Source organism: Pezoporus wallicus, unplaced genomic scaffold, assembly GCF_028554395.1.
Source record: "Pezoporus wallicus isolate ANWC-B61680 ecotype Strahan unplaced genomic scaffold, APGP_CSIRO_Pwel_v1 contig_4788, whole genome shotgun sequence".
NCBI lineage: Eukaryota > Metazoa > Chordata > Aves > Psittaciformes > Psittacidae > Pezoporus > Pezoporus wallicus.
In genome coordinates this window covers 1,976,246-2,120,424 of record NW_026638769.1, presented here as the reverse complement: position 1 = coordinate 2,120,424, position 144,179 = coordinate 1,976,246, and the positions used below count along the sequence as shown (strand labels likewise).

Genomic DNA, 144,179 nt, shown 5'->3' with positions numbered 1-144,179 from the left:
GTGCCTTCTCTTCCTACAGCACTGCTTACTACAACTTCTCAGTCAAGAGTTTATCTCAGAGTAAAGAAGTATTATATGTACACAAGTATTCATTGCTTCTATATGCCTACAGTGCATCATTCCTGTGCAGACATACCCTCAAATATCCATTATACCATATATTCATTTGTGTTCCATGAAAACAGAAATAAAACCTCTGTAGGGATGACAAAGGCTATTTTCCTTGTTGTGCAATATAGCAGAAAAAGGTATAGAAGTCTTGACAGGTTAGATATATTTAGGTCATAAAGCCATTTCTTTTGTCCAGTACCTCTAGAAATTACTACAGATGATTGTAACTATGAGCAAACTGACAAGAGTTAACATATGCTGTGTTGTTCCTGATCAGTAACAGAAATTTGCAACAAGCCTTTCCAGTGCATTTACGGGCACTGCCAGCAATTCTGCAGCAGAAATGATGGAAATTTGGCAAATATTATATATGACATAGAAGAGGTATGAACTTTTTCCTCTGCTAAAGAGATTTCTTGAAATTGTGTAAGCCTTCTTCAATTAAGTAAATACGGTTGAAGACAGCATTTTTTTCATTTTTGGTGTCTCCAGGACTGTACAACTGTGTCTGAACTGAAAAACCTAGTTTCTTGACGTCGTAACCAGCCCTTTTCTGGTTCACTAAAAAGGATCCTCTTTTCCTTGAGCTTCTGGCTTTGCTTTTCACAATCTCGCTCTATGAAGCAAGATTAAGTTGAATAGTACAGATGAGCCAAACTGAAAATTTGAACACGCACACACACACACCCACACCCCCCACTCCCCCGACTTCTGTTATGAGGAGAGGTATCAAGTTTATTTTCTTGCTGACAGGTAAACCCCTGCCAAGCAAGCACTGAAAATTTATTTCATATTATCAATACATCTCCTTCTGACATAGCTGTTAACTGTGTTTTTCTCTTTGCCCAAGTCTGTCCTGAAGACATTGGTTGGCCTTGACATCTCAGTTTCAGCAGCTTTGCAGCAGTGGATAAAAACCATATGGCTGAAGAAGTTACCATCTCCAGGCACCTGTCTTTCCCCCAGTAAGTGGAGATGTAGTTCAGCTCCTGAACTACAGCAGTCTTAATCTAGTATATTAAGATCAACCTAAATACCCAGATCAAAAATTGTAGCAGCAAAGGATTGTCATTTCCAGTGACAACTTCAATATGGAAACAAGCTGCTCAAAGCACAATGCTGTAATGCGTTTCAGCAGCTTCTTCTATTTGTGACAAGCTTCTCTCAGGTACATGCTCTTTGCTCAGTGTTTTCATGCCTGCTCCTGAAGGTTTCATATTTTCCAAAACTACTCTTAAAAAAAAAAAAAGACTAATAAAAGTGATGCTAATTATAATCACTAGATTAACTTTTGACATCCAGAAAATGTTCTAACCTCCTAATTTCCCCTAATGAGTTTTTCCAAAGTGTTCTTCATTTAATGCTAACATACTGTAGCAAGTGCCACATTTGCTTATCATTTTAAAAGCAAAAAATTCAAAGTGAAGTCACTTTATATTTAATACCAAACTTTCAAACTGAGAGAAGAGTTTGAACACAGAAGCCTATCTATCATCTGGCCCACGATCTAACTTAGACTTCAGGGTTAAAACAAATCTCAGCACAGTTTATTGGTATCCCTCAGTGAAACTGGGACTCTTATAAAACAGCAAACACACTTACATGCCTGGACACCTATGGTTTATCAGTAAGCTTAGCCTTTTCAGCATTTAATAATCAATTTTTATTACTCGAGCCCTGATAACAGGTAAACATAGAAAACAACAAAGGAATTCAGTGCAGAGACCTTCTCCCATCCTGCTGTTAGAGTTTGCCTAGCATGGAAGAAAGTAATTTAGCTCACAGATTTCACAGATAACCTAAAATATGCAATGACTTTTCAAGAGATTAGGGTCTTGTGCTCATGGACACAGCACCTTGGAGTGTGGCTGCACCTCCCAGTAAGAGAAGACCAGTGTGGGAACCACACACTGGATCCCTGATCAGTCTCCTCATGAAGTCATTCCTCACCTCTGTTTTGGACCACTTCAACAAGCACTCTGCGAGGCAGTGCCCGAACATAACAGGAGCTGCTCCCAGTTCATAGTGGTAAAAGGTACATTTGTTTTGGCTCTCTCCCATCTACACAGCCTTATAACGCCATCGCACTAGATGCTGCATCTTCGAACATACACCACATCCTAAAGAATACAACATATATCTTCTAATTTATATGCTAAAAATGCCACATCTGGTTGGAACATGGCCCCTGGATTATTTCAGGCACTCTGAACTGCAAAGAAATGTAAATACTCAGGCCAGAGGGTCCCAGAGGAGATGAAATTTCTACTTAGGGTTCATTTGAGCCAATGCCTTGGGCATTTGATCCAAGGGTTTGATCTGTGCCTGTGATTTCTTCAGCAATATAGGCATTGCCTAATGCCCACCCCATCTTCCTGGATACCACAAGTCCTAGTCTGAGGTTGCCCTTTGTAAAATCTAGTCTTTCAGGTTACAGCTTGTTAACATGGAGACACTCACGTACGCATAAGCTATCATTTTACAGCACAAGAGACCTTCTGCACTAGTACATGGCATAGGCGCTCAGACTATGTTTATTCCCTCTGTCTCTGAGGCCATCTGGCAGTAGTGAAGTCTATTATCATCCAAAAAAGGGTGCCCACATCCAAACTACATGTTGGGCATAGTGCCTGGCCCGTGCTAATTCTCAAAACATGCCCAGGAATTGTTTGGAAGAAGCCTGGGCCAACTGCCCAAGCGAAAACCATTCCAGGCATCTCTCAAACAGTTTAACAGTGTAGACAATGAAGTTAGTGCCTGGGCCTGTCTGCTGGCACTAGATAATTTCTAGTATAAGCAGAGCCTGCAACTGCAACAAAAAAGGCTGTTTTGTTCATGAAGCATACTTCTCTCTCAGAGTATCATGAAGTACTTCACATCTACTGCATACTAAGAGTGCCTTCAGAGATCCCAAAGCTTCTGGAAGTCAAACTATATACAATTTACTCTGTCCTTGGAACAATTCAAACTGAGCTCTTGAAAGTATACTAACAAAGTAATAAAGGAAAGATCTATTTGGAATATTTGTCACTGTATGTTAAATATATGGAAATCTTTGCAATGGACAGAGCTCTAGAGGAGCTCAGGCTATCCCAGGTACCACAGGGTGTGTGGAGGAACAGGCTTGCACTAGCTAAGCCATAGAAATACCACTCAGCTTTCAGAATGCTGGGGCATTATATCCATAGTGGTGAGCATGGTTTTCACTCCTTTGGTTTTCTCTGACTTATAAGGAGAGTATTTACATATAAAAGAAGAAAAAAAATAAACAAGGAGGATTTAGAGGTTCCTCATACACACTATGCGCACTGTGGCCTTTTTGAAGTAAGAACAACAAAAAAAAACATATTCTTCCATTCATCCTACCTTAAATGCCAAGAAACTGGAATAAAAGTTTCTATAAACATAAATTGTTTTTCAAATTCCATCAGCCATGGAGATATCGCAAGATGCTTTCAAAACCCCATTTCTTCTGACTTTTTTTATTATTATTTTTAATTAAATTGGTGCTAGTGAACTGTGAGATATATTGCTTCTGTAATAAGCACAGGCATTTTCTAAAGTAATCAGCAGCATAGCTGGCTTTAACATCTTCACTTATCAGCATACACACATGCACATTCACATGATAGTGTCATCTTACATGGCAATAATCAATGTATAGAAACTCAGGAGTGGAAAAGATCTGAACCACTGTCTTCAGCTGTCTGCAGCTGCAGCTGACCATGCCATATGGTTCTGGACATATATTAAGCTCCATCTTCCTAACTAGGTTATTTGCTTCTAAGACAGAGATATTCCTGAATTTTTGCTCTCTGACAGTCAGAAACCTTCTTCTAATTTTCAGACTGAGGTTATTCACAATGAATACACACTGTTGTTCCTCATGCCATCATTGTTGTTGCTGAAATCTCTCTGCTCTCCCCTCTGCTATTTACAGAGACAAGGCCTGTACCACTCACAGCCTTGGGACAAACCAAATCCCTTTAAAATATGTGACATACTGTTGATGATAAAGGTCTTTGCACTATTAATGGCAAATCTTCAATAACTAGCATGTATCTTTTGACAAAAAGTTATCAAGATATCAGATTAAGGTCTTTGCACTATTGATGGCAGATGATGATAAAGGTCTTTGCACTATTAATGGCAAATCTTCAATAACTAGCACGTATCTTTTGACACAAAGTTATCAAGATATCAGATTAGTTTAAGTTATCAAGATATCAGATTAGCTTGGCATGGTCTTCCTTCGGTAAATAGGTTGCAATTCATGTTTTTTCTTTCACTACGGTAGCTTTAGTTCTTTATTCTAGTACTCTGCAAACCACTCAAGTCAGACTAATGGACATGAAGTTGCTTTTTTCAGTTTCACAGATACAGGTATTACAGCAAATGTTAAAATAAGGGTAATATCATGAGTTCATAAAGACAGTGTTCATTAAAATCATAGATGTTCTTTACCTTTTCTGTTTTCCTGTTTCTTATTTTTGAGTTTATTTGGGGGTTGCTTGTCTTTTACTTGTTCGTTTGGGGTTTTTTAATTACAATCCATATAATGAAAAAGTCAGCAGAGAAGCAAGTCCAATGCTGGAGAAAAACATTGAAAAATTATTTTTTTGCATTTAATTCAAGTTTTGCATAAGTTTAATCATAGAATAAAGAGATTCCAATTATAAGAACAAATTGTGTCAATGACTTTTTTGCATAGAAAAAATGTACAAACCCCAGATTTTTTCTTAAGAATCTAAAAACACCACTGTATGAAAATCCACAGGAGTCTCAGAGTACTACTGCAGTACAGGTATTAGTCAACTGCTTAAGAATTTGACTGTCTACAGTTGAAAGGCTCAATGGGTATGTGTTCTTCTGCCTCTACAGCTGAGACAGTCCTAGCAGATCATGAAAGAAAAGGCATGATTTTTCTCATAATTGAAAACTCTTTAAGTAGACTCATGGATTTAATTTAAGGACCTGCCAAAATGAAAGTTCAGTGGAGAAAACTTCAGCAGAAACCAATCTATTTGTGAATGCTCTAAGCAATAAAAAACTGGAAGTTAGACACTAACCATAACTCTAGCAGCCATGCATCCACACAGATTTACTGAGCAATTTTCAAAGTAACGTTGCAAGTACCCTTGATCTGTGTATGCTTACTACTACATTGTGTATCATGTGTATGAGTAGCACAGATGTATCATAGGTCAGTCATCTGAGCTTGACTGTGGTGCTTTCTAGTAAAACCGCAGGCAGAAATACGCTTACAATTATGCCGGCACTTAACCTCATTCATATTTATGATTTGCTCTCTTTCCAGAGCTGTGCATCTGTTACAATAGCTTCTGTATTTGGGCTGTGTCTCAGTATTCCTTACAATTTTGCACAAAACACAAGCCGTGGCTGCCTGTTATCCAAATCAACTTTTTGTCATTAGATCTTTCATCACTTCCATCTAACATAGGCACCTTCTTAGTTCTACAACCTATATATCTGGAAATTATTTCTTCTCTTAATTCACAGATTCTTATTATTTTCCCTAATTTTCCCTAAAATTTCCTCAATGTACATCTGTACATCTGTACAATGTACACCTTTCTGTCAGCATCTACTTTTTGAGACTTCCAGACACAGACTTTGTACTTTCCTTTCTTCTGGTGTCCCTTCTTAATATCATAATCTTATATTATTTATAAAAAAGGGACAAACATAAACACCATGCTGCTCATACACCTTAGTATTTGCAATGATTTTCCAGTGTAAATCCATTATCTATCTTCACAATTTTCTTCATGCTTTCCTGATCGTGGTTAGTTCCATTTGGTTTTCTGTCCCCTACTTCTTCAGTAAGTACTTAGACTTATGCAGAAATTTATTCAATAGTCTTGTGAAACTTTAACAGTAAACTCTTCAGGGTATGAATTATTTGCTTCTCTCCCATTTGCCTTTATTTGTTTTTGTAGAGTGCTAGGCATGCCTATGTTTGAAATACTAAGTATAAGGGCCAATGCCATTAACTCCTCAAACCCCAAAGTCACATGCCAATTTGATTTTCAGGCTATATATTCTACATAAGGTGTTTCCCACAGTCCAAAGACCAGATTGGATCCAAGGACTGGTTTATGCCTCTCTTCTAATTTAAACATAGTGAGTTATCAAATATCTAGTGGAATGTGACATGTTGTAGGCATAAATTGTTACCTTAAGCTACTCCAGAGATACCAAACAAGAGCAATGCCTTGACTTTGGTCATCTTCATTGCTGTAGAAACATGGTGTCCAAGCTCACATTCTCTCCACACCCAAAACTCCCACTGGCTCCTGGTGGTGCTGCATAGAATTCATGGGAGTTTGCAGAGAAAAATTGCCCTTGGAAATCTATCTTGGGAGCTGATTCTGTCATCAGCAGAATCACACAGATTCTGCTGAATGTTTGCAGTAATTCCTTTTAGTGAACAGTCAGTCATTCACCACACAGAAGCACTTTATGTTACTGATACCATATAATCTCCTGGTAATTAAAAAATAAAAGTGTCACAACAGCAGAATATTTACAGTAACATATGTTAAATATATTATTAATCCATACATCCAGTATGATTAAACTATTGTCCAGTATCTTAAACATTCTTTATTCTTTTTTTCTTTTTTTCAGTAAGTCAGGTTTTATTTCTACTTCACTTTCCCAGAGCAGCCATGCATATCCAGAAAAAAAGAGAACTAAGCATTACTGCAAGAGAAAATATAAAGGTTAATCAACCGAATAAACAGAGAGTAGATATTACTTATAAACTGTGCATGTGGGAAATTCTTCTTCCCATTTTGGAGGTGTACTCTGTAACAATGTTGAGTGCCCATCTTTAAGTACTCACATTTATGCAGGTCTCCCTTCCCTGACAGCACTTTTTATGTGTTAGGTTGGTGAGGCACTGGAATGGGTTGCCCAGGGAGGTTGTGAATGCTCCACCCCTGGCAGTGTTCAAGGCCAGGCTGGACAAAGCCTTGGGTGGCATGGTTTAGTGTGAGGTGTCCCTGCCCATGGCAGGGGGGTTGGAACTAGATGATCTTAAGTGCTTTTCCAACCCTAACTATTCTATGATTCTACAATTCTATGTGCCTGCACTTTGGAAGCTGCAGCCTTTGCCCTGTAAGTTAACAGGAGACTTACTTAGCAACTTTAAGAACAGCTCTCAGAAGGAGCTGTTGAGGACTCCAGCATGCCAGAACCTCCCCACCAAATCCAACTCTGTGGAAGCACTGACATCTCTTGATCCCATCAGCTACATATTGAGACACCCTTCCCTGCATTACATCCCTGGCCTTTTCTACTGCTGCAGGCTTCTCCTCTTCTGACATACTTTGCACAAATGTTCATTCACTCACCACTAACAAAACTACAAATCACATTTTCCTTGCTTTTCTTGCCCCTGTCTCCTCAGTCTCTTTCCCACTTGCACATCATCCTTTTCTGTTTTTTAATGTTATGCATTTTCACTTATAAATAGATGTCTTTTTGTATCTGACCTTTGGTTTGCAAAGTCTTCTCCACCCTATGGCTCAGGAAAGACCATTTAAGTCGTTCTGGTTTTGCAGTTTTCCCAAGAATGTAATTTCCTGGGGAAAAGGGAAAAAAAAAAGAAAAAAAAAAGACATAAAATCTTCCCCTTCGTATCAAAATCCATTCATCCACTTCTAATTTTAGTTTCCCTTAGTGAATGCTACCCTGTAATTAAAACATTGGCAGATGAGAATATTATAGATCTTTCCAGTTCAAGGGAACGTTATTGTTAAACGTGATAATTTTGTGTCAGACAGTCTAGTAAACTGACTGAAAACATGTAGGACCATCCGGATTAAGGCTTGCAGGGACTACTTTACACTGCATTGTTCAGACAGGCTCCATTTCCACAGGTAGCATTTGCATTGGACCAAAACCAATGAATGGCTGATAGAGGCAGACATACCAGGACCAATGCTGACATCTACCAGCAGATGATTTAACTCCCTCTTCACAGTGGCTCTGCACACTTTCTTGCAAGCCCTCCATTCACAGATGTGCTGAATGTTAAGTAACAGGAGTATTGCAGAACCAAGCCACCAGAATAATTTTCTTCCCATGACCTAAGCATCCACCTTCCACTGACACCCCAGTTTTCCTAATCTGGAAACAAGGATTCAACTTAATATGTGCCATGCTCAAGAAAACAAATGCCCATGTCCGCAGGTGTAGTCATATATACATTTTTGCTAGTAGCTTCACTTGCATGAGACCTCCTATGACCACTCATTCCTACCCTCACCCACCTTCCATTTCACTAGTCATTCCTTCCATCCCCAAAACCATTTCTATACCCACCCTCAGTAGAGCTGCACCAGCAAAACTGAGGGAGCTGGGACCAGCATTATAGAGGTAGGAACAAATTTCTGGCAAAGAGCAGCACCTCTTAAACTGTTGATATGCCAAATCAGAGTTTCAAAAGAGAGCTATGACATAGAAACCACCTGAATTTTTTACAGCTGATGTATAGCTGTGACAGAACTAAACGGGATTTAGCTTTTTTTACATCAGAAAATGCAAGGTTGCATATTCTGGTTAGTTTTTTACCCATCTGTTTCAGAGATTTTAGCCTGACAACTGAAATCATACAGCAGACACTTCTGCCAAACAGAATGAAGTGAGCAAGCTCAGGGATATGAATAAACTTCAAACAGAAAAGCCCAAGAGGGCATTAATAGTTTTATCAGTCCTAGAAAATCAGCAAGGATGTGCCAAGTAATGCCTGCAGCAGAGTACATGCTAGCTACAAACGTTTACCTCTCATCTACCTTACAATGCAGAACCTTCTCTAGTTTTAGCTGGGTTCCTCATCTTCCATCTTTAAGTTTTTTCTTGTAGTCAATACAAGTCAGAATCTCTCATAAGGCACATGAGGCCTTGAGGAAGGTGAAGGAAGAAATCATTCATGCATCTTCATGCTGCACTGCCCAGAGATAGGAATGTAGGGCTGTGCTGACTTTTACAAGAAGGAGGGTAATTGTAAGACGCTGGCTGCTTTTTATTCAGATTTGTGCAAATGAGAAATTCAGTGAGGAAACATAATTTTAGATAAAGAAATAAATCAGGCTTATTTAAATAGAAAACCGAGTTGTGTTTTTTAGGCTTCTTGCAAGCCAGATGACCTACATTTCAAAAAACTAGCTCTACACTCCTAAACCCCTAGTCTATATTAATATTTTGCTGATGCAGTACACTGAGATAAAACATGAATGGAAGTATTTAAATTGTGATGTTTCAGTTTTAATCTGATTTCTCTGTTACCATTTTAATAGCTCTTTCTTTGGGATTTTGTCATCACCAAGCTCCAGTAGGAGTTTGCTGGCAAATTTGCTTGGCCTCCCAGTCCCTGTACAGATGGTATGTTGTCTTGACTGTTTTGGTGTTAGCTATCTAAAGGGGGTGGTGGGTTAGTTGGTGAAGGACATACCTTTCAACCTTCAAATATAAATATTTAACTTAAAAGTTTGCAGCCCCAGCGTGCTGAATGGCTTCTGAATAATTAAAATAGGAGCATTTTGCCTATGATGGGTGAATCAGGACTACGGCTGAGAGACATCCAGTATTTCATGTGTCTGTAGACATCCACAGAGCAGAACCTCAGTGGAAACATGCAGAAGGAAAGCAAGTCCTTTGCCCTAAGAGTGTCTTTCCCCTGCTCTCATCCACATGCACTGCAGCATGCCAAGAGGTGGCCTGCTCTCTCACTCATTCCTCTTGCCTGCGGGACTCGCCTTCCATGGTACTCTCCAATGCTTTTCACAAACCCATTTCCCTGGGAATAAAGGGATAGCCTCACGGATTCCAGAAGTAATGATACATCAGCCAGGTTTTGACACACAGCATCTGTTTTGCATGTTCCTTCCTCCTGAAAACAAGTTCACTATCTTACTCCCAAGAGAATTTAAAGTGCAAGTTGTAAGTCAGAGGAACAGTATACATATAGCCAATGTGCACGGAAAGCAGGGTGAAATCCATCAACAGATAGATTGGTTTGACTTCACTTGAACTCGCTGCTGAATGCCAGTTTAGGAATATTTCCAGTGAAGGTATTCAAGGTCATAGAATCATAGAACCATAGAATAGTTAGGGTTGGAAAGGACCTTAAGATCGTCTAGTTCCAACCTCCTGCCATGGACAGGGACACCTTACGCTAAATCATATCACCCAAGGCTCTGTCCAGCCTGGTCTTGAACACTGCCAGGGATGGAGCATTCACAACCTCCCTGGGCAACTCATTTCAGTGCTTCACCACCCTCACAGGAAAGAATTTCCTCCTTATATCCAATCTAAACTTCCCCTGTTTAAGTTTGAACCCATTACTCCTTGTCCTATCACTACAGTCCCTAATGAAGAGTCCCTCCCCAGCATCCCTATAGGCCCCCTTCAGGTACTGGAAGGCTGCCATGAGCTCTCCACACAGCCTTCTCTTCTCCAGGCTGAACAGCCCCAACTTCCTCAGCCTGTCTTCATACGGGAGGTGCTCCAGTCCCCTGATCATCCTCGTGGCCCTCCTCTGGACTTGTTCCAACAGTTCCATGTCCTTTTTAGGCTGAGGACACCAGAACTGCACACAATGCTCCAGGTGAGATCTCACAAGAGCAAAGTAGAGGGGCAGAATCACCTCCTTCGACCTGCTGATCATGCTCCTTTTGATGCAGCCCAGGACACAGTTGGCTTTCTGGGCTGTGAGCACACACTGAAGCTGGCTCATGTTCATTTTCTCATCCACCAACACCCCCAAGTCCTTCTCTGCAGGGCTGCTCTGAATCTCTTCTCCGCCCAACCTGTAGCTGTGCCTGGGATTGCTCCATCCCAGGTGTAGGACCTTCCACTTGGCATGGTTAAACTTCATGAGGTTGGCATCAGCCCACCTCACAAGTGTGTCAAGGTCCCTCTGGATGGCATTCCTTCCCTCCAGCGTATCAACCGAACTACACAGCTTGGTGTCATCGGCAAACTTGCTGAGGTGCACTCAATCCCACTGTCCATGTCAGCAACAAAGATGTTGAACAAGACCGGTCCCAACACCGATCCCTGAGGGACACCACTCGTTACTGGTCTCCAGCCAGACACTGAGCCATTGACCACAACTCTCTGTGTGCAGCCATCCAGCCAGTTCTTTATCCACCGAGTGGTCCATCCATCAAATTGATGTCTCTCCAAGTTAGAGACAAGGATGTCGTGTGGGACAGTGTCAAACACTTTGCATAAGTCCAGGCAGATGACATCAACTGCTCTAGCCCTGTCCATCAGTTCTGTAGCCCCATCATAGAAGGCCACCAAATTGGTCAGGCAGGATTTCCCCTTAGTGAAGCCATGCTGGCTGTCACCAAGCACCTTGTTGTTTTTCATGTGCCTTAGCATGCCTTCCAGGAGAATCTGCTCCAAGATTTTGCCAGGCACAGAGGTGAGACTGACTGGTCTGTAATTCCCTGGGTCATCCATTTTCCCCTTCTTGACAATGGGGGTTATATTTCCCTTTTTCCAGTCATCGGGAACTTCAGCTGACTGCCATGATTTCTCAAATATGATGGCCAGTGGCTTCGCAACTTCATTCTCCAGCTCCTTCAGGACCTGTGGATGGATCTCATCAGGACCCATGGACTTGTGCACATTCAGATTTTTAAGATGGTCTCGAACCAGTTCCTCTCCTACAGTGGGTGCAAGGTCATCTTGCACAGAAAAGAGACATATCGCACATGCATGCATGATTGCTCTTTGAACTACAGCTAGCTTTACAGAAAGTTGAGTTAATATTGGCCAAACTAAAATAAAATGTTCCAGAGATGAAAATTACTGTGCATGAGAGCTACAGAAGCTGTCCAAGTGGCTAATTAACATTAAGTGCAAGCAGTGATGGACAAAAAGGTAGTGGTGAGAACCACCTAGACATCCAGTTAAAAACATGCATTTCATCATTCTCCATTATTTCAAAAGCAGGCATTTATAGCAGCAGCCTGCTGCACACGGGTCTTTTTTTTTTTCCTGAAACATCTTTCCCAGCTCATCTAAATAACCCTTGCCTTACTTTAAGGTTAAATCTTAACTAAATTCAGATATGTATTTGGGTATCAGTCATATTGCTATAATTAGTTATAAAAAAAAACAAATGAGCCTGCATGAATAGGAGTGTACAAACCGTATTAAACTGAATGGGAGCTTCTGTTCAGGTTGATCTAAACACAGTAGTTACATCATAATACTTCACAGTAGACTAGATAGGGCAGATTGCAAGTAAATCTGTTTTCAAGTTACAGACATGAGTTGGTGTATCTTATTGGCTAGGATTAACACCATTATAGTTCACAATCTTTTCTTCAAGAGCTATTGAAGGGTATAAATATGAATAAATGATATGAAATTTAGTATTTTGCTTTCTTGCATAAGGGATACTATCTGGTCATAAGCAAATACAGCCAGTGAGGAAGGCCTCCTATTTCTGACCCAACAAGACTTTTATCAGTTGCCTAAAAAGCTATGTGCATACTATGAAATCATGTCATCCTACAGTGCAGTCTAGCATAGGGGCAGCTATAGGGCAGCTTACAGTGAAGACTGGAGAGCTACCAATCACTTTTCTGGGTATGTGCATGAAATTCCTGTTGGAGCCAACCAGGATAAGAAACACTGTTAGTGAAGGCTGTATTATTCTGGGTACATTCAGTAACTAAACCATGCATTTAAATGCAGTTTATCTCCAAACAACCTGACATTCTCAAATGAAATAAGCCCCTTCAGCTTTTATTATTAACATAAATTATAATTTATTTCAGCACAATGGTATCTCAGCACAGGAAGGTAGTCGCTGAACACAGGGTTATTTGCCTGCAGTCTGCATTCCCTGTGTTTCCTCCAGATTAGTCTTCTAGCACTGACTCCACTCTTTCCACACGAGCGAGTACTATACAACTATATTACTCACTAAATAACATGACAGCTAGTTTTCCTCATACATTGTATAAATGGTCAGTCTTCAGGAAGGCAAGACACAAGATGGGGAGGCTGAATTTGAGTCAGCAAATCAACTCCAATCATGGGAGAGAAGAAAGACATTTGTGGAGTGCTTTGTTCTAGCACCCACTAATTACCTCAGGAAAACCCAGATCAAAGGCAAGCGGCAGCATTACTTGTACAGGTGAATGGATTCCAGGCACACCCTCTCTACACATCTGAAGTGCAGAAAGCAAGTGAGAAAGGCTAACAACCCTTTATTCTAAGGTGTGAGAAGAAATCAGTGCATGGTGAGATAGTGCTCAAAGACAAAATGTGAACAGGATACTGAGCAAAACAGTCCACCTGGTCACTTGAAGTCTGCAAAATTCACATTATATTTTAACCAGGATTGAAATTACTGCAGTTGTTTATGTATAGCTGCAAAGCATTTCAGATGTCTCAGCTCATTTTGTAATGGTCATTTCTTTAGGCTTCTTAAAGCTGGGACAGTTTCCTAGAGAGAAAAAACTGTACCATCTCTACCCAAAGCAATTAAGACAAGACTGAAAAACATTTGCTGTCAAAAGCAGCACAGCCTTAGCAGTGGGGAGTAGACATAAGAGATCTTTCTGCATCTATTTCTATGCTTTATCAGAAAGAGATTTCCTTTGGGCTTGTTACATTCTTTTTAAGTTCACGCTCCTTCATTCCTGTGTCTGATGTAAATTCAGAGACCACTACATATCTCTTTATGCACAATTCTGTGCTTTACATTCCTTTCTAAAGCCTTTTGAAGCATTACAGACTCAACTGAATCCACCAGATGACATCCCACAACACAGTCATAGAAATAGAAAGTTGAAGAACAGAACTTTGTATCTGAAGTGCAATTCCACTCCATGCAAACTGCACCATCTGAATTTCAGCAACATTAAATTTTACTAAGCAAATCTAATTTTAATACACAACTTATTCTCTTGCAGCAACAAATGCAGAAAAATATATTAGCACTTGTTTCTCATCCCTTCCTCTCCGACAACAGAGCATCAGACAGCCTGGAAGAATGACTTAGTTGTGGCTGACCAAATCAATACCTACTTTCTTCTCCTTCTCATTCCTTTTTGAAATGTGTATTTTTTTTTCCCCAGTAACAGTTTATTCATGAGCTTTGCACACCTTATACAGGTCCATTGTCACTCTGGGCTTTTTGCTTGTCTGTAATGGACTGCACTTCAGAGCAGTGTTTGGAAAAGAAAGACCAGTCAGTCCTGACCTGAAGTTCATGATCCAGTTCAGAGCATTTCTGCATGCCCAGAACACAGAAAAAAAAAAAAAAAAAAAAAGGCCACACCTGACTTAGAGAGGGAGGCAGGACTAACAGTTGCCTCAGACAAAGACAGGGAAAACCTTTGGAACAAGTTGGCCCAGGACCAGACATGAGAAGGAAGCCAAAGCATCACACAGGCCTCTCAGCAGAGCATCTAGAGTCTTTCTGGATGCATCCCTGCCCTGAGCAAAGCAGTAGTCACAATTACAGACTATTAAAATGGATCAATTGGGTACCTAAGTTCTGGATCCAGTTTGCAGGATTGATTCACTCTGATAGCCTGTTTTTTCTTCAAGGTCTCACTACCTCTTAGCAGCTCTTCTCCTTTACAGGAGATCATTGTATGCCCTCATGTGAGGAAATAACTCGTGCCTCAATAAATGAGCTGAAGAAGGATCCCAAAACTTGTAGCCTGCAGACTCTTGGATACCTGACTGAATAGATGGACATCTTAGGTTTCACTCAGCAAGCCTCCCAACTGTGTGGTCATCTCCCCTAGGCCCAGGTTGGCCCCTGGGCACAATCCAATTGAACACAAAAATCAGTTCCAAAATTATTCACAAAAAAGTGTTTCATTCATTCTGAGCAAAGAGTTTTCACAAGTTTGCTCCGTGCTAGAGGCCTGAACTCCTGTGAGCATTCTGGAGTATGATTCAGAAAAAGTTCTTTTTTTTTTTTGTCACTGGCCCCATTACCTAATGTTTTGCAGCCCTGCCCAATAAAGATTTATTCATCTCATATGTTCCTGGTTGTGACCTTATGTTCAGCCACAGTTGGACTGCTTTGCGCTCCAAGGTTCTCGCCTCAGTGTTCCAAACCCAGGAACCACTGCGCCTGGGAAGACCAGCCTGCAGAGCCTTCCTGGACAGTAAATCAGGCCTTGAAGGCCCAACCTTTTTAAATCAATCACTCAGCCTCATCTGTTTTGTTATTGCACTAATACTGCCCTGAGGAAAATCACAAATGAGAGTCCAATATATTTCAAATACATTACTTAACTGAAGCATGTTTGCTTAGAATCGGTTTGAATATTGCATTGCTTAACTTTTCTTTGACTACCCTTTCACCATGTGCATGCCTATGAGTCAACTTTTGTATTGCAAATAGGAGCCTGCTGTGAAGGTTTACATGACTGAAGTGGGCACTGTGCTCAATTAGCTAGCCCCTGATCCAGACTCGTTTCACGTGTACATTTTCTGTAGTTAAATCTTATCCTTCCACAAACTACATGCAGCTGTGCAGATCAGAAAATGTGACTCAAGAGTTTTCTTTGTGAGTATTACCCTCCTTCCCTCTCCATTGGTGGCCAGAAGTTCATGGGAATCATCCCCACAGGTCTCTTAATCCCATCAGTATTCAGTCCCATAACCCAGCTGAGCCCTCCTGTGCTACTTATTGTGCTCTCTGAACAACACAGGAAAGGCTCAGTGCATCTCATCATACAGACATAAAAATTTACTGCTGGCTCGTCTTAGAAAAGGTGATGTTCAGCTATCATGAAAAGAATTTAGAGCTATGCACCTTCTAGAAGTTATTTAACAACGATCAGAAGACCTTTGATATCAATTACAGCTAGCTTCTGTTACTCACTGTGCTGAAAGTGAAGCTCAAACTATGCCAGATTAATGTCCCTTTGCTACTTATGAGGTTCTTTATTGCTAATTTGTCACCATCCATTAAGCTTTGTTCATGGATTTACTCAACAAAATTAACAGGGCTTTAACCAGGGAAGGTGATATATTTAGTTAATAAAAAATAATGAAAGATATTCAGGAGGCTCACTGATGAACTCAGTACTTAAACCTTTCAGCTTGCATTTACCCAGGAGATCATTTGAGGAGCTCTTCCAATTTTCTTTAATCATTTCACTCAGTGTAATGTTTTTCCATATGTTTCACTATCTGTAATAAGAACTATGACACCTAGCACATAAGGAAAATAAGATAAATTGCCAGTATTATAGCAGTGGTTTTAAGAGGGGGGGGGGGAGGAGCAAGAGCTAATAAAAAGGTAATTTTACCTGCTCTGAATTTGCTGTGTATTGTTCAAGAGACCTATCTTTTGCTCTTAGTTTAAGTAGCAGAAAGTTGTGGTTCCCATGCTGCTGGGTATGTGAAAAGTACTTTTCATCAATTTAAGAAGGAACACATGTGAAACCGGAATTACTGTGTGTTTCTTCAAGAAGAAAATGTTCATCATTATACTGTGCCTTTCCTTCAGCCTTTCTCTGAGAGAGAAATCAGCTGTGTTTGACCTAAAAACCTCAGACCTAATTTTGAATAACTACAGAAAAACAGTTTTAAATGGGATTGCATTTCACTGTTTCAGACAAATATTAATTCCTTTCTCTTTGCGTGGATTACTCTAAACAGGGAAATCCAATTCCCTTTGGATTCGTCCCCTCCGAGTGAGGATGAAACTAAGTCATCCTCCATTTGTTTGTCTTTGATGACGAATATTACTCTCAACTTCCAAACAATGTCAGCAATGAAAACAGGGCATCTGGAGCTTGGTTCAGTTATAGAATCAGAGACTCATGGAATAGTTTGGCTTGGAAGGGACCTTAAAGATCATCTAGCTAATTTTAAACCCCTGAATAACTCCACTGGCACTAGCTGGGATATTTCAAACATTAAGATTTGCTGGATCAATACCATCGTACTTATTAAAGCTGCACCCCATTTGCAGTAGCAATTTGGCATTGGTACAGCTGTGCCATTCCTGCCAGAGAAATAGGCTTCACGATTTGTTAGTCTGGACATACTCTTCTGGAATCACCATGACATTTATGATTTAACACAACCACTTCTGTTATGGGTGCTACCTACATCCAGGTGTGTAGGCCTTTGGGCAGGCCACACTTCATGGTCCTGCTTTACAGAGTACTGCTAGGCTGTTATACTTGCCTTTGAAAACTGCTAATTCCATTTGTGGACCTGTGAGTGAAAAATGCAAGGTGTATGATTGAAACCTTTCAAAAGCATAGCCCTCTCTGCAGGAAGCAACAGATCTAGCGTGGAATTTTATGACTTTGATGACTCAAGTATGGTTTAATCTGTAGCAGTGATAAAAACAGAATGCTGGAACTTCAGCTATTCAAATTAAAGGCAAATAATTCTGTAGTAGACTACAAAAAGCTGCACACAGAAAAAATGAATATTAATGTATTTCACTTTCAGTTGTCAGAGTCTTTTATCCTTACCTTTTTTTGCTCTCCCTAGCAATGAAATAAGTTTTCTGTTGAGCCAGGCTCTTCTCACAACAGACAGAATGAAGTTGTTTCCTTGGTTAGACAGCTCACCCTTGAGGTATGCTCAAAGAATATCCTTTTTTGCACATCTATGCTGCAGCTTCCAATTAGGGAGGCAACATAAGCAGCCAGAAGCAGCAGGGGAGAGAATAGGATGTTCTTTCTCTCCAGACAGAAAAATCCATGCTGATAACAAAGTTAGGATTCGGCAACTCAGAAAGTTCCCTTGCTTTATTGTGCTTTTATTCATGTGAGAGAATTCACCTACATGTGCACAGCTGACTCCTTTTTTGGAGGCTGTTCAAACTGCAGTTCTCAGAACTTGAATTATTAGGAAAACTGGAAATATTCTTGTGATCCTCTGCAGTAACACTTTTACAGAGAAAAGCTCTTTTCTCCTCAAAATATTCTCATTTGCAAATGCAACACAGCCTCTTCACCATCTCCATGCTCAATCCAGCATGAAAACTGAAGCAGGTTTGTGTTAAGTTTGAGCTCTTCATGCCACCTTTGCAGTTCCTGAGTTTTTTCTTTAAATTTTGGCTTGTAGCCTCAAAGTAACTTCAGTCAAAATGTCTAAGCATTGTCAGGTTTCAGGTCAAAATTATGTCAAAAGTACAGTTTTACATTATTTCCACCCAACAGCAAATCCCTCCCTACCTCAGCCTAAGCTCACTTGAAAAGTTTAGGTTTTGCGGTGAACGTTTCGCACAGCTCTAGGTTGAAGAAAGCTGGAATGTTATAAGTCCTTTCAGCAGGTTTCACCCAAATCCCAGATAATTTGATAGGCTTCTTTATTACTACAAGAAAAAGATCTAAGCAAACATTTTGCTTGTCTGCAGAATCAGATTCTCAAACAGTATGAACAGGGCAGTGACAGACAGAGCAATAAAACAAGATAGCAATGGTTTTGTTGGTTTCTTTTTCGTACTAGTTTCAAGTAGCAAGTATTAAGGGCAAAGTTCCCAGGAAATGCCTTATGAAACACATTTCTTCTTTTAGACTCATTACTACAGTAAACAGCAGTTTAGAGTCACAGCAACAAACTTTTTCTGCAGACTGTTTAACATAGGCAATTTTTCACCCTCAGAGACCACAAATTACAAAACAAGGATGATACCCCCAGGTAGCTGCTGCTCACCTCTGGGTGTGCATTCTGGAAAGAGCAGCTTGCTTCACCAGTGCGTCATCACACTTTTCTAATACACCAAGCACACAAGATACCTACTGGGCAACCAGCTATGAGGGACACAAGCAAGTATATTTCTGGAGGGTCCTTCTTAAAATCACAGAGTTGTAATCCACAGAGATTTAGACACCTAAGAGTCTCAACACTGCAGTTCAGCTGCCACCTACCTTTAAGCATACCCAAAGCCCCTTCTTTCCTCTGCTTATTCCAAGAAAGTCCCCAGCTACATTTCTGCAGATCAGTGCCACAGAACCTCCTTTGTCCCAGCTACACAGAGCACCACAACAGGAAAGTTCTGCACCAGAGGGATCTAAGAAGATAAATGCTTTGTCCTCCAGCATCAAACATGCACAGCCCAGCCAACAAAAGCCCTGAGTGCAAGAGGGCTCTGGTGGTTCCATTGTATGAATGCAACTGCAGAGGCAGTATCTTTGGATGGCAGGCAGGGCCCAGACCTCAGGAAGGACATGATGTCCCATCCCACTGCCAAACTCTTACTGAGAAGGCAGGTTGCCTGCCTGAGGCTCAGGCAGCAGTTGTCAGTGTTGTTGTCAGTCTTGAATGCTTGGAGAGGTTCTTTTAGGATAACGCATGCTCCCTGAAGGTAGACTGCCTCACACACAGGAATGAACATTTTATTTCTCATTGTCATGAACAAGGGGCAAATAAATTATTTTAAAATACATTTAATGAAAAGGAAATGTTTGTTTCCTTTCATTTCCCTTTTTCTTCATAATCATTACCCAAAGCCATGAAAACAAAAGTAGCTAAATATGAAGTTCTTTCCCAACATTAGAATTGCTAAAATTTGAATTACTCTTATCTGTAACAAAAAACATTTTACAACATAATTTTTAATTTATTATGAAGAGTAGATTAAAAAAATAAAGAAATTACATTGAAAACATTGCAAACCAGAAAAAAAAGTCTTTGCAATAGTCTTTGTTTAAATTATTTTAAGCATAACACCTCATATTGCAAGTTCCCTGGCATCATACCTGCACATTTGATTACTGGAAACAAAGATTTTCTTTCAAGGAAGATGACATTCAAGGTTTCCCATCACTCAAGTGTCCTACAAGAAGAATGATAGACCTGATGGTAACCGGACAGTAATTTCTGTACAAGTACATGGTCTGTTTAAGCTTCATTCAGAGGACAACTTCCTGATCCTTATGGGCTTAACAAACAGTACAGCCACTTACCCCAGCTGAAAATGAGGCCCTGTGGGTCAGTTCTGTAAAACCACAAACATACCACCAAACAGAAGGGATTACTAACCTCTATTCATACAGGGCTCTCTTGGTAGGCTGTGTTACGCAACTTTTCCAAAAGCATGTTTGATATTGGCAGACACTGAGAAATATCATCCAAGTCCTTTTTTCTTTCTCTCACCCTTTTTCTTCTTTCTCTAATAGTCAGTTTTGGTGTCCTGGAGAGAGAAAAAGTGTTCCATGAAGAAATCACTTTGAAGCTTAATTTTTCACTGCCAAAGTACTTGGGACACTCATTTTTTCCAGTCTTTTTCTAACTCTTGTTATCACTACTGCTGACTCATCTCCTGATGCCGAGGGAAAAACAGTTTTATGGGAACATGGAGAGGTCACAACTGAATTATTCTGGCTGTTATTAATGGCTCTGCAACTCATTCTCTGCACTGCTATGAAACACATTTTCATGATTTCTCAACCAAAACTAGTGCTCCAGGGTGCAGAAAGGTGCCCAGGCTGGTGAAGAGACATGGAGCCTTACCTCTCAGGCAGAAGGAGCACCTCTCAACCAGATGCAGTGAACATTGCTCTCCAGCATACTGCTGAAGCAGTGATCCACAACAATCCCATTCAGCTTTCCCTAATGAGAAAAAAAAGGTCTCTAACCTCCCCTATAAGTGCTTCTGAGGTGAAGTAAATTAGGAACGATACCTTAAGATGCTTCTAGAGAGCGTAAAAGCTCTGCTCTTTTCTTCCCTGACTCCACAACTTGCACAGTGATTTTGTTTGTATAGAAACAAATAAACCATTGAACTATTTCTCCTTCCGTCATAAAACCCCATGTGTTCTCTGCGCATATATGTACATAAATATATTCAAAAGCAAGTTAAGTAATTGCAATAAATCCCTGTATCAGTGATTTTCACCTGCACTTGCTTTCTATAAATATATGACAGAGAAGTTGTGAAATAAGCAGTTTCAGCAGAAGTTACTTGTAAATTCCTTTAATGAAAAATGCTTGGACATTATGCTCTTTGTGAATAATTCACTGTACATATTTATACCAACACTGTGTGTAACTGCATCCCATTAATCAATCAGATGGTTTTGTGTCTGTTCCCTTTTCAGAAGCAGAACATTATGTGAGGAGAATGTAAACAGACCGCAGCTGAATTGTAGTGAATCTTTAAGCCTTTCTGCTTTTCAAGATTACAAATCAAATGAGCGTTTGTGTGTGTTTATGTTAAGGTGCCAGAGATAGGTCAGGAAGAGACATAAAACTGAAAAATCACTTCTGACTTTCAAGAGACGCTCCTGGATATATTCTTTACCACTACACAAGCCATAAGGCATATGTGAGTTAGTAGGCTGTTTAGCTAATCCTCATCTGGTGAAATTAAAGAGAATTTTACAGCCCACACGCTAAAACGAGTCTCAAATTATTTTTAGGCAAAGTAACATAGTGTCAGTAAGGGAGGGTAAGCTTGCTCCTATCCTGCAATAGGTTTGCCTTGCAGTTCTTACCCTTGTCAGTCAACATATCCCACAAGCAGAGTGAGTTATGCCTTCACTGGACTGCTGCATTAAAGGAGCCCGAAGCCAGCCTGAGGACAAAGGCCACTGCTGCTGCATGCTGTACATGGGACCATCCTGGAGCCATTGTGCCCTTTGCTCATCACCTACTGCATTAACACCTACAAGATAGGCAGACAGGAATCACAGAATCAGCTAGGTTGGAAAAGACCTTTAAGATCATCAAGTCCAACCTTCACTCCAGGACTGCCAAGTCCACCACTAAACCACGTCACTGAGGGTCTCATCCACATGGTTTTTGAACACTTCCAGGAATAGTAACTCCATCACTTCCCTAGGCAGCCTGTTTCAATACCTGACAACCCTTTCAGTGAAGAAAGCTTTCCTAATATCCAATCTCAACTTCCCGTCGTGCAGCATGAGGCCACTACCTCTTGTCCTAATACTTGTAACCCGGGAGAAAGGAAGGCTGCTTATGTTTGGTATCCTGTTATGTTGAAAGCATGCAATGTTGCTATGTGATTACCATTACCTCAAGGAGGTTGTTCTGGACAAAGTAGAAATCAAACTTTGATTAGGAAGTAAAAAAACCTAGGATGCTAATACATTTTAAGCATGCTCATCATTATGCTGCAGCTGAGAGTAGGTATTAAGGATTGCAGTGCCAGAGGTAAGCACCTACATCTCTCCTAATTCCTATTTCAGGCCCCCTCTTCCTCAAATGAAGTTCTTGGTGCATTTTGTTCCATCTCAGTCAGTTACTTGGAACCGGCCCTGAAATTTGGAATATTTTTCATTAAGATCTGCAGTGGGGAGACTGGAATAAGCATAATAAAAGAAAAAAAGTAAGAATAAATCTTCTCAGACATGTTCAGCTGAGGGCTGGTGACTCAGATTACTGTTGGCATCATCTGCTTCTGAACATTTCCAGTCCTGGCATCCATGAGAATAACGATGATATATGGTTAACGTCTGTCAATCCCTATTTCAACAGTGGACTTCACAGTTGAATAAATATACTTCTAAGTACTGCAGTTTGGTTTTCTTTTTAAGCACATAGCTTCTTTATCCCTTCACATAGAAATGGATTTCATAGGAAATTTAAGATAAATAGGGGAGAAAGTTCAATATAGACATGTGGTGTTCATCTAGGAGAACTTCCAAATCAGCAGGAGTATGCCTTCATAGAGTTGAAAACTATCACAATACCATCATCGTCTACTCATTTGGATCCCCCAATGGCTGGAAGCCATTATCTCCCTTGTCTGCCACTTTGACCAATGACAGTTTCAGGACTTTAGTCTCCAGAAGTTGATAAAATGGAAAAAAAAAACCAAACACCTATCATGATTGGTATGTGTCTATTTGTATTCCCAGGCATGGGTCTTGAGCCAGTTGGTGCTCAGTGATGAGCAGTCTCTTTCTTTAAGTTTGGATGGTTTGTTCTAAATCAAGTCAGGATATGCATTAGGCAGCATCTGTGCAAAGAGATTACTGTGTCTTTTCTGTTTAGTCTGTATGATATATGAAGAACAAATGGGTGCTGCTTGCCATCACAAAGAAATTTCAAATGCCCTAACAAAAATTAAAAGCATCACAAGCTCATAGCTTTACTCCAGAACACATTTCTAACAAAAAAAAACCTATATCCTGATATGTTTAGTTATTCCTGTAGGTTTCTTCTGAAATATTTTCCTTTCTTTCCACTGATGTTTCTATTTAATTAATTTGTTCTTTCGTTTTTTCATGTCTGCATTAGTTTGTCAGTTTTCAATGGTATGCTTTCAGTGTTCATACTCCTTAAAACTTGTAACTATTTTGTTTCTCCCATTACATTCTTTTCCTGGTTTTCACGTTGCATGTATTTACACTAATCCAGTAGAAGCTTTGTAAATTGCAGCCCTCCATCTGATTCAGTCTGAGATATCTCACAGGCCACCACAGAGAGGGGAGACATACTAGAGAAGGCAATTTCTTTCATCAGAATGGGAGGTGCTTTCCTTGGCCCTGTGAGCTCCTCTCAGCCCAGCTCTGCTTCAAATCTGATAGAATGAACTCATCCGTTCTCCAAAACACCACATTTTCTGATGTAATTTCAGGCCATGATGAACACCTTGTTGTTGGAGGTCACAAAATGACCTCTCCTCCTGCACACACTAAACCAACCTTCGTGCTTTAAGTGCGGGATGTTTTCCTTTGTGGACCACAACAGAGAGTTTGCACCCAAAGCCCTTTCCAAGGTGAGTTACTCTATATACAAGCTGCTCAGCATCTTGACAACTAATCCAGAGCTCCCAATGGAAGAAACAAGGTAATATCTAAAGATCACTCACACCGAAGGCTGTCAAGAGAAAATTCTTTTCAACTGTCTACAAATACAAGATTTTCTCTCCACCTTTGAGTTTTTTCCCCAGGAAATGTTGAAGTTTGTCCTCAGCACAGCTGATCTCTGACCTAAAGCAGATTCAAGAACTCCAAGAAAGTGAATTTGTAAGTATAACAACGGCTCCATTCTGGACAGGGGTTTTCACCAGATGCCCACAGAAGATGCTGTGAAAATTTTCTAGTCTGCTTCCTCCCCACTTCTTTCCTCGGTTTCCATTTCTCTCATTCCAATATGCTCTTTGTCCAGTAAGAACTATCACTGTGATATTATTTTACAGGCTAATTGGATCATGTGTGGGTGTAAGGAAAAGATGTGATTCCAAAACTCTGTAAAACTATTTGCTACTTTTGGCAGCATAATATTCTTTTACTGTTTTTATAACGTCCAGCCATCTATAACTGATTCTTGTGGAAACTAGTCTTAAAAGAATCTTTGACATTGATATATTTATTTCCATTAAAAATCTTCTGAGTATTTCAAAGCCCATGCACATTATGGTAATAACTTACAGTATGTCTTGATGAAGATCTTAACCCAGGATGTCAATACCAGAGAAGCTGTCTGGGATAAATAGCACTGCACATAGTACTGAACAAAAGCCATCGTGTCTTTCTTTTTCAGGTTTTGATAGCTAGAGGATACAAGCAGAATGACTGTGGCACAGCCACAGGCGTATGGGATTCCCTCGCCTAGCTACCTTGCTAATGAACTGGATCAAAAATAGCAAAAAAGCATGAGTCTGAACTCGGTTTCTTGTTCCAGCAATGTCCACTCCCACAGAGGCAGCAGTTATTCCCTATGTCAGTAGTCACTATCAGGATTCTTTGGAACAAAATTCAAAACATTTGTTCAGCATCTGAAACAAACGAATTCTGTGTTTGAGCTGTGAAAGAGTGTGATGAATAATCTCTCTGCAGTTGCTCATTTGTACTTGCAATGATCTTCACAAACATTAGTGTGCATATATTAGTCTGGATTAAATTTTAGTAGTGTACATCCAGAATACCTCTAGAGAGAGATTTCATTAGCTTACTGAAGAAAGAGCTTTTGACACGCTTGCAAGGTGGGTTTATGCCAACCATATAAAGTTTAACCATGACAAGTGCAAGGTCCTACACCTGGGTCGGAGCAATCCCAGGCACAGCTACAGGTTGGGCAGAGAAGAGATGCAGAGCAGCCCTGCGGAGAAGGACGGGGGTGTTGGTTGATGAGAAAATGAACATGAGCCAGCTTCAGTGTGTGCTCACAGCCCAGAAAGCCAACCATATCCTGGGCTGCATCAAAAGGAACGTGACCAGCAGGTCGAAGGAGGTGATCCTGCCCCTCTACTCTGCTCTTATGAGACCTCACCTGGAGCATTGTGTGCAGTTCTGGTGTCCTCGACATAAAAAGGACATGGAACTGTTGGAACAAGTCCAGAGGAGGGACACGAGGATGATCAGGGGACTGGAGCACCTCCCGTATGAAGATAGGCTGAGAAAGTTGGGGCTGTTCAGCCTGGAGAAGAGAAGGCTGCATGGAGACCTCATGGCAGCCTTCCAGTACCTGAAGGGGGCCTATAGGGATGCTGGGGAGGGACTCTTCATTAGGGACTGTAGTGATAGGACAAGGAGTAATGGGTTCAAACTTAAACAGGGGAAGTTTAGATTGGATATAAGGAGGAAATTCTTTCCTGTGAGGGTGGTCAAGCACTGAAATGAGTTGCCCAGGGAGGTTGTGAATACTCCATCCCTGGCAGTGTTCAAGACCAGGCTGGACAGAGCCTTGGGTGATATGATTTAGCGTAAGGTGTTCCTGCCCACGGCAGGGTGGTTGGAACTAGATGATCTTAAGGTCCTTCTTAACTATTCTATGATTCTATGAAATACTTAGAGCAAAAATCAATCAGATTACCAGGAAAGCCCAGGTGAGTGTGGATGTAATTTTTCAAGGTTCTTTTCTCCACAACAGCTCCATACCAGAAATCAAAGTCCAGTTTAAATTCAGGTCCTAATGTGGAAAATAGTTCAAGAGATTGGCTTAAATTACTTGATCAAGAAATTACCTGATCCAGAAATTACCTCTATATCCAAAACCAAGATCACTATGGTCACCTTTGTTATGGTGTTGTATATTCAACTTGCCAGGGTCAGAGACATAACTACTACCTTGGACAGGAAACCAACCTCTTAACTGGTATATCATATCTAAAGGTAACACCTCTTGGACTGCACACACTAAAATAGAAGAATACAAAAGAAAACCTGAGAGCAAAGGTGTTTATCTCATAGAATTGGGAAATGATTTAAAATAAAATCCAACTACAAGTCTGGAAGATATTCACATACTTTGGGTGACGCAAAGCCATGCAGATTCTGTATTAGAATGACCTTCAAATTTATTGGTTAGAGACTGCCCCTCCTGCTCCCTCTTTCTTCATTTCATGAACAGGTTCAATTACAAAATAAAACAAATCTTCTAAGCAGCTATGGTTTAGTGTGATGATTAATGTTCATATTTATTGTGAACCAAACCAAACTTACCTGGGAAAGAAACTTCCATTGCAGTAACCTGAGCACTAAAGGATGTTATTGCAAATCTTTTCATTTGACAAGTTAATTTTCTAAAGTAATGTTTATTATTGCATTAAGTTACTTTGAAGTTTGGGTAGTAATAGGATCCTTGAGTTGGCTTTAAATTCTTGTTGCATTCTTAGCACCAGCTTGTCACAGCAGTCCAGAAAAGTCTGCAGTTCACTTACACTTTTCCTCTGCTTCCCTCCTTCATTTAAATTCTAGTGATATGTCTTGTGGTTCAGTCCTAGGTAAACTTTGGGGTTGAAAGAACCAAATACTATTACAAGCTTTTAGATTTATTTCTGCTACAATCTGGTAGACATCTGGTTTTCAAACTCCTTAGTATGAAGACATAAGGATGAAGAAGTCTTGGTTGGGACCTTTCTCTGGCTCTCCCCTCTCTGTGGGAAATCCTTACAGACTTCCGTGCAGCTAAACCTGTACTCTACCCTTTACAAATACATGCACAAAAGCTACACCTTCTGCTACAGAACAAGACTGCTAAAAAGGGTGGTTTCATTTAACAAGCAATTCTCTCTTTGGAGAGCATGGAATGTGGAATGCTTCTGAAAATCTGCTGTAAGCACATGAACATGCAATGGCCATGCTTGAAAATGTTGGTCTTAATTTTAGTTTGCAGCCATAGCCCTTTAAAATCTATTCTTCCTGCTGCTAAAAACACCGTATATAAACCAAACTCTGGCACTTGCTAACTGTGCTGAAGTTAGTAAGAGATAGCAGATCTGCTGTGCCTCAGCCCTGGTCTTTGTCTGTCCCAGAACCACCTGGCAAGCTGCAGACTTGGAGAAGAGCTAAGAGCAAGCGTTCCTCTACTGAGAAAGACAAAGTGAGAGCGGAACTCAGCCCTGTTGACCTCTACTTCTTGCCACTTTTCAAGTGATTTATATTCCAGAAGTGTCAGGAAAGATAACAACTGCTTTTGATTTCTTAATGGGAAGGTAGGTCTAGAAGTCCTAGGCAGAATCTAAATAGACAGGATACAAGTTGAGTAAAATAATGTCCCCTGCCGGGATGACAAGTTTGTTTGGTGCACATTCCTGCACAGATAAATATTTCTGTAAAACTAACCTTTGAAGTCAATAATTGGGATGTAAAATCCAGAAAGGCAGGGAGATGCGGTGAGTATAAACAGCAAGGTGCTGGCAGCAGGAGCTGCAAAGCTGGAGGCCTCTGTGAGGAGAGGATGTTCTGTGTCGGACACAGTTCCAGCTGGGTCCAGGGGACCGACCACAGGGCACAGCTGAGCCCAGCAGCCACCCACGATGGTGGAGCCTCAGGGAAAGTGTATATAAGAAAGTGCAGTAAATGCCAAAGGAAAAATAAAAGGGAAAAAAATGACCTCCAGGGCCAGACCAGTAGGAGGTGCTCCACAATAGAGCTGGTGACACCCCCAGGGAACTGCAGCCTGGGAACAACCTGTGCTGCAGAAAGGCAAACAAGTAAGAAGGAAGGAACAGAGAAAGAAAACAGTAAGGAACACAAGGAGCGCCAGAAAAAAAAGCACTGACCTTAACATCCTGCACCACCCTTCACCCGGCCCAAAGGAATGAGTGTCACCTCAGCAATAGGAAGGAGACGAAGTCAGCGTCTGTGCGGGTGCTTGGCTGCTGGCTGGAGGAGGTTATTTACTGTAAAAGGCATGGTCAGTTCTGAAAGCAATTACTATTTACCACAGGTACCCTTCTGAAGATACAAGGAAATGTCATGTTGCTGCTGAGAGACTATTAGGTGAAAGAAATCATCTTGAAAATCAGTTAAGTGCTGTCAGTTCAAATTTATACTCACTGTCTTAATAATGATAACAATAATAATAATAACAAAAACAACAACAACTACTAGAAGAATAAATCCTCAGCTTGGGTTTCAGGTAGCAGTACCTGACATGCAGCTGAAGGCTGCAGTTTCATCCTCAGAGCTGTAAGATACAGATCTCCAGACCTCAGTGGTAATTTGAAAGACAAATGAAAAACCAAAAAGGCAACAGAAATAAGTGGATCTTTAAAAGTCTTCTATTAGAAAGCTTCACAGTGGCCGAGGAAAAAACATTATACAAAAGGATCTTAATTGTCTCTCTTACTTTAAAAATACCACCTTCAACACACCTGTAACTGGTACTTTTTCATTTCATCCAGGTTTGCAAAGATATTTTTGTTGGAGGCAGAAGAATCCTGGCTCATCACTACTCTTCAGCACTACTTGATGCATTCAAGACCCAAGAAGCTGTCAAAACAGCTGAAAGCTGTTCTTAAAAACACCGAGACAAAACCAATATACAATCCTCAACCCACCGATACGGTGTACAGCTGTCTGCTGTGAACCACATTATCATCGACTGCACGTGCTCAGTATCTCACAGGATCAGACCAAATTAACAACAGAGGTGGAAATGTTGATTATGAGTCCAAATGCTGACTATTCTTTTGCACTGTGCAGCCAGTAATTAACTCTACACACTTCAATTAACCAAGCCAAACAGCCTTTGCCAAATAACCATGAATATGATTTCTATCTAATTGAGCAAGTATCACTTGCAATTCATTCTTCATTATAAATCTGAACTGAGGCTCCCAAACCTGTTTTCATACAAATTTATGTGAAAAGTATAGTCTCCAATGAGCGTTACATTACACAGTTCTGATTTGCACCTGTCAATTTACACTTCTTTTAATTTAGGGCTAATATTGCCCGGGAGTTTGTTCCCATATTTAAAGTAGAAGAGGGAGATGCATAAGCGATAATTCATCTTTGGTGCTTGATGCAATATTTCTAAAGCAAACACTTCTTAACTTGCTTTAGCATACAAAAAACAAGTGAATTCTCTAAAGGAGAAGTAATGTCTTTCTTTTACTGGATTCACTGTAGCAACTGGACAACAGGTAAGTTTTCAAACACAAAAACACTTCTCTGAATGTACCCTAAAAGTTAATCCATTTTCCCCAAATTTATCACTAATAATGAAGAGGGGTAAGATGACAGCTCTCCTTAAAAACCTGCCCTCACTTTTACTCTTTTTATTTAATTTCCGGTATCCTATGGACATAGAGCAGCGAACCACCAGCTGCTGCAGAGCAAAGCACCTTTCCCTTCATCTGAGTCCTGCCTTCTCACCTGCTGAGAATGTATTCCAATGCCTTTTCCCTTAATTTTCCTTATATACCAAACTTTTAACAGAGTGCAAATATTTGTGTGTGTCTCTTTCCTCCTTTTGGCTGGAGTTCTCTGTTCCGCTGAACAAGGAAGGCAGTGAAGCACATGAGCATACAAATGTGAGGAACAGGCCCTGAAACCAGAGAGCTGCCCTCGGTGGTTGCAGGGTAGCTGGTACACAGGGCTCAGAAGGGAGCAGGGCAGATGAGATGATCTGAGCTTTTTGATAAGCATCCCCTACAAACAGCATGATTTGTTCAGACCTCAAGGTTCATGGAGTAACACCTCAGCTGTAAATCTCAGTAAACGTCTCAAGTAAGGAGGTTGAAAACCTAGAGACCATCATTTTTCTAACCTGTGTTGAAAACTAAGTTCAAATATACTCTTACCTCAGAAATAACCAAGCTGGTTTCTGAAACAGTTTGACCCTGTTGGTGTTGCAGTGGCTGAAAGATATTGTAGCTGGGTTGCAAGAACCCTGCTGGCAGCTCGCATCCACTCATCTAAATGCTGAAAGCTATTTAAATACATTTATAGGTGCTCTTCAGGGTTTTCTTATTAAAAGGAAAATAGCAAAAATGTTAATAGGAAGCTTTATGAAAATGTGCTGTTTAGTTAAAACTACCTCATGCTGAAAAAGCACACACAGGAGAAATTTCCATTCAGGTAAAACAGGAGAGCATTTCTATCCCAAACACAAAATATTCATTAACTGCAGTCAAATGCCACAAACAAGAAAAAAAAAGTCAAGCTTGGACAATTTGCAAAGTATTTCAAAAGTACAAGAGTTCAGCATCTAAAAGAAATTCACTTATTTACACCAGATGTTACAGATGAAATGCAGCCTTGCAAGAGAAGATGGAGGCTGTCCAACTGTTCAAATGTCAGTGCTTTTTGAGGTGTGACCAGAGTGTGGGAATCACAGAAAATCACAGCCATGTACTGCATATCATTTCCTGGACTTCTAGATCATGAACTTGAAAAACTTAGCCAAGTATTTTACATTTAGGAGTATATTTTCAGTGAAAACAGCAAGCTGAACCCCAAAACTTAGTCAGTGCCCATCTTTACCATACTAAGAAATATTTCTATTACTATTAGTTGATATATGTGAGCTTGCAATATGTATAAACACAAGACTCCTCAGACCCCTGCAATCTGAGACACCCTGTACTTATTTGTTATAGGCAGGATTCTGCTGCTTGCTTTAATTTGCCTTCGTAATTGCCTTCGTAAGCAAACACACGCTATAACGTTATTCTCTGCCCTGTAAGGTATTTGAGCTGAGTCAAAGGTGTGGGGCTTGATCCAATCCTGCTGGGTCCCATGGAAGTTTCTCATCGAACTTACTTGGACATGAATGGGACAGTAGGAAATTCGTGGGACCTCAGACATATAGCTATCAGGTTTTGTGCTGATTAGTTAAAGCTATTATATACACACGGAGACCTCCAAAATTACAGTGAGTACAAACAAAATAATAAATCCTGACAGGGTATTTACTGTAAAATTTAGGATAGCTACATGCCAGAAAAAGGGAATACGATTCTTCACTGGGAAAAAAAAAAACAGCACATTTCTTCCCATTCCCTCCCCAACACCCCCCAAAAAAAAACAAAACATAACAACCCAAACTGAAAACCAGTAAGCATTTATTTGCCATTAAAACAATCAAAAGATAATGAAACTGAGCTGAATCTTATATTATGACTGCAATTTGTTATACGGTCACTAGGCTAATATGTGAGACTCAGCAATCTGCTGACTGCTCATAGAAACATGCAATTTAGCAACAGTTTTGCTGATACTGTACAACAGATTTGCTGTATTTTCCTTTCACTTTATTGCAAAGGACATTGATACAGAAATAGAAAGCTTTCTTCTGTGGAGTTCATCTGTTCCTTCTGGCATTTCTGCCCCTGTTATCACATGGAGCATCAGCTGAGAGAGGTGACATACCCTGCTGAAGCAACAGGCTTTAGTAGTGATTCAGTACAGAATATTGTCTCAGGAGGACTCACAGACTAAGGCCTCTAGACACTGGCCTACGTTTGCCATAGATTTGCTAAGTAGCTGTCACCTCAACCTGTGGATACACACATATTCTCTAGTCCATATGTGCTCCGCATATAATTATTTGTATTGATTATTGCAGACAACTAATACATACCACTAATAGTAAAAACAACAAGGAACTGTTTGTCTTATTGTCTTTGTCATTAATCCTGTCACAGTGTGTGCGAAAAGGCTACTCAGATCTAGTTCAAATTAGTCATAGATTTTTCCTATGCCTGTTGCATCAAGCACCCATCCCATCAGTCATCTTCCACTGGGACACCTTCAACAGCCATATCTGTATTCTCTGGATTTTACCTGTTACTGCTAAACAAAGGTCTGGCAATAAAATGAATTCCCCCTGGTTACAAATACATGCAGTATTTGTACATGTATTTAATACATGTATTTCTTTTTTTCTAATACATGTATTTAGTGCATGTACAGATACATCCAGTAAAAATTTCCATGGGATTTTTCATCTTTTTATTGCCTGCTTGTTGTAGGGGTGGCAGCTCTAGGTACTTAAATGATTAGTACATCAGCATAAATTGTCATAGTTCAGAAATGTTTATCTAATTGTAAAAGCTGGTGAAGGTACTATCAAAGTAGCTAGAAAGTCCCTTAAAAAATTCAGGTATGTCACTAGGGAACTGAATTAAGTCAATACAGTGAAGATAGATATCTTCCACCCAAGGTAAAAGCATGCTCAGTAGATATTCTCCTGTTACACTCATTGCAATTGCAAAATCATCTCATGACATAGGCCCTTGGAAGAGTTTCTGCTATAAAAACCTCAATCCAGGTTCTCAGATAGCAAGGGCTGTTGCACAGAACATCCCAGAGCAATTAGATGAAGAGTAACAGCTGGGATACTGATGAAAAAAGCACCTCATTTTACAAACTTGCCAAAATCAAAAGCTCCCACTGATGTCTCATTTTTTTAAAGACTGTAGTGATTCATCATGGATATTTGACCCACAGGTTTTGTCCTTTTAAGTTTAAAAACAGCTGCAGTCACTGCCTTACGAGAACAGCCTGATTACTTTAAGCTTGAAGGAAAGGATTAATCCCTCCATAAAGCTCCAGAAAGACAGAATCCCAGCAGGGGGAAAGCACTGTTGAAAACAAGGAAAGCAGACTGGCAAAGGCCAAACTAAATGTGATAGCTTTATATCTATGCTTGGCAAACATTGGAGGATTTTTCTATTAAAACCATCTACATTTTACCAATGAGGAAGCTGTGAAGCTAGTGAAAATATAAAGGCTTGAAACCCAAACACAGCAAACGCCCAAAGGGTAGGTGCCGACATGATCAATGTTGTGAAAAACAAACTTCCTTGAGCAAAGGAGGTTTCCCAAACCTCATTTGTTTTTTTTCCAAGGGGAAGAAAAAAGCTGTTTAGGAAGCATCCTTTCTATGACAGGCTCTGCAGACTCCATTTGTTATTCCTTTTCATCCAAAGAAGCTGAAACCTACTAAATACCACTGCAAGTTTGAGTGCCAGCGCAGCGCAGTACCTGCCCCAACTAGCTGTATTGGTAAGAAAAGAGCCGCACAAGCAAGAGTATCACTTCCTATTCACCTACAGTTCAACAATAACTTACAGAGACCTTTGTCCCCCAGTGGAGAACAATGACTCCTGTTCAGAAGGAGCTGTAAAGGCTCCAAAAAGCCTCATCCCTTCTCACCTATCAAAATCCTCTCAGGAAGCCCACAAGTGGGGCTCACTTGGGCAGGAAGAGTAACAACTGGGTACTCCAGAAGGATCCCACACCCCTTAGAGGAAGCCAGCACAATTGAAGAGAAAGGGATAGTGCACAGGTTATTCAGGCTTTCCAAACTGCACTGTAGCTTTTCTGCTTTCTTCCTCCTTCAGTAAAAATCTGTTCTGTTACAAACTTTTATATAACACAGTGCTGGCAAAGGGGAAAATGCTGCTCCTGGGAAGCCTAGGCACTGTCTGATTTTATAGCAAAGGCTTTGGGATGAAGCGAGTGAGCCATTGTAGTTTATGTTTTTTAATTAAACTGGCTAGAAAAGCAGAGCTCTGCTGCTGACCCTGCTGCTCAGTGCCCGGGAGAGGGTTATGGCTTGTCTTTGTCTTTGCATTTTAACAATTTTCACCAATTGCCTCTGCTACATCTCTCAGTAAAGCTGATGGAGGTTCACACAACTGAGCCAGAAAACATTTCAACAACATCTTATTAGCATAAACAAGATACTTAACATCTCATTCCTTCCTCCTGCTATATTTGTGGGAAAATAATGGAAGTCTAGCAGGAGATCTAAAATTGCAGAAATGTGTGGAGGCCTGACTGCTGGGATTCAAGCAGGGATGTGACCCTGAGAGAGACCATCAGAAGCATATTCTGAGAAGTGAGGGATGTTGTGGTAGAGTTGTGACACATCTGATGACAAATTTCAGAGCCACCAGAGAATCTGACTCAGTTCTTACCACAACTGTCGTGCTTGGATGGGATCCAGAAAACAGATTGGCACTTGAAAACTAATTGCTGGAGATGCAGGTGGGCAGCAGATTAGAGCTGCCACCTCAGAAGAAGCTTCATCGTTGGAAAAGAATTTGTAATTTTATAACTCTCCCAAAACTACATCTGCACAGTGCCCAAGTGTAAACAGTACTGTGTACTGGACCTGACCCATTAAAAATGTGCAACTGCATTGCTAGCACTCTGTCACTGATGCATCATTACAGGCTAGAATTAAGCAACACCAGCAGGAGATGATGGGTATACCAAAAAGCCAGTCACTGGGTTATGCTGTCTTCTTCCACCATCTCAAGATGTGATCTGCTCACAGAAGGTCTGATAGTTCACATCTCCAAGGAAAACATAAGCAGAGGTCTGGGTGACTTAATAAGTGTGACCTTTCCTTCTGAGTAATGGTCCAGTTCAGTGGTTCTTTCAAAAAGAAGAAACTTTCCACTGATGTCAACAGAAGTTGGCCATCACAGCCTAAGGCAGGGATGGTGAAACGTCTTGGTCTCTGTGGCTATATTTAAGAAACATTCCAGTTTGCTTGTTGATCACTGTAGGCCAATACACTGTCACTGATGTTAACGGTTTGCCATGGCTGTTGAGAAGAGAACAAGCCCATATGGCAGACCCAATGTATCTTTGACAGTCCTTGTAAATTTTGTAAACCAGCTTACTGCTCTTTAGTGATGCTGTTACCATCAAGGAGAAAAAGGCACATGAAATGACTACTCTGCAAAAAGATTGGAAGAAGGTAAAGGGAAGTGGTTGTAAATAACAGCTGTTTGATGAAGCCTCTTAAAGCAAAGATACAACTAAGAGCCTGGCCTGTCCCTCACTAAAACCAACAGGATACTTTCACATAAACCTGGTTGGTGATCAAAGGCTATAACTACACAAGCAAATACAGTGGAGTTGCATTTTCTGGCTCAGATTTCATACTGTGGTTTTCATCCTTCTCTCACATCCCATCTGCCTCTCTTTTCTCCCGCAAAAGAGTATCCTTGTCAAAACTGCTCATTAGGAATAATCGCGGGCCATGCTGTGCCTGAACCATGTCAAAGCACTACCTGGGCACACACTATTTGCCATTGACCTAAAACATGCCTGAGTTTTGGTCAATAACAATTAAATGATAAAAAAAATAGTGCTCTAACCTGTGCCCCAGCCCTTCCCTCCTCTGCTGATACAGATACGAGCAGAAAAAATGAGACAAAAGCCTTGTGAAGACCAGCTATGGTGCTGCTCACTACTCATCATTAGGTATTACATTGTACTGCTGTCTGCTCTTCAAGAGGCTCCAGGCTTCATCTTGGCTTTGGCTTAAGGCTCCAGTTTATTAATTCAGAAGTTGTGTTAATATGGAATGAGATTAATAAAACAAAACAGTGTGTTCACACCTTAAAACTTTCAGTAATAAATAAAATAATACTCAGCACATACCCTATAAGGAAAAAACATGTCAGAAAGCTGCACTTGGCCAAAAGACCCTTTGGGGATATAGATTAAGCTTGGGCTTCCACTTCTGAGAAACTGTGCAGCCAGGAGCAGTGTGGTTACATCCATGAGTCTAAGGTTGCTGGCCAGCACCTTTAACCAGATGTTTGAGATATTTGAGGGAAAACACAAAAAGCATACTTCTAGAAATTATATACATTATCTTATAACAATAAGTTCTGTTCTGAATTTTGAGCCTTTAGTATTCCTGTGGGAATAAAAAGGAAAGGCAGGCATTGTGAAGACAAAACAGCACTGAACTTTCCATTTCTATTACACTTTCTAAATGCTGCCATTCCATATGGTGACTTTTTGAAAACTGCTTTGAAAGGAAAGGAAAGCTTTCAAAGCAAATGTAGTGGCCATGTTCCAAACAGAGGAAGCAAGGAGTTTTCAAGGTATATCTGAGATTTACAGCTCTACACTAAACTTTGGCACAACTCACAGCTGCTTTTTTAATGGAATGATCAGTTTGGAAGTTCTTTGGTTGTTGGTTTGGTTTTTCCTTCATGTGATTCTTGAGCTCCCTCCTGACACAGTAATTTTACATTTCTATTCCTTTTGAAACAGCTCTGAAATGCATAAGATCATTATAGAAAATGACAAACCTTAAACTTGACAATTTGTGGAAAAGAAATGAAGACTCGTGTCAAGATTAAGTAAATTTTCAAGACAGGAGGAGTCTCTGCTACATGATTTACCATGACTTGCTGCTTCCACGCTGTTTGGATGTTTGCATTTGTTCAGCTGTGTTTGATCTCTTATCACAGCTGGCTACCAGCCTGCCACAGCTGCTCCTTCTTGACCTTTTGATTGAAGTGTATGTTCTTGCCAAACCTGATAGGACACACAGGGCAGGGCTGTGCTTCCTTGGGGATGACAAATGACATTGGCAAGCATCTGCAAAGAGGCTTGTTTCTAATGTGATGTACATTACATATAGCAGAGCAACAGGAGTGCAGAAGAGGAAACATCTACTGTTTCTTATAATCTAGTTTCTTACACAAAAATGGTGAAACTGAGGAATTGCATTAGACCAAATATGTATATATTAATACCTTAAAATACATGTCTATATTAGAACTATATTTAAGACTTTACTGTGAAAGAGGAGAAGCACAGCTACAAACCTGTCTTATAATAAACTTACTGACAGTCAGTCATCTCTAACCCCTGGATGCAATAATAAAAGGAAAGGATAAAAGGAGAGGATCCTGTGGTAACGCTAGGGATATAAGGATCAGTTTTCTCTTCTGCAAAAAATGATGCTTTCCAGTTCTTAGTTTTGTAGTGTCTGACTCAAAGATTGCTATGCAATACTCGAAGCAGCAGAAATAAAGCAGACCAAATACTCAGTTTTCTGGTTTTCATCTACCCAGCCCGGTGGGACTGTAAGAGGTCACTTAAGACATTGTGGTGTTGCCTGTAGAGGAAGTGCCAGAGGCTACCAGGAGCAGACAAAGAAGAACCCCACTTCTGATAAAGCTACAACCATTCTTTCCCTCAGGCTCCTCCTGAGCCACTTCAGGTCCTGTGAGTGGGTGAGAAGTTACCACCCCTCTCACAGAGCAGAAAGAAGTTGTAGCTCAATGACTTATGGTTTATCTTTCTTTCAAATGAGGTTAAATGTACAATTTGGGCTTTTAGTCCCTGCCTATGCAAAGCAAGTAATTTCCATATAGCTGGGGTCAGGCGAGGCAGTCCCTTTAGTAAAAGGATCTGAAAATCTGAATCTTCCCCGGTATTTCCAAGTTGGGCAGGGAACAGGAAAGCCCTGAACTCACATGTTTGCACCTCTGAAGCAAGAGATACAAAGCAAGTTCAAGTTACACAACCTCAGCTCAAGATCTGAATGCCCAGGTGTGTGCATTTGTCGGGGAGGGAGCAGGCAAGCAGTAAGCATCTCTCCACCCAGCACAGAAGAGTAGCTCAAAGGACAGCCATTGGCTCTGTGGACCCTTAGGATCACCTTGTTTATGTATTCAGCTAATAGGCCTGGCTTCCACATTCAGGACCTTTTCCAGGGCTGTACTTAGTGTTGAAGAATTTTCTCCAGAGACACACTGGGAAAACCCCATAATTCTTGTGTGGCACTTTCCATCGCCCAGGGGCAATTGAGCAGCCCCTGTGTAACTGTCTCTCCACCCAGCTGCAGGGATTGGGCACTGGTTGTACTGATCTCTGCCAAGCTTCCCAAAGCCTGCACTTCACCAGGTCCTTCAGCTTCCTCTGGAGTGAGACTTAATGCTCCCCCAGATGTTCAGACAGCAGATGTCTCATCTATAAAACTGAAGAGCAAGCAGGAGAAACCTAGGAAGTCTGGAGAAACCTAGAAAGTAGCTACTAGAAAACAACAAAGGAAACAACAGAGCCTATGGGAAAGCAACAATTCCCAATAGATGACTATTAACAGCCTGGTAGGATGAAGGGGGGAGGAATTTGGACTGAAGTACTACTGGGAAGCTCTCCCTCTATTCCTTCTCCTCTTGCTGGCTGGTTCTTCCCTTTCTGCCTGCCAAGAAGGCTTTTCTCTCCCTGGTAACTGTAGGGCAGCTCTCAACTGATGCCTCCAGAAACATGTTTTGTTTTTTTTGCTCATGAAGCTCAGATCACCTCTGGTCTTTTCATTATATGTGGAATTCCCCTCAGCAACAGAATAAAACAAATGGAAACACCACGATTTCTCTCTTGGAGAGGGGGAGTGGTGATCTGAAGAGAGCACAGTCACTTACCGGAACTTTAACCAATAACTAAAAACAGAAATCCAGTCACTCTGCTGAGAGTGCTGCAATATCTCCCATTTTGTTCTCCATAAGAGAATTAAAGCAAATCAATATAGGTCTGCCTGTTCCAGTATCCTCAGTTTGGAAACCTCCTAAGGGGACCCAGTGGCAAGTCTAGCCACAAGTCAGTAGCTTGTACACCACACCAAGTATTTTGGCATGAGCACCAGAGAACACACTTGCATGCATACATCTCTATTTTGTGATAGAGTGTCTGTTAGTCAGTGAACAAACGTTATATGTTAAGCAAACCCTGAATTTCAAAAGCAGAAACTTCTATGAGCCTCTTCCATCAAAATAACTACATATTGAAGGGCTCCTGTTAACTTACCTGGATGGCACAAGACTGCTCACTCAAGAAAGAAGCTGTAGAACCCAGTCACATCCCCATCATAAAGTCCAAGGGCAGACTGACCTTCTACCTATCTGTGGGGCCAGGATGATGCCACAGTGGGCTCAGCCTAGACCGGGCTGTCACCAGGCCAGTCAGTAGCCATAAGGCTGTTCATGAGTCAGGGTCAGTGGCTGTACATGAGGGGCAGCTCCAGCGAGGATGAGACTAATAGGCCCAGCAGAAAGGCAGCTCTTTGAGGAAGGAGGGTGTCATGGTTTAAACCAGGACAGATGGGGAGATGCTGAGGCATCCTCAGCTCTCATCAACTCTCAGCTCTTTAATGATGACCACACAAGTCCTCTGCACCTTTTGGGGAATAATCCTGAATGTTCTCTGGCTGCATTTTTCACTGTTTTACATGCTAGATATACTTCATATGTTTTGAAAAACTAACACGTGTAGCCCAGGTCACCAGGCAGTAAGAATAGAGGATGCTCAGCTTTGAACTTGCATTAGTGGTATGCCCCTTCATTTCACCTCATAGCTTTGGAGGAAGATGCTGACATATAGATGTGCAAAGGGTGCTTCTGAAGAAAACTGAAATGCAAGCATCAACTTTTACTTTTTTGTGACTGGGCTTTTCCAAGCCCAGGCAGGTACCACACTAGGAGAAACAAATTACTTAATCTTATACAAACCTTATGGGTTGCAGGAGAGCAAATGACCAATGAGTCCGGGCAGCAACATACATACATTTCACTTCTACTGATCCAATCATCAGTATTATGTTCTCGTTATTTAAGGATTTCTCTACATATTAGATAGGTAACGAACTTGTGCCTCACTGGTGACACCAAAACATTGATGACTTGGAGATTGGAAGTCACTGTCATTTTGCATTTCTCTCATAGTTTCCACAGTTTGCTCAAGTTTACTCAAAATACACACTGAGAGAAGTGGGCCAAGTTATGGAAGGAAGAAAGCGCAGGGGTGGGTTACTTATGTTCAAGGTCTTATTGACTGTAATTCAGCAAGACAGCTAAATACATTGCAATACAGCAATATGAGGATACATATATGCTCAGAATTAGATGGAGCTTTAGAGAGCTTCCGAAACTGGAACACATAGCATTGTAATTACACTAAACAATGAAATGCAGGAAGCAGAAATGCATTTTATAGTTAAGCTTTTTTCCTGTCAGCATCCCAGGAGCAAAAGGAAAGAATAAAGAGTGTGGGAAAGACAAAGTCTAAAAGCCTCTTTCAGGATGTTTAAAGGATGTTTTGTCCTGAAAGAAAAAATGTACATCTTAAAAAATAATAATAATAAAGCCTATCACTTCAAATTTTCAGATCAATAAATCACAGGGAGGGGGGAATTTAAAGAATTTCTATAGGAAATTCAAAGCAAAAACCTTGTGTCTCTAAGAACATTACGCGTTTCCTGGTATTCATTTGGCTGGTGCCAACAGGCGAGCTTAGGAATACTGCTATTACAAGAGAATTGGATAGACAGGAACTCATTTTTCCAAGGCAATAAATCCTCTCCAGCATAACAGATAAGAGACAGGTCTTTTGCTTGATATGCAGACCCAAATTTTCTCATCCAAGTTGTGGGCTGGAAACTGCAAGCCATCAGCTTGCTCTGATCCAAGAGACCATAAGGTTCCAAGAAATCTCTCTGGAGCTCACCTCAGAAACAATCCCAAAGCAGAACAGAGACGATAATTAGGAATTTCCTTTGCCAACACATTCAACATCTCTTTATTCTGTAGCTAACAGAGGCTTCTTTCCTACTGGCAGTATGTACAGAGTGAGACAGTAGGAAGGACTGGACATAAACTTTCTTTTCCCCTTCCTTTGGTTGAACAATGCTTGACACGCTTCGTTTTCTGGAGCCAAACAAATACAAGCCAGTGGCAATGATCATGGTAGAGTTCTGATGAGCCCCCCAACCACTTTTTCATCATGTTTTTGTTGTTGTTGATTTGGTGGAGGATTGCTTGGTTGGTTGATTGGTTTTGTTTGGTAGGGTTTTTTTAAGGTACTGAATGAACAGGAGTATAACACAGTCAAAAATCTCAAAAGCAAGCTGGAAACAAATTTCCTTTTATGAAGATGACCAACATCCTGACTCCTTTAGTTTGCTCACACTTAATCATTTACTGTCTTATTTCTTCTTCTTCAAATCCCCTAGTGGGATTTGGATTTGATGTAGACCATTATCAATAACAGGCTGGTAGAGATTCTGCTCTTTCTCACCGAAAGATGTCCAAAATGTTTACACACAAAAACTTCCTTGAACTTTGGTCTGAGTCTTGAATTTTCTGTAAGGCCCCTATCATGCTCAAAAAACACATCTATCATTGCCTGACTTGTGTACAGATAGAGTAAGAGGTGAAAGACAAAACTGCAGACAGTCAAACACTGGGCAGTTTTGGCCTTGAAAGAAATAGCTGGAGAGAAAGGGCAATGGTAAACACAGTCCATCAGGCGTTTTCATTTACTGGGAGCTCTTGTCATGCAGTGGTTTGGTCAATCTGAGCTAAATGCACAAACTCAACTGTCTTCCAAACTTACATGGTGCTTGTTTTTGGAGTATCCAGGCTGCTTGCTACTGGTAATGTATGTCTTCTTACAAGATCCCCATAAGCTGTGAAGTGATGTTATCCCCATTCTGCAAATACAGACATAAGCACTGAGGGTGCTGAGGATAAATAGAGCTTGCTCCTAGTTCCAGAGTAGCCACAGCATTGCAATCCTTAGCTTAAGCAAAAAATAAATAGTCAGGTTGGACATTAATGCATCTGAACAGTCATTTGAACATCTGCACTGAAATTCAGGAGCCTGCGGACAAGACAACTCTAAGCAGTTTGATAGCAAGCAGTGCTGCATAGTGAGTGTCATGGGAGAGGTAATCCCAGCTCAGCACACACCTAAGGCTAGAGCTCTTGAAGGTAGTGAGTGCATTCAAGTGTTTATATATTTAACTTCCAAGTGGATCAGAGAAAGAACAAACAGCAAATTCTCGATGTCTTGCAATCATCAAACGTTCCACTGAAGCCAACGCTATGAGGATGGCACCTGTCTTAGCAAGAGTTATACCTGGCAATGCCTGCAGACTTGGGATGCTGGGTTTTGCGCTGCTGTCCCAGTCTGTGACGGTAATACTGAGTGCACACTTTTATTTCATTATTTACCTTCTTTCTCCCAAACCAAAAAGTCACACACACACTCCCCCCTCTTTCCCCAAATGATACAGCTGAGACCACAGAATTTATGTTATCACATGCCCAGGGATTTTCTGTAGTTCTGCTGAAAGTCATGCAAATTATACCAAAAACTCTTCTATCAGGTACACTACATTACCTTATGTTTGCCATGGGTCTACAGTACACATGAGTAGTTATAACAACTCAGATGTTCACTCTTAACTTATGTCAGTGCATTGGCAGAGAGTAGATGTCCCAGAATATTATGGGATCTCCATCCATCTCGCTGCCCATCACCTACCTGCTGATAACTGACAAATACCCTAAGTGCTACATCCACTTTAAGAGCTAAGAAGCAGAGGACTTTTCTAGGAATTCTGCCACACAGCATGACAGAAACAGCAGGGAGCACACCAGGTCCATCAAGTCCAATAGAGCCCTTCCGCACATGGCTTCGTAGTGAACATTTTGGTTCTTTTCTTACTTATTCCCTGTGCAGTGATTTGTTAGCATCACAAATCCACTGCCAGAATCTCATGAGACTCCTACATTTGTATCATCTGCCAGGCAAGGCATTCTTACGTCTTAAGACTCAACAGTCTCAAAAACCAAGTAATGGTGCACTTGCTAATTAACCCCAGTTCTCCAAGACAAGTAGCAATTAGTGTACAAAATCATGCAGCTGGCTTGTCCTGTTGCTGGACAGACACAGCAACAAGGGCCCATGTCCTAGTAGTCCATATTTTGCATGCAGGAACATCCCTATAGATATTTGGCTTAAACTGCATTTCAGATACTGGTGGAGTAGCCAAAGAAAACGCAGCTTCGCAGCGCTGGTGTTCCTTGTTCATGTGATTTATTTCAAAACCCCATTCATATGTACAAAACTCTGTGGATATCTCCAACCGTGTATCTGTTCATCTGCAGTCAAGCAAAAAGAAGACAAGATCCTTACTGTGAAGAAGACATAGACTTCAGTATCACATTAAATTTGTGCACTGGAGCAACCATCATCATTCACCATGAGAAACAAATCCACTCAAAATGATAGTGCCAAAAGCATTGAAGAGATGCAGCTTCCTAAACAGCACAACACTGCAAAACTAACAATTTCCTGAACTTACTCATTTTCTAATAAGGAAGAAAATCATTCCATTGCCAGACTTGCTCATTGACTTTAAAAGAAAATAGTTGACCAGGAGTGGAAATCGTCATCAGCAACTTATGCTTCACAGTAGCTAACCTATCTAAAATCTAAACTCCTGAGCTCAGGTGCTTGTAGCTTTCTGCCAGTTCCCACTATCAAATAAAACAAAAACTAATTCCACAGTGTGCGGGGTATGCAGAAGGCTCAGATGCATACATATCACACTTAGTCCTGCCGCGTGGCTTTGTCCAAAATTGCAGCAATCATTATACCTGCAATTTGTTTCCTTGCATAGAGGAATGAAGGTCTTCCAAGCAGCACAAGCAACAAGCACAAGGGCTTACATAACACTTCCAGATGCACGCAGTAGTAAATGCAAGATGAGCTAGTACAAAAAGCGATACCAGCGCAGACACATTAGACCAACACGTCCGTAACTCAAGGCCAGGCTGGATGTGATTCTGGGCAGCCTGATCTAGTCAAAGATGTCCCTCTTTAATCTGCTAATTCCTGTTTTCACACAGAATAGTAGTTTACTTCAAACCCCATCTCAGTGCTTCAGTCTCCAGAGCATTGTGGCGTATCAACATAAATAACAGACATAAGATGATAGTTGTTAAAAGCTACAGCCAGCATCTGTACTCACAATAATTCAACAATACACACATAAGCAACAGCTACATTTCCTAGTTTTATGTTTTCGTAAGTTAATGAAGAGAGATAGGTTTCCCCCGAGAGGTGCTGAAGCTCCACAAAGCATTATTTACCCTTCTTTCAAAAGCATAGTTTTTGCCAACGGAAATTACTCAGAATGCAATAAACCATGTTTTTCTAACAAAACGAAGTCCAAATCCTGCTTCCTGGACCAACGTGAACTTTCCAATGGAGGACAATAAAGCTACCTCTTAGACTAGGGAAAACATTATTTGGGCTTTTCTTTGAACCATATAACACAGGTAAATAAATATAGACACACACATTTCACCTCATTATGCTGTGGTTTATGGATAACGCAAAGACTCCTTAATGATCTCTGTTTGATCCTGCCTGGTACACACTGAAAGGATCTCTATGATCCACTAATCCAAATCAAATAATGGGTATCCCAAGTATCTTTCAACAAAAATACTCATGACTTTGTCAGTGCTTTCAAAGAATTAGCTATAGATCAAACTAGTTTAGTTATAGCTTAAAAAAAAAGAAAATCAAGAAGCCTTTTTTCTTGCCTATAGGTTTTTAAACTGTATAAATATGTTTTTTCCTGTCTCATGCAGGCAAAAGTGTACTTTCATTACTAGTATACCTGCCTCTATACATGGAGCTGTTTTCCTTTAATTGTATCATCCCTGGTCTGCATAGAAATTTTTACCAGTTTTGTACTGGTAAAAATTTCATCCCACCCAGGGTGTGGGGGGGATGATCTATTTCTTTTTTAAGTGACAAAACCATAATGGCTTTTCTGTTATATCATGAGGAGGGAAAGTACTTGGGATATGTATTGCTTAGTGTGTACTTGCAACGCCATGAATTTCTGCCAGCAAAATTGTTCATTTGTCATCATAAACTATGTTTACCTTAGGTGAGCTCAGCATTCCGGTTAGAGACAAAGCCTTTCTAATGAGACTATGAGGTCACTAAAACCTTTCTTATGAATGAATGGCTGCAGTGTTATTTAAAAGAAATTTATTCCTGTTCAAATGGCTCTTCAGAGAACATTTGCCCATATTATGATCTTAGATGTTTGATCCCAGCCAGCAATAAATACTAAGTATATTTACTTCTTCTCCTGTATCTTCACAAAGACGCACACAGTTTTACATTACTCATTTTTTAAAGCTCAGAATCTTCAGAAACAAACAAAATTACAGACAGAAGTGATGACCAACACAGAGGACCAGGGATGACTTTTCTTCCGCTGCAGGAATATTACCTTTCTTAATTAAAAATCAAAGTATATTAACCAGATGTGGTTCGTGGCTATTTAATAGACAATTATTACAGCTCTTCAGGAAAAAAGAAAATACTAGAAAAACATAACAAATTACATTTCACCAGGAAGTGTGTCATATCAACGCAATCATCTCATGTCCCAGACTCACAGGCACAAAAAGACCACTGCTACCAGTGGAACCAGGAAAGGCAGAACAAACAGAGCTTTTGAACACCAGTAAAAACTGATGATTAAACCAAAATGATGTGTGATTTTTCACCGGCCAAATGGAGTCTTCTACACAGGTGTCAACTCTGACCTGGATTTCTAGTCTCTGAATTGTTTGACTTGTGTTTTAAAAATATGCACCTGGATTCAGATGGATGCAACAGCAGGGACAGGTGATTCTACCTAAATAAATACCCGTAAGCATTTCTGAAACAATAAGCTTTTGAACACTCCAGAGAAATCTGATTCTCCAAAAGTTATGGCCTCTAATAAACTCACAACTTCACTAAATCTATTCAGCCAGCAGTCATGGTAGCAAAGCATGTCTTGCCTTTTGCAGGCACTTGCAGTGATTCCTGATGCGTTTTTTTTGTTAGCACCAGGCATTTTTGGCACAATGTGTAAAGTTCTACAAGCATCAACAAGAAAGTCCTAGGTGTTGTATATGCAAGTCTCCAGAGAATTTTGAGCTGAATGTGGACAGAGATGGGAGCCCACATTGCGTGCAATATAAAGTCCTCTAGCCACGCACAGATGCTGAACAGTACCATAGAACTATGGCCCTCATTCTTCACATGCTCAAAGCCTAACAGCAGTCAAACTGCTCTTCCTTTGCCATGGAATCTTTTAGAGTTCAGAAATAAATAAAATAAAGGAAATAAAATAATAGAATAGAATAAAATAATAATAATAATAGTTTGCCTTATAGTAACTGTAACTTCAAGGTGAAATGTTAACTTGGATTCTACCCTTTGTAGCTTACTCGGTTTAGATAAGTAAAACTGGTCTGCTTTGGCATTGCTCAAAGGAATGTTCTGCCCCAAATGAATACCTCATCTACATCTATTCCTTCAGGATTCAAGTAGCCCAGAAGCATACAGATTCAACTCCAGGGAAAAGTAGTTACTAATCTAAGGAAACAAGCCTCTCAAAAAGCCTCTTTCTTGTAGGTTAAGTAGCCTCTCTGTATTCTTTCAGCAGTCACCCACAGGAATCCCACCTACCAGTTACTGCAACGCAAAACTGCACACACATGAAGGTTTCCTAAAACATTATCTTTTGAAATGGGCATCCAACTAGAAGATCATGCCCCATGAGGAGCATTCAGAATATGGACTAGGACCCACAAAGGTGCTTTGGAAATTTCAGAAATGCAGCTATTTTTCAAAACAGGCAACTGATGCTCTACAAAGGATATGGCCAATTTTTAGTATGTTTGTTCTTACCTGACAATTCTGATTTGCCAACATGTCTTGAAGACCCAGAAAATATCAGTTTCAGAGCCACCCAGCCTCCAAAAAAAAGATTCTCTTCATCTTTGTTATGATGTCTTCCTCTGCCATTGCCTCTCTATGCTGATTTATCTTCAGATAGACTCGTTTTAGGTCTTGGGTGTTGACAGGAAGACTTGGTATTTCAGAAACATCTTTAAAAACTCCTTGTTTATTACAGATTTTTTGAAAGTAGGGTAAGTTTTAAAGGATATGACATGTAGAACATAGACATCATCTTGAAAACATCACGATAAGAAGAAAGTTCACATAAATGAGAAGGAATGTAGTAGAATTGAGATGTAAACTCTGAGATCCTGCATACCACAGTCACACTGAATGGCAGCATGATCTGATTTAAGGATATAAACATGGTCAGTCTTCTAGATTTGGGGCCTCAGGTGAGAGGCTGAATATCTTCTATGACAAATAGTTTGCAATATCTCCAATAATTGTGTCTGAATAATTTTCTAATAATAAGATAGGTTTTTATTAAATGTTCTCTATTTTGCTGCAAAGACTTACTAAACCTGATAGAACTCAGAGGTATTCAGATGAAAATAAAACCAAAGTCAAAATAATATGAGTGAATAAATAGGAGCTACTTATTTTTTTTTAAAAAGCAAATTACAGGAAGGGTCAAATAAATCAAATCATTTCTGCCTTGAAAGAGAATTTTACTGTCTCATTGACACTAACTCCTTCAGTGCCCAGTTATCCATTACTGCATGAAAATTACAAGTGGAAGAATTACTGGTGTGCTCAGGCTGTCTTCTGATCTCCCAGTATTTTTTCATTAATTTTAATATGCCATTAGAACATTCTACACTCAAGTTAGTGACTCACGATATTAGATGCAGCCCCGAAGCAATCGAAAGAGTCACGAGTATCTCATAGCACGCTTTAGTAGCAATGCCCCCTAAAACATCCTTTTGCATTTGAAATTCATCACTTCCTATGCAACCTCATAAAAATGAATACTTGAGAGATGCCTGCAGCGATGCAGGCTGTACCCAAGCCCCTCTTCCACAAGTCACTTCACAGTTCTACTATTAGCATTCATGAGTGGTAGAACTGGCTGGTAGGGAGCAAAGCATTGGCTGTCATCATGTCATGTTGAATCAGTCACTGATGATATGAGTTAGTGAATAATGTAGTATAAAATGAGCACTTCAGCAGAAGCAGCAAAACACCAAAAAGACAGTTAGGTAATTATTGAATGATACCCATTTCACAACGTGTTTTACTTAATAATACTGACACTGAATAGGCCCTTTTAAATGCAATAAAAAGAACTGTTATTTGGTGGCATCTGAATACAAGGCACTAGAGAAATCCAGCTTTATCAGAATAGAATCAAACAATGGAGTTTAAGACATCTTTGACTGGTGAAGAAGAACATAAAGATACCTTTGATGAGGGACTAGGAATGTAAAGATATCTCCAGTTCCATGTGACACTACCCAGTGTTGAACACTATAACTGACCTGGAAAGGAGATTAGCAGAAGTTATCTACACATGCCCGCCAATTGCACACCTTTCCCCATGCTAGTTTTCATTTATATGGAAAGATAAACTTTTCCTTCAGTACTCATTCCACCAGCATTATCAACAGTAGATAGACCTGAAATTACCGAGACTCATTGGTAATTTATCACTGCATCCTTTCAGGCAACTGCAAAGCACCCACTCCATGTACATAGAAACTTTCCCACACAGTACGAAATCTGATATGGAAATGAAAGATTCTTAAATTGTGTGACAGAAACCTACAAAGAAAGTTTAAAGTAATCTACAAGCTGCGGGTTGTGCAGGAAAAGAAGAAGATTAATATCTCTGATTACAAAATGGGAATTATCTTTAAATGTTTCCATTTGGATGGGTAATTAACTGAGATAATGGTTGCAAATACATGGCCTGAAGTGTTCTTACCTTTCATGTTAAAGTAAGGCTAATATCCATGCGGAAAAAATGTTCTCAAAGCGTACATCAATCAAGTCTTTCTATGTGGGAGGACAAATTCTTCCCCTTAAATTGTGAAGCTATTCTGACTTCTCTCTTTAAGTGGTAGAAATCCTACAGTGATTTCATGGAGAGAGCTTGATGGCTTGCTACTGCATGAGATTCAGCAAGATTAATCTGACTCCAAAGCAGGCGATACTGTTTCAGTACTCATTTGCGTGGAATATTGTAGCGAGGAAATAGTTATGCTGCAGAGCTTGCTTCGTCAGTCAATTGATAAGGCACAGAAAATACACTTCAGTCAAGAAATAAAAAAAGGCAGTTTATGAACATGACCACTATAGGTGGGTATGACTCAGTATTTTGACTTTTCTAGAAATGCTCATTTTAATAAAAGCCCACACAAGTGACTGATAGGATATTACCCTGTTGATGTAAATAGGATAGCTGGACTGGAAAACAGCTAACAGTTCCTCATGTGGTAGAGGTAACAGATAAACTCAGAGCTGCACATCTCATCTCAGCAACCCAGAGGAACCAATCAGAACTTCAGACCTAGTCCTTATCTGTGGAGCATTTTCTTATTCTGTACTTTTCAGAATCGCAGTTTGTTGTGGTTTAACTCAACACACGACATGAAACATTCCAGAAATCTGACTTTATCTTCAGACCTTCTTGCCCAGAGCAAGTGATGAGGGCAAGATACAAGCAAGGTACATCATGCCAGAGATGTACCAAAGACAAGTTCATTCTTTCCTGGGACTGTCCCTCCCCACTCCGTGTTTCTGAGGAACACAGTCATCAGTGCATGCAGAGGCTGCTGCTCACCTTGAACTCGCAGCTGGGGACAAATTGCCACACGCATAATTAGGGAATGTTGTCACTCAATTTAGGGAATGTTGTCACTCAATTTGGCAATAAAAGCTAAGAAGGAATATCTCCCCCCCAGACATTCAAACTGCTCCATATGCTCTTCATGATAACTGGCTGCAAACCACCACCTACAGACCAGTCAGAGAGTACCTGAGCAGGAAAAGAGCCGTAACATGCTATGGCTTCCAGCTGCTACGCCCTACAGAGTAACATTTCTGGAGTAGGTGTACATTTTGTGACACAATACCCTGAGGCACTCCGCAGAGAAAAAGGCTGTTTTCCAGACAGCTACCACCAGTCTCTGTACACACCACAAAATTGCTGTAATCCTCATTGTTCTATATGACTGCCTCAGATTCAGTAAAACCACTTTGGCTATGTCAAATAATCATGACAATCTCAAACATACCTGCTGAGGAGAGACTGGGGATGTGAGACATCAGATACAGCAAGTAGAAAAACAGCAAGGAGAAAGCTAGGAGGGACCTTCAAATATTACAGGTTATTTTGTCTCAATCGGAAAACAAAACAATGAAGAAGCATTTCATGCAATGATGAGATGACAAGAAATTATAAGAGAAAGGAAAGAGGAAAAAATACAGCAGGAAGAAAAAGGAAAAGCAACTGTGAGAGGTTTAAATAGCACAGGTAATGTTCATGGTCAGGCTAAACCAGAAATAGATGCCAAATGTATTCAGACCGTGTTCATCCACAATGATCAAAGATATGCAAGATTTATTTCCAACGATTTCTAATACCAGTGCACAGAATCTTTATCCAGTACAGCTTGTACAGCTACCCACATCTTAACCACTAGACTGTCTGGGATCTTTCCTTTGTTGATTAGGGGGCATGGCTATGAATTAAGCCTACGCCTTTTACCAGTGGTCAAGCATTAACTACAGTGGTGACTTTCAAGGTGCGTGCGTGTATGTCATGAGGAGAAATAATGAGGGAAAGCACAGCACTGGCTAGTTTGAACCAGTTTCTATTTCAGTTTCCAGACCAAGAACACACTGTTTGTTCATGGTCTGTGGAGATCTAACTTGTTAAAGCCTTTTTGGCTCTCCTTCTCATTTCCACTTGCTAAATTGCCATAAAAGCAGTTCTGTTATGGCAGGGATTTTCACCTTTGGCATTTCTGAAATATCTAGCCTTAAGCCTTCTTGTTTTTCACATTACTTCCTTGTGTTTGAAAGCAGCGTAACTTCAAGAAACATGCTGTATAGTCATGATTAGCAGAGGAAAAGCCCCATGGCACTGTGAACCAGGAGGCCAAGGAGCAAGTGTCATCCACTTGCTGGTCTAAAAAAGACCCTGCTTAATCACTGTGCTTCCAGGACAACATTACTTCAGAGAAAGGGGCTTCTTAAAAGAAAACTCTAATTTCTCAGTCCTACTGATGTGTGTCAGTGGTGCTGGCACAGAGACTCAGACCCTTCACAGGACTGCTGCTCTGGCCCCAACCCCAAATTCTTTTTTACTTCTAAATTCACAGCTAAGACTCATTGGTAAAGGCTCCCGATTCAGAGGTCTGCTAAATCTCACAAGAACATCCACTTTGAGATCAAGCACAAATTGATCATATAATAGTGGGCTAATACTATATTGTAACAGCTGAGCCTACAGCACTAAATTCAGGTGCTGCATATTGTCTCTCTCTTGTGATGGTGTCTAGGCCAAGAAATCTCAAACTGGAATGATGCATTCTTCAGTGCCTGCTCAGCTTTGCTTTGCTTTTCTCAAGAAATGACGATTTATTTCCTTCACTCAGACTTCATTTTTTTACCTCCTCAGTGACATCCAAAAAGGGGGGAGGAGGGAGGAAGGGAAATAAAAAAGAAAAGAAAACAAATAACAGAAAAAAAGAAAGTTGGCCAGGCTACAGCTGCTGTGACTGAGGTGACCATAACTACTAACAAGTACAAAAAGCTCGGGAAACCATCACCACAAGAAATGCAGTTAAACTAAAAATATGGCAATGCAGTCTGATTGGGACTTGATCACTGTGTTTTAAACACAGATTTTTCTTTTATTGCTTGTTTTCATGCAAAGGTCACTAGAAAGTCAACTATTATGTTCTATAAATATAAACTCTGAAAAATCTTGCAATTTCTTACCAAAACAGTCTCATGCCCTCTATTTTACTTGGGGGAGATTAAATTAATCTGAAACCCATAGATAACGTGTACTTAAGAGGTTCAGCACTCCAGACTCTTTCCACAGAATGGCTTCATTTCTGCTTCTGTAGATGATTTGACACAAAAGAAGGTGCTAGAATGTGCCCAATAATAGATGTTCAGGAACTGAGGGGGTTGGGGACACCATATGAAGAAGATCAAGGTTAAAGAGACCATGCAGTTACTATAAACTACGTAAAGTAGAGCAGATGCAATCAGGTATTTGCGTCAACCTCCTTTACTTTTTCATACTTACTTGCACATTAATACTGCTGTTGTACATCTCTACTAAAAGCCAGGCACTTATGTGCTACACTTATCCTTCTGATTACGAAGGTAAAAGCATCTGGCTCTCTCTTTAGTTACTAGAATTTCCAAATCACCATCACCCTTTTTTAAGAACATAATGGGTTTTTAAAAATGGATGTTTTACACAAATTCACAAAGGCATAGTAGCATTAGTATGTTATTTTCATTGAGACAACACGCAAGCTCTAGCTGCTCTGAATGGCACTTCAAGTACACAGATGCATATTAAAATCCACTTGCTGAAACACACTGAAATAATTTCCAATTATGCTTAAAGAAATGTCATTTCAGAGTAGTAAAAATTGATAGTCAAAGCTTATTATTCAGCCATGGCACATGACATTTATGTTTTGATGTCTATTAGTTCTTTAATTATTTTTCCTTCAAGCATTGACTTGTTGAGATTTGATAGCTCTCTGGGGTTGTTATCAATTACTCCAAAATAATTTGTCTGAAAAAATTGTCACTGCTGTTAATAAGTGGCAAGTCTGAGTGCTTAGCTGCATGATTCACCAATATCAACTGTTAATAAGAACTCACTAAAAATACTGAAAGTTCAATGCAGTAATAACAGTTCTTAATGCAGAACCTTGTCTCATAATAACTGTCTTTATACAAAGGTCTCTGTTTCATACAGATGTCAGCAGTGGCAAAAAGTACTTCCTTTTTAGGAGGATGTTGGTCACGGTTTCAGGCAAGCTACTAAGCAGGAGGGATATGCTTGAGAAACGGAAGAAATGTCTCGGATTGGTACCTAGTTCACCTTATCCTTGGTTGGGATTAGTTACACCTGCCTTCATCCATCTTATTCTTAGACTTCAGTGATTAAGACTGCCTAGGGAGATCATGGCGAGGCATCACCGTACTTGCTATTATAAGGATTTTTCAAGAGTTTAAGCTGAGTCCAGTTTATTTCTTCTCTATTCACCACAGACATCAACAAGTGATACTTTTTGCCCCACGTGGTATATGCCTATTGCTTTGGAAGATCCATACTATTATTTTCTTAAGGCTGAACAACTTTATTCTTTCCAGGCCTTCCTCAGTGATGACATTTTCTACACCTGAAATGCTTCTTGAAAGAAAATGTGTCCAAAACCTGCACAGGAAGGCAAATCATAGGTATAATTTTACTGCAGAGACATAGGAGGAGGTGCTCCAAAAGCCCACTGTCACCTCTGAACAACAAAGGCACCCTGTGTGTAAGCATCTAATATTTGACTCTATATATTTACATTTACGTGAAATCATACATACAGAGTTAAAAATGAAAGCCACACATCAGCATAAGAGATTACCCAAGAAAACAGTAATGATGGAAAAAGTAGGGACAATGAGATGAACATAAGCACTCAGTCTTGAAACTAGGTTGAAGGGTTACTGGGATATTGTGCATGTCAACAAGTTAGATGAAAAAAGCTTCTCACCGCTTGGTTCTACTATGGTTTCAATGGAGTGCTGGCACCCAAATATCTGCATTTCAAAGAGGACTTTAAGAAGAAAGAAAAAAAAATAGTCTGGATAGTTTCAAACAAGAGGTAGAGAATAGTTTTAAAAAAAAAACAGGGATGAGAGGAAACAAAAACATTACAGGATTTGACACCAGCCTCCATCTATCTATAGGTCAAAAAAACCTCAAACATGAGCCTTGTTGACAACCAATAAGGCTACACTAGTGCTTCTTTCATTCACCTTTTGCAGTCCTCTGTGCTTCTCTGTTTCTTCCTGGACTGGAACAATGTACTACCATGCCACCCAAAGCAGTTTTTCTGACCTCTTCTAAAGCATCACATAGCATGTGAGAAAGCCTCATAAAGGCCACAAGAAGAGACAACTCAGCAGAGATCTTTCCCTGAACTGACCATGTAGCACAGCTGGACACCATTTCCAAGACAGAAATGTGCTGTTTTGCTTCCCACAGCAAGCTCTATGCATGATCCTCTGGTGCATGATCACAAAAACCTGCATGCCCTTTCTCCAAAATTACATCTGTTTGTACAAGTCAGGATGCAGGAATCAGGCTTCGTACTAGTGGTTTTCTGCTAGAAGTAACTGAATTACTTTTATTTTGCTCAGCTGACAGAGTTCCGCTATTGATTTACCTTATCTTACTCAACTCTCATTCACTTATTTTAATTTGATCTCACAGATATTTAATTAAGCTACTTAAAACACTAGCACTAACTGCTAAAAACATATGTATGAAACAGTGTAAAGTGTATCAGATAAGGAGAATCCCAGGTGGGTACCAAATGGCTTTGATCAATGCACTGGCTAAGGATTAGCAAAATACTGCGGGAACACAAAACTGTTCCCAAAAATGTGTTTGACTGCAATTTTACAGACTCCTGCAGAAGCACAGAAAAGATAGTAAAATTCCATTTAGTTACTAAATTGAATTAGAAATATAAAGCAACTTAATATGGGCTAAAAAAGAAAGACAACTGTTTGCATCAACATCTAATAAAAACACTAGGAAAAAGCAGGAGGGCAATTCTGGTTTCATGGTGAAGCAAAGCTAGAAACAAGTTGAGATACAACATCATGGAAACAGTCTTGAAATCAGTTATTATGAAAATTGCAAAGGGATGCATAAATAAAATATGCAATGAGAATCTGTTGGTAGATCATATTCTTGTTTCCAAGAAGATGAACTTTAAAGGGAAGATGTTTAATAAGTAACATTTCCCTAGATACTGAGAGACACTACGAAACTGCAGTAAGAAGAGAGAAAGAGGACAGGAGAGCAGGAAACCAAGTGAAGCAGAGCAAGGAGCAGCACTTTTAAAATGCTGCTACACAATGCTGAAGTATTTAAATAAGCCAGGAGATTGCAGGGGGTGAGGGAGGGAAACCTTGAGATTTCCCCAAAAGCAGTTTAAATACACACACACACACACACACACAGAGGCATGTATGAAATGTATTTCTGAACAATATTATCAAGAAGTTGAAGGAGACACATGATAATATTTTGCCAAGCTACAAAATAAATGACAGGCTTGTTAAGCACCTGGTTTCCAGAGATGAGCAGGTGGACAGTAACAGAAATGAAAAAGGCAATAGCTGACAAGAAAGGGACAAGTGAGTGACATGGAATATAAACCACCACTCAGTCAACAGCAAATGTACAAGATGCAAAAAGAATACAAGAAAAAAAAATTCAGCAATTTTGTATAGAAAACTTAATGGAAAAACCTTATACAGAGAATCATTATGTCAAGGGTTTCAGAAAGGAATTCACTTGACAGTGACTTTGAGATTTATCATACAAGACACTGATGAAACATAAAAAGTTCAGATTTGTCAGCCCCAAGTGAAAAAAAAACACCAGCCATAAATGAACAGGAAATCAGAAGCCAAAGAGAAAAAAATCAGCATCTTTTTCTTTTCCATGCTAAAGTCTATACTAAATAGTGCAAATTAAAAGTGTACAATAAGATGTGACCAAGATCTTTATTATAAACAAGTTTGAGACATGAGAAGATGTAAAGATTGAAATTTCATATAGGGAGAAAAAGTCACAGCTTTCAAGAAAAAGTCATAAACTTGGACTAAACTTAAGGCATACAACAAGTATATGTATAATTGAATCAAACCAGGATGGTTATGAGTCAGCCACAAGTTCCTAACTGACACACTTGTTTATAACTGACTCTAAAGAAGAAAAAGCACTACTGCAGACATCCATTTTTAGCATTATCAGTGCAATAATCACTAGGATTGAAAATTATCTGATATTTTCTCAAAGACTTCCAAGTACATTCACCACCTGAGACAACAAATGGAATAAGCTTCTACAGGATACTGCTTCAGCACACTGTAACTTGAAATGTTGATAAGAGCTGGAAGCCAGCTACCACATCCTGAAAAATAAAGTGGGGAATGAAAAGGCAATCAGCATACAGCATGAGATCAGCCAGGCAGAGCAGAAGTATCACTCCAGCAAAATGCAGTGAGCTGCTGGATTGCACATCAGCTTCGTTATCAACAGATGGTCAAGAAATACTTGAAAAAAAACATCTTAAAGAAAAGTCTGCTTGACAGAAGTCTCACCAGTGAGGAGAGGCTTTTTTTTTTTCCCTCTTCTTTCTCTTAGTTTTTAACAAAAAATATCACAACCAAAACAGGTATTTCATTAAAGTGACTGAGAGGTAGCTAGCTAACTGCTGAGGCAGAGTGGCTTTGCTTATGAAAACACATCAACTGAACAAGAACATTCAACTCGCAAGCATAGAATTGTTTAGGTTGGAAAAGACTTTTAAGCTCATCAAGTCCAACCGTTACCCTAACACTGCCAAGACCACCACTAAATAATGTCGAATGGAAAGTGCCAACCACCCGCCTAATTGTGTTTAAGCCAGGCGCAGAAGAAAATAAGAAAATAAAGCAGAGGTATCCAAGTGTTCATATTCATTATTCTGTTAGGCTGACCAACCACAGGGGATAGAGTTCTTCTATTCTTCTCTGTGCCCATAAAGAGAAGAACTGCAGAAACAAGGTGAGCCATCTAGAAAGCATTACTTTAAAGGCACAGTGGAACATCAAGAAAGTCAGAGCCACCATCAAGGATATTGCCATTTCTGAAAAGACAGATTTGCCAAATTCAGCCCAGGACACCGGATAAGTGGTTATGAGAATTGCAGAAGTCAAGCTAAGTGGCAAAGAAATACTGCACTAGCAGCAGGTTACAAAAGAAAGCTGAAATGGGATTTTGCTCAAAACTACTTGGCTCTACCTCTCCAAAGCATGAAATAATGTTAAAAATTGAGATTGTAGAGTATTGCTGGTCCCAGAAACATCTTTACAGAAAGGGAAAAAAAAACAACCAAAAAACCAAACCAACCAACCAAACAAGAAAACCCAACAGCATTTCAGCAGAACAATATCACAAACTGGTTGTTGTCTTGCAGTGAGTGTGTAGATATGTGCATTACACATTGCTGCCATTTCACTGTCACATCAGGAGGAAAACCAAATTTCCTATTAAAATCCTAAAGAATGTGGCTTCAAAATGGAAAAAAAAAAAGTGCACTTTGGGGTTGAGAATTCCTCCTTCAGTAGCATTAATGCCAAACTATTTCAACATGTGACATGAAGACTAACATATACTATCTATGGAGCTCACTGGCTCCAGCATGTCTACAGAGAGAGAGGACAGACTGATCATTCAGAAGAAAGGTGGCTGCAAAGTGCCCAGGAAATCTGCACCTGCAGGAAATACAAAGACTTTGTCAGCATCCGTATTCCCCAGTGGGAGAAACTGATACATATGAAGAGCTTTTTACTAATTTCCCTTCAGTGTGGAAGGACTGAGCACTTCTGCGAAGTACCATTGGTTTGGAGAGTGCTGTTTCTTCCAGGTTAGAGATAATTTTGTATTGACAAATACAGAAAAAAAGTCAGCTAATTTACCCTAACGCTATATTATTAGGTTTTAAATTTACTGTCCCAAATAAATATGACAAAAGGACAAGTTATGCAGTCTCTCCGTACAGGGTTCTAGGATCTTACATGAGGAAACTGCAAAGAATTTTCAGAACTTTTTACTTGATTAAGACAAGAAGAAATAGGACCCGGGCAGTGCACTCTTGTGTCTCACTTCTGGCTCACACAGAACAAGAGGGAACTGAAAGAGTCTGTGCAATAAGGTATTTGTTTGAAATGCTTTTAGCTGCAGATGACAGAGTCAATTTTGCCTGGAATTTACTCTGCTCATTTGTAAGCATTTTCTATCATGAATGTGAGTGTATGAAGTTACATGAGAAGGGAGTCAGTTCCTGATTTCAGCCAGCTCTCCATCCTGCTCTTTTATGCTTAGCTGTACTTACCTCCGAACAGTTGCTCAAGAGACACTGTAACCTCCATGTCAAGGGACCAAGAATGGTTTAATAAGAAAACAATTCTTCTGGGATTATTTTTTTGTTTGTTTGTTTTTATTCAAGCCAGATTTCTGGTACTATATAATTTATACTTGCAACCAAAATATCAGTAAACCTTAACCCAGTCCTTGGTAATGTTATTATTGCAAGGCAGTATTTCAGGCAATCTTGGGTAACACATTAAAATAGGTGAGACTTGATTTTTAATTTTTTTCTCCCTCTCAGCTCGATCCAAAATGTGCTAAACTGATAGAACACCAGGAATGTTGCAAAGGCTGGAGCTCAACATATTGTATCTACAACTATAACACTGCTGAACTGTATCACAGCTGCATCACCACAGGAGAGCACATGAAGAAGCAGACATACTTTATGGAGATAGTCAAGGCACAGATACTTTTGAGAAAGTAGGGCTGGCAAACTGATATCTGATTTGAATGTGGGAAACCACAAGAGAAATACTCTTTGTGTACAGCTCAAAAGGACATAGGAATTGATGGATTAATTTTCCAGCTCTGCCTCACACTTGAACTTCACAAAACTTCAGCTTTAGCTTCTCTCCCCAAGAACTGCCCGATAAGGCTAGAAGGAATTTAACACCCAGTAACTGAAATTAATCATCATTACACTGTCAGGAGTGGAACCCAAAAGAGATGTTATTAAAAATGTTAGAAATATTAAGCAAGGGTCAAAAAGCCAGTTCTTGAGTCTGCTGGATGTCAACATGTTGCTTCAGAGTGCAAAGCAGTGTTGCAAATATCCAACCCTGAGCTTAGTGATGCCACTTTTAATAAGTTAAACATTACATTTCTATTCATAAAGCCTTCCTTCTTCCAGAATGGACATTGATTAATTAGTTCTCAATAAATAAAAGATCATCAGCTTTTACTCTATAATAAGTCTTTCAATTGTAATGTGTTTGTATTCTCCTGCCCTACCAACTGCATCTCCTCCAGCTGCTAAGAACTATTAGTAATGTTTCCAGAATGAAAACATGGAACTGTTCCTGTTTCTTCCCAAATGTCAGAACTGACAAAAATGAAACAGACAATGACACTAACAACAATTTTTATGTAATCACATTGTCCTTGCTGAAAATAAGCGTGTAAATAACAGTGCAATGTGTAACTCAACCCTACTTCTACTTGAGTTAACCTAATTTTTTCCTTCAACTGAAGTGGGAGTAGATTCTTCATATGCCAGTACACAATGCCTAATCAGAGCAGATCTCTCTACACTTCTCGTTATTCTCATTCATCATATCAGTATACCATGACAAAATAATAGCATTTTGATAGTACTTGTGGTGGCTTTAAGGCTGCTCATTACCCTCCAATGGCTTTTCTAATTGTGGCTCAGTTTACAGCAGACGGAGACATCACCTAAAAAATTCATGGTGGGTTTTTGTGTCTGCACATGTGTGTACATGCCTGTGTGCTTGCATGCAGGTGCTTATGCATGCAAATAATGCAACTGAGATTCAGCAACACAGTGCTACACAAACACCAACAAAAAAAAATATTCATTAGTAAGATAATAGTGACAAGAGGAAAATATTTGTTTATGTTCAAACCCAGAAAAAAGTCCTTGTAACCTGCACTTTTAAATCCCTTTTGTGCTCAGCCCATGTTGCCACAACTGCCTCTTGGCAAGCTTGGGGGAAGATACGGAAATCTGCTCCTGTCTACTTCTGCAGAGGCTGAGAAACAGCAAGCATTCTGCAAGGTGCTGAAGTGTTAGTAAAGATGTATCTAAGGAAACATGTAACATGTTGTAAAAAAGTTACTTCATGTAAAAACACTTGCACCGGGTCAGCAGTTACCTTTATTTTGCAATGAACTTAAAACCTTTGTTGCATTATGCAAACACTACTGCAGAACACTTAAGGCAGAAGAAAACAGGAAAAAAAAAAAGGAGGTCTATAAAGCTGTGGTGGGGATATACCCAGGGTAGGAAAGCATCATAGCTTTCAGAAGAAAGCTACTGAAATATTCACAAGTCAATAGAGAACACTGAAACATCCAGCACTGCTGTGCCCAAGGCTATCAGCACTACTGTCACAAAGAAACACACCTCAGAGCCAGTATGTACCTGTGATCTTCCCTTTTTTTTTTGCTACTGTGTTTTAATAAACCGTTTTCAGTACTTATTCTGAATCTTAACTCCACATAGCTCCTTCTGGGGGGAATTTTTTAAACCTCATCCCCTTAATGAGCTAAATTTTTATCACCAAAGCAGGAGACTTGCTCGTGATCTATGCTTTGTGAGGTATAAAAGCACAACCCAGGAGAAATTAAATTCAGCTTCAGAACTACATGAACTTGGACATTACTGAAATTAAAGTGGTAATTTCAGATTCTGAACAATGTAAAAATATGCATGGCTTAATGACTTCTATGAAGGGAAGACTTTTATATGGCTACATTAGGAATCTTTGCATGCTGTTTATAGTCCACTCCAGTAAAAACTGAAAACACACACGTCACTCCTATTTACAATTTCTGCAGCAATTGGTGAGTTTCTAACACACCCAACAGCACTTCACAGAATAAGTATTTACTGCACAGTATTACATAAATCTTCACGTCTCCTTGTCCACCAAAGATTCATCAATACTATGCCTTCAGTTGTTGCTGCTCCTTCTTTAACTGCAAAGGAACAGAGAGAACAGGACTAAGCAAAAGTTAGGCTTATTGCTTCCAGGAACAAAGAGGTTGGAAACTAGGCAGCATAAACAACTGCAGCTTTCAACTCACACAAAGTTTTCACAATTCGAACCCAAACCTCCCTTTTGATGCCATCAGTTGGAGAATTCCCTGGGAGTGCAATTTCCACCCATCTGCTTGTGTCACCTGCCCAGTTTGGATGGGATGCTCCAAAACCTCACACATACTAAATAATATTAATGTGCTTTGAAAAGTAATCACATACCTCTCCCTTCTCCAGACAATCAAGTTAGGCTCATGCTTGCTTTATTTCTATCATACTGATTTGCCATTTCCCTCTCTCTCTGCTGCTTCACCTTAAACTAACCATATTACTTGTGTGTATCCTAGAAGCTGGATAACAGTTTGCAGTTACTGTACCGCCCAAATATGGTGGGGCTTAATTGTCAACATTTGCAAAGTGCAGAGATAAAGTTCAGACGAAAAGGTTCACAATCACTGAGTACATATGGATGGAGAGAAGAGATAACACATTAACTATGTTTGCTGAAATGGTGCAATATAATTCAATTCTACAACCACACACAAGTCAAATGAAAAGCTACAGCTATGCACACGTGCATTCACTCACATTCTCCTTCAGCCCAGATGCCATCAGCTATTTGTGGAATACAAAGACGTGATCCTGAAAATCCCGCTGTGTACCTAGTCTTACAGCTTGATTTCACCTCCACAGTATGCACAAACATGGGCAGCGCATCTTGTAAATCTTAAAATACACACAGTGGGAGAAAGACTAAGATCCTGTATGTTTTTCCATTCTATTGCAATAAAAGCAGCATACAGAATGCAGGATAAACAAAAACATCTGTACAGGCACATAAGGAAAATACCAGACAACTTTACACCCACTACATTCTTTATTTTTTTTCTTTTTGCTACTGTACCACCAGTTGATCCAGACGTTGCATCACCAGACGGCACAAGCACAGCCCACGTCCTGAAGCACTGTACTGCCATCTATGACACTTAAAAGTGGTAGGGTCCCCTCCAGAGCAAACCTGTAACATTATACAAAGAATAGCCCTAGAAGCTATTGCTTCTGCAAGGTGGTCACAGCTGGTGAATCACGATGACTGGAGACAGCTGAACAGCAGCAGGTAGCTCATGTTCACTGTGCAGCTCTCATGACCTCTCCACCTACCATACAGGAATTACAGACTCACATACCTGATGCCACTGCTGTGCTTAAAGCACAGGGCACCTGGCATCCTCCTACCCTGAACCACATAACCTACAAGACAGGCAGCTATTTCCTTGTAGTCAGGGCTCACTGGCTGGCAAACCTACATGACATACTCCTGCAGAATTACAGGATGACAAAATGACTAAATGAGGAAGATGGACATCTTTAATGGCACTTCAATACGAGAAGACAGATCTATAAGCAATACAACTGTGAGAAATAAGTTGAGAATCCAGCCCCAGGTGTTGCATTCTCCGTATCTAATTCTAAAGGACAAGAAGGGGAAGAAGGAGGGAAAAGGGGACAGAGAAGAAATTCAGAATGATAAAAAAGCTTTGGGATCAATTATCTGCTTACTTTCTTACTTGAGAACAATTCATTAAAACAATGTCTTTTTTATTAGAGAGGAGAGCTGAATCCCAGCTATCCCCAAGCTGTACATTGTAACTTGAGAGCAAATGCAGTGGGACTATAAGCCTACTCTTACATAAACTTTGTTTGCTTGCTTATCCATTTTTCATGCATGTAATATCCTTTATGCAAAGCTTAGCTATGTTTTGTTTCAACAGTCTTATTCCCTTTGTTATCTGAAAAGCTCACACGAGATTTAGAAGACTTGACCTCAACATTAAAGCTATTTTAACTTTAAAGCAACTCTGCAGATCAATAAAGAACTCACTTAAATCAAGATCAAGGAGTGTCATCTGTTCTGAACTGTCACTTAACTCTGACTATGTGATATTCTTGGATCTCCTTTCCTCTCAAAAAACATAGCTGCAGTTGAACTCTGTTGCCCCACTCTGTGAGAGTACTGATCCTATAAAGGGACCTGGTTTTGACTTGGTATTTCCAGTCAAAAACACCCTCCAAAGAGCCACCCAGACAAAGCACTTGCACAAAACTAATGTTTATGACAAACTCATGGTGTTTCCACAAAAACACGAATCAAGAAGTTCTCCCTCTTTGTAAAGTTTGAGCCATGCAAATTCAGTATCTTAATCAATTTTGAGGAAAACAAGCAAACAAACAAAAAAACAACCAAAAAAGCAGATTAGCAACTTTACAATAATTTTATATTTGAGAACAAAATGGTTTCAACACCTGGAACAGCCCACTTTCCTTTAAATCAGAAGGATAGTCTCAGCAGGTCCTACAGCCCTGCAGTGCATCAAGTAAAGCACTTACTGCATGTATTCTCATCAGTACAGGGAATAAATCACCAGTAGAATTTAAAATAGAATTAAAAGCTACATCTTCTTTTGCCTGTGTAGCTTCAAAATGCCTGCAGTTCTTGTTTCATACACAAAGGAAATAATTTTAGATAACTTTATACTTACCTAAATTGTCGATTATATATAACCAGCACATAGAAGTATACTAGCTTTGTGTAAATCAAGATTTTATGGTTTATTGCATTTGTTTACAATTTTCTTGGGGGATTTTTTGGTGTAGCTTGACTTGAAACTGTCAGACATATCTACATAGGTTTTTTTCAAGATTCTTTTATCACACAGTGATCAGTTCTCTACATTCATTTTCTGTAGCTTGCTCAATTCCAGTTCTCCAGAGTTCATGAGTACTGACACTATTGAAAAAGTACAAGATCAAGCACACCTATACAAACAGACAAACTAGACAGAATATTGCAGGTAAGGCTACTTTTTTTTTTCCCCCCTTTTTTTTATATGTATATACATTTGTCTAAACCAGGCACAGAGAACTTTGGAACACACAATACTGAAAGCCATCTATGATAATCTTTGAAGGTTAGGTATTTGCAAATTCCACAGTCAAGCATTCACCCCCATAGCTTTAGTAACAAATACACAGCTCTTATTTCCTCAGCACTTCAAGTGAATTGTACCTTAAACACAGTGGTTCTAAAAACCTGTACCATATTTACCAGAATAAGACTACAGATGAGCTAATTAAGTGTCACCACATTCTATTCAACTGTGCTTTACTTTACAATAGGGCTGACTGCTCAGAGGCCAGTCCCACAGCAGTGAAAAACATGCACAACTCAACTGAGAGCAGGCAATGGCAGGGCACTTGGATACAGTGTGGAGCATGACAGTAAAAAGTACTGGCCACAAGAGTCAGAGAACCAGTACTTGCATACGTAACTTAAGGAAAACTGCATTATCAAACTGTACTTTTACATGAAGTTCAAATACAAACTTTATCCAATATTCCCAATTTGCCAGAAAGCTGTGAAGAACCACTCCTGCCCCAAACTTTGAAGATGTATAATTCTGCACATTCAATTCCACATTAAATCACAAAATAAGCACTCACTTTTCAGCCACCTGTGAATTTAACAAAAACCCCTCACAATTTAAGATTAGCAAATACATTTCCAATCTACTGTTTCATGTAACTTTACTAATAATATGTCTTGTCAAGGAAATTCTCTCAAAACATACATACAATATATATGTGGATAAAGGACACCGTGAGCACATTATTTCCATTCTCTCTAACAAATACCCAGTTATTATGTGCAGTGTTTTAATGCTGATGTTAAAGATCACATGATTCCTGTTCTTCCAGTCCCATTTTACTTATAACAAGAACTTCAGAGTGCACATACAACGTGGACTGTGAAAAGTACAAATCAGTGCTTATTCCACATAGGTGCTGCTATAGGTCCCTGAGGAGCCCTTTCAACAGTCACAAATTCATCAGGGTTGTCAAAAGCTTCATAGTGGATTAATAAATCTTGAATAGCACACTCCTCGATCTGGAAGGAAAAGAGAACATGTATATCAGTTTCAGATCTACATTTAAACCAGCAGCAGTTATGAACTGGCTTTACTAGTCTGGAATGCATACCTGCTACAGACCTCCTAATCAGGAAAAAGTATACATAAGCCCTTCCTTCAGAACCTTGTTGAAATCTCATGTTTGCAAGCCCTGTCCTCTTGGGAAACCGGAGCCACTCTGATCCCTGCTAGGCTTGATTCAACGCAACCCAGCAACACAACAGGGCACAAGCACTCGAGGAGGTATGCATTGGTGAAAACTTCCTAACACAGATGACCAAATAGCTGATGAAGGGTGACACTCTGCTGGATCTCACACTTACAAAGAAGGACTGGTCAGGGATGAGAAGGTCAAGGGCAGCCTTGGCTGCAGTGACCACGAAATGGTGTAGCTCAGTATTCCAAGCAATGGGAACAAGACAAATAGCATAACACCCTGGGACTTCAGAACAGAAGACTATCATTTATCTGTTCAGGGATCTGCTTGTTAAAAACCCATAGGATATGGCCCTGGAAAGAAGTCCAATGAGGCAGTCTGAAAACTGGCTGAACTGGGGATCTCAAGAAGTTTCTGATCAGTGGCATAAAGTCCAACTAGAGGCCAGTCACCAGCACCAAAACTGAGAACAGTACTGTTCATCTTCATTAATTACCTGCATGATGGGACAGAGTACACCCTCAGCAAGGTTGCAGACAATACAGAATTGGAAAGAGTACCTGATATGCTGCTGGATGGTTGTGCTGCCACCCAGAGGGACCCAGACATACTGGAGAAATGGGCTACAAGGAGTCTCATGAAGTTCAGTAAAGGGAAATGCAAAGTCCAACACCTGTGAAGAATAACCCTAAGCACCAGTACACGCTGGGGGCCAACAGGCTGGAACGAAGCTTAACAGAAAAGGATCTGGGGTCCTGGTGCACAGGTTAGCAGCAATGTGCTTGTATGGCAAAGAAGAGTGACAGCCTTCTGTACTCTGTGAGGGACAGCATTGCCAGCAGATTGAGATAGGTGATCTTTCTCTCTGCTTAGCACTGGTGAGACATATGGAGTGCTGGGCCCACTTCTGGACTCCCCAGTACGAGACAGACATGGACATAACAGAGACAGTCCAATGAAGGGACACAAAAATGATTAAACGCTTGGAGTATCTGATATATGAGATGCTGAGATCATTGCTGCTGTTTAGCATAGAGAAAAGAAAGCTTAGGGAGGTCTTATCAAAGTGTACAAATACCTGATGGGAGAGAATAAAAGTGACTGAACCACACTCTTCTCAGTGGTGCCCAGTGACAAGAGAAGAGGCAATGGGTACAGGCTGACATATAGCAAGTTGCATTTAAATATAAAAATCTTCTTTACTGTGAGAGTTGTTAGACACTGGAACACATTTCCCAGGGAGGCCAAGGAGTCTCCACCCTTGCAGATGTCAAAAGCTGCCTGGACACAGCTTTGAGTGATCTGCTCTAAGGAACCCTGATCTGAGTAGGGGAGGGATTTGGATTAGACAATTTCCACAGGTTCCTCTCAACCTCAACTATTCTCTGATGCTCTGAATGCATTAATCATGGACTCAGTAGTCTTTAATATAGATATACCTTATCAAATAGCAACTTGAGGTTATTATTAAATGATATTTAATATAATTTTGTCAATGATACTAAGTGTATCAATAATTAATCCCCCAAAATGATCTCTGAAACAGCCAGTGGAAACTCCTTGTGTTACTTCACAGCTGTAGTAACTTAGCGCATTACCTGGATCAAAGCCAAAGGTTTTTCTCTGCTCCTAATAAGGGCAGCTTCTTGCTGGAGCTCTTCTTCTACGATAGCTGAAAACATGACAGGTGCTATCACAGGAGAGCTAGTTGGTGATGCTGCTGACCAAGGACTGAAAAAAACAAATGACATTATGAGGCAACATCAAGAACAAGGTCAGTACAACACACAGAAAACAAGCTCCAGAATCTAAGATACTGTCAAACATACTTATGACTCTCCAGCTGTGGAGAATCCAGAACACGGTCTTCTAGGGCTGGGCTACTTCCAGTGGTGCTCCTGGAAAAACATAGGAAAGGAGTTTTAAAGTCACTGACAGAGCATTTTCCTGCATCATCTGTGAAGGACAAATTTACTATGGGCAATTACAAACGGGTAGGGTTTTTCCAGAAGAAAGGCTTTAGGATGTAACGCTGAATTTGTCTTAACTGTGATACAGTGACTAGAAGGGACAATGATGCTCATTTTTGACTACCAGAATGTAATGGTTTTTCAGCTTGGATATTAATTGTGGCATTTCATAACATTTGAGCATTTGAACAAAGGCGTTTTTAAAAAATAAAACCATAAAAAAATCGTATATAGTCTACCGAGTTATGCACTAACATCACTGACTATAGATGTCTGCAATATAAAGAAACCATAACAACTGTCCTGTTTCAAATTTAGTGTTTCATGCAAAAGAAACAGTGCTGCAATAGTAAATTATTTGTTCAAGTGTAAGCTCAGAAATGATGGATATCCAGTACACATCCTGCAACCACATCTCACATTCATACAAATAGCATAAAGCTAGGATTGAAAAAAAATTTAAAAAAACCCATGAAATATCAGAGTTCCCAACAGGAAGATACTTTATTCAGTTGCAAAATTTTAACCTCTCAATAAAAAGAAGTTGCACTTGGTATGTTGTATGCTTTAAGAGACAAGTATTTGTCAGAAAACCTCCTCCTCAGTAGGAAGACAGGGACCTGTTCTCATTATTTAATATCCACCTTTGGCAACGTCTGACTTCCAGGATTCTAAAGAAGTGTTACAACATACTATGAAATGCTAGCAGCCTTCTTTAAGTAATTCTATGGCACTGTAAAAAATTCGTGAGGGTGTTACCCCTCGTGAGGGTGTTTCAATATATGTCTCAATTTTCTTAATGGCTTTGGTAATCTTCTGTTAGTGGTCACAAACTCTTGGAAAGGAGGAAAAATCTATAGAAAGCTAAGAGAATTCCAGTAACTGCTAAGCTCTCTGCCTGGAATATTTTCCCCAGAACAACACAATTCCAAGGTCAACAAAAACTATATTCATACCACTAAGCAATGATGGCAAGATCTCAAGGAAAAAAATCTGAAAAGCAACATCCATCATTAAAATGGCATTTAAATGAACCATGCCCAGGTTTTTGTCATAAAACATAACTGCCCACCAAACAGCTAACTACTCAAAGAACAGAATGAACACAAACTTAACTGCTCTGGGAAAAGATACATGTATCTGCAGAAACAGCTGCCAGGGCATAACACTGGATTTCAAAAGAGGCTTTCTACAGTGTCACTCCCTTGAATAGAACTCTGTGTTTCTGCCGGAAAGCACAGTTCATGTTAGTCAAGATGATCCTTCCCCTCCTTTTTCAGTATTGGTGATCATATCAGACACTGACAGGTCAGACAGTGGTACATTGTATGGAGAGGAAACCAAAGAGGTGTGGTGCTCTCCAAACTGGAAATTTCCAGATAACCACTATTACAGAGATTTTAAAGAACTGACACGTGAAACAACAGCTGCATGCCAAGACTGGTGAAATCTGGTGTACCATTCTCCAGATGGAGTATTTATGTAGCTTCAGTTGCTTTATTTTGACGTCATTAATACACAATGTCTTTTCCATAGGTGCTGAAGAACACTTAGGAAAAAAAAGGGAGAAAAATCAGTACTTTGCAATTTTTTTTCCCTCTTTTATCTTTGGCAAAAAAATACCATTGGCAGGTTAGAGAATCCTATTTTATTTAAGAAAGGTCTTGGGTCATGACAGATAAGGGTGGTAAACAAATAATGGGAATTCTGTAAAACACTGAGTCAAGGTCCACATAACCAAATTTACTATTTTTTAAACAAGTTTCTCATAGCTCTGCTACCTAAATACTACTTTACTCACTTTACAGCTAGGTTAATTGTTATTTTAGACAATAAGTTAACCAAAAGAAATATAACAAAGTTACTGCTGATGGATGCAATAAACAGAAAAGCTCAAACCAGTAGACAATATTAAGTGATGCTATTAATTTAGCAAAGGATAAAAATGAACAATACGACTGCGGAAGACAGCAGTGGGAAATTCAGAAGTACAAAAGAAAAGACTGAAGTGAAGGCTGTAGTAGTTAGTTGTGAGCTGAGAGTTTTTCAGCTTGAAGAGAAAAAGGAGAATCCAGGGTGTACTGATCTCAGTAACAAATCAGAAGTATGTGGCTGAGGAAAAATTGTCTCCATTTGAAACAAATACTTTTACCAACATATCCCACACTGGACAAAGCTTATTTGGATGAGCTTTTAGTTTTGGTCTTGTAGGTTCAAGGAAGAACACTAAATTGTCACTGTTCTATGTTCTATATTCTATGATTCTATTACACAGAGAATAACTGATATTAAATCTTCCACTGATCATCTTCTGAGAGAAAACAAAAAATTATCTCCAACATTGCAAAGAAAAGAATGAGAGAGCCTCCTCCAAACACAAAACCAGATCATTTCAATGTGCCTTAAGTCAACCAGCATGGCAGAAGGTTGGCAGGAATGAACAAGTCCTACATGGACTTGGAATTCAAACAGGACAAATACAGTGGAAACACAGACAGCCTACACCAGAGGAAAGTATAAATATTACTTCTGTGTAGAGGAACACAGTTGTAAAAGTCAGTGCTTGGCTGGAGCTGAAACAACTCAGAGAGGTGGAGGACAAAAAGAAGGGTTTCTATATTAGTGAGAAGAAAAAGAAACCAATGAACCAACCACCGTGTTTTCTTGATGACTAGAAAAATCTAAATGTTATACCCATTTTCCAGGATGATATAGGGAACTACAGACTGATCAATATCACCTCAATCCTGGGGAAGACTGGGGAGCAAATCCACCTGGAAGTAATTTCTAAGTGCATGCAGGACCGGGCATTGATTTATGACATGTATTTATGACAAGGCAAATTTTACCTGACCAGCCTGGTTGCCTTCCATGATAGGATGACAGACTCTGCAGACAACCAGGGAGCAGTGGTTATCATGTTCTTTGGCTTCAGCAAGGTCTTTGACATGTTCTATTATCCTATGCTTATACTCAGTCTGAAAAATACGGACTGAGTAAATGGACTACGAGATGGTTGGAAAATGGGCTGGACTGAAGCCTTCAGAGTTTGCACAAAGTCCAACTGGAAACCAAATACTAGTGACAGTTCTCAGGGAGTATTGCTGGGACCAATCCTATCTAGCATCTTTGGTAAAACAGAGCATACTCTCAGCAAAGCCACAGATGGATGAGGAGAAGGTGTGGAGGGTGCAGCAGTCCACAGTCTGGATGCCAGGCTGCTATCCTGGAGGCCTTCAAGAGGCTGGAGAAATGGGCAACCAAGAACTCATTTATTTCAAAGGCAAGCGCAAAGTCACATATTTGAAAGAGAACAGCCCCATGCAGCAATACAGGCCAGGGACTGACTGAGTAGAGAGAAGCCTGGCAGAGAAGGACCTGCAGAGTCCTGGCTGGCAGCAAGTTGAAGATGAATCAGCATGTGCCCCTGCAGCAAAGGCGTCCAACTGCATACTGGGGTGTACTAGCAAAAGTGCAGTCAGGTAGACAAAGGAAGCGATTCTTCCCCTCTCTGCTGTATTTATTAGTCTACATACAGAGTATCACATCCATTTTTGGGCTCCTCAATACAAGAAGGATCCTGTCAGGCTGGAACAAGTCTAGTGGAGGGCTACAAAGATTAGAGGCTGGAGCGCATCACAGGAAGAACTGTGTTTTGTTAATCCTAAAGGAAGTCAGCAAAGGGCATTACTGTCTTCAATTGCCTAAATAGAGTTTAGAGAAAAGATGTAGCAAGAATCTTCTTACAGGTGCACAGTCATAAAGCAGCAGCATCACAGGCTGCAAAACAGGAAATCCTAGTTGGATATAAGGAATGACAAAAAATGCCGGTATGGGGACAATCACACACAAGAACATGTTGCCCAGGATGTCTGGGGTATCTTCATACTCGGAAGCAGTCACAACGCAACTGGACCAGGCCCTGAGCAACATGATCTAGTTTGACTTATTTTAAGCAAGAGGCTGAACTACAGAATCTAAATTATTCTATGATTTCAACAGCCGGGGACTACATTTTAGCTGAAGTCTAGATACATTAGCTTCCAGCTTTTACTGCACTTAATATAGTAACACAATAAAGAGCAAGAAAGAACCAGAGAAAAGGAAGGAAGGAGAGGAATTGATGAAAGCAGTTTTTTGCTTGCTTGTTTGTTAATTAAGAGCATGTTTGTAGAACTTACTACATGCCTTTGTTCTGGTGTCATCTCTCAACTTTACCTCTTTTTACACCTGCTTTACTAATGCTCACCTTTCTGCACATTTGACACCTACCCTCTTTCCCACTCACAATCCAAAGAACTCATAGCACTTCTATAAATGAACCCAAGTAGACTGTTATACTTAACAAACTTGTTTCAATACAGAGAAAAAGTTCTTTCCAGAGAAAGACTTCCAAACAAATTAAAGAAACCCCCCAAACGACCCAAAAACCACAACAGAAATTTTCAAAACATGGAATTAATAGTTCCTGTGTCACAGCACACTCTAGTGAGCAATTAAAAGATAAGTTTAAATACCTATGTCATCTCCCTCAATTTAAATGTGCCTCTAAAATGTAGGATGTAGTTCACATATTTTGAAGCTGTTTGTACATATGTACATCTGTGTTTCTTGCTAGCAAGTCACTCGGTCCAGATATTAAATCAACTGCAGATATTTCAACATGCTAGATTAATTCTCAGCTGGCATCAAAATAACTAGGAGAAATGAAGCAGACGGGAAATGTGAAGCTAATAAACACAGAAAGAAAAAAAAGCAGCCTCAAAAATATAGAACTTGGAAACCTGGAAATCTTGAAAATTAAAGACTGATGCAGAGACATAAGTGGTTCTGCATGGAAACAAACCAGCCAAATATCATCAGCACTGAAGCAACCTGATTATCTCAGCTGGCTGAACTTGCCATGACTCTTGCACAGCCACCAACATGTCCTAGCACTCAGCTCCCCAGTGTTTCTTGAGGAGTTTTTTCTTTTGAAGCCAGTTAAGGTCCAGTGCCTCCCTGATCTAATGACTGCTCTCAGAAAAGGAACACAAAGCCTGGTCTACTGCAGAACCCCCTGGGTTTTGCTGTACCATTTGAGTCATGTACTATTTATTAGCTCATTATTAGCCATGCCAGAACTAGGCCATTCCCACGCGAAGCCACAAAGACTTGTTTCCACTAAGACTCTTCACTGCTCCCTGGAGTAACACAGTGAAGACAACCCAGGCTGCCACAACAAAGTTAAGTCATGTCAGGCCTATGTTTTTAGCTTAGGCTACGAGTTACACATGCACAGCTGCACAGTGTAACTCCCAAGGCTGAGCTGTCCCTGGAAACAATGCAGCCGCAACCACACAGCCCAGCTTTTGGGCTCATCTGTCTCTGAACTGAAACCAGTTCACATATTCACATTCATGACATGGTTCATGTACAGAAAATTTCAGGGTTGCATATACTGGAAGGTGACAGCATATGGAAAAGTCTTTTTTGGTGATTGCATAAAAATCCTCACCCAGAGACTACTGCACAGTTTATACAAAGAAAAAAGACAAAGCAGGAACAGTAGCCATGCCAGTACCTTCAGTGTCTCATCACCGAGTCTGACATCAACAGATGAGGATTCCTTACACTCTACACACATGTAATTTCCTTTCTTTAAAAAGGAAGGGTTTGGATAATTTATCATCACAGAAATAGCCCTTCAACACCACAGGCAGAAATCAGAGCCTACTGTGACAGGAACTGTCAAAGAATAAAATTACCTCAAACTAGAAACTCAGCTCCTAACTTTCTGATGGATGAACTAGTCACCTAGGCTCTTTATACCTAATGGAGAGAAATAAGCATCTTCAGACACAATTCAAAACAACTGAAATAGCTCTGGAAGTGCTGTCCTTTCCAACTGATAATAGTCAATCTAGTCATCTAGGCGCCCACCAGCCTAATGTATCATTTTCGGACAGCTAAAGTATTAGGCCTGGATTCAGCTCAAATAATCCACTTTGAGAGTGTGCAGACTGGCCAGACAGCACAGACTAGACAAAGCAATGCAAAAGGAAAAGAAATGACTTTATGAAGATCACAGAGCAAGTGTGACAAAGCTAATAATAGCATCCAGTGCAAATTTCCTTATCACCAGCTCTTGCCATCTCCCATATGACAAAAAGCTTTATTATTTTGCTAGCAACAAAATTAATGATACCTGGTTTTCCAGAGATTTGTCCCTACATCTCATCACAGAAACTTCAGCTTTATCCCTCTGTTCCTGAAGAATGCCTTCCCATCACACACAGTCTCCAAATCCTCCTACCTCTCTCTTCTAACACTGTCCCGCACAATGTTCCTGTATTTCTACCCTCATTTTTTCTTTATCTACCAATAGGACATATGCTACTTTTGTCCTAGGGAAACACCAGTTTTTATACAAGCTGACCAACCAAGAGGCAGGTCAAGCAGAACTTTCTTTTTCTTATGGAGGAGACAGTTTTTGAAGTGGGATGGAACAAGACTTCGTAAGAAAAACTGGGAGTTAATTGGTGTCAGGGCTCTCTGTGACCAACAGGCTCTGCAAACTTTTATCCCTCAGTGCAGATGTGTAAACTTGAGTCAGGCTGTGATGAACAGAGTTGAGCTGTAACGCAGACCTGTGCAAAAGCTCAGAGGGGCTCCCCCTCTTTACTCAGGATTTGCATTTATGCTCAGTCTGTTAGTCTTAGGCCTTTCTTGAGCTACACTGCAGCTATGCACAAGCTCAGCATTGCTGTTCCTGACCCTGACTTGACTTGTAGGTTTGACCTCATCCCAATGAACTTGTCTGCACACACTGACACTGGCTCACCCTGGTTTCCAGCACAGAGCCCGCCCTGCTCACTTTACCCCAGCACAGTGGGGCGGCGCTCTTGCTAGGAGGCCAGTGCCCAGCCAGGCCTGCTGTGACACTTGGCTCCCCAGCCATCATGGGGCAGCTGGCCTGTGCTGCTTCCAGACAGTGCCTGAGAAAGTGTAAGATTTTCAGGCTCTCTGAATTGTTAATACATTTGAAATGCATAGCATTCAAAGTTACTGATGATAGGGGAAGAGATGCAGGTAGGCAGGCAGATGCAGGAAGGTCAGTCATACAGACCTTCAGGAATATGGCTGAGATTTCTTTCCTCAGCTTAGACAGTTATTTTAACCCCAAAAAGAGGTTTTATTTGAGGTAGCAAGAGGATGCATGGCTATAACAACTGGACCAATGATTAATATTGTCTAATACTAAACACACAATTAATGTGCACCTCAGAACAAGTTGTGTCCTTAGAACTGTAGTCACCCATTAATTACAATACACAGACATAACCAATGCATCAGTATTTCAGTAAGCCTTCTTAATCCATGAAAAATTTGATCTAAACAACTAAGTCAGCTTATAAGAAAGCTCAGATCAGGAAATGCTAAAAATATGTTTGCAGAAATTGATTTTATCTACTCGGATGCTACAAAGAACTATTCCTAAGCAAACTCTGCTTCATGTATGCCATATCCAAATGCTAAAGAATGTCTAATTTCTACAGAAGTTAGAAAACACAGGTTTATAATTTTTAATTTTTATACATACATATACAAATGTACACACACTTACGTAGTTTGCCCAGAGCCTGAAATGATTGTGTCCATCTATACACAGACACCTATCTATATATACAGACACAAACACTTCAAACATCCAACAGAATATTAGCATTGGAATTAAACTGCTTTAGTCTTTAAGCCTCCTACTCATAAGGATATTCCATTCATAAAATCTATGAAAGCACTGAAATCAGATTTCAATGACAATCATTGAAAGACAGAAATCATTGAAAACCAAAACAGTCAATGAAAGAATGCTTGTAGGATTTATTTCTTTTTTAATGACAATTTTATCCTTTCAGCAGAATTTAAACAGGTTATTGTGGTTCTTGTCTAATGGATGATTAGGAGCTTTGGAAAAGCCTGCTCTTACCTTATGGTGTTTTGGGCTGATGAATCCTCAGTTCCTTTATGTCCAGCTCTTTTGATACCAGCACCAGGAGAATTATTTGCATTCATGCATTTTTCTTCTTCCATTACAAGATCACGGAATGACTTTGGGAAAGCAGAATGTAATGAAGATGACCTAAAAAAACCAACCCCAAAACCAACTATTTTATACTTGCAGTGTCCAAGACTCCATATTGTTCCATGATTCATATAGCAGAGGGCCTTTTCAGTTACTAAAAATAAAAATACAATATTACCTAGCTTTTGTAACTCATCATTATGCCTGCTAGACCTCATTTACCAAAATTGGTCACTTTGGGTCAAATAGATAAGCATCAGATAATAAGTACTTATGAGAACAGAACAAGCCAGTCATATGGAATTTTCATTAGAAGGAAAACCAACAACTTACACAAATACCCAAACCCATCCTTCCAACTATTCCACACCTAACCCATTCTCAATTTTATTTGCACAGACACCTTGTCTTAGACAAGCTATATTCTTATAAATCACACAACGCTTTAGTACTTTCATTCTAATATTGTTAGTTTACCACCACGGAAGTCAACTACAGCTGATGATCTTTCCATAAGATATGAGTTACTCATATCTGCTGGAGGCAATATAAAACACTTAATTCACACTCAAATTCCTAAAACTGATATGCTTTACTTTGTTTTACTTGCCAAAAGTATAGCCTGCAGTATTACTGAATTAGAGCCTGCATATTATCTTTCAAAAGTAAACAAGTATGAAAATATAGCAATTTAGTATCATAGCTATTCTGAACATTTTCTCATCCAAAAGCGTTTTTATGTACAGAATTCAAGGTAGTTACCATTAGCTTCTTCCTCACCCATCAAGGCTTTGGAATTAATTCTTCATACATTTGCTTACATTTAACTTTACTAAGCACAGCAGTCCCACTCATTGTCAAATACATATTGGAAGAATAGCTCTGTTCATTATCTACTCAAATATGAGATCAATTATAAACACTACTGAAGTAAAACTAGCTTTCTATACAATGCTAATTGTTGTGCCGCCAGCATAAGCAGCAAAGCATCTTAAGCTGAAGACTGTCAAACTCTTACCTATGTGGTTCACAATTTAAGACAACAAACAAGGCAACTAAAACACTACAACACTGTATCTGAAATCTCACAACAAAAGCAACTGAAAGTTATATATGGTGTCTGAACCCCCTCCTCAACCACCTAGGCTTATGTCTGGAAAGGTTCTGTTGTTGAGTTTTTCCTCTTTTTTTTTTTTTATTTAATATTGCATAAACAATGCAGAAGGCACAGAAAGCAGAATGAGAACCCCCAGATGCAGGGGCGTTTTTGCACAGAGTCATTTTGCACATCCTCTATTCCTGCCACCAGCTGGTACACAAGAGTCCAAGCAAGTGTTTGACCAGAACTACCCCACATACACTATACCAAGAAGGCAAATAGTTCCCTTGGGATCTGCTGACGCAGAAGCTTCTTTTTTAAACAGTTTAAGTAGCCTATTTTCATGAAAATTCTGTACTGCAATCAGATCCATTTGCAACACAGCACCAAAACTCCCCCCAGAAAATACGCAAAACACTACCCTGCCTCTTGACAAAAAAACAACCCTGCATCATTCTCACCTTGTGAACCTATCCAAAACAGTTACTGGAGGCTTAAAACGGTTCACCTTAAACTGGTAAAAATTTTCCTAAGGGCAACAACTCTGTATTTCACCTTGCACTGCCTGATACATTGTCATTTCTATCTAATTTGTAACATTAGAAAAACTAATTTATACATCTTTTTTAAAAAAGTGAATGCAACAAAGTTCCTTTAAGCTGTAGCTGTAAAACATCAAAATCAGGAGGTTTCAAAACAACTGCTGGTGTTTCAGCATAAGCTGGACAAACTGACAAACTAGACATTAAAATATACAATTGCCAATTCTCAGGCTACACTCCAAATATTTTTTTTTCTGCCTCCACTCTTGAAGAGCCATAGGCTTTCCTGAGGTTAAAAAAAAAAACCAAAACAAATAAACACCACCCCACCCACCCCTCCCCCCCTTTAGATATGGAAAACTAACAGAGTTAACACCTAGCTTCTTGCATTACATACTCTCAAAGTGTTCCTAGAGTGACTCCCGTCCCCCTTCTAATTTCCATTTCTCTTCAAAGGAGGAAAGGTAGGTTCAGTCCCCCAAAAACTGTGAAACTGGCAGACTTTTTGGTGGAAAAGGTAGGACATTGTGAATAACAGACTGTCTTTTAGTCAACCAAAAAAGAGCCAGAAGGTCCCACACCCTTCTGGCAAGTGTGCTCTCTGCACATCCAAGATGAGTATCTTATTTCATTGGAACACAAGTTCTATGGCTTTGACTATACTGCATGTGTGGAAAGCTCAATATATTGCCAAATGCTTAATAGTCTGTTGTGAATTTACAGAATATAAAACTTTGCAAGTACAATATAAGAGCAGATGAATAGCACCGTTTTACCTTACATACAAAACTACAACTAGAGGGGCAGTCAAATAGTTGATGGCTTGCCTAGAGCAGCTAAAAATTTATTCAACAAATGCTCTCTTCCAGCAGCTAGGCATAATTTTAAACATTCATATACCTCCTACTGGTTCTTTGCTTGAACTCTTGAGCTACTGGCATTTTCCAGATCAGCAGCCAGTGGAATGCTGCAGAAGAACGTACAGAATCATGCTTGGTGACCACATGAGCATTAGATGGATTCCATCCTCCTGAAACACACCCTGGCCTTTCCACTTAAGATGGTTTGTGTAACACAGTATGGCCCAGCTACTTTTAAAAACTCTTTCATCAGAACCTTAAGAGAACAATGTATCTTCTGGAGATAGTTATCTAAGCATATTAAAAAAATCAGCCCACACTTTTTAAATGCAGGGAACAGTTCATAGGCAGTTGGTACTTTAAATTAGGTAACAATAGGCAAAGAATTATCTATCAAAAAGTTGATGTATAGCACAAATACTATTCAGATCAAGGAAGTTATGCCCCAAACTTTTTTTTAATCAGGGTTTCTTCTAATATCTTACTTTCTGTATTAAGAAGTAAATAATTTAACTAGAGGCATCTAACTCAGGTGCTTCAGTCAACCAGTACAAATACTTCTAGAGTCATTTATCTCGCACTGAAAAACAGGACTTCAGGAACCAACAAAAACCTCTTCTAAAGAAGTCCAGATAACTAGATAATCTATGCAATGTCTTCCAAAGCCTACTTCAGGCTCTACTATATCTGGAAGTCGTGTATAAAGCAGAAAAGGGAAAGACCAAGCTGGAGAACGACATCATCCTGCAGAGATGTTCTCATAGCCCCTTCTGGTGATATCCAAAGACTGTCAGAGACAAGTATACAGACCTGCAGCTTGAAAAAGGCTAGCAGAACAAAAAAAAAAAAAAAAAAAAAAGAATTTAACTGATGATATTTAAGATGACTGGTCAAAAACACCCATGAAATGCCTACAACAGTGATAATTAACATCAGCCCAAGCCACGGAATGGCAGGTGTGGGGATGTTCCTTTGAAGACCCCACTGTGACCACAGAAAGGCCCCTGACTCTGTTGGGTCACTGAGGAAAAGGACTGACTCATGCAGGCCATGGTCCACCTCATCAGCAGTGCTCCTGAGTAGCTGCAGCTTTTCTCCTACATGAGCATGGACACCCCTTTGAGTCACTCATCAGTTACTGCACAAGAGCATGGCTTCCATGGTGCTGCCACACTGAGTCACTGATGGGTAGAAAGGTGGTAGGTTTGTAACAACACATATATTAATGTGTGAATAAGCCCATGCGATTTGTGCGTGAAAGACTGCATAAATCATTGCCACAGATGTAGTGAAGGGCCCAAAATTGAACACAGCATCTGAGGCCTCACCAATGCAAGTACAGGGGGATGATCACAAACCTAGCCCTCCAGGCCACAGCAGTTCTGACATTAAAAAAAACAACTAACTTGCTGCTTGACCTGCAGTATCACCTGTGTAAAGCACAGAAAATGTTCTTTGGGCATTTGAGATCAGTGTTAACGATTCTGAAATTCATCCACTCACTAGAATTCCAAAGACAAATCTTGCAACCGTTCTTCCTCCTATTGTGAAGGTGCCAATTACAGTTTAGAGGTCAGGTAGAGTTTGAATCCTTCAGCACAAAGCAATTCATTTCTTCTTTAAGACAAAATTATGGGCTTTGCCCAGTGTTGTACCAGAGTAACTTTTGGGGGCTATGGGAGTAAATGAGACCCTAAATTTTGGTATTAGGTGTACATGTTTGAAAACAAATTCAGTTGACGCATTCATAAGTCCTACTTGTACAAATCAAAGTGAAAGAATTTCACTTTTTCTTAGATTTACTTGAAATACTGTGTGCTGGGTATTCTAAAATCAGGTCACCTTAGGCAGTTCATTTTAGTACTTTACTGTAACAACATAGCTCTATAGCTTGTAAGTGGGACACTAGAAATACATGGCATATAACTTTTTTAAAAAGTTTTAATCTAGCCCTGATATACAGATGCCTACAGAGAAGATTTCTTGTCGCCACTTTACTGATCCTTGGAGGAATCCTGACCAGTCACTGTCAGAATCACTACTTGAAGGACACACCATGCTACATTACCTTGAATTCACTAAACAACTCCCCATTTCATATCAGATTTGACGCTCCCTGTAAAATAGTAAAGCCCTTTAAACGTATGTTTGAATGTACTGCATGGTGTCCACTGGAGAAGCAAAGCTTGTTCTGGTATCATAACTGGAAACAGAATACCATTTTAGAATCAATTATTATGCACAACTTTGGGATGACTATAACATGCTCTCACAGGTTTTCAAATACATTACTGATTTTGAACACCATCTCTATCTTACCATTATGATGTTCTGGGATATTACTGTTACTACTATGGTCTGAGATAACAGCATACCAACAGACCTATATAGCATCCCAAATAAATCTAAAGGCTTTTTAAACTCAAGATACTGATCATAAAAGCATCCATCCAAAACAAAGGAAGATGAGGTAACAGATACATGAAACAGAGCAAAGAAGCAAGCAGTTCTAGATATTACCCCAAACCTTTTGACACAGAACACCTCTCAGGAAGAAGCTACTGCCAGGAAGCAGCCTACCTTTTCCTCAGTCAGCCAGTCATGAGATTTTTTTTTTCTTTCTCTCCATAGACTCATTAAGTAGCTAACAGGCTACATGTCTGTTTTGAACTTACAAGAGCATAAAGGCAAAGATTCCAGCAGATGCTTACTACTCTTATATCTGAAAAGAGCAACCAATTCATATAAAGGATCAAAGAAAACAGAGCCAAAAGACACGAGGGAGATAGCTCTTATTGTGGAACATAAACCCATTCTTTGAAAGACAGATTCCTATTTTATTTTGAAATCTCTCCAATACAAAAGGAAAACTACTACAATAGCATTTAAAACAGCTAAATTGTGTAAAAAGACTTAATTTAAAATACAGTGACTGTGGTAAGTATGCAGCAAGCTTTGTTCCCACTGAGACAACACCAGGTAAGCTCTAGAGAGGAGACTGACTCAGAGTTCTTCTAAGGGTCCATTAGTGAAGCAACCTGCAATGAAAGTCTAGTCCTTGAACAGGGGAAGGGGAGAACTGACCAACATTTATCTTAAATTAAAAGCATGTGCATAGGTATTTATTAAATTTACATAGCTTGCAACTTTTAGTTATGTCTTTATGCTTTCACCTAATATCAACCGTAAATGTGAAGAACAAAGCACGGATAGGGCTAGCACCTCATTACAGTCATTGCTGCAAACCTAGTTCATTGAACAGATGATAAACCACTTTTCCATCTGATACAGTGATACTAACCTGAACATTTACATTGCATGTAATCAGAATTAAAAAATTTAAATCCATTATGCATCCTTCCACCATTAAGAAGTCTCAGCAGCATCTATCACTCCCTCCAGCTCCTAGACACGTAACTTATCTATAATTTAAGAAGATGACAGTCCCTTCTTCATCAGTTTTGCTCTACTCCAAAGTCATTAGAGCCCTTTTCCCCTGGAAGGGCTAATATTTCTCTATGTTTTTGACAAAGAAAAAAATACCATTCATAATGGTTTTCAATAATCTTTTCCTGAATCACAGAATCCTAAGGGTTGGAAGGGACCTCAAAAGATCATCTAGTCCAACCCTCCTGCAAGGGCAGGGTAACCTACAGTACATCACACAGGAACTTGTCCAGGAGGGCCTTGAATATCTCCAATGTAGGAGACTCCACAACCCCCCTGGGCAACCTGTTCCAGTGCTCTGTCACTCTCACAGTAAAGAAATTTTTCCTGATGTTCACATGGAACCTCCTATGCTTCAGTTTACACCCATTGCCCCTTGTCCTATCACTGGACATCACGGAAAAAAACCTAGCTCCATCATCCTGACACTCACCCTTTACATATTTGTAAACATTGATGAGGTCACACCTCAGTCTCCTCTTCTCCACGCTAAAGAGACCCAGCTCCCTCAGCCTCTCCTCATAAGAGAGATATTCCATTCCCTTAATCATCTTTGTAGCTCTGGGCTGGATTCTTTCAAGCAATTCCCTGTCCTTCTTGAACTGAGGGGCCCAGAACTGGACACAATAATCCAGATGCCGCCTCACCAAGGCAGAGTAGAGGGGGAGGAGAACCTCTCTTGACCTACTAACCACACCCTTTCTAATGCACCCTAGGATGCCATTGGCCTTGGCCACAAGGGCACATTGCTGGCTCATGGTCATCCTCCTACCCACCAGGACACCCAGGTCCCTTTCCCCTTCACTACTGTCCAGCAGGTCAACCCCCAACCTGTACTGGTATATGGGGTTGTTCTTCCCCAGATGCAAGACTCTACCCTTGCCCTTGTTGAATTTCATCAAGTTCCTCTCCGCCCAACTCTCCAGCCTGTCCAGGTCTTGCTGAATGTCAACACAGCCCTCTGGTGTGTCAGCCACTCCTCCCAGTTTAGTATCATCAGCAAACTTGCTGAGGGTACATTCAGTTCCCTCATCCAGGTCGTTGATGAAAATATTAAACAGCACTGGTCCCAGCACCGACCCCTGAGGGACTCCACTAGTCACAAACTAAGTTTCAGAGCTTGTGCTCAACCTTCTTTTTCTATGCTTCACTTTGACACCATCTGCAAATACCACATCACACAAAGGCAAGAATTAGATGGGATGCACACTTCTGACTCACCGTAGCAAAATTTCAAAGAACTGTTAAACTGCAACCACTGCATTTCCCTGCCCCCTTTGAATTTCTAGATTACTACCAAATGTAGTACAAATAGCTCAATGCTAGTCTTTTTAATGAACAGAATGAACAGAACCTAGGCTGTATTTAACAAAATGCTTCTATGAGACTATTAAAAGTAAAAACACGCCAAAGAAAAAGAAGTGATATTTGACTGGAACATACCAGGCATTTCCTAGTTTTACAACTTGTGTAGGTGGGGGTGGTGCAGTTACTAATGTAGTAGTCTCTGTGCTGCTAGTTATTGATCCGTTATCTTTTGCTGCAAGTGCAATCATTTTCCTTTGCTTCTGGGAAAGTTTGATTCCATGAGAAGCCATTCTGCTGTGAATTGATATTGAAAAGAGAGATGTAAGATAAGTGTCCTTTGAGATGACTCACCTTTAATCTTGTAAATTAAACTGAGAAATGCTTCCTTTCTAGACCAAAATACTTAGTCTTGAATGTCAAAAGGGGAGCATATGGGAGGTGAGGGATTGGATGGCTGGGGACCAAAAGAAGGATCAATGTATATCAAGAATAACAAATAAAAGCATCATAAAACTATTTTTCATATAGATGTCTATAGATGAAAATATGCAGAGTAGGAATCAAGCCTCTAAAAGAGACAGACTACCACCAGATGAAGACTATTTTCTAATTTTGTGATTTTTGAGACTGTCAGCTTAGCTCCCTTAAACCAAAATATTCACGCATTAAAAAAAACTTATACAACATAAAGGCATTTTTTTCTATTTGTAATAATATTTTTTCTAAGCTATTTGGATTCTTCAGTCTTGGCTGTTTTGTTCATAGCTTCTGAATCTACCTAGCCAGCAACCTTTTACAAGGCTGCAGTACTGCTGTCCTAGCTCTCCTCTAATGCTACACTTCAAATTTCATGAAAGTCATCTCCAGTTCTTTTCCAGATCTTGCCAGTTAGGAAACACTAGGTTTAAACCACTGCTTCCTGAAAAAGTACATTTGTCTCCCTGTGTCTTTGGGATGCTTCTCTGAGCAAAAAAGGAAGAATTGTCAATATCAACACATGGATGCTGGGGTGGTCAGAGAATGTGAGACAATAAACAAACTTCAGGATGGATTACTTGTGGATCAGGACTGGTCTGGTCCACAAGTAATTTCTAAAGTGCTATAGACAAGAATTAATTAGCAATGAGAAAGCTCAGCAGAGGCAGGTCAATGATTTAAGATACTAGCTTACCAGCTCGCTCTTTAATATTTTAAGAGCTAAAATATGCATTTACCAAGATCAAAATAAAGGGATAGATTTCATATGCTCACAGCAAAACACCATAATGAACTGAAGTAAACAAAGCTGTTTAAAAACAAATATGACAGCTTTTCTCCTACCTTTTTTAAACTCTAAACTGCCTGAACCACTAACTAAATTCGTAGTAGCCTGGTCTATCACACTCTTCTTTTATACATTTTGGTTTTTTACCAACCCTGAATTTGCCTTTGGCATGGCTCCACATTTCTGCATACTTTCTTCAATTTCCATGATAGTTCTTAGATCCATAGCAGGAGGGCTGGCAGGGCTAAATGAAAAATAAAGAAGTTACCTTACAAGGCACTTATTTTTACTTACATTCCACAGTTCCAGCCTTCACTGAAATCCTCTAAATCATACATAAGCTTGGTAACCGGATGTATAATTTATTTCTGTTTCCTCAATTATGGGAAACCTCAAATAGAATGTTTCTGACAAAACTTGTATAAATATAAACACATTTAAGAGCACACCATAAAAATACTTTCAAGACTCATTATGCTACGAAGCAAAAAGATGTCAACTATGATTACTTAAAAAAAAAATTGGATACCTACATCCAGGGTACTTATTCCATAGTCAACTGCTCATGCTAAGTATTAGAGAAGCATTGCTTGCAACTCTTTCGCAAAGGCTCAATAAGATCTTTCTTTGAAGAATAGCATTAAATAATTTCACATGGCAAACAGAACACTCTTTGTAAAGTTAGAGCTCTGTACAAACAGCAGTAACATTCTCAGACTTTACTATCAGTTTCTTTTTTCATAAATGACTTTATTTTAAAACTCCACAGAAATGAACATGAATTAAAACCAGACATTTCCAAGCTTTACATAAAACTATATATTAAAACCTGTGTACTTAAAGGCATTTGTAAACTAAGCTGTGTTATAATTAGATTTAAGGACAGGCTTTGAAATAAACTATAGGCAGCACTGCCTCTGTCTCTCCCTACATAAAAACCAACTGCCATAGACTAACTAGTAAATTACCCACTGGGAGGTCATACCAAACCCTGTTGTCACTGCTCCTCCACAGTAGTTTAAGCAAATACACTACGGTAATAACGCTTTAAACATTCTACACAACAGTGCTGCTTGCTTTTTCCTGACATCACACCACCAATACCAGAAAAAGTGAAGAGTACAAGGGAAACCCATAAAGCACAGTGAGATGACAATAAAGTGCTACGGCTTTATTTGTTCCCCTTCCATGCAATCCTCCAGAAAACATCTGAAAAGAACTCTTAAGATAGCAGATGAAGGTGGAGCAAGCAGACTTGGTTATGGGATGTTATTACCCTCTCTGCATAGACTAGGCTTGCACAAATACAAAGTGAGACAAAACAGGTTCCTAACAGACCCCGGTTCCTAAACAATATTATTTCAGAGCTGCAACTTTTGATCTCTACATCTGTATCACCTGTATTAACAAAGCCCATCAGCCACAAAACAGCAGAGCCTAATAAAACTGTGGGAAATTATCACTATATGATTCCCTAAAGCCTTAAACTCTTTTCTATTCAATCTTTATTTGACAACTGTCAGAGACAAGACACCAGTCAAGACAGAACTTCAGTCTGTCACAGCAGTACTGCTCATTTTAATATGCAGATACTGCTACAAATAAAACTAAAGTTTTATTACTGCATCAGTTAAACCTGTGGCATTGATTCTTGTAAGTCTAAAGGTATGCCTTAAAAACGTCAAAGTACAATGGTGTTTCTAATGGCTTCAAGCATGGTCTGATTAAAAAAAAACCTGCCAAGTATTTTACAAAGTGTTAACTAAGCAGACCTAAAAAAAAAGACATTAGATGTCCAGACTGGCAGCACTTCAAATAAGTTAGTATATATATATATGTTTCTTTTTTGCAAATTATAATTAAAAAATACGTACTGGTCTAATATAACTACCAAAATCTTTATGGGTCAAGTAATGTATGCTCCTTTTGAACAGCAGATAGCTTTTTAGCCTGAATATTATTAATATTCACTACCAAGTGCAGAACACTAAGTTAGGTAGGCACTACAACTATTACTTCACCTGAAACTAGCTGCTACCCAATTGGGAGAGCTTCCAGAGTTGTTTTTGGCACGGGGAATGGACTGTGGAAGAGACTGTGTCAACGCTGATGATCCCTTGTATGACTTCATATCCCTATTAGGTTGAGAAGGTTTCATACCATGATTGCATGCTTTGTCCTTCATCTAAAAGAAGACAGAAAAATTATGAAAAAATATTCTCACATGTAAGTGAAAAGATTTAAAGGATACCTCAAAAATAGTAACAATGTAGTGAATGCCTGATGAGTCTGCTTCACACTTCACCCCGAATCATTTAAGTCTAAATACATATCTTGACAGTGGAAAATTCACTCAGAGATGTTCACTTCTAAAATTTTAACATTTAACATAGGCACAATTCTCTCAAACTTATTTCTCTTTGCCAGTTATGGCTATTTTCCTCAATATTACTTCTGTCCAACTACAGTAGATGAAGAACAGCATGATTTTCCTGGAGTTTTTTTTACTTGGTTTTGGGTTTGGCATTTTCGGGATTCTGAACATTAGATTTGCTTTGCATGTTAAATGAAATATATAAAACTTTACATAATTGTTCTTTAAGTGTGAAATTTTCTGAATGCTGCAGCATATAAAAGTTACTATAGTACCATGTGAATAAATTACCCCTAGATGATTTCATGAGTAATACTCAGTTTTATTTGCTTTATCAGATAAAAAGATAACTAAAGTTTTTACATCATTTTAAGGACAACAGATTTGCACAAGCACTCCAAAACACAAACTCTGGTTTTGATGGACTATATAAACACAAATAAATTGCCAGGAACAAGTAAATCTAACCTCAGCCTTCTCTGGATGAAATCCTTTGGTGAAGTCCGGGGACTGCAAGTCTCTGGGGCTACCCACTCCTGCATAACTGCCTTCAGAGTCAGATGTTAAGAGTTCTGGAAGTGATTCTACAGAGTTAGTTTTATCCAGTTTTACAGAGCCTAAGAAACAAAAAGAGGAAGTAGAACTATGAAATCATGAGACCCAGACTAAACAATGCTTAAAGAGAAAAAAATAAAGAAAATGGAAAATTATTCACTCCATATGATCAATACAAAATAACCAGGGGTTTACTAGGTCCACTACACTAAACTGTAACAAGTATAAACAAGACCATCAAATATATTTTTCAGAGTAAGATTACTCCCAATTTTGTTTCTGTCTTGCAGTTTTAGGAAGTAAGGCTGACATTTTCCTGTTGAAAATGAGGTCTTCTACCATCTTTTCAATAAAGAGTGACTAATTTATATTTTTTATTCCAGAAAAAAAAGAAAACAAAACAACACAACACACTTTAGCAGAAATGTTCCACATATTAAAACCACATGGGAAAATGTCCATTAAGCTTATTTAATAAAAGTCATGTTTTCACAGAATCTGAATTTGGGGCACAACCTTAATATGACAAACATCATTTCAAACTAAATTTATTCTTAAGAATTCAGTATTAAATTCAAATATAGTGTTCATTAGAACAGAAATAATCATTGCAAGATTTCCTTACTGGAGTATAGAAATTGTACTGCATTGCATATTAAACTTTATGTTCTGGTTTTATACCTGAAAGGAACTCTTTCACACTGACCTGTGGAGGCTGGACTCTGAATAATATCTGATAAATTATATCCTCCAGAACTATTGGACCGTTTTCGTGGCTTCTTCTTGGCTTTATTTTTTGCTTTTTTGAAAAGGGCTTCCCTATTAAAAAACAAAACAAAACAACAAAAAGCAACAAAAAAAACCAAGATGGATTAAAGCCAAAGAAATTAAGCCTCAAAAGTATCAGTGTCAATGTCAAGTTTTTCAATAAGCAGCAGCAGTTACACTTCAAGTATTAATACCTGGTCCTACCAGCCACTGCTAGCTGTTTCTGCTCTCTCTGCTTATGCACCGCCACAACTATTCAGTTAATGTTTGGGGGGTGGGGAACATTTCAAGAAGATGAGAAAAAAATTCTTTCCAATCTAGATCTAGTCTCTGGTCTAGTATACTACATAAAGATTTCTACTGAGACAGTAGAAGACACAGCAGCTGCACAGGCTGGCACTGCCACCTAGGTCAGATTAAACCTGCTACACATCACAGCAACCAGCATAAAGCAAACTACATCTATGTCACTTTTTTCTCCCTTGATTTCTCCTAAATCAGTGAAGTAAAATAAAACTCCACAGTTGGCCTCATTTTCCACGCTCCCCAACACCATTACCATCAAGATAACTACTACAACTATAAAGTAGGTATGTAGTCATGCTACAAAAATGTTACATGTTCCTATATGATGTTAGAAAGAGTGGAATCAAATAAAAGGCATTTTTCATTTTAACATAACTTCTAGAAATTTAGAATTACATGAATCAAAACAAGAGTAACTTTCAAGAACCTTATTTGAGAAGCTTTTTGTGAAACATTTTTTGTGAAATACATACTTATATTCATTCCTGAATCAATACTGTAACCTTACAATGCTTGGGGTTTGTTTAGTATTTCAATTCCGAACAAAAAGAGAGCTAGGAATCATGCAAAGGGGGATAAATAACATACACAGCTCTCCTAGTTAAAAAGGTGATGAAAAATAGATACTTACTGAGAATTTTGTTCTATATTCATTTCTTCCCTTAAAAAGACAAAGTTCTCTCCATCTTCAGGTTCAAAAGAACTTATGTCGGGTCCATCTGGATATGGAGTAATAACTCTCCTGACCATAGCAGGAATCTGTAGTTGTAAAGGCCGTTACATTAAGTTTCTCTTAAGTTGTATGTTAGCACATATATGATCTCTTATAAAAGGACCAACTCAACTGTCATTTAAACACCTGTACAGATCAAGTCAATTACTTAACCAGCTTAAAAAATTAAGTTACATCTTTAAGCAAAACAGAACTATTTTAACTGACACTCAGACTGCACATTTCAGCTGCCTGTAACCCCTGACAAAAAAAAACAAAACAAAACAAAAGATTCAAGGTTTTGAAAACACTCATCTTGTACTATCGTACAGTTAAAGAACACTGGATTATAACGTGCCTTGGCTTTCTCTTAATTGAAGTTCAACTTCCATATTATTTTTCTTACTGCTATTAAGATCTGTATGATCACTCTGAACTCTACACTGAAGAGGGACAATTTTCTTTCTTCTCCTACGTAACCAATGTCACATGAAACAACATAAGCAAAATCTGTTAAAGAGCAATTGTTAATTACAGAACATTAATATATTTAATGTGCATAATTAATTAACTTGAAGGACAACACTGTTGCAGCAGTGGCAAGCGAATAATGAAATATGAGCTCCATGAGTGGTAACAGCAGCAGCTAACCTTAGCTTTTGAGTCAGATGTTCCACATTCAGCCTGTCATCCAGTTCCACATTCAGCCTGTCATCTACAGACCCTGAACATTTATATTTATTACTCCTCTGTTCTCATTTTAAACCTAACCAGCTTACGCTCAGGTTGTACAACTTACAGTTTTCCTGTAATAATCTGAAAGATCCTTTACAACTTCATCACTTAAGATATCCAGAGTCCTTAAAAAAAAAAAAAAAAAAAAAAAAAAAGGAAAAAATAGATACATATAATCTCACCAGCTTTTTTTTTTTTTTTAATCAAGTTAGCATTTTAGATAAGTCTCACCTACAGGCATTGTTACTTTTTCGTGGTGGTCACAGAGTCAGAAGGAAGAAAATGAACACAAATATAAAAGTAGTCAATGCTCTTGTTGTGAGGGTTAAACACACAGCCTTTCCATATAGCCCAACTTTACTTACAGCCACAGCTAATACAGACCTGCACAGTCAAGTTACCATGAACTAGATATTACCTATTTCTGCATACTTTCAAGTCTTCCTGACATGTATCTAATATTCAAAATCAATGCGAATTCTTCTATAAAACTCAGCTACAAGATTCCTTGATATTTATACCAAACAACAACACTACAGCAACAAACATTACTCAACAGAACTGTCTTGCCCACATGAACAGATCTTGCACAAAACTGTCACAACTAAATTCTATGTGTCTCAGATTAAAAGTGTTGCTACCCAGTAATGCAGTAATGGCATTTTCAGATTTTCCACTAAAATCATAGAACAGTTACAGTTGGAAAGGACCTTAAGATCATCTAGTTCCACCCCCCCTGCCATGAGCAGGGACACCTCGCACTAAACCATGTCACCCAAGACTCTCTCCAATCTGGCCTTGAACACTGCCATGGATGGCCTTGAACACTGCCATGGATTATCACTCCTTTGGGCAACCTGTTCCAGTGCCTCACCACCCTCACAGTAAAGAACTTCTTCCTTATATCTAACCTAAGCTTCCCCTGTTTTAAGTTTGAACCCATCACCCCTTGTCCTATCACTACGGCGATAGGCTACCTTCAGGTACTGGAAGGCATATAGCCCTAACTGTAGTATGAACGTCTGCATGTCCTTTCCAGGTTTAGGATGAAAGAAACCTGAATAATAAGACATAACTAAAATTTTATTCTTCTCTCCAAAAATTGAAGGTTAAAATGTTTATAAAGTTGTGAAGAGGAAAATTGCTAACAGGAATTAATTTCTCTGCCTATGACACAAGCAGAGCACTTCTGTGACACAGCAGTGAAGTGCTGGCATTCTGAACTGGTTCTGATCTCTAAGAGCTTCTATAGCTAAAAGGAAGTATGACAAAAAGACTAGGAGTGGAAGAGTGAACCAATAACAAGGATGGGGGTTTGTTTTTTTTTTCTTTGCTTGGGTTTTTTGTTTTGCTATTTTTTATTTTAGGGTGGGTTCTTTTAAATCTTTTCTAAGTAAGTTAAATCAGTGCTAATAAGGCTTGCTCTGAGAAGATGGTATGTAATCTGGAAGCAACTTGAAGCTCTGTCCAAAAGCACTGACAGAAAGACAACCAGAGCACACCTTCAAGTGATTAAAATCCTAGCTGAATCATTGTGCAAAGCAAGGGTAAATAATTTGTTCAGCCTTCACCACATACTGCTACAGTAAAGAAACTACCAGAAGGTAGGCCCATTCTCTTTGGGAAATACAGCAACTGTAATAAACCTCCTTAAATTAGATTCAATTTGCATAGTAATCTGCTAATTTAGGCATCTTCAAAAACAATTAAAAAAAACCCAAAAAAAACCTGAATAAGATTAATGCCTAATGTCAAAGCCCACTGAATTCAAGAGAGGTTTATCCCTTTAATTCAGGGTCTTCATGCCAGATTGCAACACAGGGTTTTGTACTATAGAACTGGTAGAGTATGTACAGATACTTAACTAGCTTCTGTTTGTCAAAAATGAGTCTCCCTTTGAACTACCAGCATTCAGCTGCATTTTAACATTTACCTGCTCCTATGAATTTTTCCAACCCTTTTCCCTTTTTGGCATGTTTGAATTCAGCAGCTAGAACATGAACACATTTGCTTTCCTACTTACCTCGATTCAAGCAAAGCTGCCATATTAAGTACTATGAACTGCAAGCACGACAGTTTTAACTGTTCAGCATTGTACATTGCAGAGAACTCCAACAGCTCAGCAGCATTCTTTAAAGTAACTGCAAAGAGGAAACACAACAAACTAAACTGGATAACGTGCTACAACATCATGAAGCAGTTTTTAAGCCTTATTGCACAGTGTTATTGAACATATTACTGAAAAATATACTTCATTCCCAGAAAAAATGCTAATGCTCTAACATTACTAACATAAACTACAGCAAGCTCCATGTAACTTTGTAGCAGTTTGAATTCAATGGCTTTTTCACAGAAATAGAAAGGCACTACCTACAAATGTATCAGTTTCAATATATTGAAACTCAGCAGTCTAAAAAAGGGGAAAAAGAAATTTAAAATCAAGTTTCATGTACAGCATAAATAGTTCTTTAAGCTCCAAATGTTCTCCTTTAGCAGGGAGAAGGAAAAATAGGGAGGTAAAAGGGGTAGCAGGGCAGGGAGAGAGAAAAAAACAAAAATAAAAATGGATGTAACTAAGAAATGCCAGCAAAACTTGTATGCTGACTTCCTGTATCAAGCTGGACAGCAACACTTAGCATTTTCTAAAAGGGACAGATCTTCATAGTCAAACAGAAACAGCTCTGTGTCAAACAAACAACAAGAGAATTAGTAAAATTAAATACAAGAACAGAAATAGAAACAGAACTTACTTTATCAAGTTTTAAAGAAGTCTGAATTCAGTGAATAAAGGTTTTATAAAAAATTCGGTTGTTTTAGTGGTTTTGGGTCTGGGTTGTTTTTTTTTTTTGTTGGTTGGTTTTGTTTTTTTTTTATTTTTTCTTTTTATTTAAGAGCATGAGATGAAGACAACAATGCATAAGGAAAAATCTGCTAACCTAAAACATCACCCAGACTAAAGAAGCAACTGTCAATAGCTATGCAATGAATAGCAAAAGGTAATTAGAGCAAGAGAATAATAAATAATGCTGTACTGAAGAACTCACATTTTTCTGCAATGGCTACTTCACAGATTTCTTTGAGTCTGGATATAAGAAGCTGGTCTGCCACAACAAGAACATTACATATGAATTCCACATTTTGAGAATCTGGAAAACAAAGCATCACATAAACGGTGTGGCCAAGTCAAAAGCAACTATAACATATACAGCTTCAATGAGATTTTACCGAGGGACAAACATAATGGTTTCTCAAATTTTGATGGGATTTTCACAGCACAAGGAATAGCTTTGAAGAACACACAGTTTTTCAAAGCAAGAGGAGGGAAAAGGAAAACTGCAGTTTGACAAACTAAAGAAGAAGTACAAAAAGGCCTGGGGTACAGGCATCACCTCAAAATTTAAAGCAAAAGTCAAAAAAAAATTGATTTTCTATATAAAACTGCAAACATATTGAGTTTCTATTTCTAAAACATAAAAATTGCAGGAGGTACAGTTGAGCTGAAAATATATTAATGGCACCTTTTATTGCAAGAGCTTCATCTGTATACAGGTAATCTACAATTATCTGTAGAATGTCAGAATGTATTGGCATTTCCAGAGCTGAACAACAGGAAGCCTAAAAGGCAAAGGGTGAAAAAAAGAGTGAAAGAAGCTGACTACCTGGAAAAAAAACAGAAAATTAAGAAAACAATTATATTTAGCAATTGACTCAGACTGAGGGTCACATTTTCAAAGCTAAACAATTTTTAAGCATTTGCACAAAGTTCTTTAATTAAGAATTGATTGTAGCAAAGCAATTAAAATTTGCTTAAACCTGAATAAATATCCATGAAATACTTCAGTGTTTCATCAGTCTGAGCTTCTTCTCTAACAATTCTCCTTGATTATATTACTTTACCCGCAATTGCCTAAAAGTAGATCTGCAGGAATCCCCTATGCAGGTACTGAACTGCTTTACTTTCAAGGTGAAAGATCTAGTGAAACCACAAGTTCCTATGCAATAATAAAATGAAATTGGCCATTACTGTTAATGCCTGAGAAAACAAGGTCCTCTGCAAACTCTCCATTTGGACAATTCAACCATTAAGGCAAAGCTTTTGTATGAACAAACTTTAGCCATTAAACCATGTAATTCTCAGCATTCAAGCTTATGCAACATCACTGCTTAACAAGTTTCTTTTGTTTCAGGTGGCACTGAAGCAAACTTCATATCACAAAACTTCTTCTGCTTCAGAATGTGCTACTGGTACTGATATATTTCCCATCTGAAGTTTAAAAAACTTACAGACGTTTAGATTTTTCTATACAACATCTAGACTTGATTTACAAAATATTTACTTGTGAATTCAGTATGATTTAGACTTACTTACAAAATAACACATAACTTACAAACTAAATATAACTGATACACAAATCTATGATTCATATGGACATTCAACACTTTAAAAATACAGTAATACATCAATCATTTGTCTCACATGTTTCAGATATATTTCCTCAGGGATGACTGAGGAAAAGGCAGCACAATAACTTAGAGGACAGCTGAAGTTCTGTCATGCAGCAGAAGAGAACTTCCAGTACTTTGCCAGGTTCTTAGATGTACATATAGCCAAAAAAACCATGAAAGTTCAGAAGACTCTTGCACACTGTTTCAGCTTTCAAACTCCAAAAAATGCTTCTCCATGTACACCTTTCCTCTCTTTACACAAGCATTATTAATTGTATTCAGACACTTAGAGGAATTTAGTGAGATTAAGATGTCCAGGAACAACCAGACCACTGACACATAGCTAGCAAATAGCAACCAACACAAACAAAAGATCTACACCTTTGTAACAGCAGCTGGTGACTAAGTGGAACAGTCACAGAATCATATAATAGTTAGAGTTGGAAAGGACCTTAAGATCATCAAGTTCCAACCCCCCCTGCCATGGACAGGGACACCTCACACTAAACTATGTCATCCAAGGCTCTGTCCAGCCCGGCCTTGAACACTGCCAGCGATGGAGCATTCAACTTCCTTGGGCAACCCATTCCAGTGCCTCACCACCCTCACAGTAAAGAACTTCTTCCTTATATCTAATCTAAACTTCCTCTGTTTAAGTTTTAACCCATTACCCCTTGTCCTACCACTACAGTCCTTGATATCCTTTATGTCACCGACAGTAAAAATCAACTAGAGATTCAACACACTGAATCTTGATTCTGCTGTATCTTTTTCTCACTACATATGAAAAGCTACTCCATATGGTATACTATTTAAGCTGCAAAAACTTTAACACAAAGAAAATGAAAATTCATCCAATGCAGTATCCCATAAGTCCAGCACCTTTTAAAAATTCACAAACTAACCCACAATAAACCACTAAAACAAAAGTAATAGTTTAATTTCCTTTGACAGATACTAATTATTACTCTCATTTAATACACAATCTCAGTAGTACAAATATAGAGTAACCAAAAATGAGGGGGGTTTGTTTAGGTTTTTTTTCTTGCAAACAGGATCCACGAATCCAGCCTTTCAATTTCCCCAACATTTAGGATGCATTATACTAGGAAAAACTGAAAAACTGTCACTTATTTGATGCAAAAAAACATATGACCACAACTGTTTACTGGCAAGCTTACCTCAATCCATGAGCTGCTTAACATGCTGTGAAAATAATCTGAAAAGAAAGGCATTTCAGTTCAAGATGCAATAAAATTTCAGCTAAAAAAAGACAGTATGACTTATATGTGTATATATGTATATATAAAAATACACATACCAAGTCTTGCACAAAGTACACACTTATGACATGGGAATTCCTTTCCATCTAAAGATTTCAGGGTCACATCGCAGAGGTATGAACTAGAAGATATTTAATAGAACTGTGACTACTCAGAAGAGCTACAAGTTGTAAACTCTACAAATAAATTCTTACTTTAGCAAGTTATGATTTATCCTTTAAAAGAAAACACACCTGAAGTTTAACAATATCATATAAAATGAACCTAAAAGTACAGGTATGATAGTTTACAAAGAGAAATATTTTGTCCAAAACTAAGGTCTCACAATTCCATCTGAAATATTTCTTTTCAATTACTGTTCTAAAACTCCTGTGATCAAATAATTTTAGTCAATCTTAAATGGTCTATGTTATGTTAGTTCTTTTACATTAGTAGCTACTACAAGCTTTGACAGTGCACTTCAAGAGTGAAGCAATGTAAATTCTGTGACAAAGCTACTTCTATGCAATGTAGCTTTTACTATGTAAGCAGACTATTCAAGCCTTTGGGTATAAATAATCTAATCACACCAATGGAATTAAAAAAAACAAAAATGATTTATAAAAGTGTAAAGAATTTTTCTATTTAAAGATATTCTATAGATCTTCACTAGATAAAATAGTATACATTTGCTTATTTCCAATCCATGTAATCTTATTGTCACAGCAAGCATATTTGAAAAAGTCAAACTGCTTTTGACTGGATTACCAACAACACTGACACAGTTAATCCACAGAACACATGAATGATCAGCAAAAAGCGGCAAAAAATACCATACATAATTTATCCCAGATTACTAGTTCAAAGATCAGTCTATAAGCATCTACAGAGAATTTCCAAACTTAAGTTACTGTGAAAAAGACAAGTGTATACTAGAAATTAAAATACAGTTGATGACTTGATATAGGCTGTACTTAACAGATAAAGAGATGACTTAAGAGGAAGATAGTTCAATGTAAAAAGTTTACCATTTCTTCTGATTTAACTTCATTTTATTCCCATTCTTCTTGTTGACAACATTAATTTTTCCATTTTCTAACCTGACTCCATCCAACCTGCAAACCATTAATATTAGTAATTAAAAAACAGTTCAAACCATTAAGAACAACAGTTTCACAAAGTAACAGTGCTTTGGTGGGCTCATGTTATTAATATAAAAAAGGACCAAAATCATTCACCACAGAAAACTAGGAAGGGCCACTTGCTACTTAGAAGTCTCCACTTTAGACGTAAAATGTAACATCTTAGCTACCCTATTTATTACCTTAAATGAAAGCTATAGTGCTATAGTTAAGGCCAAAGTCCAACATCACAGGGTCAAAAAAGTCTAGGAGTTCATATACACCGCTACCAATCAGTTATCTGAGCAAAGACAGTGATTTAAAAGAGATGCATGTTTCAGCACAGGGCTCTTGGAACACCCTAATTCATCAAGGAGGCTTTTGAGTGGGATGGTAATGACACAGTGTAAACCCTGCTCAGCAACAACTAAATCAACATTGTCGTCCTAAACACATCACTATACCAGTTACTAAGAAGAAAATTATCTGAGACAAAACAAGGCAAATACACAGGGCAGATGTTTTAAATATAAACATCGAAGAAATTCTAGGACATAATAAAGGGCAACAGCACATTTCTATCACATAGAAGCCTATTAAAAAATGATGCTTCAAATACATAATCATGCTACGAAAGTCTGCTTCTGACATTATTCTTACCAAGAGCATCAGAACAAACATCCTGCTTTAAAGAGATGACACAGTGTGTGCTGTAAACTTTTATACTTATAAAGTAAAAAAAAAACCAAAAAACTAAAGTTAGATCAGCTTACATAGACACTCTGTGAAGAGCTTGCCAGATAAAAATATGTTTCATCTCACCTACCTTCCACTTAAATTACTGAGTCCAAACTTCTTTGCAGAACTTTGCAACATTTTTATGAGGTTAGCTTCTTCACCAACAGCTTTGCATTTTTTAGATTTGGTCTTCTGTTTTTCATTTATAACTTGCACTTGATTATTTCTATAAATCTCAAATGTAGACTTTCCATTAACATTTTCATTAAAACTCATTTTGCTCAGGTTAGAAATTAAGGTATCTTGGTATTCTTCTGATTTTCCTTTGTGCAGGATTTTTGGTTTATAACCATGAGTCAGAAGATCACACGTATCAGTGTATATGAACTGCAGAAGGTACGCAAACAGATCTGGATGAACTTTCTCTACTACATAAAGATCACATCCAACAGCATCTTCATCTTTACGGTAGATGTCTGTAGTGTCTAGCTGGTTGTCACTGGAAACAAACAACTTCCTGAAGAAGTCGGAGCGTACAGCCAAGATGTATTTGTGCACAGGGTAAGTTCTTGTGCCAATCTGAAAAGTCACATCATGGATGCTGTCCATTTCATCTGTTTCATCTAACAGTTTGCCAAAATCCTCTCCAAAACTTGATAATGACACACTTGGAATTTCATAGAGACTAGAACAAAATGAAAACCATCAAAAAAACTTCTCTTTATAAGCTCCATAAAAATTTACATAGCATGTTTAATGAAAAGGCTGAGGTAATTTCCTTTGGGTTTTCTTCTTACATTGCTGGACTACTGAACATTTCTTGTCCTGTTCTTTACAAGAAAAAAAAACTAATATGGTATTTAGACAATTAAACCACATACGTAAGAACTGTCTAGCTTCCAGGTATCAAATATCGTATTTAGTCTTTATAAATTATCCAGGAAATATGTAATACCAGAGCTACCATACCTTCACCTCATTTTTCCAATAAGAAAACACAGAAATGTTTGCTGATTTTTGTATTACAATCCAAAGCAGTAAGACAAAAGGAAACACAACCCAGTATTTACTTATTTATTAGATATATTGGAAATAAATCTATTAAATATATTATAAGAGCACAAGCAACATGACTCAGTATTCTACTTAATCATTTGACTTTAAACCTTTTGTCCAAAGATCCACTTTTCACTTCTATTTAAAAGTTAATTATTGATGATTACTGAAGGGGTTAATTTCTACAGTATTTAGACCTCAGAGTAAAGAAATACATTGCAAACGCTTGATAGAAGAACATCAACATCATCTATACTAATTATGCAACTATATAAACTGACATCTTTGGGAAACTTCAACACGCATTTTCAGAAACAAGTCCTATTCTCTACAAGTATGGATAACCACATTTACTCCGGCTCTCTATGACTAAAACAATGTCTTTGAAAAGCAGAATGATTTCATTGCAATCCCACACAAAAAAAGAGAAAAATTACAGTTGTGACTTTAAGTATACCTTGTTTTAGGATCTGACTGTAAAACAGCAAAATTGCAACCATTAGGATCGGTGGCAATACTAACAGCTCGGTGGACAAAAGTCAGCTTCTGCAGTCGAATTCTTTCATACACACTGTTTGTATCATGTTCACAGGACACATCACATGAAGAATTCTGAAGGCTTGACACAAGTTCTGCTAAAAAAGAAAAAAAATTTTAAAAAAATTGAAAAAACTCACAGAAAGGTCCAGCTAACTAAAATGCAATCAATATAAGTCAATGGATGGAGTCACTGAATAAAGCTAAAATTGTGCTGAAGATTGCAGCTTGCTAAACTGAAATGCAGGAAGGCATTTTAATGAAGAAAAAAAATAAAATATGAACAATCAAAAAAACAAACAAACAAAAAACCCCAAAACATGAGAAATATTATGTATAGTAGAGTTTTTCTCCAGAACTACTTGTGGAACTGTTTTGCCACTTCTTCATATAAGGGGAAAGACTCCATCTAACATTCAATGCGACCTCTTGTGAAATGAAACAAGCACTGAATCAGCGTACAGAATTGTAAAATTGTTTTCTTTTCCTATCAATTACAGCAGATATAATACACTTGCCTACAGACTTCATATTGTATCTGTTTAAATTATATCCAAACTAACAACATACTATTGAAAAAAATGCAATATTCTCCGAATACTGTTTTTTCAATAAATAAAAAACTAAAGACATGCATACCATTTGTCGCACTCACTAAAGCCTTTCAAAAGACAGCAGCTCTCATTCATTACAAATCAGTGATGAACATCAACTGACATTCAACTAGTCAGCAGGTCGAGATTCTGAAGTTTTTGTACTTTTAGTATTTTCAAGGAAAAAAGAGCAATACACATAAAGAGAGTGCCTACAAATGCATACCGGCACCAGACAAACAGAGTGAAAAGGAGATGAATTCACAGGTGCCTCTGTAATGAAGGAACTACTATGTTATGTGCAGAATAAAAGAAAGTAGCAAAAGAGTAAAACTAGTAACTCTGGATTGAGCAACAGAGGAAATATTTTTGCTGTGAAAGAATGCAAAAATTGACAGATACAACTATAGATGGAATCTTGATATAAAAGGAAGTGGAACTCCAATATAAAGCTATAAAGTTCAAATACATCCTAGGTTGGAAGTAAATCCATTTCTAACCATAGAGTGTTAAGGCCCTACATGAACAGAGCTGACAGTTTCAATTAAAATCTTGTCCTACAGTAGACCATTCTTCCTTGCAGAAAAACCATCCATCAGGACCTACTCTTGGCAATATGAGCCAAGCTAGTAAGGTAGAAATTGATCTGGACCCTGTATTATGCCCAGATAAGGGTCTGGGAAACACGATAAGGTTTCATAGACTTAGCAGTGAAAGCAAGTACATGCTCCTTTGTTCAATGCCAGTTTTTTAGGACTGGTCATGTAATATCATCATTAGAGTAGACCGCTGTGCTACTATTACTTTGCAGAAGTACCTTTCTTCCTGGAAATCTCCACCTGAAAGTTAACTGAAAGCTGCAAAGTAAGTAAATCTTAATTAAACAGAAAAGAGAACAGTAGTGGTCGATGACACTAACGATCAGCCACAGAGGAAAGAACACCACCACATAATACTGTTAAAGAATGTACAGATTTGATTAAACTTTTATATTGATCTGAAGTACTCAAAAACTATTAAGAAATCACAACTAACCTTTTTTTTCTGAGAATTTTTTCCCTTCGTCTAGCCACTTCCCTGAAAAGGCTTCACCATCCTGTGTGACAAACATTATTTCGTTCCCATTTAAAGCAACATCAGACATGAAGACCTGCCGGCCATACACCCAACGACACTGCTTCATGGAGTTGTTAGATGACTTCCAGCAAAACACCTGTAATTTTTTTATTTTCAGAGAAAGGGTAAATCTTCATATTATATAAAAGCGGTTCCACATTAGACATTACTTTTTTTTTTTTAAACACAAGAACATGCCACCTCAAAGTTGCATATAAAAGGAGACAGGCATTCATCAAAATTATAACCCAAGTGTTATGAGCACCTATTTCAAAGAACCAAGATGTAAAATACGGAAAACCTATTATGATATCAAAATCCACTTGCCCATGAAGGACATCTGAAAAGCTTCTCTTGAATAGTCAAACATCTTCATAGCAGTCATCTGTGGGATAGTTTTTACTGACATTTCAATAATGACAGCAAAAGGTGTCATCAAATCAAGAAATAAGTTTAATCTAGTTCTTAATTTACAGATTTATCCAACTGGTTTACTTATAAACTAGACAAAATTCAAAGCTAGCATACCGGAAGTTTACACTATTTCCTGTTAATTGTTTGACAAAGATCTCAAGTTTCTCTGTACCAGACAAGGTTTTGGAATGGAGATCATGACCAAACACAATCTCTGAAATATTCAACAGAAATGTGAAGAACTCCATGCACAGCAGGACTGTACTGTAGATGCTCAAAAAGCAAGTAGAAAGAAACAATCCCGCACAAGGTAAAGCCCAGACATGGTATTAGTGATGCTGAAATTGGGCTTTCATCTTCTCCCACTGAAGGGCCTGCACAGATCTATTAACACCTACAGAAGGAGGGGACAGAAGAATCTGAGTAACCTATTTACTCTCCCCTCTCTTGAGCCTCACAGAATCACTGAATGGTTGAAGCTGGAAAGGATATCTGGAGATTATCTAGTTCAATCCCCCTTCTCAAGTAGTGCCATTCAGAGCCAGTTCCCCAGGAACACATGCAGACTACTTTAGAATCTCTCCAAGGACAGAGACTCCACAACTTCCGTGGGCAACCTGTGTCAGCACTTGATCATCCTCACAGTGAAAACATGCTTTCTGATATTCAGACAGAGTCTCTTTTGTTTCATTTTGTGCCCATTGCCTCTGGTCCTGTCACTGGGCACCACTGAAAAGAGCCTGGCTTCATCTTCTTTACAGGTTCCCCTCAAGATGGAAGATCCCCCCGCCAAGCCTTCTCTTTCCGCCAGTTAAACAGTACTCTCCTAAAGAGAGTACATTCAAGCCAAACCAGGAAGCACTAATTCAGGAAACAGAAGTATTAAGATTCCACCTCTCTCCTTACTCAATAGTGTGTAATGCCTAAGAGCACTAAAGATCCCAGCATTTACCAGTATTTGAAATGTAGATTGACACATTTCCCCTGATGCAGGAAGATACGGTAGTTTTTTACAGTTAAAGAAGTGTCCCAAAGACATTTAAGGGGCACTACCAATACTACAGATGCTAGAAGCTAAACCTCACATGAACAAATACTGAACTGGAAGTGTATAATATCTGAGAAAACTAATGATGCAACAAACACATCCCAAAGCATAATTCAGTCAAATGCAATAAAAAAAAAAAAACAAACAAAACCCAAAAAAACCCTCACAACCAAAAAAAAAAACCACCCCAAAACAAAAACCCACAAACCATAACCTCCCCCCCCAAAAAAGCCACCCACACAAAAACAAAAACCACTGCTCCCCACTTTCCCTATTTTGATATACAAGCTCATTTTTTAACGTTAAGGCAGAATTTCAGTAACAAAACCTTTCTGTACACACCACTAGATGGCCCTGAAGTTTCATATCGCTCAGCAGATCTAGAAAAGGCTGAGGTTTTGAAGGACATCACATCTACAGAGCAGCTGCTTTTCAGCAAACCCTCTAACACTTCAGAGACTATTTTGGAGCGTGTGAAGGTGACTGGGTAGGTGGGTTGAGAGGATAGACAGGGAAGGCAAAAAAAAAAAAAAAAACAACAAACCTCCCCAAAAAATCCCAAACAGACCATGTATGGTATGTAACCACTTATGTATGTAAAAGCAAAGGCATTTACACCTTCACTGAAAATCTGTTAGGTGTCTACAGATTTAAAAATACACTACTGTACACGACTTCAGTAGTCTTCCCATAGCCCTTTAAAAAACCAAAATGTATCACCAGCAGCTATACATAAATCAAATGGGTGTTTTCCATGCACGATTTTGTCCTGTCTTATGTTTAAAGTTTCATTAATCAGTATGTAGCTTGCTATATGGTTATGATTTCCAAATACACAACTTACTCTTCCAGCTTCATCCAGTGCTAGAATGCAAATCTTCTGACCTCCATTTTCTTTAAGATGCTGGGTATCTACCTTATATTCCAAATATCCCCCACTGACAAGAACTTTTTTAAGGTTCAGCTGTCTGAAAGAACACAGAAGGTTAAATTAGTATTTCTTCATTGTGCACTTACGTTGTACTTACGACAGTCACCTCTTCATTCAGAGCAGCAGAGAAGAAAAAAAAAAATAGTTGAGGTAGTGACATTGAAAAATTACTGAAGTTGAGTTTCTCTCCACTGGCATTACTGAGATAACTGCTAATAAAATACTATGAGGAGATCGTAATTTTTGCTTTGCTTTTAAGTAAGCTACATCATATCCATAAGTTATTCACAAAATTCTGGAAGTGAAAACTGGGATAAGATTTATCTTCAATCTTCAGCATTACAAAAACTATAGTTGTGTGAATTTAGTTTAGCCATTTTTATTAAAAGACCTATCCTACCTCAGGAGACCATTTCTCAGGTTTGTGGTGGGTTTCGGGTTTTTTTTTTTTAGCTGATCAAAACCATGTTACCTTTTTTCAGCTTCTTATTCTTATTAAGAGCACAGTACACGGTATTAAGTTTCTCCAAGTTCCAACACCTTCACTTACAACCATGCAGAAAATGAAGTATTAAGCTACCACACGTCAATAAATACTGTTGGAATGTGACGTGAAGCTGAAAAGCTAACTGGGAGTTACTGGGAAAAAATGCTAATTCTCTCTTCTAATCTGTTACTACAAACTAAGTAAGAGAGAATGGTATCAAATAATTTCATAAATGTATGAGTCATGGGCCCAGTTTTTATAACAGGTTTTATATGCAGGTTTTAGCCTATGTACCAATGATGTCACAAGGTTACACCTGCAACCTAAACTACCCTTTATAATATACTATTATCCACACAGTAATTAAGAAATTCATTCAAATTACTGATTCAAAATTGTAACAACATAACTAAACAGAACAGCAGATCTTCAATGCCTCTAAGATGCATTTACGCAAATTCAGGTTAACAGAGGAACCAAAACTACCAGTTTCAGTATTTTTAAGCCTGTGGCACAAAATACTCCCTCTTAGCATGCTTTGTTGTTTGTTTAGTTTTTAAAATGTCTTTGGTAAAGCACAAATGGCAACTTAACCTCATCTAATAACAAGAATATATGAAAACAAAAAAAACAACAAAAAAAACAAAAATGACAGCTGCGGTTCATATGAAAGAACTGCAAATGAAGCAAACCCAGGGGAGCACTGTATTATCTCTACTTTCTGCACAAAAATCTTTAAAATAGTTTGCAAGTATAAGACTACAGTGAAATCTTCACCTTACTGTTCTTCATGACAAATCAGAAAAGTAACACATACTTTGAAGCCATCTTTTTGCATTGGTAGTCTGCAAGTAAATAAATATCTCCTCTTTCAGTAACGCATACTGTAGCACCATCACTTGCAGAGACCAAGGACACAGAGATATCTTTATGGTGTAGAGCAGAAACCTGGCGAGGTGAAGTTACACATTTTTCTCCATTAGGATCCAGCAGATAACCTAGAAAACACAAACACACCCAAAATCATTATTTGCCATCCCACACGTTGTGCATTTAAAGGACACTTTGCTAAACTACTTTAAAGAACCTTTAAATTCTAAAAGATTTTTGAGGCAGTTAGATAATTACACAGATAAGAGACCCACTAGCCATACTTGTTAGTTCACTACAAACTCCAGAAAACATTCAAGACTTGATACACAAAAATTGAAGTAAGGCATACTCTACAGAGAAAGCAATTTAATGAGGTTAAACTCCGCAGTGGTACTGCCTTTGATTCCAAAGAAAGAACATTTATTAGATCATACTACAGCTCAACACACTCGAAATACTATCACACTGGCATAACTAAAGCTTTATTTCAGCCATTGGAAGCTCATCATAAAAATTACTGTAAGTGCACATGCATGAAAACAGGCAGTTACATGAAACAATGGACAAGGTTGGAGCTGTAATGTAATGACTCTGAAAACATATTAAGAAAAAAAAAAAAAATCAGGTCAATGCTGCTCTGTTGCATAAAGAAACCTATGCCAAAGAATCTCATACATAATATAACCCTGCCCTGTGTGCACTTACATCTGCACCACAGAGTGGATCAGAGTACCAATATCCAGGAGCAAGCAGAAGAGCTACTTCTAAAGCTGGAAGCAACCCTGTCACATGACAGTGTAGTGCTATGCCCAAACATTTTAAAGAGTCAAGTCTTATTATCACAGGTCTATCATAGTGCCCAGCTGATACGACTGTATCATGATCTAATTATTGTCTCCACACAGTACTGCACTGGGCTTTACACACAGCAGAATAAACTCAATCTCAACAACACAAAAAAAAAAACAAACTTATATGAAGGGTACATATTAAAAAAAAAAACAAAACAAAACAAAAAAAACAACCCATAAGATATTCATTAATAAGATACTTCTCTGAAAGCTTTTTGACATACCTTTGCTATCTTAAATAGGAACACAAAAAAAAAAGTGTCTGAACCTGATGCCAGAACTGATGCAGATTAACTCTAAGTGCCAGAGCTAGCTAATATTTTGTTTGCTCATAGATACAGAACTGTGAAAATGCAAATCCAAACCGATATCGCAATACCTGTTCATTAAAAAAGACAAAAGCAACTAAAATAGCCCATTCAGACAACAAATCAATAAGTTCACTAGTTGCCAATATATTTTTATTAGGTTATATCTTGACATTCAGAATAATATTGAGTTAAGCAAAGATTCTATTAATGGCATTATTGAAAATAGATCTAGATATGGGCAAGAATTTCAGTTTAAAAATGTTAGTATGGAAAAGTTACTAGTAGCATGTTTACAGAGTGTGTTGAAAGGAGGACATAGACAGGAGAGCTGAATGTTAGTTTATAGTTTACCAAGGGCAATAGCAGCCAGATTGCTGGAAGGAGACAAGCACGCCTTGGAGTGACCTGCAACACAAGCAGCAATATCCTGTTTCCTGAAAGTCTACAGTAGCAGGACCACACAAGATACATAGACAGTGAAAGAATTATAAAGAGTTCAAATAACAGAGCTAAGCCTGACCAGCTCCCATCATCTCAAAATGTGAAAGTAACCAGCAATAATGAAAAATATTCTTGAAAAGCATGAAGAGACTGGTTTAATTAAAAGAGATGGGGGGGGGGGGGGGGGGGGGGGGGGGGGGGGTGTGGGGGGGGAGAAAGAGAGAAGGAGAGGGAGAGGAGAGAAAGCTTTAAGAAGTAGATGACAGCTTTAGCATGAACAACATCTTTTAATGGCTGGGGTTTACCTTCAGAACACTTCTAACTTACCTAGCTGGCCACCATTCAGCCCCATGGTATAAACTCCTTCCTTAGTCCATAGCACTGTATGGAATCTGCCTGCAGCCACTCCAATCACCATTCTACCTTTCAGATTTTTTGCCTGAACCTAAGCACAAATCCAAAGTACATCTCAGTATTAAGCAGAAACAGGTGAATTCCACAGGTACAAATTTCTGACATTTAACTCCTTAAGTCACTAAGAATGAAGCATTGGTAACAATCCACATACAGCCTAATAAGTCAGAATTATTTCAGAAGTTTGTCAAGTGGAGTACTCAGCACTAGTGTCAAAAAGTAGTAAACTTTGTGCATTATTTAATCAGAACTATAACCAAATCTCCTTACATTGTCTTCATATGCATGATATTGAACAAGACTTGCAGAGGTCACGTACAAAACAGTCACAGACAACTCAGATGCTGCAACAGCATCAGCTAAAAAGTGTCAGCTTGTAAGTCCTAATGCCCTAAACACACTGCAGAACTGCACCCTTCAATAAAAGGTAATGTAACTCTTACTTACATAGAAAAAAAAAAAAAATTAGATTGAGCATAGAAACATAATTACGTTGTTGATGTCCATACCTTTTCTTCCCAAAACGTTACCAATCCAGAATCAACAGTGCTTCCAGCAAAGAATACAACCACCAAACGCTGAGATTCATCATCCAGTGATTCAAAAGAAGAGCATGAATCTCAAGTAATACATATCTATTACTTTTATGTCATTTCAGCTACAGAACAATTTGGGAAAGAAAAGGGTTTTGGCAATTGTACCTTGTATCAGACTGGGCACTACCAACTTCAGTACAGTTCAGGTTACAAACTAAGATGTTCAATCAGGACACAGTTATGTATTTAAGACAGAGATGGATGGTAACACAGAACCAAGATTTTATCTGAATTCAATTGGACTGTATGGTCCTGAAAAAGTTTAAAAGTTATTTCCACGATCTCTTTCTTTTACTTTCTGTTAAAAGAACCAAACAACTAAGCCTTGACTGATATTATTTTTACCTGTCTAGGAACACTGCAGTTAGAAGGAGGAGGAAGAATACCCAATTGATGGAAAGTATTTAAACCAAAAGTGTAAACATATCCATCTTCTGTTAAAACAACAGTATGATCCTTAGCTGCCGCTATCTGGGAGCACTGATGGCCAGCTAAGCCTTCCACGAGTCTTGGAATCTGAACAAGAAAAAAAAAATTGATATACAGATAACTCTGGTTTCATATTAACCAGTGGTCATCTATGAAACTAAAGAAACACCAACAGAAAGTCATAACCAAATACTGAACTACAGATGAAAACACATTTGACTATACAACAAACTCAATAACATAATTACCAAATTCAATGCAGTTAAGACTTTCATTTGAAATGTATCCTTTGCTGTCAGAGAGGATGACAGCTCTGAAATTCGGCTAGAAATTATATCTTCAGGACAACTGGACAAATATTTAATATTACCTCTCTTGTTCTTTTTAAATTACCATGAGTGATTTCTCCCTTCAGAATACATGACAATCCTAAGAAACTTCCACAGAATAAGGAAGCAGTTCTGTATCTTTGACTCTTCATGCATTCTCTACTGTGAGTTCTCCTCATTCAACTGGGTAACATGCTAATATCAAACAGCAATTTGTAAAAAATTCTAATATCATAAAATTCAAATTTAAAAAATAAAAGTGTTAAGAATTGGGCTCCACTCTTCACTGTAACACCCAGCAACATAATATCAAATTTCTGGCAGAACTTGATATAGTAAATTAAAAAAAATCTTTGTGCTGCGAACTAAATGAATACTACCAGGAAGCGTGCACAGGATAAGATACTGAAGTCTAAGAACTGTATTGTCATCATATCTTAGTCTTCTTATATTTTGGTATTGCATATCGCAACACGTACTGTTCAAAATAAAACAGTAGGTGAATTTTCACTTACAGCTGTGCAAATCCAGTAATAATAGCCCTACTATGACTCTTCATATCACTACAGCTCTACAGTACTGCTGTTTCTTTTGTGCCAGCCTTGACATATCACATACCTATTTAAGAATCCAGCCCTTGTCTGGAATCAGCTACCCTTTATAACAACTCAGTCGTAATACAGAAGTGTGACCGCAGTATCTAGCTATCTTGAAATATATTTAAATGCATGTTCTTCTATTCTCTGCCACTTCACTAGTAGTACTAGAGAGGTTTTGGTTTTTTTTGTTATTTAGTGGGGAGCAAGGGGTTTTGCTTGAAATCAACAGCAAACTCATTTTGAAAGTACACTCACAAAAACTCTAGTTCACTTTTTAGATTTGCTATTTGAAATAAATGAAACATCATGCTACATGCTACACTTCATGAGATGGCATACCAGACATGTTTGTTCATCACCATGACCCAATCGTCCTCCTTGTCCATGTCCACAAGTATAAACTTGACCTTTGTGGGAAAGGAACACGGAATGAAATTTACAGAGTACCACCTGAAAGAAAAAGAACAAAAAAAGAGGTGGGAAGGAGGCAGTAGAGGACAGATCATTTTTCCTGGGCAACCTGAAAACACCTGCTAAAACTACTTTGTGAAGAAGTCCAGCTTTAATAAAGATCTGTTTCTGAAAATACAAGTAAGATACTACTATTAAAATTTAAAAAAAAGGTACTACACATTCTCCCCACCAAAATAGAGAACCATGATTTAATTGAAGGCGATAGTGGGGGGAGCAGCAAGAATATATTACTCTAGTACTCCTCAGCTGCTTTAAGCTGCTTGCCAAATCAATGGCAAATGCTTGCTGAGAAATAAATAAGAAGAAAGGAAAAGAGATGGGAGGAGGAATAAAACACCAAAATAAACAAAAAGAACCCACAGATCCAACATTTGTTTTTTTTAACATGAAAACTTTGAAAACTTGGTAACACCTTTGATACTTGTTGCCCCCCCCCCCCCCCCCCCCCCCCCCCCCCATGCACCCCTCCAAGCTCACCAAGAAAGATGCCTATTTAACACATTAAGAATACCTGTTTGATATACACGCCATTCCGAGGAAAGAGGTCCACCAGTTCAGGATGATGTTTACCCTGTTGGCCACCATGACCCAAAGTAAAATTTATATTGTTTCCCCAAGTGTAGACTTCTGTGGGATCTGCAATGAAAAAACATTATCTCTGCAGCTTATAAATTTACCAGTATTGTGCAAATACTGGTGACTTTGACAAGCAGCTCCTGATGGTTTTATCTAAAATTTGATGAGCAAAGCTGGTTTTTTTTTACATAGAACTGAAATTTAAAAATATTTATTCTTATAAGAAGGTACTATGACAAAATATTTTAATAATATACAATGATCAACATTACTTATATATATTTTCCAGCAGCAGAAAATGCAAACATTCCTCAGCAGCAGATTTACTTGTTATGTTTTCTGAAGACAACTACTACTTTCTTAGGTTACACATGCTTTCCTTCAGTTTAGTAAAAAGTTTATGCTGTCATGTATGAAAGCCATAAACACCTTCAAATCACAGGTGTAGCCAAAAAATAACACTTCAGATTTTTTTTTCAATAATCTCTCAGTTAGTGATGTCTGAACACCGTTTTCTGAGTAAAAGCTCAAATCAATGTACATTTCATCGCTATTAAAAAGATTAAAGAATTTTAACATATTTCACAAGTTGAAATTAAAATACCCAAATCTTCAGTGTAACCAAATTTACTTAGACTGGAAATAAGCTGAAAAAAAAACCAAAATTTCACAGTACCATAAGACTGAACAACATGGAGAAAAGAGGAAAGAAGGAGTAGAAAAGTATAAAACAGCATGAAAATAAATAAAAACTACTGGAAAGACTAATCTCCTGTCAAGGAAAAATCTTGTGTGCTCAGAGTTATTCTTACATTTTCTGTTTGGAGAAATTATATTTAGGACTACTATAACTAATTTATACCAAGCTACCTTGTCTAAAAGCATTTTGAAGATTAAAGAACATGTTTCCTCTCTTTTCACAAAAGACACAGAAGTGATGTAAACTATCAAATGCAAAGACATGAAAGTCTCTCTGACAACTTGGATTGAGATAAAGGAGAAAAACGATAGAATGCTTTGGGTTGGAAGGGACCTTAAAGATCACATAATTCCAACCCCCCTGCCATGTGCAGGGACACCTTACACTAGACCAGGTTGCTCAAAGCCCCATCCAGCCTGGCCTTGAACACTGCCGGGGGTGGAGCACTCGTAATTTCTTTGGGCAACCTGTGCCAGTGTTTCAATACCCTCACAGTAAAGAATTTCTTCCTGATACCTAATCTAAATCTACTCTCTTCTAGTTTAAAGCTATTACCTCTTGTCCTATCATTATAATATGTAAATAACAGAATATATATGAATAATATATAAAAAACAGTATATATTAAATATATAAATATATTACAAAAATATATAAAACACAGAATAACTGAAGTTGAAAGGCACCTCTGGAGGTATCTAGTTCAACACCTCTTCTCAATTAGGGTCAGCTACAGCAGGTTGCCCAGGTCCATTTCTCTCCCGTTTTGAGTATCTCCAAGGATAGAGTCTCCACAACCAATTTAGGTTACCTATTATATCATTTGCTTTTTTTTTTAACCTCTCTCCCCCCCACACACCCTTTTTAAAAACCTTTAAGTCAGTCATCACTCCTCCATTTTTGCTACACAGGTGCCTCCTGTGTCTACTGCCAAGATTCTATACCTGCTGTCCTATGATATTAGGGACCTCGCATCTTCAGGTATCTCGTAACTTACACAGTCCTAATTAGAAACAGGAAACATTGTCTACACCATTACATACATTAATTGTTGAGATATATCTCTTTGTAAAACACAGTTTAGGCTATTTGATTTCCTACCAGTTTTCTTGAACACCACATGGACTGGCCTATCTTTCATCACAAGATCCAGAGCTGATAAGCCTTCTTTATCCTGAACATAGAGACTAACACCATGCTGAAAGAGAAGGAGAGGAAGAGAAGAACGTAAGTTAATTTTAACTCCACTCCTTGAATTAAGTCAGGTAAACATTTAAGAAGCTAAACATATCTTCAACTGAGGTTTAGTACTAGTAAAAGGCAATCTTCAAATTCAACTAAATGGTAAGCAAGACTGATAGAGAAAAAACAAACAAACAAAACACTCCACAGAAACAGTGCAAACCTGTTCAACCATGTATATATTGTATTATCCTATTAACTGGGATTTTAATTCTATGAATATTGACTGATTAATAAGAATTAATCAGTAAAACACAAAGGAAGATAAAGTAAAGCCATCTAGAAAGCACAAGTATTTACTGAAAATGCATTTACCGGCTTCAGACAATCCATTTTCTTATAACGGCATGTTTTTTGGCAAGTTAAGAAGTGAGAAAATAAAAATTAAAAAGAAAAAAAGTATTCTTTGAAAACAAGCAAGGAACAGTGGTTCACAGCTCCTAAGCTAGAGGACAAAATGGCCAGATAAGACCAGGAACAGCAGGGAAGCTTCGGAAGTACAAAGCGCAAACAGGTCATTCCTTTAGAACTCAGAGAGAAAGATATTCTCTGTGAATACTGTTTTCTTAATATAAAAAAAAAAAAAAATGCTGTTACACCAACAATGGTTTTAAGGAAGTCAAGTGTCATCAATCACACCCCTGAAGGGAAGAACTGCAGATATCCCCAGTCAGAATCTAAGGGATGTATAGCTGTACCTACTAGCTCATACCTAATAAAAAAGGAAAACCTTACAGAATCTCATGATTAAGAGCTAAACACATGAAAAACAAAAATCAAGGGAGTACAAGTCATTCAAGCATGACAGAAGGACAGCTAGCCACAGCTGCAGGAGGGATTTTAACCCATAACTTCATTTGGAAAAACACTAGCCAGAACAACAAAAACATGCATTCTCCAAATTATAAAGCCAACCCTACTAGCAACAGTGCTGGTATTAATTCACTGCATGACAGAAAGACCGACTTATTTTTATGATTTAACAGGTAGCTGGATATTCTCTTTGGCAGCTGTACAAGTCATTACAAGCAGAACAGAGGCTGCAGTGGCATCCACATGGTCTGAATTTTTAAAAACAAGCCCTAATTGCTGATTGGCAAAACTTGTAGTTAAGTACAGTCTGAGAGTAAATCATAACTGCTTCCAGCCCACAACAGAAATATGCCACCCACACTAGCTGAGTACCCTGGGGTTGATTCTGGGACCAGTACAGTTCAACATTGTCACTAATGACCTGGATGACAGAAAAGAGTGCACCCTCAGCAAGCCTGATGATGATACAAGACCAAAAGGAGTGGCTGATAAGCCAGAGGGTTGTGATGCTATTCACAGGGTCCCTGACAGGCTGGAGCAATGGGCTGAGAGGAATCTCATTATTTTGACAATGGGAAAGGCAAACACTGGCCCTGGGGAGGAACAACCCATCATACCAATACAGTTGGAGGCCAACTGGCTAGAAAGCAGTTTGGCAGAATAGCAGTTGGGACTCCTGGTGGACAACCAGTTGACCACAAGCCAGCAACGCGTCCTCACAGCTAAGAAGGGTGAAAGCATCCAGGGCCACATGTGAGTGTTGCCAGAAGGTACTCATCACACTACAGCATTACTCAGCACTGGCAAGCTGCAGCTGGAGTGCTGGGTTCAGGTCTGGACTCCCCATAACAAGACAGACATGGACATAAAGAAACAAGTACAGCAAAAGACCATGAAAGTAATGACTGAGGCATCTGACAATAACATAGTACAGGAGGGAGACTTCAGTTAAGGAACTGAGAGGCAGATCACTCTTCATGAGTGTCATTCTGCTCCTTAGAAGAATATCAGCAGAGCTATCAGAAAAATGTCATTCATTTATGCACTAAGAAAAATATACCTGGGAAAGCTGTACAGGCCTCCTGTAAGCAACTATCAAAAATACAGATACACACATTAGGGGACTGATTACTTTTTCAGACCTCACATACAGAGTTTCCAGTTTTCTAGAGAACAGAATTCTGAACAATTCCTGTACAAACACATACTTTTGTCAAGTTTAATGAAAACTTCCTCACTATGTAAGGGTACAGCACATTAAATACATACTTAACAGTTACCAGACCTTAAAAAAAAACAACAAAAACCTGAATCCACAACAATTTTGCTTAAAATCCTGTTGAAAGCAGAGAGCTTTGTTTACAAATGGCTAGTCGCTGCCATGACTGTAAAAAGGCTGAACTCAAAATAGAAAATTATCTGCCTTAAAAGGTCAGCTTTTAAGTAACCCTAAACCACAAATATTTTGTTTTCTCACATGATTAAAAGGACCCTGGACATCTCAGCCATATATAAATCTTCACTTTGCTGTACTTGGGACAGGAGGAACAGAAGGAAAAGCAATCAAAAATATATATAACTTGTTAAGTAGTAGGGAAGAAACAGCAATTGCAAGAAAGGAATGAGAGGCACTAAGCAAAAGCCCTCATTAAAATATGAATGAAATGGAGATTTGCTTAATGAAATGTTTCATATCTTAAAGTGCTTCTCACTCAAAAGTTAGATTCATTTCTAACTCCATTTAAGCTTGCGTTATTTTATGTTCTCTAAAAACACTAATTGGTATAATTACTGAAGAGTCTATTTTTATAGCATCTTTAGTCTGATCACTCTCTACTTTTCAGATCCTGACCATAATATCATCTACACAAAACAGTCTTCAAGGAAGCCCACAATTAATCAGCAATCCTTAGTCAGTACTGATTTCTCATCGGCAATGGCAGACATCTTTTACAAAGACAGAGTTAATGTTGAAGTAAATCAATACACTGTGATCTAAACACAGCAGTAAGACAACACTCAAGAGACTTCCAGTCAAGTTTAAAACCCCCCCTTTACATAAGCAATACATATCTAAAAATTGTAGGTGATGGAAATTACAGCTGCAAATCACTCACCTTCAGTAACGACAAAACACAATCAATGTATCCATAAAATATACTTCTGTGCAAAGCTGTCCATCCAGACTCTTTGTCTTTCACTGAGAGATCTACTCCTTTGACCTCAGCCAACCAGTCTAGCACGCCTTTTTTGCCACAAGACGAAGCAAGATGTAGAGCGTTTCTACCAAAGGCATCCTTTAGAGTTGCAGCATTGTAGCAGTAAGAAGAGAGAAAGGCTTTGATCTGGCCTTCGCTTCCTCTGGTTACTACAGAAATAACATCCAAAGCATGCTGTAGAGATCGACATTTTGAAGTGCACTCTGGCATGAGAGAATTCATTTTCACCTACTCCTCTCCTTAAGGGGAACAGCCCTTAAGTTTATCAAGGCACTCAATTCAGTACACAACACAGTGCCTTAAAAAATTTTGTAATTCCAAGGATGCAAATCCAGTTTATTGAGCTGCCATTAGAAATATTTGTACTGCTATGTTTGGCACTTGATCCAAATAAATATTTATAAATATATATTTTTAGAAGTCTTATTTCACCATCTTATATAACAAATATTCTTGTCCATAGAAAATTCCAACTATCTCAAGTGTGCAGAGGGGGATTCCCCCTCCACACTACCTTAATTCTTCTAACACTCCATAATTGCAAGGGAGACCTGGAAGAGAGAAAAATAGCACAGATTAATTAAAAAAAAATTCCCTGCATTTTATATTATATAGTACAAATTCCCCTGTATTTGATACGTAATTTAAATGCCTATCAAACCAGAAATGTGGCAAGGGTTAACTGACCTACCCTGCACCATCTAACCTTATACTCAGGCATTCAGACAGTTTAAAAGACCATTCCCTACCCCAGGCTCCAAGGGCAGAAATCTCCTCCCTTCCTTTTACATAAATCTTCAAGCATACATGTGAACTGTATTCAAAATCATAATCCAAAAATCATCCACTAACAAATCCTTGGCTATCAATCAGAAGCTTTGTCACACGCAGAAAGAGGGAGAGCCCATCACAGTTTCCCTTAGCCACTGCAAAAAACGATTGCTCCCTGGTTTCTCTTCCCTGGTCTGAATGACTACCCATCTCCCTACCAAGTCTCTTCTATAGAATCACCACGAAGGCTCCTCTCCACCACTCTCAGAGCAATGGTGACAGGAAGGATAGCAACAGAATGAAGCAAAGCAACTTCAGTACAGGAGACATAAATTCAGGCTGTCAGCACTCGTGAAGGACTAATGTCTAAAGCTCCTCAAACAGGTGGGAAGAAGCAAAGGCTGAAGTTGGAAGGGGTAAGGGAGGAAGAAGGAGAAGGGCAGAAAAGATATAAATTCTCCTACATTAAAATACATTCACAGTTTGGAGCATACAGCATTTCTGCTTATCTGTGCATACTTACCTATAGCATATCCATCTTTCTCTAAAGAAGGCCTGACAGATGCAGTCATCTAGCCTGTTAAACGTGTGCAGTTATACTTAAAAGGGTTACAGCACTCAAAGTGCAGACATCAGTATAAAAATCACAGATAAACCCATCTAAAACAGAAAAAGTGAACTATATACATCACTGATTCACTGCCTAACTTAATGTCAACTGCTACTTGGTCCCAAAAAACATCACGCTTCAATCTTTCAAGTATAAGCTGCAAAAGTGGGTGAACTACTATTCAGTCATATGTCAACCCTCCTTGATGTTTTTGCTTGCTATGCAAACTGTAATTTAAAGTTGTTTTATCTGCGAGTAAAATATTCCAAAAGAAGCTAGACAATGCCACCATGAAAGCTGAATAAATAAAACTAAAAAATGCTACCAAAACCTTGGGAGGAGAGGGAGGACACAACTAAACAAACAAAAACCCCACCCTGCTATCTTTCCAGCTCAGTGGTTATTGTATATATGCATACTCCACTCCTTGGTCCCCACCCCTTTAAAAAAAGCCTGTCAAGCTTACCTTCCCTTGCTTTTCAGGCACTAAGGGTATAACCGCATTTTGTTAATGTCTCTACCTACAAACAACTGCCAGGGACAGATTATTTTGTTTGGAAAAGAAAACAGAAATACCAGTCCTTCTCCTATTTCACAAATTATCAAGATGACCACCAAGTTGAAAGCAATCTGTTTAGAGCAAATACTAGTAACAGAATCTAAACTTTCATGAAAAAAAAAACAACCCAGCCATTTCTAATCTAAGACTGTTTAAACACCTCATGACACCAAGCTGTGTGGTTCGGCTGACACGCTGAAGGAAAGGAATGCCATCCAGAGGGACCTTGACACGCTTGCAAGGGGGGCTGATGCCAACCTTACGAAGTTTAACCATGACAAGTGCAAGGTCCTACACCTGGGTCAGAGCAATCCCAGGCATAGCTACAGGTTGGGCAGAGAAGAGATTCAGAGCAGCCCTGTGGGGAAGGACTTGGGGGGACTTGCTGCTCCAAGGAATCAAAGTGGGACAGACTCAAAGTATCAGCAGACTTAGATTACCAGCGCATCAAACACCTTTCTAAATAGCAATCATTTAAAAAAAAATTAAAAAAAATATTTGGACAGCTATTGGAAAAGCGTCAGAAGGGCCATTATCCTCAAACTAATTTGTCATGTTTCAGCAATATGCCACTAGGCAATAAAATTACGCTGTGGAAGAAGTATTAATTTTACATATGCCTGATAAAGCAAATCTTAAATACAATTCACCATTAAGACATTGCTATTAGTGCTACAAAGAAAGAAAAGTAAAAATAAAAAGGGCAAAGAAAAGTTATTCAGGGGAACCATAAAATAAACTCATTTGTTAGATAAACTGGTATGAAATGGCACTGCCACCCCAGGAAGCAGCCCTGCCATGCCTCATGCTATACCTTCCCTGGTGCAGATACACACCTACTCAAGACACTGAATTGTACGAGAAAACAATTCACAAGAAAGCAAAGCCTGGTTCCAAAAAAACCTTGCGACATTCCAAAAAAGGAACAGAAAGGCCAGAGAGAAACCTCTTCAAAACACCTGAGCTCTAGTTTAAACAATAAAATACTGTGAACAACAAACTACACATTAAAAGAATAAAAAGTCTGGTACTAGACAGAAATATAACCTTGCATAACTCATACTCACTCCATTATGATGACATTTACTGCAACTATGTGAAATATGGCTCTGCTGAATTATTTATTTACAGGTCATTCTAACCCAGCCCTCTTTAATATAAAGATTACAACACTAGAAGCTATATTAGTACATTGATACATATACCTTGAGTTTCGAGACAGAAGGCTATAGATCAAGATTTTACCCCTCCATAATAAACACTGGCATGCCAGTAACACCCACTATCATGTTATTACAACATCTGAAAAAGGTTAATAATCAGATCTATTTTTTAAATACAAAGGAGGTCTTTAAATGAAACCTTGAAATTTTAATTTGTGAATTGATGCTCATGTCTGGGTGAAAACCTCTGTGCTGTCCAAATGCTTACTACTGTATGGAGTTCCAGCTGCAAATCAGCACCCAAAATAAGCACAAAGTAGGAACAGCACCAGCATTTTTCACACATTGAATTTAAATGTCCAGAATATGACACCCATCTGAGTATCTGTTTTTATTTGCACGTATTAGGTATTTCTGCAGGCTTCTCAGCACTAATCCTATTCATGTCATAATACCAGTGTCTTCCTAATGCTGTAATTATTAAAAGACATATATATAGCTAAATATCATCTTTTAAATATTTGTATGATACAACAGGCATCATTTGGAATTCAAGGTCTTATTAAAAACTGATTCCTAATTAACATATTCATTATAGAAAAAAGTCACCAAAAAATGAGGAATGGGAGCAGTATTCAGAGTATCCTACAGATGTTTTATTTCAGCAGCAAGCAGATTTCTGAATTTTCTCTTAAAGACATGAGCTACTTATTATACAAGTTCACAGCTCAGGAAAGTTTAAAAGACTACAACCAACTTGGAAGGAATTCCTAAATAGCAAGAAAGCGTGTGTGGTATTTTGCCTCCTGAAACTGAGTTCAGGAGTCTGAGGTCCTCAGAAAGGCAAAGCACCACTGCACCACAGCAGTCAGACATACAAGAAGGAGAGTGTCAGATGGTCATCTGACCTTACGGAGGCAGAACTCCTGAAGCTGAAAAAGCACCCCTTTACCTACTGCTACTGTCTCAAAAATCTGTTTCTTTCAAGAAGTCACTACAAATAGGCAAATATTTGGCACTTGTTTGTAAGAAGTCTAAAATCAAAGCTGCACATCCATATGACTAAGCTAACAAATACCTTAAGGACTAAGGATAATTATGTTAGTAAATTTCAGCTTCTGCAAACAGCAAAAGGCAGATGTGAAACCTCAAGATTCTGTTCAGTCACTGGGAAAAATGAACCCAGTTGGCAGATGTTTCCCACTGTGGAGTTCCAGAAATATCTGCATATCAAAGCTGCTTACATGGGGCTTCTGGTGGGTTAGTGCTTACCTATTTTGTTATCCAAGATGCTTCCCAGAATAGATAAATATATATATAATCGTTTTCTGGTAATATGAATTCTCACAAAAATTAAGCCCAGAAGATGATGAAACCAAGGCAGCTTTAGAACCTCCTACTAAGTATTTTCTTCATTAATGTCTTTCAGAAGACAAACCCAGTGAAGGCAGAGCATACTGAGCACAAATATTTGCGATGAACAGAACACTGATGTTCAGCACAGAGACATCACAAGCTACTGGGTAAAGGCAGATACTAGACTGCTCATTTCCACATCTGTGGGATCACATTCTCCCATCAACACATTCACAATTTTCTTTTTTTCTAGAATTTATTTCCACAGAGGTTGTATGCTTTTGGATCAAAGATACAAGAGTGCTATGAGAAAAAGGGTTGATAGCAACCAACCCCTATGACAAGGTTGGCAGTTTCAATATACATTTCTGGCATTCAGACTGGGATGCACACATGATACTAGAATTCTTATCTGTGGTCTTACAAATTCTTCCTGATGAAAGCCTCTACTCACTATTGGATCTAGCAAAATCTGTTTAATACGGATGTGGATACCAGTTCCAAGGCAGCAGATAGCAGCTGCTGTTGTAGTTGTTTTCATCCTAATAGAGACAATGGTCTTGCGTCAAAGTGAAAGAAAACAAGACATTCAGCTAGTCAGAGCTCAGTGCCACTTGAAGACAGATCACTGGTTTTGCATCTTCCAAGTCCTCTGCATTAAAATAACTAATTGTCAAATTAGTGTTATGGCCTTGAAACCCAGCTCTAGGCTGCTTTACTAAGAATGCATTTATCAAGACCTTACTTGATCTTTAAATTGGCATAACCTCATTCCTTTCACTGGTTTTCTGTTGGATTTTTTTTATGTGATACTGATTTTTTGCTAAACACCAGTTGCACCTGGGATGCACTTGGTGAAAAACTGCCTAGTATTTGGCTCTCCTAAAAATGGAACTAAATAATGGTTTCTATTTTCCACATAAAAGAAGCCTAGAGTTTCCCTGGTCAATCCTAATACTCCTCCTTTAAAAAAAAAAAAAAAGAAAAAATAAAAACAAAAACAAAAAAAAACCAATAACAGGGTAAATAACATAGCTTTCCAAAAGGTGCAAAATTCATTTGCTCTTCCTTTTGATAGTAAGTTGCTAAATAGAGAGTCCATCCTTATAAGGGTAAAGTGAGATCTCAAAGACTTCCAGGGTGGAGTGGAAGGGGGGGTTGTTTTTTAAACAAGCATGCTCATAATTAATAATATTCTCCAAGTTGGTCCATTCACACGTTTCATAACATCACAAAAGACCTGTAACCATAACAGCATGAAAATCCTGAAAATATCTGTATTCAAAACAAACTTATGGAGGCAACATGCAGAGTACTTGATTAGTAAGCTAACTAAAAAAAAAAAAATAAAAAAAAATTAAAAATCTAAAACTTCTAGAAATAAAAGACATGGGAATTTGCTATCATATTGCTGTTTTCTAGGATTTTCTGTTGACTGGAGTCTTACCTCAAGGCAACTTTTACTAGTACATATTAAAGTAGTAGTTTAGAGTCTGACAAAAGTGACTAGCAAATCAAAGCTGGGTAGTAATATAATAAAAGTAGCATTGGCACTAAGCAACATATCCTCAAGGAAACGCACATGAATTCCTAGATAAATACACAGCTTTCAGCTATAAGCAGCACAGAACAGTTAGACTACTGATTTCTCTTCAGAAGATTAGTTATCCACAGATAGCTTAACCTGTTAAGAAATTCCCTGCACATTTGTTTAAGTCTGGGCATAAATCTAGTCTTTTCAGCCCCTTTAACAATATTATTTGAATACACAATATATTGGGGGAGGGGGGGAGGAGAAGTGACTAAATATACAATGCAAAAAGGGTAAGAGCAAGCTATGCAGCATCTTAGAGTATTTTGACAGTCAGAAATTCCCACATAGAGTCTTTTAAATAGCTAATTCTTTTTGTTACAGAAGCACTGCAACACAAGACACAGAAAGTAAGGGTTCTGCTGTTTTCAATACACAAACACATCAGGTAGAGTGATGCCTCTAGTTGAGATACCAAGGTTTAAAAGAAGTACATTAGAAGAAAACTTTAGAAATAGAAACCAGAATTACTAGGTTTCCAAAACAACCTGTGAGTACATACTGAAAAAATTTTCTCCTTCAGCTGTGGTTTCTACAGATAACACAGTGTGTTTGAATAAGACAGCTGTTACAGAGTCTCACAGAATGATTAGGGTTAGAAAGGACCTTACAATTATCTAGTTACAACCCCCCTCCTACCATGGGCAGGGACACCTCACACTAGACCATGTCACCCAAAGCCCTGTCCAACTCTTGTCCATTTTACCCCTGACAGCAGGATAAGTAGTCATTTGTTCAACTGTCATAAGAGGTTAAGTTTGTATGCCAGGAAGAACTTTCAAATGATAAATTGAATGCTAGTGAGGCTCTCAAAATGGGCTAGACAACAAGCAACTTGTTCAAGTTTTAAGTGAATATGACCTGCCTGGAAGTAAAGCTATAGAGGAAAACCAACCTGCCTTTAAAAACTCCCAAGTTCCACATGCCTGCTATGTCCCCTGGGCCATGGCAGATACAAGCTGCTTCATTTACAGGGCCTGGGCCTCTGTGCCACCACTTGGCACAAGTACACCCCTGGCACAGGTGACCTTTAGAGGTTCTCTCCACTGTTTCTACAACTTCCGCATTCAGTGACAATGGCATAATCCTTACTGGGATGAGTCATTCAGTGATCCAGTAACTCTAATCCATTTGCCCCTAACAGTACTAACAAGCACTGCCAATTAAAGGCAGACTCGCCTGTCAAAAAAAACACCAAAATACCACTGGTAGCTAAATTCAGCTGCAACACATCATAGCACATTTATTAGTTAGGAATCATAATACATAAACAGTATGAAATAAACACACTGAAATACTGTACTTGGCATAACTAGAAATAGGCACAACTACTCACATTTAATAACTGTAAAAATGAAATAAAACATACAGAAAGTGGTATAGACAAAATTATAGCAAGGGTATTTCCACAATAACAATTTTTATTGAAACAGATAACGTGAGATAAGCCAAGAGCAATGAACCACAAATCTATTCTAGGATTTCACCACACTTAAACTATATCCAGTATATATATCAACTCTTAGGAAAAGCTGACTTTTCTGAATTAATTGTGAACTTCTGGTACAATATTACTAATGAATATCCACATCAGATGTTGCTGGTTGATGATTATTTTTTATAAACCACAAAGTGTGGTGAATTTCCATGAAGGCTGACAATTGCACTGACCATGTCACCAACAAAAGGTCTGGATTTCAGAGGTCTGGTGGTTGGCCCCCCAAAAGACTGCACAGAAATATCCTTTTAAGCTAACTACCAGATTTCAGCTCTCTAGTGCTTACGCTGCTGCTCAAAGACAGCAACACTGAGAGCTGCTACCAAAAGCCACAGACGAGTATCACCCACAAAGTCAGAACACGACAGGCTTGCCGAGAATCTCCAGCTAAGGAAATCTGGCAAGGGCCGCTGCCAGTGTCGACAGGGAGAAGGTCTGAAGCGTTTCAAAGAACCAGCCACAGGCCATGAGCAGGCAGGGGGGAAGGTAGCCGTTTTGACTACTACTACACATGTCCACGTAGCCGGGAAGTGACGAGGGTCAGAAGAGACTTATCAGAACAGGCGGCCAAGCCACTTTTCTTCCGCCTCGAAGCCGGTCCCCTCCCATCATCATACGTGGCCGGCTGGCTCTCCTGCCCGGGGCTCCCCCCTCTGCTACAGTACCCCACCGCCGCAGTACTGTCCCGTCCCAGCCGGCAGTGCCAACCATGATACTGACACACGCCCCCCAGCCCTGCTCCCTCTCCGGACACATCAGCAGGTCGCGGCCCGCCCCTCACCAGTCGCTAGATGAATGGACTCGGGCGGGCAGGGCGGGACGCGCGCTGAGCAGCGCGGGGGCTCATCCTCAGTGACACCGGGACAAAGGCAGGGCCAGGCTGCTGCGGCTACCGCGACACCTCAGGCGGCGGAGACGGTGACAACGGCGGCAGCGACAGCCGGTGCCAGCACCTCACAGCCGAGAGCAGGCACAGCAAACACCGCACCCTCAAAGAAGCAAACCGCCGATTGGTAGCGGCTTTGCCGCACCTCGCAAGTCCATTGGCTGAGACTACCACCTCAACTCCGCCCCTCGTGGCTGATCCCGGATTGATTGATAGGCTGGGTCTGGGGGCGAAGGGGCAGGTCTGGTGGGCGGGCCCTGTCTTGAAGGGCAGTGCCGGGATCTGCAAGGGGAGAGAGGAGGTGGCTGTCGGTGGGGTGAGGAAGTGGCTGGCTGAAGTGGGGAGAGAGTAGGTGGAGGGGAGGGGGCTGTGGTGTTTCCAGTGCCTTTGTCTGTCCGCCTTCAGGAGAGAAGCGGCGTGGCCAGCTCTGAAAGAGGGGGACGGGTTTCTGGCGAGGCCACGCCTTTCCAGCAGGACTCGAAAGCAAACGAATCATCCGCCTGCAGGTCTCTGTAAAATGATGAGAGGCAGTATCGAGAAGGTTGCGTTGAGGCAGACTGCTTTGAAATAATGTGATTTCTCTCTCTGACAAAGCAGGTGGCCCGATTGATAAGATGCGGCTTGATTTTCGTGAGGGCTTTAACGCAAACTCGGTGCAATCTCATAAGGAAACTTCACATGTGCGCAAGGATTTGAAAAAAAAAATGCTCTTGTAAAATAATTACCTATGGTGCACTTAATGTGTGTTTCAAGTAAACTCCGTGAGGGCTCAGTTCATTTCTGCTTTTTAATTAATGTCTTGGATGATGTAATAAATGCTATAGATTACAGATTAAATCTGGAAGAGAATTAGGGTGGGGTGGCTTAGGGTGGGTAGCTGGGAACCAAAAAAAGCAGTACCCAACATAATGTACAAAGCAGTACCTAGCATAGCGCACAGAGTAATAGAAAAAAGACACGTTATTTTTTCTAAAACACGGAAAGACATTAATGACAGAGTTAATGCCAATGGCCAGATTCTGTGTTTTTTTAAACCCACAGTTTTATCCCACATGGTGCAAGCATTAGAAGATTTTCAAATAGCCTAGCTATTTTTTAAACCACAAAACGTTTGAAGTGGAAAAAGGTTACGTGTGTTCTTCAGCAGCAAATCAATAGGGATAAGATTGAGTAGAAGTTTATATAGGTGGATCTCAAGTATTTTCACCCATGCCATCAGATCCAGTTAATGTGAATTATGCAATCTGTTTTCTGTATTTTACTGTATAAATGTTCGGTTTGCCAGCACTCATTCACCATTGTAACTAACCCTGCGTGCTATGTGAAATTTGTCTCTGCATTATTTTCCTAGTGATAACTTCTTTCTTCAGTCATAAACTTACCTCAGAGGTGGCCTTGCTCCAAGTATGCTTCCAGCTGGCCTAAGAACAGTAATGACCATCTGGGGAGATAAGGAGGCCCAAATACAGCAGAAGCCAGTCATAAACAGTGCTTTGTTGTAATGCATTCAAGTGAATAGCTGGGACAGGAATCCTTTGGAGAGATAAACAGCAAGAGGCTTAAAGCAGAACAAGGCCCAGGACAACATGAATAGATTCTGTATGAGAAAAAATATTTTCTAAGAAGCTGACTGCCCTTCGGGTCTTTCATGCAAAATAATGCTATAAAGAATGGAAAACTGCAGCAAGGGCCACAGGAAAGCTGGAAAATAATACCCAGTCATGAATAGGACCTGATGGAGTACGGGTCAGTAAAAACCTTGATAGAATAACCAAAGGCTCTAGCAATGAGTTTCTATGCAAAAGTTTTGATCTCCTCTGCAGGATTTTCGCTATTTTCATGGAAAAATAGGGTACTTAATACTTCTTCTGTTGTTTATTGTTCAGGCTTTTCTAATTGTCTCCAGCACATAGGTCAGTAATAGAAACTCATGCAATCATATGCTGCCTGTTCAAAAGCAGCAAAATAATGAATATCATTCACAGAATCAGGGCAATATAGTTTGATTTGCAGAGATGAGGTGATAAGGTAGCGTAAAAAAAAAACAGCTCAAGCATGTCAACTTGAGCATCTGCTTTAAATTATTGGGTTTGTTTTGTTGTTCAGGTTTGTTGTTTGTTTTTTTACTGATGGAAAATGACATTGTTTGCGTAAAAATACACTATTTTAAGCCTTTCAGAAGAAGTTGCAAGCAATGGTGATGAGAAGCCAGTAACAAATCACTGAAGAGTCTTTTTCAGTTGTGTAGTACAACAGCCAGATTTATGAGTTCCTGAAGCATACAGTATGTGCCTGACAGTTAAGAATTGCTCATATATGTTTTTTTCAGTCTGTGATGAAAAGGTTTGAATTATCACAAATAAACATGTAATTATAGGCAAAAAATGTGTCTCTGACTCAAAAAATAACTGGAAGAGAAGCACTTAAAAAGAAAACCGATATAGCATCCTCAGAATTTGAGGAGGAACATCAATTTTGAGAGTCTTAATTAGCTGGCAGAGTGTATTTTTTGACTTAGGATGCATCTCAGTTCACTGACTGTTGAAGAGTCATAGATTGACTGTGCTCCAGATGTGTGTAGCCATTTAAAGTTAGGGGAGATAAATATAGGCTATAGGAAGGACATTACCCCATTAGGCAGCTTTCTGATGACCTATGGATCCTTTCTGTCCATCCAGAGTAGTCTGCAGAAATATTGAGGTAAAGCTCTATGCTTTGTCTGCTGCACCAGCCTTAGGCTAATGGAAGAATTAGAGGAGAAGATGCAAGCAACAGTAAGGAAAAAATGTACTTTGTACTTTATGCTATCACTGTAACAATCTCCTCATAACAGATTTCTGAAATTGATTCTGATTGTTGAAAAATGATAGTAATTACTTTTATCAGCCAGGAATCAAAAAGTTCAATGCATATATCTAAACAAAAAAGAATTAATTTTTTCTTTTTCATGTATACTGAGTGTTGAGTGACAGATTTCCCCCCCCACATTCTATTTATGTGCATTAGCTGCCCTAATTATTACCAGTGTCCTCTGGAGCCTTGAGTAATAACTTACTGGCAGTAGTACTTGCTGCTGAAGAAAAATTTAATCAGCTCAGGCTTACGTTCTGCTGATACTAAATAAGTTCCTTATGATCTTTCTCTTTTATGAACTTGAAAAAAAGATTATGAAACACTAGGAAGTTTGTATTACAGAACTAATGGAGGAAGATTCAGTGTAATGCATCTTAGCAGGGTAGGCTTGCAACAAAACAGGCTACTATTTATTTATCAGCCAACCATTCAAAGGAAACTTTTATACCAGTAAAGTAGCTCCAAATTTATTAAAAATATGTACATCTGGCTTTAAGAAAGTCTATCCTCTTACTCAGAGAGGTAGAGTTACTAAATTCCATATACCAATACTGTGTGAGAGAAGTGTGGAGAATCTTGAGGATCCAGTAGCATGGAAAGGAGGATGATGAAGTATGTGGACTCCGTGAAGTCTGCTCAATCTACTGGAGAGTTCTCCTGTGAAGGTAAAGTAGGAAATGGACATGCAGTGAATACCCAGGGGCTTTCACTCAATAAACCATGGCTGCAGCAAAGCCGGTTCTTCATGGAATCATTTAGGTTGAAAAGATGGGGAATGCTTCCATGTAGCCATGTAGTGTCACTTTGATGTCTCTTCTTTAACTCATAAAATTTCGACTTGTCTTTTTAGAACTTGGGAGGCCAAGGTTTATTTTCTGTTACTTAATAGTTCAGACACCTAAAAAGGATGGATTGTCACCAGTGATACAAGGTCATATGTGATGAGAACACATTGTCCCACATTTGTACAGAATTGCCATATTTAAAAAAAAAAAAATTCAAAACCTGTGGTAAAGGGCATAATGTATATAAAAATTGTTCTGTATACCCTAGGTAGTGAAATACAATCATTTGTGGAAAAGGGTAAAAGGACAGATACTTTCAGTGACTGGAATATAATCTTCATTACAAGCAGAAACTGCAGTACATGTGAAGTCGATGTTATCTGTTGCAATGTGAAATATTTGGCAGAAGAGTACAATTCTAAACAAAGTGTTTTCCTATTCTTTGGGAAGTTTGTTGTATATGTGCAGCAAGAAAACTAATTTTTTGGCCTGTCTGTCCTGCACATCTTCCACCCTGATCTTCCTGAATAGAAGGAGCAAAGTTGCAGACTACCTCAGAGCATCGGCCTCCTATGGTGGGGAGAGGATGGATGGAAAGACATGAGAATCAAGGACATTCTCTTGGGCTCATAAGGACTTTCCAGTCCACATCTCAGACTCCATAGCCATTGCAGATAATACTGCTGGGCTTGTGGAAGTCAGACACAGGAGCGGCAAGATCATGATCAACATATTTGTGCTATATCATGCTACCCCTGAACAAGGCGTCTGATCTCTCTGCACTGAGCACCTGCTGCCAGTTGGTCCTGCTGCGCTCAGTCTCGGGTGGCAGAGGGCGCCCACCTACCAGCTGCGTGCAGTGCAAAGTGCTGAGGGTCAGGATGCCCTTCGCAGCAGTGGGCACAATGGGACACAGCCTGTCTCTCTGAGTCTACCAGTGTGCTGTCCGCACATGGGGTCATGGCCCAGCTGAACTGACGTCTGAGGTGTCTTGCTCCAGCTTCATGATCCAGGAGCAACTGGAATCACCACTCCTGCCCATTTCTGCAGAGACTCACGACTGTTGTGGTGGTGTCAGTTCCAAAAATGGGATAGCCCTGCATTAAATAGTGTGTTGGCAGAGACAGCATGGTACATGCCATTCCCCTTTCATCACCTCCAGACAGGCCTCCTCTGGTCTTACCTTACTTCTAGGTGATCTCTGAGTGTTTGGGAAATAAAAAAATAAAACTGAGGAGAATAAAAGCTGCACAGCTGGTAGACACATCTTTGCATTTAACTTGTAGTGCCATCTACAGTCGAAAAACTTCTCACACTCAGACGACCACAACAGTGTTTGGTTAGGAACAAGGAGGCTTAGCAGAGCAGTTCTGCAGGAAGAACTCTAGCACTGCTGTTTTCTTTACATGCAGATCTTATCAAGTGCAGACTTAGGACTCAAGGTAGTTGTCTTGGGCTAATCTTAGCTATGCCAGTGGCTCACCGAATACTCCTCAGGCAGCAGGGAGAATATTCATCATTCCTCGCGCCCTGTGTGGTCTGTCTCCATGCAGAACCAGAGTAAGCTCCTCTACTAGGAATGCTGAAAACAGGAATTTAACTTACCTGCTTTAAATTGTCCCTTGTATGAAGATGTTTCTGACCATCATCTGCCCTGCAAAACAGGGGGGAATAGGGCTATGAAAAGTGTGTTGAAACCTGTGAATGAAAGGCTGTGTAAGAAATGTTAAAATTCTGGATGTTTAAGTACTGAAATATCAGTACTTAAAAATTGGTAGTCTGCCTTGGTTTAGTTTCAAGATGAAATTACAAATGAAGATGCAAGAAAAACAATAAAAGGCATGAGTAGAGTAGTTTTTATATAGTTTTCAAAACAAAGACATGCCAAATTAGGGGAGAGGGGGAACCCTTAAAAGCTAAAAAGGATCCCTTTCTCTCTCAAGTAATTCCCAGCTATCATTAAAGCTTACCACTTTAAAAAGATCACACGTATATACACTGTATTGCAGACATAATATATCAGGAAATGTATAGAATATTTTTTAAAAAAGAAAAGCTTTAGGGATTTGTGATTAATAGCTTTCAACTAGTTATTAATAGTTGCTAGTTAATTCTAGCAACTTTGATACATCTGTCTGAGTTTCTGCTGAGGATTCTAATAGCAAAAGCCAAGGAACAGCCTGTCTGTGAACTGCCATTCTAATGGGCATAATAACCATTTTTCTATGACCTATCAGCATAGAGCCATGGTCATAACCTCTAAGGATACTGAAGATTTATGAGCATTTTTCCATTATGTAAAATTATATCTTCATATGCTATCAAAGCTTCTTGAAAATACAGTTAGATATAGCAGTTGATTAGCAGTTGTGATGGAAATGATCATTTGTGTGGCTTGTTTTGGTTTCACAAAGAACATACGATGCTTGATGAGTTTCATACTCTGCTAACTTGTAAGTTTGATAAAATTATCCCCAGTTTGATGTAATTGTTTCTGATGATTTATTTTTTTTTCTTCCAAGTATGAAGACTGAAGTGGGCTTCTGTCTCCTCTACCAGCACTAGTTGCTGCAGTGTAAACTCCCAGTGTAAGTCTAAAGGCAGAGAAGGGGGTTTTAATAGAACAGTAGGGCAAAAGATCATAAATGCCTGTGAGACAGCATGGATTGAACATCAGTAGTACAAAACCCACTCTGCTCTCTCCTGCTTTCTTTCCAAAATGGACAGTAACTTCAATGACCTGATTCTAGGGCCTGAGACTAACACCTCCAAAAAAGGGAGCCCAAAGAATACAGTTTTAGGGTATCTATCTCACTGCATTCATAGTTGTATCTTATTTTCATAGAAGTTTTCCCTGAAGAATCAAGCTAGCTCCTATATTTACATTCATTCTAAACTCTTCAGTGCTGCTGGGCAGCCACATGTGCTGTTTATAGGTATGCTCCTCTCTCCCCTTCTGAATAAGAGGATACATCTCATGCTGCCAGATGACAAACAAGATGATGATCCATATCTTCATGACTGGTAGGCTGCATTTCTGCAACGTGGTGAGCCCACCAGAGCACAGTAACACATATATAAGTAAAGTGAAGTTATTTGGAAAACAGATAAATAAATAAATAAATAAATTAATTAATTAATTAATTAATATCTTTTCCCCCTGTCTTTTTAAAAATATCCCACTGGTTGACTACTTCCCATTGCCTCTTCTAACAGAGACAACATTCTTCTGCACTCAGTGTACCACTCCCTCACAAATTCATAGTCCTTATGCTCATGTAGTTTTCTCATGTAGTTTGACTTTCTGTGTCAGGCTAGCTTAAAGAACACTTCTTTCTTGTAAGATACCAACCTTCCTTCATGGTTTCATTACACAGGCAATATTTTTAGGTGTCCAAAGGGCAAATCTGTCTTAGCAACTGAACTAGAAGCATGGATTTCTTCTCCCACAGCAAGATGGGTGGTTTCCTCATCTCCTCTGCAAACTGCTAGTGATATTCTCTCACCTGGATTGGAAATTGCTTCAAGTCGCCTGCAGGGAGGCCTCCCAAAAAAGTACAAATCTGAGCATCGGTCACTAATCAGTGTGTAAAAGAAAGTGGCTGGCTGGATGCCTCGCTCAGCTGCTGCTGCTCGCTCAAGGGCCTCGTACAAATTTTGCCACTAGATGGCACTGTAGAGACACATTTGATCCCCTTTGCAAAGGCAGTCAGGAAAACCTAATTAAAAAAGCCGGCAAGATACCTTTGTTAATAGCATTTTGGAAAGCCTTGTTCTTAAAAGGTGAGGGGAAAATACAGCTGGAGAAACTAAAGTTTATAGCTAATATGGTATAGTGTCCTGAAGTAGAACCATGGAAAAATCTTTTCAGACTATTGCAAGTAAATGAGTTCATTTTGTATTTAGCTGTTTTAAATAGTTACAGTGCCTTTTAGAGACAGAGTGAATTTATTTCATCTAATCACAAGCTCATTCATATATTAGAAAATCAAAATTAGGGAGGGAAGGTGGAGTGTGAGATTCCTATTTAATTTGTCCAGAGGAAAACAATAGTTCTTCCCTAGTTTTGCCAAAGTCCTCTTGTCTGGGAATATATGCTTTCCTCACTCAGTTTAGAAATGCCTATTCCTTCTCACGTGAAAGACAGCTAATAACCAACAGCCAGGAGAAAAAGAAAAGAACCTGTAAGCTGGGCCATTCTTCCCCCTTCTTTTCCCAATAGAGAAGAAATTCAGAAGTCCCCCAATAGCCTGAAGGTATTGTGTGGAGAAGGATGACTCCATCCAGCTATCTGACTGGGACTACAGCAAATTTGCAACCCTATTTCTAGACCTTGAAAACTGAAATCCTCCCTTCGTCATCTGCAGTTCTTCTGACGCAGAATGTGTCCACACGCTCCTGCATTTGTTTGGTCTGGTGGTTATCCGAACAGCTATCCTTGTGCTAAATATTGCTCATCTCCTGCCATGGTACCTGCAGGCAGTGGGACCCTTTCCAGGCTCAGGCAGGCTAGCAGAATAGGGAGACTGACCTGAAGTGCTGACTGAGTAACAGTGAGACTGCTGTAATGCCGATGCTGCTTTGAGCAAACATAAGACTGTTTAATTTGGCGTTGTTTGGAAGGGAAATAAAAGGATTTGTTCTCAGAACCTGTAAGTGGCAATTCAGTGAATGTTCAGTTCTTCAAAAAATGAAAACCTGTAGTATTTGAAATTCAGAAATATGTTAAAAATGCAAAGACATTAATTATTCTTAATTTCTAAAAGTCCTTTTTTTTACCATGCATTCATCTTCCCTAGCTGTCACTGCTGAAGAGTTTGGTCAGCAGTAAATTGCTTCCAGAATACGAAGCTGCTACTTCTTAAAAAAGGTCTTATCAGCTTGGTGCTTTTTAAAATCTTCCTTAAACAGGATAAACCTGTGAGGGCAGATTACATACAGAATTGGATTAAGTTTTTACCAAGCCAGTAAGTATTTGCTCAAGTCAGGGAAGATTTGTAGACCCACATAGCTAGATCTACACTACACCCTGAAGTGATGCAGATTTCAAAAATACTCCTCTTTTTAACCTAAACCAGACCAGATCTTGTTTTCAGCAGAGCCTCACAAACCTGCTTGAGCACAATTGACTAAACTGCAGCACAGACACAGGAATGATTTTACTAGGGCAGAGGGTACGATGGAGAGGCAAGAATTTTGTGGGCCAGCTTTGCCAACAAAGAAGGCATTGCAGACTATCCACAGTCTGTTACACAGCTCACAGAACCCTTCCAACACTAGAATACTAGTGTAATACTGTCCAGGCCATAAATTGATGTTTCAGCAGAGATATGTAACATCTTCCAGGTAAATCGTGAAATGCTTCAGAATCACTAAATGACATAATGACAGCGTAAATGTAATAGGGACTACCAAGAGTACGACTCCTTGTCCTGCAAAGTAGTACAGAAAAAGATTAGGTAAGAAAAACTAATGTATGAAATTGTCTGTTTAAAAAAAAAGAACGACTGGAGGCAACTCTCAACTGTAAAAGCTGGTATTATTTCACCCACCAATGGCATAGTTAAGAAAACCCCAGGGGCCTGCCCTGCTTGCTGGCTGAGCCAGTGACATGCGTGGCTACAAGACCTTGCCTGCCCTAGGAGAGACCCTGCCACTTGGCCTCCCAACCTCACTGTGCCCTGACATTTGCTTTATCTTGGGGTAGGTGTTGGGGAATATAGGAAGAGCTATTTTGCCACTTTTAATTCCCTGCTAATGGTCATTTCTCTCTGAACATACTCATTTGTTTGCCAGGTACTCTACCTTGCTCCCTCAGCTCTATTCTTATAGACAATAGTAGGAAGAAAGAAAGAAAGATCATTTTTCATGCCAAAGCTCATTAAGCAAATTTGGTTCAGGTCCCAAAAAAAAAAGAAAAGGAAAGGAAAAAGTAACTTGGGAGCCTGTTTCTGCCTGTACTTCAGTAGCATCCTTAATGAGCTGACCTGTGAGAAATTATTTTTGTCTACCTTTTAGTTGCCTCAGTAAAGAGTTTGCAGCAGTGTCTCACCTCAGCATTGTCTTAGGTCTTGGCTCAGCTATATGGCAGCACAACGAAACCTTTATTATGTTCTTAGCAGTGCAGGCACATTTTATTCTCAGTGCCATTATGCTGTCCTTCCACTGAAGCACGTGAAAACAAGGCTGAGGCAGAAGACACTCAGAGGTGGTATTCCAAGATTAGAGACCCATTAAGGAATTTTTGAGTGACTGGTGTTGCACAGCTGTGAAAATGATGAGACACAATACATGATTTTTGTAATAAACCAATCCAAATAAATGGGGTTTAATTATATCATGGTGTCAGTGTGATGATTCACTGGTTACTTGATAGGACATTGCTGTTACAAGCCTTCCTGAGGGTCCTTTTCTTTGTGCAGCCTGCTTTTATAAGACTTGAAGCTTTGTATTCAGCCTTTTTCAGCCTGAGCAGATTACAGCCAGCTTTTTCTCAACTCCTTCCAACAAAGAGCTCTATATTATTACCAGTACAGGCAATATCCTTGCACAACCACATTTCCCCTGTCCTCACATACAGCCAAACATCAAAGCTGGCATAGGTTTATGCAAAGGACAGGCCAGAGGGGAAGAAAATAACAGAAAACTTCTTTCATAGAGGCAGCTTCTGAAAAGTAAGGAGCTTGATCTGTGTGCTCCAGTCTCTTAAGGGGTATCTCCCTTTAACAGCTAGTAAGTCTCTGATCTGGGACTCAGCTGCTCCTCGCATAAAAGTGGCATATGCCGCTGAACCTTGAGATGCTTCAGCACCTACAGATATTTTAAACTCATAAGCACTCACAAAAAGTCATGTCCAGATGGTACGAGACTTAAACATAGTTTCTCTCTCTCCCTGGGAGTTGATTATCTCCTGTCTTGCTCTTTATATTGCTTGTACTCCTTGTGCCTTCTAATTTTTGTCTCTTTAAAGCATTGCCATATTGGTAAGGTGACACTTATACACACACCTGTAGCTGGCTGCAAGGGATATAAAGTAGGAGACAATTAGGTCTGTGGTTCCAATCTGCCCTGCAGAAAACAAATCTAGAGAGAAAAAGAGAATAGGAATTACCAGCTGCCTAGGACAGCAGAAGATAAACAAAACTATTATTCTCCCATCAGTCAAGGAAGCAGAAAAAAACATCTGCAATGAACTCAGACACTTCATCTAGGATTGCTTTTCTCAGATCCCATAATGTAGGTATGTAATGAAAGAAAGTCCATACATTTTTTTTCAGGAGTTTTTTCTGAAAGCATATGAACCAATGTCATACTGAGCACAGACTGCTCAGTCACTCTGACAAACAGCAGCGATTCATTCTATGGCATGATCAGATGGCACTCACCAGTATTTACTTATGGACAGAAAGCACAGCAATATAGCTGAAACACTAGGCATCTGCCTCATGCACTGGAAAAACTGGTAGGGAGGTAATTTCTTCTCTCAACGCAAGAGAGAATACTCCCACTGTTTCTCATGCTGCAAGAGGAGTACTGGAAAGATTAATGCTTCTGAATAAGGAAGCCAGGCTACCATAAGCTGCTTGTGCTGCTTGCGTGAGGAGAGAGGAGAGTTCCTTTGCTGTCTGTTGCCTCCTGGGAACATGACAGCCTCCCCATAAGACTACAGCTGCTGGAAAAAGTTCAGGTCTGTGACTCTGTAACATGTCTAATTGGTCTTTCGTAGCAATATGCATACTAAAATCATGCAGCAGTAGGTATTTATAATGGTTATACCTAGTATTATACATACAGCTTATAATATAATCATATACATCAATGCTAGTCAGACTTTCTACACGCAGCTAAGCAAATGGGGATGACTGAAAGTACTCCAGCTACGACCCCTTCACAAGTCATTTTGCCTTGGAATACTTCTTTGTTTCCCTTTAGATCTATGATATCAATGTTTTAATTCTATAAAGTAAGATAAACACATAAATCCCAATACTATTTGTGAAAGATTTAGATAAAAATGAAAGAAAGAAAGAAAGAATAATTTTTGCATAAGGTTGTAACTCTCAGCTTGTTCAAAATCTGTTTTGGAGTTATCCTGTGAGAAAGACTTGCAATAATATAAACTGATTCAGCTGAGTTAATCTGTAATGCTGTCTAGAGGCCGCTTTTTATAGTGAGTTAAAGAAGAGCATTTGACATCTCCAGGATGCTCCATACATCTTCATAAACACTTTCTAACACCTGAAGAGCTACTCTGTCCATAAGGGGAGTATCAGAGAGCCTTGAAAGTTATAGACACATTTAGGATACTGAAGTACCAAAAAGAAACAATGTCAGTAATGAAATGGTGTGACCTAAGCAATGCAATCTAGTGAATAGCTTTAATCAGGCTATCAGAAAAGTCCAGAAATGGAAGGGAGAAATTATTAAGGGACAGGAATAGGTCAAAAGAGCTCAGTACTAATTTTGCTTGAATGGAAATCAGTGCCTTCCAAAGGAGCAAAGCAGGACAGATTTTGGTTTTGCACTGCATTATCTCTAGGATCTATGTTTGTTACTCTTACACTGAATCACAGGCAAGAAGAAATATTTTAATTAATATGAATGCTAGAACAGGGCTGATCTTCTTTCTGTCCCTGTAGAGATAGTGCCCAGTTTGGAATGCAGCTCACTTCACAGGACTCAGCTAGGATCAGAAATGTAACATACAGAGTTGTTTGTAGAATCAGCATTGAAATTTAGTCAAATAGCTTCTGCAATTTTAAATCAGTTCTAACCCAGCAGTTATTCCCTTTCTATAATTAAGTCTATCACAGCTGTAATAGGAGCCTTATCTGAGGCTGGAGAAATGCTCAGGTTTTCCAAGGCAATGGTGGAATCACTGTCCCTGGAAGTGTTCAATAACCGTGAAGATGAGGCCCTCAGTGACATGCTTTAGTGATGGACTTGGCAGTCCTGGAGTAATGGTTGGACTTGATGATCTTAGAGGTCTTTTCCAACCTAGTTGATTCTATGATTCTATCAGGACCAGTTTCAGATAAGAAAATGTCACTGCCAGTGAGGAAATGGTTAGTAGTAAAAAAAAGAACCTGTGTAGTGGCTGAGGTGACAGTCTAAGATAGGCACATGCAAAGGCTTTCTGTTACAGATCTATTCTGTTCTACATCAGGCAGAGGTATACATATGGTCCCATGCTCATTTACACAGGGGCGGCATAGATCTATGAGAAAGTAGTTTTGTACTAATGCAAAAATATAAACAAGCCTGATTGTCTCAATATGGCAATATTAGGTTTATTTTCCAAAACCAGAAATGTTTTATTACTGCAGGTAAACAAGGCAACCACTGAGATACAGAGTCAATTGTAGGCTTAACAAACTAAAAATACTCCTCTCAAAATTCACTTGACTTCTCTGCTTAAAAAAGTTTCAGCCCGTAGCAACCGTAATTTAAACAAAGAAATGATGATTTGCTCAAATTTACTCCAAGCTTTATGGCAATATTTTTAATTAATGGAATGAAAAACTAGCTCTCTTCCCCATCCACCTCAAGACCGCTGCTATACACAATTATCACATGCCTAGATATATTTAGCTCTTTTATTCTGAACCACAACATCTGATGTTTTCACACACTCGGTATTGTTTTCTACAAATTATCTTTATTTCTAGATTAAATAATTACAGTACTTCTTTTATTTTCTTTCTCCAAGATGAAGCTGCCATTAAAAAGTAATTGTGGGATACATTCTTCCCATTCAGGTTTTACTACTAAAGACATTACCTGAACAAGGAATAAACCTTCTTTAAGACTACATTGGGCAAGGCAAGACAGGAGATGTAATAAGTATATGTATACCCTCTATATCCTTTTCTTCTTTTTTTTTTTTTTTTGCCTTGTAGACTGAATAGTGAGATTCAGGCAACAACAAGAAATGCTAATTCATTTTTTTTGTCCCTATTCCCAAGGGCAATATCTTGATACTTTACTTTTAAGTAGTGCTATACTACTCGTCAGGAGTTTGCAAACAGTATAAATTTATCTTCTAGGGGCACTGACTGAGTATTTCGGACAAGAATATCTCTGTAACCAAAAAAGAATTAGAAGTCCTAACAAGTGCCCAGGCTTGAGAATTTAGTTACTTACAATGAATAAATTAAATGCCTGGAACCACAACAAGGTTAGCATTTGCTAAAGCGGATTTGCTTTTTTTTTTTCTGAATGAAGGAATTCATCTTCACACAGAATTGAAAGCTGAATTCACATGCTGATGGATTATTCCTTAGCCTATTAACAATTTAACTGAAGAAAATTAACAAAAGCCTTAACTGAGGAAGAAATAATGAAAAGAGTTAACATGTTTCTGAGAAAGCCAAAAGAGATTTGGCATGATTGTTTCAGCTTTTGAGTTCTGTATCTCTACCAGTGTAAATGGCAACTATAAAAGCTGGGAATTACCTCGTCCTATCTGATGGGGAAAACGTTCTACTTCTCAGCCTGCAACATAAGTAATTGTGTAATCAGATGAAAGCATTTCTATGGAGCTTCTGCTCCCAACAAAAACATCTGCAGAGTGTCACATTAGCTGAGACTTTCATGACTTTACAGCATTGTCTGTCTCATACACATCTTGGTTAAATAAAATGCCAGCCCTAGCCTTTTGTGAGAGTTTTTCAGCATATGTTTACCTTCCCTGCTTACACTGGCTCATTTACTACAGCAGTCAACACTGTTTAAAAATAAACACACACCATCCAGAGCAAATATAAAAAATAAAGCAAGCAATGTTCAATCAGCCAGCCCCATGCATCTGGGGTTTATTTGGGTTTTTCAAAGAGATTTAGAAGACCCATAGTGAAGTGTTGACAGTTAAGGCAAAGCACGAGCTTCAATGATCCATCTGATTTTGGGGAACTGTTACTCCCTACCAAGTCACTAAAATCTCTGACTCATGAAACTGTGGCCAATAGTCCTGGCAATCGTCCTATGCTCCTAGAAGGTGGTAACATGCTGTCGCTGAAAAGGAGTGTGATTTTAAGAGCATCCTTGAAAATCAAAAACCCTTTGCTCAGCCTGAAAGATAAACATAATTAAAGGCACCTCTGTAACGGGATAAAAGACAAGTCAAGCTGTGATCTGACAAATGTTCACAGGTCAGACAGCAGACACACAAGCTAAGGAGTCAGCTGTGGCCATGCAGGTCTCTGTGTGTTAAGGAGCAGAAGAATTGAACATGCTGGTGGGAAGCTGAGAGGCACTCGGCTTTCAGGGGATGCAAGTGATGGGTGCCACAGTATGGTTGTCAAGTTGCCTAAGGAGCTCTGTGCTTCTCAGACATTCTGTTAACTTCAGAGTTAGTCAGTGGGGCTGACAAAGGGTTGCAAGCTGTATTTGATCACCATCACAAATCCACAAAACCAGACAAGACTTGTCCAGAAAGGTCCATGATGACATGGTCAACATTTTTTCTCTTTGCTGTAATAAAGACAGATTTTTGTCTGTGTTGATCATTATTGATGTTAATGACACTTGAAGTAAGAGGTGGGGAGAGGCGACAGAGAATCTAAAAATGTCCATTAATATTAGTGTGTGCATTACTGTCCCAAGTGGCAATACTGTCTGTACAGGTTACATACCAACTAACAGGCATGCTTTTTGGTAGATTTGCTAGAATGTGGGTACAATTTTCAAAAACATCAAAAAGAAACTGGGAAACTTGGGCTTCTTCATATCAGTCACTTCTGAAGACAAAGCTTAGAAGAGCCTTTATCTTTACTGTAGATTTCAGTGTAAGCCTAGAGATACTTGAATCATCTCAGAGAGAGTTATCTGGGATACCTGTGCTCTATCCACAGCTACAAAGAACAGCTCTGGCAGTGTGTGAATTATATAATTAGTTTTCCGTTGGGTGGCTTCACTGGGTTTGAGGTACGCTAACATACTTCCTGAAGGAAGAGCAGAAGAATATAGGCTTCTGAAACAGTTCTAGCCAGCACTAGAGCTCCTAGCAGCATTAAATGAAATCATGTCCAAGGCCAGTCTTTTTTCTCATGTATTTTTCCAGCTATTGAATTTGCCTTTGTTCTCTTGTGACTCTGAACTGTGACTTGGCAATGTGAGACTGGCAAAGTGAGGGCATTTTTCAAACTGATGCCTGATGCCAGACAAAATGCCAACAGACTGGAAACTCAGCTGTCATGGCATATATAAAAGCTACCTCTACTTTATGTAAAAGCAATAGGTTATTATCTTCATAAGGCTTTTTGAGTTTCAATTGAAAACACAGTGAAGTAAAAATGAATGCATCCTGCCCTTTTTTCCTCAGTCATCTTATCTGGTTCTGCTTCCTGGCTTGCAGCAGTTCTATAAAAGGTACATGAGTTTGCAGTTTGTCTAAGAATGCCAAAAAGAACAAATTGGCTGCAAGGAATAAATGAAATACTGAACATGCTAAAAAAACAAAAAAAAAGAGCAAGATACTTTTCTGTCACTGTAGAATAGTAAACTTTTTTTAAGAAAAAACTTTACTTGCAGCCTCAAAAATGCCAAGGTATTACACAATTCCTATTCACTGGAATACCTAAATGTATCAAGCCATGCCCCTGTATTTTTGCAAATAATAAAAAATGACTTTTTCTCATCAAAACTCCATTAAATACTGAAGCTGTTTTGCATTCAACAAAACACTCACAGCCTAGTATCAATTAGCCCAGTTTAAATGCACCCAAGACCTCCACGCCCAATGTGATCAGTTCTTAGTCAGTAACAACTACTACCAGTGAATCTATATCAGAAGCAATAAAACATATCCACCACTGAAAACTTCAGTGTTTCGGGGTGGTTTTTTTCCCAGTATGACCTAAAGATGATTTAACCATCTTTAAAACTTTCTGGCCATTTTCCCTGGCAGCACATTAATTTTAAAATGTCATGCTTATTTACTTGGTATCAGCATCCTGAACTTTGGAATATTTTAACCTAGTTGTAAAAGAAACAACTTTTGCCAGGCTGGGTCTAATTTAATGTAATAAATCTCTTCAAGCAGGAAAGCCTCAGCAAGAACACCTTTGTTACACTGTCTTGCATCACTTCCCTTGGACGCTCGCTCAGGCTGGTAGTTGTGACACTGCCACTGTTTCCTCACTCTGCTGTGTTTCAAGTGATGCATCTTTTTGTTTGTTTGTTTGTTTCAGCATCACATAACAAAAATGTTTTAATTCTGTCTTTCAAAAAAGTGTGTAACTTGTACAATGAGATTTCTCCCACTTATGGGAACCTCTCTATCTGTGTGGTCAGATTGCCTTGAGGTTATCAGCAACTGAAAGCTGTTCATTCAGTTATTCCTTTTCCTTTGTTCTTCCTTTTATCTTTTTGGCGTATGAATTGGAGGGAGAAGGACGTGCGGACTGAAAGCCTGTAGACTGTAGCTGTTCTGTCCCAAGTGTGAGCCAAAGCATTGCCAATTATTTTTTGCTCTCCTCAATTCCCATGAAATAAATTGCTGGTATACATGGTTCACCCTGAAACTAGTATGACCCTTCAAAGTGTTCCATGTCCTTACCACATTTCCATGGAGGTCATCTCCACCCAGGAATGAGAAAAAGCTTCAGAAAGCCATTTCACCCCCTTAAAGACATTTATACACTGTGAATATGGAACAAGGAGGCCCTAATAAAGAAACAACACAACTTTATCTGCAGGACTTTGAAGAGCATATATTGTGCAAGCGTGTTTCTAAGAATTTATTCAACAAGCATACACTATGGTTCTGAAGTGCATTACAAATGTATCAAAAACTAAAATTAACATTTTTAGCATTAGGACATGTATTGCTACTTTTGTTGAAATGTAGGAAGTTTTAAATTCATTAACAAATATTTATAATAATTTTTTTTTAATAAATATATTCAGATGACCAGAGAATCTCATAACTACAATGGGTGAAAAAGAAATTTCTCCCAGAAAAAAGTTCAAATATATTTTGTTGTCACCTGTTAGTGATAATGTAGGGAAGATAGATTAAAAATAGATTTTAAAAAATCAAATGTTCAAAAACATTTATATTCAAAACCTACAAATTTTAACATTTTTGAATTTTGGCCCCTTTATTCTCCTGTCTCTCCTTCTGTTTGGCCACAGAATGAAACTGGCTTAATGAGGTGCACTGCTCCACTTCCATTTTTTCCATTCTATTGGCCTCCTGCGATCGTAGTCTCTCAGAGCCAGAGAATGAAAAGAGATGCTGTAAACTTTTAACTGTTTTACTTCCTTCTGCAAAACATTCAAAATACTAAGGTTGCATAATTTTGTTTTGAAATTTTAGGTTAAAAGAGAAGCATATTTCAACAAAGGGAGAATCTTTTGGTGAAAAGATACCTTTCAAGTGAAAAAATTCAGCTATCAATCAGGGCTCATGTTCATAGTACTGAAGATTTGCTAGCTCTGTCTTGGAAAGTCCCTCAGCTACAAATCACTAGAGGTTGGGAAAAAATATTGGGGAGTTCGTGTTTGTATGGAATTTAATGTCTTTCTTCAGCTACCTGTGTTAGGCACCATAAGAGACAAAATGCTATGTAATTTTTGCTCCAATGCCATACAAGACTTTGGCTCTTTTTCTGGCACTGAAGTTTTTTCCAGTTTATATTCAGGAATAATAAACCTAATGGGGCAGACTTCAAACCATTTATGACATTAAGCTAATAATTCCAGCAGACTTTATAATGTAAAATGAATCTAATACCCATAAAGGATACTAAAATAGTCTGATAAGACCGGTAACATTAACTTTCAATGGCTGGTGATAACACATATGATGTTTCATTACTGAATTAAATCCTTAAAACTAGCATATTTTTAAACGTGAACTTGGACAGAGAAAGCTGAGGTATATAATTGTAGAGGACCTGTGAATCTTGGCCATGACATAAAACAGAAAGGAAAAATTAAGGACATGAATTCCTTAAAACTCTCAATTAGTCCATTAACTCCCTTTGCCTTTCCATCTCTCACCATAATGGGCTTACAGATAGATAGTGGACTTTCAAGGGACACGAAGACTGGACTTGAGTGAGAGATTCTTGCACTGAAGCAATAGTGAGAAACTGAACAAAACCTACAAGTATTCACAGCCATGAACTAAGGGAACAAGATTCCCAAAGCTGCAGAAGAGGTCAGGAAAAGTCAAAGATTTATCCTTCATACTTACAGACTTACATACACCCACCTGCCATTGTGGTCTTTAAGACTCTTTTCAAGTGTGACAGAAATATAAGCATGTATTAGAGTTCTGTCTTCACTATTCAACTGATACAGCACAGGGAACCCATTGTGAATTCTGATGTGCTTTCTTTAACTAGGTATGGTAAACTACCACTAATACAGCATCCTAAGGAGTCAGTTCTACAGTGTGGGAAAGCCTATTTTTTATACCAAGCATACATTTTTCTTTTCTGTATTTTATCCCATCATCTCTACCCACCATGAATTACTATAATTATCTCCCTCTTCACTCTGTTTTACAGTCTGCTTTGAAACAGAGGTATCTTGTGTAGCTTTTTGCCTGGGCAAGCCTCTACCCAAACATTTAAAAGTTAATCTAGTCTTTCCACATTAGTCAGTGTACATCTAGCCTCCAAATCTCTTTTACTGCTCATTTCTTTCTTTCTTCTTTCCTGCCTTTTTTCTTTCCAGTCCTCAAGTGACAGAATGGAATGTGGTATTTCAGGTGTAGTCACCAGTGTTAATGGGGAAGGAAGGTATCATTTTCCTCCTTTGCTGACAGAATGTGTGACCTCCACAAAAAAAAAAAAATCACTGGGTCTGTTGTTCCTCCCACTCTTCCAATTTCTAAGTATGCATACCTTTCAAAAGACTTTGGATGTAGTAATCCAGAAAGATGCTAAGACTTGAGATAAAGCAGAAGGCTGGGCAGGCAAAGCAAAAGAGAAAGAATTCCGTAGAGGAGGACTATATATACCTACCTACATGTGTCATAGTGGTCAAAAGTTGGTAACAAAGGATCAGTGATCACGCAGGAAAAGAAGCAGGGAAGTGATGTTCCAGGCTTTTTAATCTTCTGTATTCAATCATACTTGTAACTAAGTGGAGGCAAATTCTAACTAGACAGTGAGGTTGCTTTTTACATCTGCTTTGTCAGATTGTAAACAACGGCATAACGTGTAAGACAGTAGAGAATCAAACTCCATATGTTCTCAAATCTGCTGATCCTTTTATATGCCTTTTTTTTTTCAAATGGGAAATTCATCAAAATCAACTCTTCCCTACAAAGATTTTCCATTTCAACAGATGGACATGTTTTCGTAAAAAAGGCTTTACATGGAAACACGCCCAACTTGCAGTCCTCTGTGGTTATAGCTCCAGCAGCCTGCTCTCTGAAGCCAGCCACTCTTACCCAGGGAAGCAGGGCAAACCAGGAAACACCCTTGGCACCGCAATGGGCTGTGAAACCTCAGCGCAGCACAGCCTGCAGAGTGAGGAACAAGTGGGACTGTTGTCTGAATTGTGAGGAACACATTGGCCCAGATTCCCTGCAGATCTGGGTTTCTGCTTTTTGGAGCCAGGAGGGAAAGCAATGTGTTTCAGCTCTCCCTTTCCCCACTGCAGCCAGGTTGACTACCCTGACCTACGCCATCTTTTAAAAGTCACCTAGAAACCACAAGCTGATGTGATACTTCAGTCCAACCAAGTGTCTTCCTCATACACTGGAGCTAAGACAAAACTACAAGTTGGCCCAAAAACCAGGATTTTGAGTTCACTATCCACGGAGAACAACTGTGTGCAGCAAGACAAGTTACCATGGCACAGAGCAACGCTAATCCAACAGATAGCCCATGTTGCCATCAGACCTCTAGATTGCTGTTCCTTGACAGGACACCCCAAGTGGACATAATATACAAGCTTGACAACTGAAGCCTGCTCATATAAAATGCCCTCCAGTGAAAGTTAGAGGAATAGGGAGTAATCAGAAGACAGGTCATTTTGATCCTTCAGAAAGGACTAAAATCAGGAGGCTTATTTATTTTGCAAAAGGAAGAGTTTTATTAGCTGTAATGGTTTACTCTAAGTAGACTTGACATGGAACTTAGCCTAGGTTATAGAACTAAGCCTTACATCTTAAAATAATGAAAAAAAACCTGTAACATTCTAAAATCCATACAGCAATCTATCAAAGGTAGATTGAAAGTAAAAGACATGCATCATTCCTGAACAAGGAAAGAACAAAAGCAGGATTTAAAGGTTAGCTTGACCTGTTTAAGCATGCTAAATTCTCTGTTATACTGTGAAAAACCTGTAAGGGGTTATTCATCTTGGCTCCTGTTGCAGATACTCTACATGTCAGAGCATGCAGAGCTGAAGTGCAGACAGGGATGCACACACAGTGGCAGCACCTGGAATTCAGCAGGTCCTCTTCCCAAGTCTTTTTTCCTAGTGTATTCTTGAGCCCTAGCTCCCACAGCCAGCTTTGTCACCATTGTTTCCTCATCTGAGTAACAGGTTTTAACAATAATCCACTACTGGAAACATGGAGAGCAGGTAAAGAGTCTGTCTTCACAGTTTCACCAGTTTTCAGAGTTGATTATATTCAGGTGGGGGTGCTTTGCCTCCCACCCCTCCACCTAAGGCATGCAGGAGCTCCCAGAATTTACAACAGTGCATTATTAGAGATACCCAGTTCACATATTTTAAAACACCTACCCAAAGAGGTTACTTAAAGCTATTTTTTTTTTCTGTTAGCAATGGGAGCATTTAATATGTTTCCACAGTATTAAAATTCAACATTCTTTATAGTAGACTGATTTTTATTATTTTAATAAAAATTGGACACCATACAAGAAAATGTAAACGTGGTCTTACCGTGTATAGCCATGAATGGCTGCATGATTTGCATGTAGATACAGAGATAATCACAGAGTTTATCCTGCATTCATCATACAGACAGTGAAAACCAGAACAGACCAGCAGATCATTTGGACAGAATGTTTCTGTGTCTGGAACAAAGTGCTAAGTTAAAAAAAAAAAAAACAAAAAACAACACTTGAAGATTGTCTTCTGCATTGCTTTAATTTATATGAAAATTTAAACTATCATGTAAGTTTAAAAAGAAAACCAGAACATGAAAGTTTAAGGGTGTGAGCATGTGAATGCTGAATAAAGCTTTCAAAAAGGAATTCAAGGCAGCATTTCATTGCCTATGTATTTTTATGGCACTGTTTTAAGGATTCTGATGGTGTTTCTTCAAATGAAGCTAAGTCCCGAGGAAAGCAGAAGGTGTCCTTTGGGGGACCTGCTCAATCTCGCCATATGAGGAAGCAGATGGAACTTGCAGCTTGTTCTTTCACTTTGTGGGAAGATATTTTTGGTAATAGAAAAGAATTCTGGTATCTGTGCTATTGCTCACTTGGTGTATAATCTTTAGCACATCATAAATACCCTTCCAAGGCTGCTTCCTATGAAGTGCTGGGTATCTTCATGCAATATTGAGACAACATAGCAATATTTCACAGATGAAACATAAATTTCCCTCTCAGTAAAGACATAAAATATTAAAAAAAAAAAAAAAGGAAAGAAAGATTATAGCTACTGCATGGAGTCTTACTCCATGTTATTCCAACTTCTTGGACATCAACTGGAGTCAGGCCACTCAGAATCTCGTAAAAGGCATCCAGTGTATCTGGCCAAGGGGCTTTGTGAAAATTATTTAGGATGGGATCCATCTCAACTGACTTAATTAATAACCTTAAATTTCAGTGTCTGAAAT

At 39.0% G+C, this 144,179-nt stretch overlaps 1 protein-coding gene across 3 annotated transcripts; it reads right to left on the bottom strand.

Moving 5' to 3' along the window:
- Positions 1-63,171: 63,171 nt before the first annotated feature.
- On the bottom strand, positions 63,172-121,845 carry IBTK (inhibitor of Bruton tyrosine kinase). Of its 3 annotated transcripts, none has more exons than XM_057412535.1 (29): positions 121,662-121,845; positions 113,231-113,883; positions 110,160-110,256; positions 108,294-108,418; positions 107,648-107,758; positions 106,297-106,467; positions 105,269-105,386; positions 103,283-103,463; positions 101,892-102,015; positions 99,505-99,682; positions 97,797-97,974; positions 96,372-96,968; positions 95,453-95,539; positions 94,484-94,566; positions 94,344-94,381; positions 92,235-92,331; positions 91,761-91,862; positions 90,740-90,857; positions 88,781-88,841; positions 87,901-88,028; positions 86,902-87,014; positions 86,109-86,257; positions 85,288-85,451; positions 83,418-83,510; positions 82,138-82,296; positions 74,651-74,803; positions 66,541-66,609; positions 66,310-66,442; positions 63,172-64,532 (listed from the first exon to the last, which is right to left on the bottom strand). In XM_057412535.1, exons 2-29 carry the CDS (start codon positions 113,552-113,554, stop codon positions 64,407-64,409), a joined length of 4,077 nt encoding a protein of 1,358 aa, XP_057268518.1. In that variant the 5' UTR covers positions 113,555-113,883; positions 121,662-121,845; the 3' UTR covers positions 63,172-64,406. The 3 variants fall into 3 exon arrangements, with proteins under 3 accessions (XP_057268518.1, XP_057268520.1, XP_057268519.1); XM_057412537.1 differs by having other exon boundaries at positions 82,138-82,293; XM_057412536.1 differs by having other exon boundaries at positions 97,797-97,971.
- Positions 121,846-144,179: the final 22,334 nt, after the last annotated feature.

Bases quoted from the DNA above. Each gene is read 5' to 3' on its own strand.
- IBTK (XM_057412535.1), bottom strand. From the start codon at position 113,554: ATGAATTCTCTCATGCCAGAGTGCACTTCAAAATGTCGATCTCTACAG. The intron at 97,975-99,504 runs GTTAGTTGTGAT...TTTCTTTTTTAG, and splicing joins AAAATTCTCAGAAAAAAAAG to CAGAACTTGTGTCAAGCCTT. The intron at 66,610-74,650 runs GTAAGAGCAGGC...ATGTTTTTCCAG, and splicing joins TCAGCCCAAAACACCATAAG to GAGCACCACTGGAAGTAGCC.